Source organism: Durio zibethinus, chromosome 3 (assembly GCF_047325235.1).
Source record: "Durio zibethinus cultivar Kanyao isolate XHJ-2024 chromosome 3, ASM4732523v1, whole genome shotgun sequence".
Classification (NCBI taxonomy): domain Eukaryota; kingdom Viridiplantae; phylum Streptophyta; class Magnoliopsida; order Malvales; family Malvaceae; genus Durio; species Durio zibethinus.
The window spans coordinates 32,979,710-33,123,888 of record NC_143164.1 but is presented as its reverse complement, the minus strand read 5'-3'; the positions used below and the strand labels follow the sequence as shown (position 1 = coordinate 33,123,888).

Sequence of the window (144,179 nt, the reverse complement as noted above, 5' to 3'; positions counted from 1 at the left end):
ACCTTGGTGCTTTATGGCAGATTTGTATCTCATCTTTATAAATAATTTAAGTATTTGTAATCTAACCATATAAAAGTGGTTATTGGCTTCGATACCAATGATGTGGGTACCACCATTGAGAATATGAATTTCTACTTTAAAATGAAAAATTCTTTCATAGATGGAATAGGTCGAGTGAGCAAAAAGGAAAAGAATTCAAAAGTATCAAACTGAGAAGTAAATGTTAGGAAAATGTTTAAGCAAGTAGAGAATCTTTCTATACTATAATCTTTCAAACCTTTTACATTATCAACTTTTGACATTTTGCTCAAAATTTTTCTATTTCATTATTTTTTTTATTACTAGACTCATCAAAGTTATCTAAAAGTAGGCGTTCAACCATATACATTTTCAAATTATCATACAATGGAATCTTAAAAAATTAAGAAAATAGCATGGTGACCTATAAGGCTCAATGTCTTGTTATTAGGACCAATGCTAAAATCTTTTTACAACTCAAAGTAGGGAATTAAGCCATCTTTTCCAAAACTCATATCATTCATTTTATTTTTCATGGATGGTTTATCTTGAGGAAGCTCTAAGGAAAGTTCAGTGTATTAGCAACCTATGTGGTAAAAAATGGACACATTAGAAATTTAACGATAAATTTATAATTTTGTTAAATTTTAAATTGACATTTTATAATTCAAAAATATATGAACTAAATTTATTTAAATGATTAGACATTAATTAAATTGATGACTAAATACATCAGTCCCATAATTTGACATCTTTTCTTTAATTAGTATATATTTTTAAAAAAATCTCTTCAACCAACACTATCTCATAATTTAGTTTTTAAGAAATTAAGTTTCTTCCATGAAGCAAATTTGTACTTATAAGCTTTCGTACTTATTATAAAAAGAATCTCAAATTTTTTATCTATTTAACACTTATTTTTGGATTTTTTTATTGTATTGGTGCTGAGCTATTTGTAAGGGTAAAAACCTGAAAACACAAGGAATGGAGGTCAATGACAAAGGTCAAAGGTTTCTTTGGCGTTTGTACTTCGACACTCAAATCAAGGCTTGATTAGATAGTAGGAAGAAAGAAAAGACAAAAGGTAAGTATGGAAGTTAAAATTCTAGTTGGTATAGGAGTACCTACAAAGTGATGCTTATACTTGTGTTTTGGGGACAGTAGGCCTAAGTGGCCAGAGCTTTAAGTAATAGGGCTAGCATTGATGTCACAGGATCGAGCTGAGTTGGCACTCAATAATTAAATCAAGGACGACAAGTCAATGTTTTTATGTACTAGTAAGTAGCCAACTAAGGTGGTTGAGTTGGCATGGAGCCCAAGAATTCAAGTCAACCTAACACGTTAGGTTAGCCAAGTTGACTAAATTGCTTTCGCTTGTCAAGTGACTTATAATCTGTATTGAAAGCTCAATTTTGTCTTTTGGACCCTAAAATGTCTCTAACATTTTATCTTCTAAAGAGTAGTCTAAGGTATCAGACTAGTAGGAATAGTGTTGGTTGATCTGTTGTTGTTAAAATTAAGCTATGATTTGAGAGTGAGTTTTTTTTAGAGCACTCATGGTGTCGTGCTAATAAGGTGTCTTCATGATTGTCCCAAACCCAATTTGCTAAGCTAATCTTAGGACTGTGCCAATGTAGATGAGATGGTGTCAATGTTCAAGTCTGTGATGATGCTATTAACATGGTCTTTGCATGGTATGATTAACATAATGCTCATTATGTATGTATAGCGTGGTCGATGCAGTATTATGCATGTCGTTGACTGACACTAGTAGAGTGTATATAGAAAAACATGGCATGTCCAATGACTGTAGAATTTATAGCTTTTTTAAATCATTTTAGCCTTAAAAATTTGAAAATTTTCATGAATTTATAGCCTTAATGTGTTAAAATCTTGATTTTCAGATTTGTATGAAGAATTTGATCACATTGGATGTAAACAACACAATCTATACAAACCATGCAAAGGTGGCAAGAAGATGGCCATGCATAAACCATGCATTTTTGCAATATTGGTAGATAACATTTGGCCAAAGCATAAAGATCTTTACTCAAGCTCATTCGACCATGCATGCAAGAAGCTTCAATCTATGGAAAGGTGGTAGCTTAAAGTGTAGTTGAACCAAAAGCCCATTGGATGCTTATCACATGTTTGGCCAAAGAAAAAGTTATTATGCATAAAGACTCTTTTAAATCCAAAAGAATCCTAAGCTAAGTGAAAGAATCCTAAGCTAAGTGAAAGAATCAAGAAGATTAATTTGGTCTTTAAATTTAAACAAGTTGAATATCCAATTTGAAATTCAAAATCTTGTTGACTTGGCAAGACACCTAAGCATAAAGGCATAAATAGACCAATGCAAAAGTCTTATTCGGCTAACACAAGCTTCACATTATCCAAGAATTTCCCACACTCAACCAATCTCTTTTCAAATTCAAGATCACTATTTAAATTCAAATGTGTTTTAACTAAAGTAAGACTGTCCAAGTTCATCCCATCTAGGCCAACCCTTATACTATAAATAGGCCTTTCTATTCACTTATAATTCATCCCTTGTTTCATTATTTTACTTCATTTCTCTTCTTTTCTATCTAATTTTGGTTTCTAAGAATTTCTTTGCATTTGACTATAGTGATAGACTAGCTTAAAGTCTTGTTTTCTTAAAGTTCAAGTTTTATTACAAAAGTGTTTCCATTTTCATTCAAATCTTTCTTTCTTTATTTTGCACACACACTCTTTATTTCTCAAGCACTTTCATTTACTTTAAATGCTCATTAAGTTTTTATTTCTATTGTTTATTATAATTCCTTTTACATTTAGCCAACACCTATTTTCTTTTTGAAGCATTCAGTTCAATTACTTTTCAACTCAGTTTACATTTTAAAACATGCTTTTATTTTTTCTTGTCTATTTGGTTAGCCCTCATTGCTATCAAGTGATTAGTTGGCTAGCTTGGTAATCGACCTTCACATTTAAAGCTTTCTTATTTTCATTACAATCAACCTTTTCGATTGTCTAAATATAGACTTAGGAATAATTATTTTGGTACTTGGTCACACATCAAAAACATAATCTTCAAGATAACAATAACTTTACTTCATCATTTTATTACTTGGATATGACCTATGCACTTATAGGTTAAAAAGTAGCAATCAAGTTTTTGGTGTCATTGCAAGGGACTATATCAATGCTAGAAGACTAATATCGATAACACTTCTTGTTATTTTGTAATTTAGTTTTCTTGTTTACTTTTATTTGCTTTATTTTGTTTTGACCTTTTCTTTGTTTGCATCTACAGATCAAGAAATGTTGATTTAGCTCTATTTGACAAAGAGATTGAAATAACTTTTAGGCAACTTAAAAGAGAAAAGCAACTAATCTAATCCTAATGCCAAATACAGTAGCTGAAGGTCAAAGAACAACTAAAGACCATGCCATCCCCAATCTTGAAGGTTTTTAACCATTCATTCGAAGGTTGACAATCCAAGCCAATAACTTTGAATCAAGCCTTCCATCATACAAATGATCCAAACTTCTATGTAGTTTGGTATCCTATCACATTACGATCACAATCTCTATCTTTCTAATTTTTTAAAATTATGCGATATTTTTAAATATAATATAGTCTTTAATAATGCTATAAGACTAAGGTTATTTCTTTTCTCTCTCAAGGATAAGGCAAAAAATTGATTGTCTTCACTTTATTCTGGTTTATTCACAACATGAGATAACCTACTACAAAACTTCTTTATAAAGTTCTTCCCACTAATTAAGAAAGCAAAGATGAGAAATAAGATCACTACCTCTTAACAATATGATAAAAAAACACTATATGATGCATGAGAGAGATACAAAAAGATGCTTTAAAAATGCCCATACCATGGCCAACCATAGTGGCTTCAAATTCAGATTTTCTATAATAGGTTGACACTAACAATGAGAACTACCATTGACTCAGTCGCTAGATGAGCCATTATGAGCAAATCAATTAAAAAGGTGTATGACCTGATTAAAAAGATGGTTTGCCAACAACTATCAAAGAAGTTCCAAGAGAAAGGTCCATAAAAAAGTTTCTAAGTATATGAACTTGATACACTTACCTTTATTACCTCTCAACTTGCAAACTTATCCAAAAAAATAAAAGCTTTAGGAACCTAATCACCTATTACCAATATTCAAGCCATTCAAAGCTTGTTCTTAACCTATGGTATTTATGAAGGCCCATATTCCTAAGGTAGTTGTCAATTTGAGGTTGAAACTTTACAATATGCTTATCAAACCTAGCCATCCTAGGACTTTTACATCAACATCTATAATCTATGTTAGAAAAATTATCCTAACTTTTCTTGAAACCTAACCAAAATGACCACAAAAAAAATAATGAAACATCTAACTTTCGCCAAAACCAACCAAACCATAATCTGTCACAAGAAAAAAAGCCTTACTTTAAAGATATCTTCTCACAAATTCTGCAAGCCCAAAACACCACCATCCAAAGTCAAGTTGCCTCCATTAAGAATTTAGAAATCCAAATGGGTCAATTAGCAAATGCCTTAGCAAACTGCCTATCAGGATTTTTTCCAAGCAATATCGAGTTAAACCCTAAGAAGAAAGGGCATGAGGTATGCAATACCATATTCTTTTATAGGAAAGAAGAGCTTTACTTCTTCGATGATAATGATGACTTGATGGATAAGCAGATGATGATGAAAATGCCAAGCTTTGTGAGAATGCCTAAAATAAGTACACGGATGAGGAAGTTGAAGAAGAAAATTTGAAGAAAGAAAATTTTGAGGAAAAAAAAAGAATATGAGATTAAAGAAAATGCCCAAAAAGATGAAGTTCAAGAGAAAGACCTTTAAAAGGAAGAAATAAAAATAGTGTAGGAAATTATGCATCATTATATAGAGTTAAAGCAACAAAATTTTTAAAAATTTTAATTCCTTAAAGCTAAGATTAATCAACAAGATTATACAAACAATATATTTAGATAAGCATGCATAGTTTTGGTTAAGGGTGTTACCTTGAATACTAAAAATCCCTTGATTTAATTTGGTGACCTTTCAAATAGATTCCAAGTCAAGAAGCTACCTAAGTATATAACCTCTAATGGTCATCCACACGAACTCTTATAAAAAAACCATCTCTAAGGTTTGGTACAACTCAAAGCTATATTCTAGCTAGTAAGTGTTTATAAGATTTCTTGTATTTTCTTAGTGAAACTTCTTTCTATCCTTTTTTTTTTTTGTTATTACTTGATACTTTCTTACAAGAGGGGTGGCTTGATGTTCCTTTTACCAGGGAAACATTCAGCCATACTAGGTTTAATACTTAAAATGTAAATTTTTAGAATTAACCCTATGCTAGCTGAATGTACCAAATAAGGGAAACTCTTTCTCTTGTTTTTATTTTCTCTATTTTTGGTCATACCAAAATCAAATCAAGTGTAAATTAATTTGTCTTAATTTTAAACTTTCACAATTATCCTATTGTATATGACCCATTAGGTTTTTTAACATATTGGCAATAAACATAAACATTATAAGCCTTAGTATTCAATTATGGATGGAACAAACTTGTTGTTTTCATCACCAATTCTCTAATTAGCTAATCTTATGTTTATAGATCATGATCAATGCTAGCTTCATTGCCATGACCCTTAATTGCTAAAGAAAAGTTAATATGGCTTGACAACCTATCCGTAAATGGTCTTAGTGTATAATTAATATCTTTTCATTACATAGTATCTTAGTTTGAACATTGAGTATGGTTTAATGTCTACTTAATCTTGTTCAATCATGTTTAGTCTTATCTTTAACATTAACTCATAAATAAACTTTAGAACAATTCACAACTCTTATTTCACTTTAACCAAATATTTTTCAAGTTAATTCAATCAAAATTAGTTAAGATACTTTCTTGATCACATAAGGAGATGAATCCCATTTTGATTAATTTATGCATTTTGATATGTTTTATATTATACCCAATAATACTTGATTAGATAATTCTTGGTTAGAACCATGATAATATCAAAGTATAACATTCATCATATAAAATCATAAGCAATCTTAAATTAAAGGATCACTTATACAACTATCACATGAAAATGTAGCTATAAACACTATATGAAGTATCATATAGCATTCTCATATCGAGTCATGTTTAGTGAACTTGTTCTTATAACAAGTACCCATATGTTAGCTTAAGTTTATCCAAATTTTAACTTATAAGATCGGTTGCTTGTTTTATAAGCAAGAGTATAATCATATGCTAGTCTCAACAGCTTTTGTCAATGTCTTTTTATTAATAAACATCAACTAGGAACACCTTTGGAACATATAGCTTTTATGCAAATGATGATCTCATAATTACAATTTCATTGTAATTCCTTTGTAATGCTTTATGTATATTATGATAACTTTATCATATAAGCATCAACATTGAAATATATGTATACAAGCTCAATGATAAAGATATAAGATCTTTATAAGATATCAAATATTAAAGTACTACAAATATGACAATATCTTAGCTAAAATATGATTCGATTTGAATGACAAATATCAACAGAAAAAGAAAGCTAAAATAGAAGATGAAGATCTATTACAAGTTAGAAGAGCAACTTTAAAAATCTTGGATCCAATTATAAAAATACGAGAGGAGGATCAATAAGCAAAAAGAATGAAACTAACTCCAAGGATGTTAACTTACAAAAGAACTTTTGAAATAGGACGGCCAATCAACACCTAAAGCAAAATAAAGAAAGCTACTTAAAGAGTTAAAGAAAGTTACACTTTTTTATTAATATAGCCTAACACTTCAATAAATTCTTCTAACCAAATTAGATGATTCAAGGAGTTTTTGCATTCCCTATTCCATTGATCATTTATTTTTCAATGAAGCTTTATGTGATTTAAGATTTAGTATAAATCTAATACTAATGAATATTTTTGTATAGCTAGGAGCTAACAAATTGAGATCTCAAATTTTTGACATTAGATTTGCTAACCGATTCGTGAAAAAGCCACAAGAAATATTGGAGAATGTTTTAGTCCAAATGAGTAAAAATGTTTTCCTTGTTGATTTCTTTATTTTAGACATGATAGATGATGAAGCCCCTATTCTATTAGATAGGCCTTTCTAAATGACTTTAAAAGTTTTAATATATGTTTACAACTTAAAAGTACCTTTAAGATTTAAAGATCAAAGAATAACTTTTAAAACTAGGGGTTAAGGTATTCTTAGGGATGAAAAAGATGTACAATGAGCGTCTAGCCTAAAAAAAAAAAAAAAAAACTAACTCATAAGGATCCCCACCTAAACCAAAAAGGAAAAAACTAGCCTATAAGCCTAACCCTAACAACTCTAAAAAGCCTAACCCCAAAAACTCATCCAGTTTATGTAATACCTGTTAGGAGAGCAAACCCAACTCCTAAGACTAATTCAATCTATTTAATTCTAGCAAGAAGGAAACAATAAAGAAAAATCCCTCCAAATGTGAAACGGTAGTTTTAGATTTTTAGGTAAGGTCCAGCTTGATCAAAACTAGTGTTGCTTGGGAAGTAACCCAAGTTTTGCATTCCCCTATTATTAGTTTTTCATTATTTTTTTAAGTTTTACATTTCTTTGTTATCTATTTAATTTTATTAGGATAGGTATATTTTGACCGTGTTTATTTTTATGTTTATTTTCTTAGTAACTAGGATGAATCATGAAGCCTAAGGAAGCCTAAAACAATTTGACCTTAAAAAGACAAAGATGGGGGAGTATTCCTTTTCCCTAATTACTTAACTATTTCATGTGAAATTATGTGCAATTCAAGTATGGGAGAGGAAATCTTTTTATGCAAAACATTTTCAAAACTATTTCAAAGTTACCACTAAAATCTTTGTTTTCAAACCAAGTTAACATGCCTATAATCATGATAATGCTAGCTTAGTTAATTTTTAACAAGTTAGTCATGAATGACTTCAATAAGATATTAAGACAAGTGTGAATGTAGTGAAGCATGAAATTGTGTCTTAAGCATGCTATCTTTGGATTGTTAATTTTCATGTCATGTGCATTTTAGTCTTGATCCTTGACATGCATCAATTTTTGTGAAAAGTCATGTAAATATAAAGTTGCATAAAGATTTAAGGCATGATTATAACTTTAAAATTTGTTTACTCAACCTTCAAGGCAAAATCCTAGATTGTACTTGACTTAAGAAATAATTTATGCCATCTTTGGACTATTTGAGCTTTTTCAACACCACCTATGAATAGATCATCCTTATTACGTTACTTTAAGCCATAAAATCCTTTTCATTGTTTATTTAACCACATTAGTAAGCCTAAGGCTTTTCTATGTATTATCTATCTTTTTCTCACCCAACTCACATTGCTTACACATGTAAAGACAAAATAAAAAAAAAAGTTATAGATATCTAATTTTGTCTAAGAAAAGTCCAATCATTTGTGAAGGCCTTAAAATCCGATCTAGTTCAAATTTAACATTTCTTTAATTTTGATAAATTTTAAAATTAAAATTAGGACTAATTTAACCTAATTGCCTAAGGTCAAATTTGGTCAAACAAAGTAAAACTTGATCAAAATTGTTTAAAACTAGTCAAAGCAGATAGAACTTAGATCAATTTTTAAAATTTACAATCAATTGGAATCAATATAGCTTAGAATTGAAATTTGTGATTTTTAAAGTATTAAAAAGTCTGATTGCACTTTGAAAAGTGTAAAATTACCAAAATGCGCTTAGGGATATTTTCATAATTTGATCTTCTCAAAATCAAACTTTCGTGAAAACTTTCATATCGTAATTAAATATTTTTTCAATGATTTTTGGTGTATTAAAAATCTTGATCACACCTTATAATATGTGAAATTACTAAAGTACCCTTAGGTATATTTTTGTAAATTAACTTTCTTTAGGTCAAAATTTTACGAATAGCTCCAAATCATGATTTAATATTATTTTATGATTTTTAGAATATTAAAAACTTGATCGTAACTTGGAATGTGTGAAATTACTAAAATATTTTTTGTGAGTATTTTTATAATTTGACATTCTCAATGTTGATTTTTTGTGAAATGTTTCAAATCATATTTTTAAATTATTTAATAATTTTTTATGCATTAATAACCTTGGTATCACTTCAAAAGGTGTGAAATTACTAAAATATCTCTAAAAAGTAATTTTGTAATTTGATATTTTCGAGATCGAACTTTAACAAAACTTTCAGATTTTAATCTCATATTATTTAAAGATTTTTAGTGTTTTAAAATCACAAAAATGAGGAATGGAGCATTGTTTTCAAAGAAAATGACCTTGAAATTGAAAACTTTCTAATGAGGAATAAAATGGCATTTTTTACTTGATTCCAACAGAATTAAAAATTCAATCTATGGCAGTAAGCATTCTCAACTATAGAATGATCTTGAGAGGCTGGATGCAAGGGTGAAAGATGGCTCATTGCAAAGAAAACAAAGGAAAATTTTTAACCACTAGATGAACTTTTAATCCAAAAGCTTGCATATATTTGAGAAAAGATTTTTTTTTCATCGTAAGAGAGCTGGGGGAAATGGTTTGGCAAGAGGAGGAAGGATTGGAAATGGGAAAAAACTAGAGGAAAAAAGAAAGAAAAAATCTTTGAAGTTTGCTAGCTTGAAGGTATAATTTTGCTAATTTTTATCTTATATTTCTTACATTTTCATATTGGTTCTTCTCATTTTTCCTATTTTTCTTGAAAAAAAACTCATTGTTGCTTGTGTTCCTAGCCTAAAATTTTTTCCAAAATCTCAAACAACTAAGTCGTAGCTTGATTTAGGACAAGAAATAAAAGAAAGCAAAGAAAACTCCACCATTAACATCATTTGGAGGTTCGGCCAACCTCCATTTCACCATGGCGAATGTCTTTTTGGTTCTCTTTGTTGATAAACTTGCTTCTATATAATGTTTAGTTACTTAGTGATATATGGTTGGTGTTTGGTTCATGTTATTGTTTTTATGGCTTCTTTACTATTCTAGTTTGCTACATTTTTTATGAAATTCCTCTTATGGTAGAAATGCTTTTATATGATGAATATCTTGACGTCTAATGCATGTTTAAGCTTAAATGAATGAATGAATGATTGTGGGAGGCCATGGAAGCACTCGACCAAGCCTCCCATGCTTAAGCCGAATCTTCCTTTTGATTTTCATAGCTAGATGTTGTTTGGTTCATCTTTAATTATTTGTGTTTTTGCTTTGTTCATCAAGTTTTCAATGTGTTTGATTTAATTTCTATTAATAAAAAGTTGTTTTGGTAGCTTGTTTGGTAATTATGTTTGTATGCATGAATTTTCAAAAGACAAAAAAAAAAAATGTTGGAACATGTTTTTGAAAATTTAAAAACTTTAATGTTTGATCCATTTACATCATGTTTTTACATGCATATTTAGTTTGTCATATAGTTTTTAAAGTGTCTAGATTTGTAATTAATTTGTTCCTTAGTCATGCATTTCTCATGCATTAATTTTTACATTTTTACCAATGACATTGTTGTTATTTGTCACATTCATCAATGTTTCCATTTTTTTACCAATGGTAATTTTGTTATTTATCACATTCATCAACATTTACATTTTTACTACTAGAATCCTTGTAATTGTTTTTGTCACATGCATTTTTTGTGAAACCCCAAATTTCAAACTCTAAATTCCAAACCCCAAACCTTAAACCACCCATGAAACCCTAAATCACTTTTTAAACCTTAAATCACTTATGAAACCATAAACTATAAACCCTAACATAAACTCAAAACCAACTCTAAATCCTAAACTAAACCTTAAACCATAATTGAGACCCCAAACTAACCCAAGCTATAAATCAAACCCTAAACCTTAACCTAAACCAAACCAAACCCTAAAACCAACCTTTGATCCTCTTCATGCATTTGTACTCCATTTTATTTTGTTACATTCATTCATAAATTGTCATGCATTTATGGTTTGCCATTCACATTCCATCATCATGTATTCATATTATTACTATGTTCATGCAAACAAGCATTGGTTTTATAAATAAAGTTTTTCAAAGAAAAATATTTTAAAATAAGATGAAATTTCAAGTAAAAATAGCTTTCAAGATCTGACCTAAATTTAGGAAACTCTCAATGGCTATCATTTATGTAAGGTATTATCTTAGTTTATGGGGCAACTTGAAAAATCGTAAGTTAGAAATGCTTTTGAAGCTCTACCTAAATATAGGAGAGAGGAAAAATGCCTTTATACTTAAGGTATTTTCACTTTGATCCAAAAATAAAATTTTGTTTTTCAAATTTTGTTTTGTTTTCAACAAGAAAAAATCCAAGTTCTTTTCATGAAATAATGAAAAATGGAACTAATTTCTAAACAATAAATGGGACCATTTTAAGCAAAGTCTAAGAATAATTGATTGCCTTAAAATTTTAGTATTTTCATGCTTATTTTTAGTGCAATCTTGTTTATATTTTGGCTTGTTCCTTGGAATTTTTGACAAAATACTCCTAAATACACATTTGTCTCATGTGCAGGTAAAAATGAAAAAAATGAGAAATTTTGGTCAATTTGGACATACTTTTAGAGGATTTATGGTGAAAAAGATTAGTAAAGGCCGAACTAATGTCATTAGGATACATTGTATTTTGAGGGAGTTTTCTTTATCATTATTTTTATGATTTTTTTAAGCATTGTTTTTTAAAATTTTCTAGTGATTTTTATGTTAAATTAATTCATGTAATGACTTGCATTTTGTAGCAAAAATGAAAACATAAATGTTTGCAAGAGGCATAACAAGGAAAAGAAGAAAATGAGTATTTACGGCATGGAATGAACTTACATGTGCATGTACATTTGGCATCACTTCTTAAAGAATTGAAGGAGGAAATAAGGAGCTATTGACTTGACATTTTGGAGAACTTTCATTGGCTATAAAGTGGACCTTTTTTGGGAGGCAAAACTTAAATAGCCTGATGCACCACACAACTTGAACCAGCTTTGAAACCATGCAGTAAGAAAAAAAAAGATCTAAAAAACCCTTCATTCTTTGATATTTTGAAGAGATTTTTTGGAGTTTAAAACACCAATCACCTTCATATAAATAGGATGAGAGCTGACCATTTTGGGAGACTTTAACTTAGACTTTAGATCATGATTTAATTTTTTGTTCATTTAGTTTTCTGCATTTTCTTTTCAACACTTTTGTTTTCCTTCTTGACATACAGTTTTAGATTTCAATTTTCCTTATTGAATTTAATTGTAAATTTACATTTTCTAAAGTGTTTTTAATTGTTCTTTAAGATTTTCATGATGAATTTTGCAATTTCTCTTGATTTCATGTTCAAATCTTGTTAATTTCATGCTGATCTTAGTTTTATTTCCAAATTTATGCACCTGACCTCTTTCCATTTTTTAATCAAAACTACTTGATTTCTTACTCCTTTTTGTTTCAATCTTTTTTCATAATTTTGTAACTCATTAGGCTTTAATTTAATAAAAAATTAGCTGTAAATTCAATCCCAGTTGTTCCAATTTAATCTTTGAAATTGTTGTTGAAATCTTAGAGGTAGTGGAGATCAGGCATGCAATTCAAGTTAGAGCATGGTTTTTCTATCTTATAGGCCATTTGTTCGCTTCCTTTTCACTCTAAATTCTTAGTTTTGCTTGTTAAATGTTGCTTGATCTTGTTATTTCTTTAAGTTTAATTGTTGTTTGGATTGAATTTCTTGAACATGTTTAGTTTTTTACGTTGTTGTGTGTTGTTTAGTTTGTTAGTTTGTTGAGTTTTTTTTTTTTCTTATTTTGCTATGAATTTTTTATTGAATCTTGTAGAACATATTTGTTGATCTTACTTTAGCTCAATTTAAGTTCAATCTCTTAAGAAATTTCCAGATCTAAATTTTCTTAAGTTGATTTGGTAGTTTCGTCTACTCAAATCAGTTTAGTTTTCACTTTTCTTTCTTAATTTTTGACTTTTCTTTCTAGTTTATGTTATGCAATTTGATGTTTCTCATAGTTCCTTCAATGCATTTTCAAATTTCAGTTCATATTTGTTTTATTTTACATGATCTAGATCCAGATTTTAGATTGAAAATTTGGTTTCTAGAATTTTTAGATTTGCATATAGCTTTGGTTTTCACTCTTTTTTATTTGATCTAGCAATTTTCCCTCCAAATTTGCTTCATCATTGTGTTTTCCCTTTAGATCACTCATTGCTCTTGCAATTTTCAGCTTAATACCAATTCAATTAATGCCAAATTAATTCAGTTTTTGTTGAATCTATGGCTTCTAGTTTGGAAGCATATTTTTGGTTTTTACATATTCACTTATAGTTTGCAACTTTGACCTTTAATTCTCATTTTAAATATGTTTTCACTTATGTGAGGCTATGTATTTTACTTGCTTTTTTTAATTCTTTTATTTCAATTTTTACTTGCTATTTCCAATTTTTAGTTTAGAAATACATTTTAATTCATGTCATATTTGATACTTTATTTGTTTATTGTCATAGTTAGATTTTATGTTCATTTGGTGATTTGAGCCAACTATAGAAGGATAGGGTGATAATAGATATTTAGCCTAGGAATTTTTTTACCTAATCTTTGTGAGATAATATCTTGACCAAAATGTTACTATTATTACTTGTACGGCCTGTACACTTACAATTTGCCTCAATCAAGTTTTTGGTGCCATTATCGAAGATTAGGAGTCAAGAGTCTTAGGCTAATATCATTTTTTACCATGCTCTTCTATTGATTGGTCACCCGCTAGTTTACATAGCTTAGGATAGATGCTTAGTTTACATAGCCTTAGTGTAAATAGTTTAGACTTAGCCATTGTATTTGTGTTTAGAATTTATTTTCCTTTTCATGTGGGAGTATAATTCTTATGAGGTAACTGAGCACCATGTGGACCATGCTAATTTTATTATTTTAATGACTACCTAGGACCATGGCCTAGTAAGAAAAACTAAGCCAAATGAGAGTCAACCCTCAAACCTTTATTTGAAACTTTAAGCTCTTTAAAAAATCAAGTAGAGGCCATTAAAGCTAGCTAAGATCCTAAGCCTACTTTTGTCCATAACTTTTCAAGTGTACATGATAATGGTCAAATGTATGGTGGAGTTTACCATAGTGATAGGTGTGCCTTTAACTAACAATTTCAATCTTACTTAAACACCTACACTAGTCAAATTTGGAAGGGTCATCTTAAGCACATGTGTGATACTAGTTTGGGACATTCTTTTAGTTCATCACCTCAGTACACCTTAATTATCCTACCAAGCATTCACTTTCACAATACCCCCCATCACCTCAATATTCTCCACCATCACTACAAGTCCTTTCAGTCGTATATATTCCATTACAACAACATTTTTCTTCATTATAATACCATTCCTCTTCACATCACTTTCTATCCACACCATATTCACCATCATTTCTCACATAAGAAAAAACATCATTCTATGCTCACTAAAAGGTTTCAACTTTAAGAAAAACTCCTTCAAGACCAAAAGGCATTCATGAAGACTCTTGGGCAATGTGGTCTAAATGTACATACCTTAAATACTTACCTTCTAGATCTTATACCTAGGACTATAGCATCAAAACCTTGTTTGGAGGAGGAATAAAAGCATACATAAAGGGATCATTTGAAGATAGGAAGTCTGAAGTGGATGGATGATGATAAAGAGCCCATTGTGGTGAAAATGCCACATTTTGTTAACATTGTGAAAGAAGAGATAGTATAGGTAGTGGATACACCTATGGCTAGGAAAGTTGATGATAGTGGATCATTTAAGGGAGTTGAGATACATGATAGTATTCAAGAAGAAGTTGAGCTTAATATTCCACTAATACTAATTTTTTATTTCCTTAAGGATCACTTACCCGATTGTATGAAGATGCATAAGGTAGATATATAAATTGATAAGGTAAGTGTAGACACCTAATTTTATCTGGGTTAATTCTAATGTGTTCGATTTTATGCTTGATTCGAATGCTTTGATTTGGATCAATGAAAATATTTTAATTAAATGAAACTCAATTGGGCTTTCTTTTAGGTTAATCATTTTTTTACATAGGCCTAAATCTAATTCAATTTTATTTGGCCAACTTTGACTTAAGATATGAAAGCCTAATGAAAGTCGAAGATTTGATTACTTTAGAATTAATTTCATTACTTTAATTAATTAAAAACCATCAATAAATGTAGAAAAAATTGAAAATAAAAAATTAAAATGACATGGTGGTCAACTGATTTTCACCCTCTTTAGTTTTTTAGCTTTCTGATTTTCATCATCCTTTTACCTACTGTTCTCTACTCTATTTTAGCCAGAATTAAGCAAACTCTTTACCCCAAATGCAACAACTACTGCAACATCAATCCAAAATGCCTCAATCACCTTTTTAGAAAAAAGATCCACTTCCAAGTAGCATTAAGCAAAAACTAAAAAAAAATCCAAAGGGCCTAAAAAAAGACCACCAAAGAAAATAATAAAAACACCTTTATCAAGAACAAAAGATAGGACCTTGGTGAGACTTATGGCCCTGAACCTAGTTCCTTTCCACAGCCCTATAAGAGGCATCATTCGCCCAAACACAAAAGAAACCTTGTTGAACAAAAAAACCAATCACCTAATATTCAGCCCATCACTAACCTGAAACCATCATTCACTTCCAGCAGAAATCCTTTGTGCCCAAATCACCCATAAACCAAAAATCACCAGCGAACACCATAAGGTCATTCATCCCTCATTTACCAACACCCTTTACCGTGATTGGCCACTAGCCTATTCTTTACCAAAATTATCCTAACCCAAACCACCCTTTAACAAATCTAGCCATAATTAACCACCCATCATCCTTGATAAAAAAAAAAAAAAAAAAACCAAAAAAAGAACCATAATCCTCACTAGATTGGTGAGGAACCCAGTAGCATAATAAACACACAAAAAAATAATAAAATGGTTTCATTTTAGTTTCTTTTAGGATTTAATGATAGTCTAAATGGGGATGATTTAGGACATGTGAGGAAGGAATTTTTGGCATTACAACAAAAGAGACAACTATGGTGAATAGCAACCTAAACGGTAGTAGCAATAATGGAAGCTGATAATGGTAGTGGACTTTAAGGCAATTAAGAGTGATGGAGATGAAGAAGAGAAAGACAGAAAGAACATACAAAAACATTAGCCAAATCAGACAATGGGATATGGTGAAAATATGGTGAAATGCCACAAACTTTGGTTGTAGATCTAGGATAATCCATTTAGATTTATGCAAAATGGAGCTCGGATCTATAAAGAGGATAAAGAGAGAAAGCCATAACTCAAATTTTGGGAGAAAAAGGCCATCAACTGGTAGCAGCAACAATGACGACGGTGGTGATGGATAGGTAGCAAAAATTAGTTTTATATGGGTTGTTGGTTCTTTTGGTTCTGAGATGAGATAAAGTTTTTTTTTTTTTTTTAAAAAAGTTAGATAAAATGTTAAAAAAAAAAGTTTGCCTTCTATAAATTGTAAAAAAATAAAGTTATAAAGCAAGTCAAACCAACCCAACCTCTAGACCTGACCTGCTAACTCCATTAGATCCATTCCATGCTATCAACCCAATCCACAGCCTAATTGTAGTAGAATCCAATAACTTACGTCTTTTGTTGGCCATTAAATTACTTTACTTGTATCTCAACTCAAAATCTAGCATGGTATGCTTTCTTCACTTAGTTTTATTTTCATATTTCTTACATTTATTTAAATATTTGTTTTCTTTCAATTCAAGTCAAAAATACCAAAATATTTTATAAAAAAATAAAATAATTTTTTTAAGTAAAAATAACTTCACCAGATACTAAAAATTAATTTAAACAAATGTAATTACATGCTTATTTTAATTTATACTCATGTTGTCATACATGCATCTTATGCATTAGTAATAAATGCGGAATAGCAAAATCCTAACTTCATAAAAATAAGAAAATAATTTCTTTTTTTTTAAAAAAAAAGTGATTTTGAAAACTCTACCTAGATGTTGGAGGGAATTCAAATTAGGTTTTAAAGGTAATTTTCTCAAATTTTGCCTAGATGTTGGGGAATTCAAGAATCAAAATTAAAAATTAATTAAGTTAAATTAAATTAAAATTTAAAGTATTAAATAAAAATTTTCACATGTAAATTACATAACAAATAAAATTTATTTCCCTTTTAATTTTTAGAAAAAAAAATGATATTAAGTAAATAGAAATAAAATATATATACAAAATTGATTAAATTGGTTGTTCTAATTTTTAACTTTCATTTGCATAATTTATTTGCCTCATATTGCATCAATATAAAATTATCAAGGAAAAAAAAGAATTATATAAATCGAACATGTTTTGAAAATCTGCCTAGATGTTGGAAATAATTAAAAAAGTTTGGGTTACCGACAATTTCTATTTTTCCATAGATAAAAAAAATGAAACTTTAAAACATTAAAATCTCGAAACCCTAAAACCCCAAAACCCTAAAATCTTAAAACATTAAAACTTCGTAACCTCAAAACTTTAAAACCTCGAAACCCTAAGACCCAAAAACCTCGAAACTCTAAAATCTCAAAACCCTAAAACCTAAAAACCTAAAACCTTGAAACCCTAAACCATAAAATTCAAAATCCTAAAACCTTAAAACCGTAAAACTACGAAGCCTAAAACCTCTAAACCCTAAAGCCTGAAACCTAAAACCTTAATACCCTAAAATCCAAAATTGAAAAACCCTAAAACCTTAAAACCCTAAAACGAGACCTTAAAAATCATGACCTATGCATATACCCCAAAACCATCACAAAATTCTAAAGATTCATATGAAATCTCATATAAAGTAATTTGTTCCTAAATGCTACCTAGATGATGGGGTATTTAGGAAACTTTATTTCATTAAGTTTTTTTTTGTAAGATTCCTTAACCTGAAATAACATTAAAACTAAATGAAATAATAAAAATAAAAAAAATAGGATCTCAAATATAAATAGTTGCACATAAACTTGACTAGAGGTTGGAGAGTCATAATGGTCTCATTATGTTTAAGGACCCGATTATAAAATTACATTTCATCATTATGCACAGCATCCATCGACATATATATATGTATACATCCATTTATTATTGTTGACATTCATTTCGCCTCTTTATGCATTTTAATTATTATTTGCTAGCTAATTAAAGCATCATTGACTTTTTTTTTGTATAAAAATGTTCTTTTTAAATGTGTTATTTAAAATATGATACCATAAAATAAAACACAAATAACATTCCGAGAGAAATAATTCTTGATATTTTACCTAGACGTTAGAAAGTCACCAACAATCATTATTTACAAAGAATTTTATTTTCATTTTTAAAAAATGTTATGATAAATCTTACGCGAAAAAAAGTTATATTTAAATTATACCTAGATGTTGGAGAATTTTAAGGTAATTCTTTAACTTAGAGACTTTTGTAATATTCCTAAATAAAGGTTTAATAAAATTGATTTCTTTTTCAAAAAAATGAAGGAAATTATTGCTAAATTTCAAATCGAAACTATTTTATCCAACCCCGATGATAAGGCATGATTAATTGATACCAATTTTCATGAGCGTTGTGGGGTATTAATCTTTTCCCATACGTAACCGACTCTCAAACCTAATTTTGTTTTCATAGACCAAAATTGTCTTTTGATAAATTTTAACCTTGTTTTATTGTTTTATTAAAAAGAAGAACTTTCAGTGGCCAATCACACTTAACAAAAAAGATTGATAGTGACTCCTTTCATTTTTTTCGATTTTAAAATTAAATGTCTACTGGTTCTAAAATTGTTATGATAGCTTGGCAACTCTACTGGGGACAATTTTTAGAGTCAAGCCACAAATTAATCATGCATTATCCAAATTGTTGGATTTTACGGTTTTCGTTGATATTTAATTTTAAATCCCTTCATTTTAATTCTTTCAAAAAATGTTGCATGTTAACATCCTACCTTAATTCAATCATTCGTTTGTCTTTTATATTGGTTGACCAATATATATTTTTGCACACACTCTGTATATTCAATCACATGTATAAGCTCTAGACTTAGACTTTAGTCCTTTTAAGAGAAAGTAAAATAACTACCCTCTCATGAGGGGATAACCTTTGCATATGCTAGCAAAACACTTCCACTCAGATTAAACTTTTTTTTTGTAGCCTGTTATGGGTAAGGATCAGGGTGCCTTACTAATCTATAATAGACAATGCTGTGAAAAACAATCTGAAAACCTTTAAATACATAAATTCTTAACCCAGCATATAGTGAATCTTAAGGTACAAGTCTTAGGTAAAGCTACGCCAACCTTTTTTGTAGACTTAATCAAATTCGGACACGTGACGAATACTCTGATACAACCTGTACTTTCGGGGTCATAATAATGCAAAGGAAACTAAATTTTGAAAAAGAAGAAAAGATGTTTCTAATAAAATTTTCTTGACATATTATTTGATTTATCTAATATTTGTCCAAGAATTGCATCCACAAAAAATGTTTTTCTTCATTTTTTTAACAAAAATAAAAGGAAAAACCACAAAAAGGTAAAAGTTTTCCAAAAAACAAATAGAAGGAATTTTTCTTCATTTCTTTGTTAGCCAAATAAGAAATAAAAGCGTAAAAAAAAAAGTATAAAAAATTTTTTTCCTCTTTCATTTCAACCCAAATTTTCTTTTAAATAAGTTTAGAATTGAGTTGTTTCATATTTTTAATGTACCCACATTTTAAAGAAAAGGAAAGTTTTGGAACTGGTCAAGTAGACTAGTGGGTCTTGTAAAAAATTATCTAAAAAAAATACATAAAATAACAGAAAATTTTTCAAAAAAATAGAAAATGTTTTTTAAACTCTTTGTTCACCAATAAAAAGTGAAAAAAAAAAAACTTTGAATCCTAGTCACTCTGTTGGAATAAAAAGAATATGTGTGTGCTTTTTAATTTTGTCCATTCTAAAAAATAAAAAAGAAAGTCAATGTTGTTTTGTTCCTTGTATTTCATTTAATCATGTTTGCCTATATTTTCATGTTGTTTACTGTTGGAAAAAATAAAATAGTGCTTGCACTTTATTTCATGCATATACTAATAGATAGTAATATATGCATTTCATTTCATGTACATTTTAATTAGGAAGTACATGCATTATATCTCATGCACATCTCAATAGATAGTACATGCACTTCATCTTACGCACGTCTTAATAATAATGTCAATTTCGTTAGGTTTGTATAATACATGCATTACATTTTGTGTAAACATATCTTGTCATACTATGATATACCAATGCATTATATATAAGTACATTTCATCAGTTATTTACATATATTTCATTACTCATATGGTGTGTCATTGTATTTTATGCTTACACATTCATAAGTGATATGATTCTAAACTTGCATTATACGCGATTGTATTTCATGCAAACACATAATGAAATAAGATATTACATTTCATGCACACACACTCACCTATTTTGTGTTGTACATGTACTACATTTTGTATAAATGTGTTTCATCATTCATTTTATGTGCATATATTCAGAAATGGTATAATTACCATCATATTGTATAGTAGATACACTTCATTTCATGTGAATATGTCCGGTTATTTGATGTACATACATGGATAAATAATGTGATTCTCATTAAACTCAGATAATATATGCATGCCATTTCAAGGAAATATGCATCATCTTTATTGCACACACATTCACAAATTCATCATGGAAAGTTCATGTCATCCACACATTTATTTAAATGTTTTCTATGATATCCTGTTATTTGATGAATAAAGAGTGCTCTCATAGGTACAAAAAAAAATCCTAAAGTCCTTGCGAAGAAAGATCATGATCATGGAAATTTGATAAAGCCTAAGTCGTCTTTCACCTAGCTTTTTCAACTAGTTTATTTCCTTTTGTCTGAGTTTGGTAAGAAATTTGAAAAGTTGAATATTGGAAAGGATTGAACACGTTGAACTAAATGGGTCCAAGATGAGAAACAACATTGTGGAATTGAAAGCATAATTATTGATCGCAAACTATCTTCAGTCTCTCCAATGTTGTACATCATTTTATTTTCAAAATTCTTGAAAATGGACTGTTGTTTCTTCAAAAAATGATGAATTTAATTTTTGGACTTTGTAAACAATAACACATTGACTAGTTAGATTAGATTTGTAAATGGTGTTTTTCATATACTTCCTAACTCTTGTTTGAAAAAAATTCAAAAATATTCATTTTTGTAATTGTTTGAGAATAAAGCCTCCTATAAGCAATTTTCAAGATTATGAAGGAAAACTAGGATAAAAAAAGAAGTAAAAATTTTGAAAAAAAAGACCCTTTTTCATATAAAAAAAAAAAGAGAGAAAAAATCCATAAAAGTGACAAAAATCTTAAAAGAAAATTATTAAAAATCCAATACCTTCACACATCTCTCCAAAGACTCTCATGTTCCAAACCACTTGCATGATTTCGCTTATCAACCATAATCCTTTAAAAGACATGAACTTGAATTTGTGAACTTTATCTTCACTTAATCATGTTCCTAGATGATGAACAATGAGACAATTGATTTGAAGAAAAGAATAAATACTTTTTGGGATTTTTAGAAAACCAAGCAAATATAATATTTTTTTAACAATTCAGATATGGGTAATTTGATGTCTCAAGACTGTACTATAGTCTCAAATGTGCCAAACCCAAATACCCAAATTTCATTAAATGAACCAAAATAGCAAATTCTCACCCTACCTTATTCCATGTTTTAAGGTAAGGTAAGTCAACCAGAAAAGCAAAATCACCCTTTGCCCTTAAGATAACTTGATTTATACCACAAACTTCTTTTTTATTGAATGACACAAACCATTAGAGGCCTATGAGCTCATCAACATAATGAGATTTTTTTCATGAATTATGTGTTTGGCAAAGTCAATTGATATGTGAGTTATGGAGGCATATAAAATAAACAAAAGAATGATTATGACTTCATGCACTTAAGAAGTTTGATAAATCCAAACAAAGACTTGAAAAATCAAAATTTTGCAAAGGAAACCAAGAGAAGCCAAAATAAAAACAAAAACCAAAAAATCCCTAAAAAAATTAAAAAGAAAAAAACTTTCTTTAAATTCATTTTCCTAAAAGGAATTGCTTTTCAACTTAAGTGATCATGCTTAAGATGACAAATGATCATCCTTCATTATCTTTTCATAAACAAGAAAATTATTCTTTTATTACCCTTTTGAACCTAATGGATTCTTTTTCAATGAACCCAAACCTGATCAATGATCACCCTCTATATTGAGGGGCAAAGAAGGGACATATTCAAGAATCACATATAGTGAGGTCATATTCCAAGTATAAGGAAATAACCTTACATGGTCAGGGCAAACGTCCAATAAAATAAATTCCTAAAAATTTTTAAACTCACAAAATCAAAGATGGATGTATACAAAGAAAAGTGTAAAAAAGTAGAAAGAAAAGGCAAAAATAAATTTAAAAAAGTAAAAAAAAATAATGGTGGAATGGCAAGTGTGAAAAATGAAAAGAGAAATCTTAAAAGGAATCTTGTATATAAGGTGAAATGATCCTTAGTTTATTATCCTTAAATACATTTTAGGCCTATTTATCTTTTCTTTTTAAACCCTGAACCTGTCTATATTACATCCTTAAAAAAATTGATATTTGGATCAAGCATAAATGTTTAAATTAAAAAGTTTTTTTTAAGAACCACCATAAAACTTGTGAATCATTTGCTCCTTTTCATTGCCAAAACACCCATTTAATCTGTCAATTCATTTTAGATGAAATTAAAATTCTAAAGTGCACGGTAGAGTGATCAACAAAAAAAAAAAAGAGAAAAAATGGGGCCCTATGGTGAAAACCCCAAAATAGGCAGTTTATAGTGAGTTTAAAAGCCATGAAACCAATCTCATGCATAGGAAGTAAAGGAAGCCATATAAAACCACCCAGATTTTTGAAAAATCCAATAATATCAATGCTCTAGAAGTTTGAAATCCATCGAGGGATTAATTTGAAAATTTTAGCCCTTTTCTCTTGTTCTTAAATAATCTTTCAAAATTTTAAGCCTACCCCAGCTAACTTTAACATTAATCAAAATATCATATTTGAAAACTAAAGAAAGTGTCGAAATGTTTGGTTTTTAAAGGATTCTTACTTTTTAAAAAAATTTATATCTTATTTGTGAACCCAGATGAAAAGTATACATCTCTTCTGCTTTTTTGAGTGGTGAACCTTTCATGAACAAACTGAAACCTTGACATGCCAAACTATTCAATCCATTGTCACCTCTTTCATTTCTAATAGGGAATACCAAATTTTTAAGAGACTCTAAAGTCATATTTGTTTAGACATTTCATTGTCTGTGACCATAAAAATTTAATTATGTAGGATAATTTTGTTTATCATGTTAGAAAATTTTTGAATGATTAATCATGTATTTTTGTAAAAAATAAGAAAATCATGTTTGGGTTTAAAAAAATTATTAAATTGTAAGAACCTTTAGACCAGTTTAGATTCAAGAAAGAAAAATATTGTCATTAAAAATTAAGAAAAAAAATTAGAAGGAACATGGTTATTTGTCTTCTTAGTTTTGTGATCAAGTCCAAAATACATGTTGCATATTGTATTAAAATGAAAATAAAAAGGAAAATGTGTTGAAAAATGAAAGAAAAATCAATAGACCATGTTTGAAAAGCAAAGAAAGCAAAATCAATGAGGAAGCAAGATGAAAGAATAAGAAAATGGTCAATTGAGATCTTTTTAGAAAGAAGTTGAAAACTTAATTTGATAGGTAATAGGGAATAAACAAAATTAAAAAAATTTTGAAAATATAGTAGTTTTACATCTACATCTTTTGACATACAAATGTGTCACCACTTTAAATATTGGTGTTTGTATCCATACTGGACCATATTCATCACGAAATTTTTGCATGGGCATTGGTATTTCTTAAACTGAATTTTGTAATTACAAAAAACATTTGCATCATTTAAAAAAATAATTAAATTTACAAATTTACATTTATATCCTTGAGTCATCTATACCATATATGAAAATTGACATTTGCATTTGTAAGGGGCATTTGCATCATGTAAAGGAAATTTGTTAGTAAAAATTTTGTAATTACATATTTGTCAAATACATTTGCATCATGAAAAATGAAATTTATATTTGCATCATTGTAGGGTCATCTACATGGAAAGAATATTGACATCTGCATCATGGGGACAAGTTTTCATCTACATATTTGTCATGTACATTTGCATCATGAAAAGTCATTTGCATTACCATCACTAAAAAAGAATTTATCATAAGTGATCATTTGCATTGGTTAGAAATATTTACATTTTTACCAGTTATTTTGAGATTATATATTTGCATCATATGTAATTGTCAATTTTGCAAATACTGAATAAATAAGAAACATTCTATTGGGTTTTGGAAAAAATAAAAATAAAAACGAGAGAAAATGATATTATAAAAAAAAAGTTTATGAAAAGAAACAAAATCTATAAAAAAAAAAGCAAAAAAAGAAAGAAATTTACCAAGAAAAAGATGAAAGACAAGTAAGAAAAAGAAAAAATAATTTGATAAGAGGTCAAATGTTGAATGAGTTTAAAGAGTCAGAAGGAAAAAGATCTGCAAAAGCGGAGAGGTTGTTAAAGAATTGAATAGAAAGAAAATGAGTATGATAACAAGTTGAATGTTAAAAGGATTAAATGTCAAAAAAAATTTGAAAGAGATGAGATTTAAGCATAGTCTAGTTAGCACTAAGCATAGTTTAAGTGGCAATAACTGGCACTCAAGTTTAGATAAGCTGGCACCTAAGCCCAGATTAGTTAACACCTAAACCCAAATTAACTGGCACCCAAGCCCAAATTAGCTGGGACTTTAAACCTAGATTAGCTGACACTCAAGCTTAGATTAGCTGGTACTTTAAGCCAAGTTTAAGTGGCACTTTAAGCCTAAATTAGCTAGCATTGACAAGATTTAAGCTTAGTTTAATTAGCACCCAAGTTTTAAGTCCAATAAGATTGGCACTAGTTAATAAAAATATTATGATCAAGTTTTCTTGAAAGATTTCTCGAGGTTGATATCCAAGATCTCTTTGATGGTGATATCTAAATTTCTTTCAGTGATGATACTTGAAATTGAAAAAGCGTTAGAAATTGAATGTTTCATTTTTTTTTTTAGGAAGTAAATTTTTAGAAAATGATTGTAAGTCCTTCAAGTAGAATGTTTAAATTTTAAAGTTTTGAGGCTTCTTTTTAGAGAAATATTTGTAGGTGTTAAGACTTATAAGACCTCCAAGTATAGTTTCTAAGTTCTCTAGGTGAGATTCATAAGTTTTTTGAATTGAATTTATTTTTAATGTCAAGATTTATAAATTCTTCGAGCAGAATGTTCTAAATTTCAAAGTTAAGATTTTTAAAATTTTCAAAACCCCTAATGGCCCAACAAAAGAAAAAAAAGGCACAAAAAAGATAAGACAAAAAAAAAGAGACTTTCAAATTGAAGATTTGAAAATAGTGGTTTGAACCAAAAAAAGGAATCGTTTAAGTTAAAAACTTCAAAAAATGACTTAAATTAAGGTGGAGCTAAGATGAAGCCCTTCAAGAAAATTGAGAATATGGCACATGGCTGGACAAATTTTCATCAGAGTTAAGGGAAATGACTTTCGGGGCAAGTTTCCATTAATTGCAAGTGTAAAGTAAGGATTAGTTACATGAGATCAATTATAGCAAACTGAGAATATTACAAGTTTTTGAAAAAAATTTGGTCCGAGTTGGTCAAATTTTATAGAGAATAAAAACCTTGACTATTGATTTATAGAGTCTCGATCATTTTTAGATTAGTTATATGAGATCAAATATGGTAAGATTGTGAATGTTACGAGTTTTTGAAAAAAATCTAGTTCAATTTGGTTAAATTTTATAGAGAATCAAAACCTTGACTATCGATTTACAAAGTCTTACATTTTCATTTTCTAACTTGCAACTCAATCCCAGACATTTTTATTCTTCAACTTATAGTCCAGTCTCGGTCATCTTTATCCTTTGACTCGAAGTTTAGCCCCAGTTATTTTCATTTCCTGACTTATGGCTCAATCTCGCTTATATTACTTTTTAACTTATGGTTTAATCCCAGTCTTTTTTATTTTTTGATTCGCAATTCAGTCCCAATCATATTTATTTTTGGCCTACGACTTAGTTTTCGTCATCCTATTCTTTTAGCTTGTGATTCAGCCTTCATCATTTTTATTTCTTGACTTACGATTCAATCTTGGTCATTTTTATTTTTTGACTAGCTATTCAGTCTCGATCATCTTTATTATTAACTTCCAACTTAATCTCGATAATCCTATTATTTTAGCTCGTGATTTAATCTCAATCATTTTTATTTATTGATTTACGATTCAATTTCATTCATCTTAATCTTTGACTTGCGATTCAATCCTGATCGTTTTTATTTTTTAAACTCGTGGTTTAGTCCCAATCATCTTATTTTTTACTTACAAATTAGTCTCGATCATCCTATTCCTTTGGCTCATGGTTCAGTCCCAGTCATTTTTATTTTTTGACTTGTGGCTCAGTCTTGGTCACCTTACTTTTTGATTTACGATTCAATCCTTGTCATTTTTACTTTTTAACTTGTGGTTTAGTACCGATCATCTTTATTTTTTATTTGTGACTCAATTTCAATCATCCTATTCCTTCGACTCGTAGTTCAGTTCTGACCATTTTCATTTCTTGATTTGTGACTCAGTCTCGATCATCTTACTATTTGACTTGCAATTCAATCCTATTCATTTTTATTTTCTGACTCACGATTCAGTTTCATCCATCTTTATTTTTTACTTACGACTTAGTTTTAGTCATTCTATTCTTTCAACTCAAGGTTCAGTTTCAATCATTTTCATTTCCTAATTTGCTGCTCAATTTCAATCATTTTGCTCTTTGACTTATGGTTCAATCTCGATCATTTTTATTTTTTGACTAGTGGTTCAATCCCAATCATTTTTATTTTCTAATTTGTAGCCCAGTCTTGGTCATCTTGCACTTCAACTTGTGGTTCAATCTTAGTCATTTTTATTTCCTAACTCGTGACTCATTTTTGGTCATTTTTATTTTAGACTTACGGCTTAATCTTGATCATCTTATTCCTTTTTCTTATGATTTAGTCCCAATCATTTTCATTTCTTGATTTACAGTTTAGTCCCAATCATCTTACTTTTCAACTTGCGGTTCAATCTCAGTCATTTTATTTTCTGACTCACAGTTCAACCTTGGTCATTTTTATTTTTAACTTGTAACTTAGTCCTAGTCATCCTATTCTTTCAACTCGCAATTCAGTTCAGATCATTCTCATTTCTTAATTTGTGGCTTAATCTCGATCATCTTTCTTTTCAACTTACGGTTCAATCTTGGTCAGTTTTACTTTTTAACTCACGGTTTAGTCCTACTCATCTTTATTTTTAACCTGTAACTTAATCCCGATCATCATATTCCTTCGACTTGTGATTCAGTATCAATCATTTTCATTTTTTGATTTGCAACTCAGTCTTAATCATTTTGCTCTTCGACTTATAGTTAAATCCTAATCGTTTTTATTTCTGATTCACGATTCAGTCTCGATCATCTTTATTTTTTACTTGCGACTCAATTCTAGCCATCATATTCCTTTGACTCATGGTTTGGTTTTGATTATTTTCATTTTCTGATTAATGGCTCAGTCCCGATCATTTTGCTCTTCAACTTGTAGTTCAATCTCAATCGTTTTTATTTCTTAACTCGCAGTTTAGTCCTAATCATCTTTATTTTTGACTTACGATTTAATTCTAATCATTCTTATTTTTTAATTTACAATTCAGTCCTGATTATTCTTATTTCTCGACTTATGGCTCAATCACGATAATCTTTATTTCTTAACTTACTATTAAGTCTCGGATATTTTTATTTCTCGACTTAAGGCTCAGTCTCAGTCATTTTTATTTTTCGACTTGCGATTCAGTCCCAGTCATTCTTATTTCTCGACTTACAACTCAATCCTGATCATTTTTATTCTTCAACTTATGGTTCAGTCTCAGTCATTTTTATTTTTTGAGTTATGATTTAGTCCCAATCGTTTTTATTTCTTGACTTGCAACTCAGTCTCAATCATCTTTATTTCTTGACTTGTGATTCAATCCTAATCATTTTTTCTTCCCTATTTGTGATTTAGTTTCGACCATTATTTCTTTTCGACTTACAGTTTAACCCTAGTCATTCTATTTTTTAATTTATTGTTCAATCTAGATCACTTCTAGCTTTGAAAACCTCTCTAAAAAATTTTTAAAAAAATGAAAAAAAAAAAACAACATAAAAAACAACAAAACTAAAACTAATAAATAATAATAAATAAATAATCTTAGATTGTTAACTTTAAACAAAATTATTGTCTATGTCTTTACCCTATTCCTAATTCTCTGTAATGAGTAAAGAGAAACAGCTATAAATGTCTAATTTTATTCGAGTTAATTCAAGTGTATTTGATTTTATGCTTGATTCGAATGTTTCGATTTGGATCGATTAAAATGTTTTAATTAAATGAAACTTAATTGAGCTTTATTTCATATTAATCATGTTTTTGCATAGACTTAAACTAATTCAATTTTATTTGGTCAACTTTGAATTAAGATATGAAAGCCTAATGAAAGTCCAATTTTTGATTAATTTGATTGATTTAACTAATTAAAAACCATCAATAAATATAGAAAAAAATTAAAATCAAAAATTAAAATGACAGTGGTCAACTTATTTTCACCCTCTTTACCCTTTTTTCTTTTCTAGTTTTCTAATTTTCACCATCCTTTTACCTATTGTTCTCTACTGTTTCTACCAATATTAAGCAAATTCTTCACCCCAAATGCAGCAGACTGCTGCAACATCAATCCAAAAAACACTAATTGCCTTTTTAGAAAAATAATCCACTTCCCAAGTAGCATTGAGCAAGAATTGGAAAGAGAATCCAGAGGGCCTCAAAAGACACCACCAAAGAAAATAATAAAAACACCCTTATCAAGAACAAAAGAGAGGACCTTGGTAGAACCGACAGCCCCAAACCCCAAACCTAGTCTTTTTCCACAACTGGCCATCGCAGCTTTAGAGGGGGCACCATTCAGCCAAGCACAAAAGAAACCATGTTGAACAAAAAACCCCATCACCTATAATTCAACCAATCACTAACTTAAAAACCACCCCCATTTCTAGCCAAAATCCAACCCGCCAGCTCCATTAGATCCATTCCATGCTATCAACCCAATCCACGGGCCAACAGTAGTAGAATCCAATAGCCTACTTCTTTTGTTGGGCCATTGAATTACGTTACTTGGATCTCAACCCAAAATCTAATATGGTATGATTTCTTCACTTAGTTTTATTTATATATTTGTTACATTTATTTAAATTTTTGTTTTCTTTCAGTTCAAGTCAAAAAGACCAAAATATTTTATAAAAAAATAAAATAATTTTTTAAGTAAAAATAACTTTGAAAATCTTGCCTAAATACTAAAAATTTATTTGAAAAAATTTAATTACATGCATCATTTAATTTGTGCTCATGTTGTCATGCATGCATCTCATGAATTAGTAATAAATGTGGAATAGAAAAATCCTAACTTCATAAAAATAAGATAATATTTCTAAAAAAAAAAAAAAATGACTTTGAAAACCCTGTTTAGATGTTGGAGGTAATTCAAATTAAGTTTCAAAAGTAATTTTTTTAAAATCCGCCTAAATGTTGGAGAATTAAAGAATCAAAATTAAAAATTAATTAAGTTAAATTAAATTAAAATTTAAAGTATAAAATAAAAATTTTCACATGTAAATTACATAATAAATAAAATTTATTTCCATTTTAATTTTTAGAAAAAAAAATGATATTAAGTAAATAGAAATAAAATATTATACAAAATTAATTAAATTGGTTGTTTTAAATTTTAGCTTTCATTTGCATAATTTATTTGCTTCATATTGCATCAATATAAAAATGTCAAGGAAAAAGGAGAATTATGAAAACCGAACTTATTTAGAAAGTTTACTTAGATATTGGGGATAACTAAGGAAGTTCAAATTATCAACAATTTTCATTTTTTCATAGATAAAAAAAAAACTAAAACCTTAAAACCTCAAAACCTTAAAACTTCAAAACCCTAAAACCCCAAAACCCAAAAATTTCGAAACTTAAAAATCTCAAAACCTCAAAACCTAAAAACTCAAACCTTGAAACCTTAAACCTTAAAATTCAAAATCCTAAAACCTTAAATCCTGAAACCTTAAAACCCTAAACCCTAAAACTTCGAAACACTAAAACCTAAAATCTTAAAACTCTAAACCCCGAACCTTTGAAAGTAAAAACCTCAAAACCTTAAAAGCCTGAAACCTTAAACCGCAAAACCTTAAAACTTTGAAACCCTAAAACCCTAAAACAAGACCTTAAAAACCATGACTTATGCCTATACCCCAAAACTATCACAAAATTCTAAGGATTTGTATGAAAATCTCATTTGAAATAATCTGTTCTTGAAAGTTGCTTAGAAGATGGGGTATTTAAAAAATTTTATTTCGTTAAGTTTTTCATATGATTCCTTAACCCGAAATAACAATGAGACTAAATGAAAGAATAGAAATAAAAAGAACAAGATCTTAAATATAAATAGTCATACCTAAACTCTGCCCAGATGTTAGAAAGTCTTTGTGATCTTATTATGTTTAAAGACCTAATTATAAATTTGCATTTCATCATTATGTGTCGGCATATATATGCATCCATTTATTATTGTTTGCATTCATTTCGCCTATTATGCATTTTAATTATTATTTGCTAGCTAATTGAAGCATTATTGATTTTTTTTTTGCATAAAAAAATCTTTTTTAAATGTGTTATTTAAAATGTGATACCATAAAATAAAACAAAAATAACATTCCGAGAAAAATAATTCTTAATACTCTTTCTAGACGTTGAAAAGTCACCAACAATCATCATATACAAAAAATATTACTTTCATTTTTAAAAAATGTTAAGATAAATCTTATACGAAAAAAAGTTATTTTTAAATTCTGCCTGGATGTTAAACAATTTTAAGGTAATTTTTTAACTTGGAGATTTTTGTAATATTCTCAAATAAAGGTTTAATAAAATTGATTTCTTTTTCAAAAAAATGAAGGGAATTATTACTAAATTTCAAACCAAAACTATTTTATCCAACCCCGAAAATAAGGCATGATTAATTAGTACCAATTTTCATAGTTACTATGAGGGTGCTAATCTTTCCCCACACGTAATTGACTCCCGAACCCAATTTTGTTTTTGTAGACCAAAATTATCTTTTGATAAACTTTAAACTCGTTATACTATTTTATTAAAAAAAAGAACTTTCGATGGCTAATCACACTTAACTAAAAAGATTGGTAATAACTTCTCATATTTTTCTTGATTTTAAAATTAAACATCTAGTGGTCCCATAACTGTTATGACAGTAAACTTAATAGATAGATCACTTAAGCATTTAGAGACATTCATACTTGAATCTAGTATCAAGCTTAAGAATAAGGAAGAATTCATTAGCAAAAAATTTGTTTAGTAGCTTTTCTATTCCATGATCTTATGCTCGAAGCTATTTCTATTACCATATTATATTTTGTCATGGCATTGCTTATCTAACACAATTGATGAGTCATCTTCATCCAAGCTTAAAACTTCATAACAAATATTTGGTGGCAACAACATTCACTTTTCAAGCCTTGTTCCTTTATATTTTGACCCTTGACCAAATACATGATGTGCATTTGGTAAATTTTATCCTTATCCAAAGTTTGTTTAGAATATGAAATTTTGTGGAGACTTATATTCAATTTATGAGATATTGTCTACTTTGATTCAAAAGTTTTACGATTTTGTCACATAAAATACATCTCATAAGTATAGTTTGAAATCTTTACTTATATATCATAGCAGATCTTCAGAATATCTTAATGTGAGATTAAGGTATCACGATCTCTATCTGTTAAAACTTAATGTCTACGTCAAGGCCTACATAAAGTATACACAGAACCAGATAAATGTAATAATAGTTTAGATCAGATCGAATCATATTTATTTTGATTTTTTCGAATAATATACAATATTATGAATTTTTAAAATTCAATCCAAATTCGAACTAATTATCTTTTGAAATTGATCCAATTCAAACCGAATTTTATCAGTTCAATTTAAATTGGTTAATCGATTTTTAAATTTTTTTACATTTTTAATAGAATTTTTAATATATATTTAAATAGAATTATATATAAAATAATTATTTTTATTTTATAAAAATTTAAAAAATATATAAACTAATAAAAATATATAATTCGATTTCATTTGATTTTTGTAGTTTTTCACATCTCAATTTGAAATCCGATCCAAACTTAATATATACATTTAATATCCAAACTTGATTTAGAACACATAAGTAAAAAACCAATTCAAACCGAACTGAATACTATAATTTTGAATCGATTTACGATTTTTTTGGTTTTTTTCTCACCCTAAGAACTAGAATCACACCAGACGATAGGATTCTAGAGGTGAATTCTATCATGTAGCATTTAGATTTCTTGAAATTTTAGAGGTAGTTCTCATGGTATAGCACATAACTCTCGTACGATTAATGATTGCTTTAGTACCACTTTTTGATACCCATACCTAACTTGTTAGGTATTGTCTATTTTTATTTGAAAGTTTTATAATTTTATCTTATTAAAATGTCTTACAAGTATGTATTTAAATTTTTATTTAAATATTATAATAGATTCTTAAAACATCCCGACGTGGGATTAAAATGTCACAAATTACAATTCCATTCTCCCTATTTTTCTTGAGACCCTAATATTATATTTTTTGGTTTTTTTTTTTAGTGAAGTATAACTATTCTATGGAATATCAATTCTTTAAAAATAAATAATAGTAGTTCTTTACTCTCGCATAAGAATTGTAATTCATTGTTCATTTAAAATTGAGAATAATATTTATAGATAATTTTATCCTTATATATTTAATTAATTCCAATTTTAACTTTAAATGTTTAATTATAATATTTAATTAGATAATTAATAAAATAATTTTAAAATATTATATAAATTAATTAAATATTATTAAAATTAAATTTTATGATCGTAACATTAATATATTACTAAAATAATATTAAATATTAAAATATTATTAAAATATTTAATATTATTTAATTAATAATTAATATTTATAATATTAAATTAATATTTAATAATATTTAATTTTATAAAATTAAGATTAATGAAAATATTAGTATTTAATATTAATTAATAATATTTAATTATTATAATAAATTATTATTAATATTTTATTCATTTTATTAATTAATAATTTTGCTAACAAATTACAATGATAAAATGGTCTTTTAAATTAATTCCATCCATATTTTTGAAACAACCAAACATATTAATAGAAATTCCTCTTCTATTGTATACTAATTAATTAAATTTCATAATACATATTTTATTCTATTCATCTTACTTTATATTCCCACATAATATCAATTTTATTATCCAACTAAAAGTATCATTATTATTAAATCACGATTGTTGCTATTTTTATAATAATTTACATAAATTTTTTTGGACAAATTCAATATGCTTAATAATTATACAAATTTAAGCTTGAAAGTTTAATTCAAACGATTTACTTTTTTTTTTTTTCAGAAGGTGGATTCTTGAAGTTTAATTCTTAGTATTTGTAATTTTTTTCCAATTCTCCAAGCCGTATTTTGAATAAACAATTACACAAATTTCATACTCATAATACATAAATAATTCATATATATATGAAATATTTGTATATACCATATAGTAATATTGCTTTCTCATTTCAGCTTCTCTAATTCTTATTTTGTTGTTCAGTTTTTCATCTTTCATAATTAATTATGGTGAATCCCTAGGTGTTCAGTTTTTCAGATTTTGTTGTCAAATAAAAGGATTGATAGAGAAAGATTTCAGTTCAACTGATATGTTGCTGCCTCTTAAGAAACGCTTCTTGGAGAGATTCCAGGACCTGGAGTTGTTTATGTAATTTATGGTGCAAAATCTAAGATTAAAACCTGGTTGTTGCCTCCAGTGGAGGATGACCTTATGAGTTAGGGTATTTATGGACATCCCTTAAAATTAAAAAATAAGAAAAATAATAATTTTTGTTATGTGGTAAATAAAATGGCTGTCCTTAGATTCTTGTTTATATAGAATGAAAATGGCGGGTTTTGAATTGTGCAATGTGCAAAATCCAAACTTGCAAAGTTGTTGCTTTTATGTAGGGTTAATGTGTAATTTGGCACTTGGTATTTATAAAAAGAAAATTATTTAGGGTTAATATGCAATTTGGCATTTGGTATTTATAAAAGGAAAATCACGATTTAATATTAGCTAAAGGGTATAAAAAAAACTCCTGAATTATAATTCAAAAAATTATTCAAGTTTTTATATTTTTATTGTAATCAATCAATTTCTTCAATATTTATTTGCATTCAATTAAATTCTTATTTAGATGAAAAACTTAACACCATTAATTTTTTATTAATTAAGATAAAATTACATATAATATTAATAAAATAGATGAAAGTTTGCCAATTAGTATATATATATATATATGAAAATTAAATAAAATAATTTTTTTCTTTTTTTTCTATTTCTCTTTTCCTCTTTCTCTAAAATTTCTTTAAAAGTTCAATTGACTATAATTCAAGAACTTATTGATTCAAGTTTGTCACGTGATTAGATTTCGTCTAATTAAAAATTTAATTGAATCAAAATAAAAAAAATTAAAGGTTTAATTGATTGCAATAAAATATTAAAAACTTAAATGATTATTAAATTTTTATTAAAGAGATTTTTTTATCCCTTTTTTGCCAATGATATTCTAACTTTCATTTTATTATATTATTTGCTTCGTACGTCAATTTCATTAATAATATGTTATCATATATATGATGTATTTTTATTGATCAATACCTGTCAAATAATCATTTTAACTAATATCATTAACCAATAATACAATAAAAGTAAAATTAAAATATCAAATTATGAAATTTTTTTTATAAATAGCAAATCATAAAAGATGATATAATGGTTTAAGAGTCAAACTGCATATTAACCTTTTTCTTGTGTATTTGGTGGAGTTGGTGGCTTCATCAGCCTTGAGGAATGTTGAAGGTATGACTTCAAAAGGTAACCATTTACAACAGCTTAGTTGCGCTTCATTGAACATTTATTAAAAACCAATCGATATATCTATATAGTAAACTTACTTGACATTTTGAATAAGTTATTGCTGGTAATACAGTGTGCTTACAGTATTGTTAAAGAAATTTGCCATCTTACCATCAAAATTTCTTTGTGAAAGACTCCACTATCAAATGAACAATGATAAGATTCATTGCTGGCATGTCACTCAGCCAAAGTTATACAGAACTTCCTCTATAAATAACTTAACAAGAAAGTTGTAACTTTCGAAAGGTACCTTGCCTTTTGAATAAATCTATCTCATGGGAATGTCAATGGACGGATGGGATACTTTTATCCATTTCTTTAAAATATTTTTATTTTTTATACATATTTGTTTTAGGTAAAAATTAATATCTATCTTTATTTCTATGAAAATTTAAGGGGTATGACAAAAATTTTATTTGTTTTTATTTTACAAAATTAAAAATAAACTTTAAAATATTTAATATTTGTTAAAATAAACAAAAACTTACAAATAATTCACATATTAACCAAATAAAAATTGACAACCTAATAAAAATCTCATTAATATACATATATATAATTTTTAAATATATAGAAAAATATATATGGTACGGGATGAATTATATATTATCTATTCTCATATCCGAGAATTTCAAAATTATATTATTTTGTCTTAAATTTTAATTTTAATTTTAATTTTTATTCAAATAAAAAATCTAAAATTTCAATTTAGATAAAATTGACATACATACTGTGGTATATTTCAAGTAATACTACCTACTCGAAACAAAAAAAAAAAAAAATTAGAGAACCCTTTGTTTTCCTTCGTTGTTTCCAGCATATTGGATCATCAGTAAAGCAAAAAGTGCAGGTCAAGATAAAGGCGGGCCACGGAACGGATCAGAGGGATACGGACTCGATTAGTCCCCCAGGGGTCCCATGCTAGCTCTGACATAGCGAGCTAGCATTCTCTAGCTCCCCATGAATAGGACTAAAAGCGACCACTGAGGAACCAGAAAGGGTATGGACTCGGTTAGTTCCCGAGGGATAACACTATCGGACCTCAAGTATAGAAAAGTAATATATTACAATAAATTTATAATAATAATTAATAATTATCAATACAAAAAATATATATATTAAAATTTATATGTAAAATTCTCTAGTATAAAAAAAAAATCATAGATCATCAAAAAAATTTTATTATCAAATAATAAATTTATAAAACTCTTCTTTAATTAAAATTAGAAATAATTAACGACTAAAAAAGTAATTGAAAAAATTTCATCAAATAAATAACTTAATAAATATACCCTAAATTTATTTTTACAGAGCTTCAAATTCAATCTCTACTTTTCAGAATATAGAATACTAAATCATAAATTTGTTGATAAAATTTTAACTCAATTGAATTACAGATCTACTTTCGTTCAACCAATTCTTCTTTTTTTCTTTTCTCTCTATCTTTTCTGGCTTTTCTTTTTAGTTTCACACCACCACACTTTATTTTTCACCTAAATAGCCCTTCACTTTTATTTATTAGTTGGGCTTTGTATAAAAAAAGGCCAAGGTTTATGGCTTTTAATTGGCTAAAAAGAATAGGGCTAAACCACATATTCCTAACAATCTTCCCCTCTAGTCCCATTAGGAAGAAATTTATCATCATAGCAATTTTATTTGAAACTTACCTTAGCCAAGGAACCCATTCTAACTAAGTTACTATAAAACTCAAGCTTTCCCTAAGAGATTTCTTAGTTAACATATTTGCTATATTCTCATCAGTATAGACTGTCTTTAACAGCATATATTGTTCTTTAATTATCGAATGTAGCCAGTGATATCTAATATCAATGTACTTTGTTCTACCTTGGTACATTGTATTCTTATTCAAATCTAAAGTATTCTTACTATCACAAAATACCACATATTCTTTCTTATTCAATCTCAATTCAAGAAAAAAAACATTTCATCCAAGATTTTACATGTTTCAATTGCTGTAATATATTCAGCTTTTGTAGTTGACAAAGCAACAACTTCTGTAACTTAGATTGCCAAAACAAAGCTCTTTCTGTAAAAGTGAACAAATACCTTGAAGTAATTTTTTACCAACATGATCACTTCCCATGTCAGTATCAGTAAACCCTTCAGAACTAGTTGTGAAACTTCATAACTCAAACATATTTTTTAGGTACCTCTCAAATATCTAAAAATTTATTTTACTGCTTCTTAGTGAATCTTTTCTAGATTAGAAAAAAATTTGCTCACTACACCAACTACATAAGCAATGTCAGGTCATATGCAAATCATAAGATACATTAAAAAATTGACTGCAGAAGAATAATAAATACTAGATATAGCTAGTTATTTTTACATAGTCACCAGATAAGATTTCTTACTAAGATGAAAATGGTTGGTAAGTGGACTACTGACCGATTTAGTATGTTATATGTTGAATCTACTAAGCATTAGTTCAACATACTTTTCTTGTGATAACCACAGCTTTCTAGCTCTTCTATCCTGGATAATATTCATACTAAGAATTTACTTTGCTAGACCTAAATCCTTCATACAAAAGACTAAAATAATTATTTTTTCAACTTGCGAACCATACTAGTATCTTATCTTATAATCAACATATCATCAACATATAATAAGAGAATAATGAAGTTACTATCAGAAAAGTTTTTGACATATACACAAGGATCCACTACTATTCTTTTATAGCTGTAGCTCATAATAAAAGAATCAAACTTTTTGTACCATTATCGTAGAGCTTCAAGCCATACAATTTTTTTTTTTTAATTTGCAAACTAAGTGCTTTTTCTCTTTCACTTTAAAACTCTTAGATTGATCCATATAAATGTCCTCCTATAAATCATCATGCAAAGATGTAGTCTTAACATTAAGTTATTCAAGCTCAAGATTCAAATTAGCTGTTAATCCCAGTACCATTTGAATGAAACTCATCTTCATAACTAGAGAAAAGATCTCATCAAAATCGATGTTGATTTTTTTAGAAAAATCTTTCACTGCCAATCAAACCATATACCTTACTAGTTTGTCATCATCTTTTTTTAACTTCAACATCCATTTATTTTTTAATGACCTCTTCTCTTTTGAAAGTTTAACAAGATCATATGTACCATTTTTTTGCATAGACTCTATTTTTTCTTTCATTACTTTTAACTAGTGCTTTCTATCTGAAGTAGTCTGCATATCTTATATATTTTTTGGCTTTCCTTCATTGGTAACTAAAATAAAATTTAAACTTAGATATCTAGTAGATAACATGTGCTCTCTAGTAGATCTTCTAAACTGAGACTTTACATTACCTATTACTGAAAGTAGCTCCCCTTACTCAATACTCTCTGGTAGAGAGAACTGCTTACCTTGCTTAACACTCTTAAGTAGAAATGATTGCTCTTTCTACTCAAAATTGATTGCATCTGACTTATCACTAACTATAACTGGCTCATTCCTATCTTCAAGTTTTATCTTTTACTCATTTTTATCATCTGTGACTCTTTTCGATGAAACCTTTATCGGTGTTAAAACATCACATTTAATAGTAACTTGTGAAATCTTCTCTTTTTTCTTAAGGTCTACTATTATTTTTTTTTTTTTTTGAAAAATCACATCTCTGCTTTTGATTGTCTTTTTCTTTACTAAATCTCATACCTTGTAGCTAAATTTTTCATCACCATATTTTACAAACACATACTATATGGCTTTACTATCAAAATTTGACCTTTGCTCTTTTGGAACATGCATGAATGCTTTACACTTAAAAATTTTCAAGTAAGAGTATGAAGCAAATTTCTCTATCCATACTCTTTCTAGAATGTCAAAGCCTAAAAGAACTGATAATGATATGTTAAGTAAATAACAAGATGTGTTAACTACTTTACCCTAGAATGCCTTTGGTAATTTTATCATCTTTAACATACATTTGATTTTTCTTACAATTGTACGCTTTATCCTTTCAATTATATCATTATGTTACGATGTTCCAGGTTCTATCATCTTATACCTAATTTTATGCTTTGAACAATATTCTTTAAAGTCTTTGGATGTGTATTCTTCACCATTATTAATTCGTATATACTTCAAGGATAGTCTTGTCATCCTTTCCACTATAGCATGAAATTGAAGAAATAATAATACCTAGCTTTTATTTTTTAACATATACACCCAAGTCTTATGTGAAGCATCATTAATAAAAATAACAAAATACCTGTTATCACCTAACGACTCAACTTCAATGGGACTACATATATCATAATGAATCAATTTCAATATATTTTTTCTCTGAAAACATTTTAAAAAAAAATTCTATGATGCTTACCAAACAAACAATAATCACATGAATCGACAAGCATACCTTTGGTCAAGATAATGAGAAACTGTTTTACCAAAACCTATAATCCCTTCTCGCTCATATGTGTTAGCCTCTTAAGCCACATATTTGCTAAATCCTTAATGGCATTCATCTAGTTGCCATTCAATTGTATCTATGCTTTATACATTGTGCAACATAGTTTTTTCTTTGTAACTATCATAGATCTTTTGAGAAGTTTCCATTTCCCATTCGTTTACTAACTCTCACATCCTTTCTTATCAAGGATATTAATAGCAAGCAAGTTTATTTTCATATCTAGAATATATCTAACATCCCTCAAAGTCAACATGTGACACACTGATTCCAATAATCTATGACATACTCTTATTTCTCATCTTGGTGCAACCAAAGTCTCTTACTTTGTAAGTTATAAACAACTCCCTTTTAGGAACACAATGATATATCATTTCTGTGTCAACTATCCACTCAATGTCGGGATTACCAACATAATTGTAATCACCATGTGTATAAATCAAAGCAATTAAATCACTATCTGAATTCATTATTGTAACGTTGCCATCATTTGAACTGTTACTTTTTTCATCTTTTCACTTTTATTTTAAGATTTTACAATATCGCTTTATATGGCTGGATTTACCATAATGGAAGCATTTAATTTTATCTCTAAGCTTGGATCTATGTTTATACTTACCATGACCTTTTGAGTTTTGATTTCTGTCGATATTTTTACCCCTATTCTCTATGACAAGAGTTTGATTTCCAAGGTCTAAATCTTTTTTACCTTGCTTTTTCATTGAGCATATTGTTCATCTCCAATGTCACCTTATAATCATAAACTAAATTAAGAATAGTCATAACTAGAGTATTTCAACTATCTTGCAATGAACTCAAAAGAAATAACACTTTCATTCCATCATATATCTTAAGCTCTATAGTAGTCATCCGATTAAATATATCTTAAAAATCACTCAAGTGCTTTATAATCAGTTATCCATCCCTGTACTGTAAAGTTACAAGCTTTTTAATAGGCATAACTTTATTCATACTTGTTTTCTCTCAGATAATGCTACAATTTTTTTTCAAATAGTGTTACATAATGAAACATGCTAATATCAACCGATTTTTTTATTATAGTCAATGTCTTTCTGTCTAGTTTCTTTTAGTTTTCATATTTCGTATCTACTGATTTAGCTGAATCACACAATACCGACTCATACAAATTTTTACAGTATAAATAATCATCTATCATCGACTTTCAAATTGAATAATTTGATACTATCAATTTTATCATAAAACTTGTATCACTCTTTGTGATCTCAAATAAAATTTACTTTTGTCTTGGGTTACTTCTGTATTGATATCTTAAAATAACTCTTACTTGATACCATTTGTTGGGCTTAAAGTAACAGACACAACAATACAAAAGTAATATATCCCAACAAACTCACTATAATAGATAACAATCAACAACACAGAAAAAATAAAAACACATAAAAATTTGCATGCAAAACCCTTCAATGTAAAGGGAGAAAATCATGAACCACTAGAAAAATCTTCACTATCAAATAATGGATATACAAAATTTTTCTCTAGCTAAAACTAGACTTAATCAATAACTAAAGAGACAATTGAAGAAATCTCACCAAATAGGTGACTTAACAAATACACCTTAGATTTATTCATCATTGAAACCCGATCTTCATCATTCAGAATGTAAAACACTAAATCATGACTCTGTTGACAAAATTTTAGTCCAATCGAATCACAGATCAACTTTCGTTCAACCAACTATCATTTCTTTTTTTTTTCTCTATCTTTTTTGGTTCTCAGTTTCAATGTTGTCGTAACGTATAGATCCATGGACCTACCGTTAAACAAAAATTAAAGGAGTCACCATCAATATTTTTTATTTAGATGTGATTGGCCACCTGATTGGATCTGATTCACAAAACTAAATTTAGGTTTGGGAGTACGGTTACGTGTAAGGAAGGTTATAGCCTCATAATGCCCATCCAAAGATGGTACCGGTTTGATTTTAAATTATCCAAGCTTTAAAAAATGTTTATGCTTTTACCAAAATATTAAATATTAAAAATTAGTCTTAAAATTATCTTAATAGTTTGGTAGTAATTTAAGATAATTCTCTCACTTCAAGAGTATTCATGGAGACTAGTGTTTCACCTTAAAGTGGTTCCATCGTCGGATTCATTAATATTTATTTTTTTATTAAAAAAATCAATAAAGTCTCTCAATAGTTTGATAGGATTTACTTTAAAGTAGATTTCTCAATAGTTTAGTGAGATTTTATTCTAAAAAAATTTATAAAAATTTTGAGTCTTTCATTAAGTCTCTCAATAGTTTGGTAAAATTTAATTTAAAAAGTAATCCTCCAAGCTTTTGGAAGATAAAATATTTTTTTATTCTTTTTTTTAAATTTATTTATAGAATTTCTCAATAGTTTGATAGATTCCATAAACTTATTTCAAAAGATTTTTTTCTTTTTTTGAAACAATTTTTTTTGTTTTTATTTTTTTTTGAAAACTTATTTGAAAATATTTTTTGTTTTTATTTTATTCTTATTTTTTAAAATAAAAGTAGAATTTTATGAAATATTCAGTAAAAATAAATAAATAATAGAAATCAATAAAATAAAAGAAGTTGAAAATAAAAATAAAATAAATTAAAAATATAAAATCAAAAAAATCAAAAAAAAATGGAAAAGAAAAACCTATGATTCAGATCAGGTAAGCACGCGGGTCAACAGGTTACGTGCGAATCCTTGGCTGTCTAAAATAACATCATTTTGGCACCCTAAAAAGGCCAAATTTTGCATTTTGGCCTTAAAAGTCCTCTACTCCCATTCTCTTTCAAACCAATTCTCACTCCTTTTTCTTTAAAACCCAACTAAAAACATCGCTAGAGATTCAACTGGAAACTAAAAAAGCCCACTATTTTTGAAAAAGTCACCAAAATATTCAACTAAAAATTAAAAAACCGCTGGTTTCTAGAAAAGTTGTTGGAATCTCACCGAAAAATTTAAACTTCATCGAAAAATTCATCTCAAACCCAGATTTTTTTAGAAAAAACCAAGAATTTTTAGATTTTTTCGGATTTGTGTATATTTCTTCATAAACCCTCCAAAATCCTAATCCAAACCCCAAAAACCTAAATTGACCCATAAACTTCAAATCAAACCTATAATTCCAAAATCAAAATCCAAAAAATTCCCTATTGCCTAGAAAATTTTTAGAACACCTAGTTCACCGTCTTTAAAAAAAAAAAAATCAATTGTTCTTGTATCTTGTGATTCTTGGTTCGATTTATAGACATTCTTAGGATAAATTTTAAAAAATGGACAGAACCAATCACAGGTTTAAATCTTGGAATTAGATTTTGTCAAAACCTCAAATTAGGTCTAAGTTTTTTGTTGACTTTTTAGAGTGAATTTGTAACCCCTAATTATGCAATAAAATCCTTTGATTTTGTGGATTGAGTTCATATTTTAGTTTTCTAAATCTGTGATTGCAAATTGAAAGAAAGGGAGGAAAGAAAAAATAATAATAATCATAGTATATTATACTATAAAGTAATAATAATAATAGTAGCCAAATAAAAATAGAAATAACAATATACTATAATAATATACCCTACTATATCATCATAATAATATAATATAAATGTAACATGCTACACTATATTATACTATACTATACTATACTATACTATAATAATATCCTATATTATAATAATATAATATTAGTAACAATAATAATTACAATAATACTAAAAACAAAAATGAAATTAGCCTAATTGACTTCGAACATAAATAGGTGTTTACAAGCATCACCACATTTTCTTTTTCACCTAAACAACCATCCACTTTTATTAGTTAGCTAAGGCTTCATAAAAAAGAAAAACTAAGGCTTATAGCCTTTAATTGGCCAAAAGGAATGGGACTAGACCCCACATTCCTAACAAATACCTTTGTTTTTCCCTTTTCCAAATGAACGAGCCAACCAACTATCTTGATACCTCCACCTTGGCCAATGGTTATCGAACCTCTTCTCTTCCCACCCCCAAGACGCAAAGTCACTTTAATGCCTATGCTCGAGTTATACGCCCACTTTATAGCACTTAGAGGAAGGAGAAAATATATAAGGTCTTAGTGTAGCTTATTCTTATTTGATATGGGATATAAGGCGTGTGAATGTTTAATTAGTTGTTTGTAATGTTACGCCTGAAGCAATAATCACAACAATACAGAAGCAATAGACAACAATCAATAATCAAATACGCAGGAAAAATAAAGCACACCAAGATTTACGTGAAAAACCCTCTAGTGTAGATGGAAAAAATCACGGGCCACCAGAAAAATCTTCACTATCAAATAATAGTTATACAAATTTCTTCTCTAGCTAAAACTAGAGCTAATCAACAACTAGAGAAACAATTGGAGAAATCTCACCAAATAAGTGACTCAACAAATACACTCTGGATTTGTTCCTAGAGAGCTTCAAACCCGATCTTCACCGTTCAGAATGTAGAACTCTGAATCATAAACCTCCTGACAAGGTTCTAACTCAATCGGACCACGGATCGACTTTCGTTCAACTAACTCTCCCTTCTTCTTTTTCTGTCTCTACTTTTTTTGGTTTTTCTTCTTTCTCTGCTTGATTTTTGATACACACCTAAAACAACCCCACCTCTTTTTTATTAAGTAGCTAGGGCTCTGTGTAAAATAAAAGATCAAGGCCCATGGCCTTTACTTGGTCCAAAACCATTTACATGGGACTGGACCCCATTTTTCTAACAATCTCCCCCTCCAGTCTCATTAGGAGGAGATTCATCACCATAACAGTTTTATTTGGAACTTACCTTGGCCAGGAAACTCATTCCGACCAAGTTACTGCAAAGCTCAAGCTTTTTCCTGGGAAGTATCTTAGTTAACATATCTGCTACATTCTTATCAGTATGAACTTTCTTCAATAACATCTGCAATTCTTTAATCACTGAACGTAACCAATGATATCTAACATCAATGTGCTTTGTTCTAGCATGGTACATTGTATTCTTACTCAAATCTAAAGCACTCTGGCTATCACAAAATACCACATACTCTTTCTGATTCAACCCCAATTCAAGAAAAAAATGTTTCATCCAAAGTATTTCTTTACATGTTTCGGTTGCTGCAATATACTTAGCCTCTGTAGTTGACAAAGCAACACACTTCTGTAACTTAGATTGCCAAGATATAGCTCCTCATGTAAAAGTGAACAAATACCCTAAAGTAGATTTTTTATTATCAAGATCATCTGTCATGTCAGCATCAGTAAACCCTTCTAGAACTGGTTGTGAAACTCCATAAATCAAGCACATTTTTGAGGTACCCTTCAAATATCTAAAAATCTATTTCACTGCTTCCCAGTGAACTTTCCTTGGATTAGAAAGAAATCTGCTCACTACACCAACTGCATGAGTAATGTCAGGCTTTGTACAAACCATAAGATACATTAAAAAATTGATTGCAGAAGAATAAAGAATACTAGACATAGCTAGTTACTCTTCCTTAGACACTGGACAAGATTTCTTACTTAGATGAAAATTGTTGGTAAGTGAACTGCTAACTGATTTAGTATGTTGCATGTTGAATCTACCAAGCACTCGTTCAACATACTTTTCCTGTGACAACCATAGCTTTCTAGCTCTCTTATCCCGGATAATGTCCATACCAAGAATCTACTTTGCTGGACTTAAATCCTTCATATCTAAGGACTTAGACAATTATTCTTTCAACCTGCAAACCATACTAGCATCTTGTCCTACAATCAATATATCATCAACATATAATAATAGGATAATGAAGCTACCATTAGGAAATTATTTAACATACACACAAGAATCCGCTGCTATTTTTTTTATAGCTATGACTCACCATAAAAGAATCAAACTTCTTGTACCACTGTCGCAGAGCTTGTTTCAAGCCATACAAGCTTTTTTTCAATTTGCAAACTAAGTGCTCTTTTCCTTTTACTTCAAAACCCTCAGGCTGATTCATATAAATGTTCTCCTGTAAATCACCATGCAAAAATGCAATTTTAACATCAAGTTGCTCAAGTTCAAGATTCAAACTAGCTGCCAATCCCAGTACCACTCGAATAGAACTCATTTTTACAACTGGAGCAAAAATCTCATCAAAATCGATGCCTGGTTTCTGAGAAAAACCTTTTACTACCAATCGAGCTCTGTATTTCACTAGTTTGTTACCATCTTTTTTTAACTTGAACACCCATTTATTCTTTAATGGCCTCTTCCCTGTTGGAAGTTTAACAAAATCATAAGTATCATTTTTTCGTAATGACTTCATCTCTTCTTTCATTGCTTTTAACCAGTGCTCTCTATTCGAAGTAGCCTGCACATCTTGAAAGCTTTCTGGCTCTCCTTCACTGGTAACTAAAATAAAATATGAACTTGGATACCTGGTAGATGGCCTGCGCTCTCTAGTAAATCTCTTGAGCTGAGACTCTACATCACTTGAGGCCGAAGGTAGCTCCCCCTGCTCAACACTTTCAGGTAGAGAGGATTATTTCTCCTGCTCAAAACTAATAGCATCTGGCTTATCACCAACTGTAGCTGGCTCATTCATATCCCCAAGTTTTGTTTCTTGCTCATTTTCACCTTCTGTAGCTCTTTCCTGTGAAATCTCTGTCGGTGTTGAAACATCACACTTAACAGTAACCTGTGTAGTCTTCTCATTTTTCTTAAAGTCTGCTATGGTTTCTTTTTCATGAAAGACCACATCCCTGCTTCTGACTGTCTTTCTCCTTACTGGATCCCATACCCTGTAGCCAAATTCCTCATCACCATATCCTACAAACACACACTGTGTAGTTTTACTGTCAAGCTTTGATCTTTGCTTTTTCGGCACATGCATGAATGCTTTACACCTAAAAACTTTCAAGTGAGAGTATGAAGTATCTTTCCCTGTCCACACTCTTTCTGGAATGTCAAAGCCCAAAGGAATTGATGGTGACCTGTTAAGTAAATAACAAGCTGTGTTGACTGCTTCACCCCAGAATGACTTTGGTAATTTTGCCATCCTCAACATACATCTGATTTTTTCCACAATGGTGCGATTCATTCTTTCAGCTATACCATTATGCTGCGGTGTTCCAAGTTCTGTCCTCTCATACCTGATCCCATGCTTTGAGCAATACTCTTCAAAGCCTTTAGATGTGTATTCCCCACCATTATCAGTTCGAATACACTTCAAGGGTAACCTTGTCATCCTTTCAACCATGGCATGAAATTTTTGAAAATACTACAGTACCTGACTTTTGTATTTCAATATATACACCCAAGTCTTACGTGAAGCATCATCAATAAAAGTAACAAAATATCTGTTACCACCTAATGACTCAACCTCAATGGGACCACATACATCAGAATAAATTAATTCCAATCTATTTTCTTTTCTCTAAGAACTTTTACGAAAAAAAAACTTTATGATGCTTACCAAACAAACAATAATCACATGAATCGAGAGACATACCTTTGGTCAAGGGAATAAGAGAGTGCCTTGCCAAAACCTGTAACCCTTTTTCACTCATGTGTGTCAGCCTCCTGTGCCACAAGTTTGCTAAAGCATCATTTTCAACGGTATTTACCTGGTTACCGTTCAATTGCATCCATGTCTTATACATTGTGCAGCATAGTTTTCCCCTTGCAACTACTATAGATCCTTTGAGAAGCTTTCATTGTCCATTCTTTTGTCGGTTTTCATATCCCTCCTTATCAAGGACATTAATAGCAAGTAAGTTCATTCTCATATCTGGAATGTGTCGGACATCCCTCAAAGTCAACATGCAGCTTGTACTAGTTTGTACAACAATATCACTAATCCCAACAATCTGTGACACACTCTTGTTTCCTATCTTGGTACAACCAAAGTCTCCTGCTTTGTAAGTTGTAAACAACTCTCTCTTAGGACCACAATGATATGTCGTTCCTGTGTCAACTATCCACTCAATGCCGAGATCACTAACATGATTGCAATCACCATGTGTACAAATCAAAGTAACTGAATCACTATCTGAATTCACTGCTGCAACATTGCTATCATCTGAACTTTTGCCTTTCTCATCTTTTCGCTCTTGCTTCAAGATTTTACAATTTCGTTTTATATGACCCGCCTTACCACAATGGAAACACTTCACTTTACATCTAGACTTGGATCTATGTTTAGACTTACCACGACCTTTTGAGTCCTGACTTCTGTCGATGTTTCTACCCTATTCTCTGTGACTAGAGCTTGATTCCCAAGGTCTACATCTTTTTGCCTCGCTTCTTCATTAAGCATACTGTCCTTTACCATCTCCAATGTCACCTTATAATCAGGAGCTGAATTAAGAACAGTCACAACTAGAGTATTTCAGTTGTCTAGCAATGAACCCAAAAGAAATAACGCCTTCATTTCATCATCCATCTTAAGCTCCATAATAGTCATCCGATTAAATATATCTTGAAAATCACTCAAGTGCTCTGTAACAGATCGTCCATCCCTGTACTGTAAAGTTACAATCTTTTTAACAAGCATAACTTTATTCATACATGTTTTTCTCTCATACAATGCTGCCAATTTTTCTCAAACAATGTGAGCATCTGACTTCTGCGCTACATGATGGAACACGCTGATATCAACCCATTTTTTGATTGTAGCCAGCGTCTTTCTACCTAGCTTCTTTCAGCTTTTATCTTTCATATCTGTTGGTTTAGCCGAATCACCCAATACTGGCTCATACAAATCTTTGCAATATAGATGATCCTCCATCATAGGCTTCCAAATTAAATAATTCGATGCTGTCAATTTCATCATAGAACCTGTATCACCCTCCATGATCTCAAACAGAATTTACTTCTATCCTAGGATGCTTCTATATCGATGTCTCTAAATAACCCTCGCTCTGATACCACTTGTTGCGCCTGAAGCAATAATCACAACAATACAGAAGCAATAGACAACAATCAATAATCAAATACGCAGGAAAAATAAAGCACGCCAAGCTTTACGTGGAAAACCCTCCAGTATAGAGGGAAAAAATCACGGGTCACCAGAAAAATCTTCACTATCAAATAATAGTTATACAAAGTTCTTCTCTAGCTAAAACTAGAGCTAATCAACAACTAGAGAAACAATTGGAGAAATCTCACCAAATAAGTGATTCAACAAATACACCATGGATTTGTTCCTAGAGAGCTTCAAACCCAATCTTCACCGTTCAGAATGTAGAACTCTGAATCATAAACCTCCTGACAAGGTTCTAACTCAATCGGACCACGGATTGACTTCTGTTCAACCAACTCTCCATTCTCCTTTTTCTCTCTCTACTTTTCCTGGCTTTTCTTCTTTCTCTGCTTGGTTTTCGACACACACCTAAAACAACCTCACATCTTTTTTATTAAGTAGCTAGGGCTCTGTGTAAAATAAAAGATCAAGGCCCATGGCCTTTACTTGGTCCAAAACCACTTACATGGGACTGGACCCCATTTTCCTAACATGTAGGGGGTGATAATGGTTCGGTTTGGATTGATTTTTTTTTATATTGCATAATATTATGAAAATTTAAAATTTGATTTGATTCGAATCTGAATCAAACCTTTATTCGATTCAAACTGAATCGAATCAAATTTTATCGGTTTGATTTGGTTTAGTTTACTGGTTTTAAATTTTTAATTTTTATATATTATTTTTATATATTTAAATAGATTTTGATATAAAATTATTATTTTTATTTTATAAAAATTTAAAATATATATAAAAACTAAGAAAGATAAATAATTAGGTTTGGTTTAATTTTTTTCGATTTTTTATCTCTTGATTTAAAATCTAATCCAAACTTAATATATATTTAATATCCGAACTTGATTCAAATCAAATAAAAAAAATCGATCTAAACTAAATTAAATACTATGATTTCGAATTTTTCAATTTTTTTTCTCATCCCTAGTAGTTTGTTATGGCGTTCAAGTTCCAGTATTTGAATTGTTGAATTCCTAATTGCTCTTGCTTCCCAGTGTCTAATCCTGCTAATGCCATGAACACATCCCACTTTGATCTGTTTCATTGTAATTATACTGCTCAATTATAAAGATCTCTCAACCCTATCTCAATGCCCACATATTTGGGTCACAAATGCTTCGTGAATCGAGATCAGTCTGAAGGGTCTTCAATGTGAATGTTTTGTCAATTTCAGATATGCAAAAAAAAAAAAAAAATTATATCATTCTTTTGTGATAGATGAAACTGTAAAATTTTGTACCATTGTTAATATTAGACAGTGTAATAACCAAATAAAATCCCCTAATTCTTGCACTATATTCAGTTTCCATGTTTCACATTTCAACCATTCTGTAAAATAATAATAATAATAATAATCTTTTTATTTTCGGTACAACTTTGAACTTGTCTTTGTACAGTTGTAACATGGTTGTACTTTGTTAGCATTGGTTTGTCCGATGGGATAACACAATTAAAAATGTTCCTTGAGCTCATCATGCGCTGTTTTAAGACCGTTTTGGGACATTTGGACATCAACTTCGGCATAATTCCACATTTTTACGATAATTGTTCTCTAAACGACACCGATAAGGTCGGTATCTTCGGTGTCTTTTTTTTTTTTTTTTAATTCTAAACTGAAATAATATTATTTTAAAAAAATAAAATAAAATTGAATTCTTTTGCCATGTTATTATATATTAACAATCTTTGCCTCAAAGGACGGCAGTGAAGAAGAATATTATTATTCTTAAAAATATTCTGTTATCATAATGGTAGTAGAATTAATCGGTAAATTATTTAAATCAAATAATAAAAGGGCATGAATCCAAGCATATCCATTATCCTCTCATTTATTTTCCAGAAATCCAATAGGCCAAGAAGCTTTGGAATATTGGGGATATGATTTGGGGTCACTGTCGATTTAATTCAGTTAATGTTTTTTAAATTTCTTCCCTTATTTCAGAATTTTCAAAACATATTACATAGTTTCATTCAACTTTCAAGCAAAAGTTAGACTTTATGAAATTACATTTTGCCTCAAAAAAAGTAAGAATTTGCTAAGGATTTTGGTAATGTTTCTATTTTTTCAGGCTCAAGAATTTTCTTTTTTCTTTGAGTATTTATACTGCAAAAATACACCCAAAATACATATTGCCAAATTATGAGTTCTTCATCAATGAAACTATTTTTTTTTTAATTTTAACACATAAATAAAATGATTTAAGCATGCTGAAAATTTGCATATAAATTAAGGCTTCACGTGAAAGTTAACAAAGATGCAGTTTTGTATATTTCAGGAAAGTAATAACACATTTTGTTAATATAAAGTAAAATCTTGAACCCTTATAATTCCTCAAAAGCACAGCTTATTTTTTGGTGAATTAAATTTGTTCAAATGCTACTCTTTTCCTTTTACAGGATTTTGGATCTTATAATGCTACCATTTTTAGAGTATGCTTTCATGTTTATCCTTTTTTTTTAAATGATTATTGGGTTTAGCAAAGACAGAGATCTATTTACAGTTTTTTTTTTAATTTTCATGTTTTCAACTGTATTTTATTTTATTAATAAATTATCAAAACAATTCATATTTAATCTAATAATTGTTACTTTTTAAAAGAGAATTAAGGTCTAAGTTTACAATTTATTCATATTTGATATTTTATTATTAACATAATATTTGTACTCGTTATCTTATTATCAATATATTTGTTGTTTTGAATATTTGGATTTTGGTTTTACTAATAATTATCTTTGCATCACAAACCAATAATGTACTACTAGTTTTCTACTTATAAATAAAAAAAAAAAAAAAAAAAAAACACAAGAGTCTTAATTAGTAGGAATGTTAACGGGTAAGATATGCGATGAGTAAAATATTTCTTATCTCTATCCTTAATTTTTTATTTTATATCAATTTTTATACCTATATTTAATAGATATTTCATATTTATTTTTATTCTCATTTTTGTTGGTATTTAATAAATACAGGTAATCTCTATACCCTAACTTTTAAAAAAATTTAAAAAAAATCAAAATTTATTTTTTAGCTTTTACATGAACATTTATGTAATTTTAAATATTTTTTAAATAAAATATATTAATTTTAATTAATCTAAAATAAAATTTATTTATTAATTATATACTTAAATATACATAAGGATACATGACGAGTATTATATTACTCATTTTTATACTTAAATTTTATAAAAAAATTTTAAATTATATTCATCTCTAAAATTTAATATATATTTTTTACCCCCATTTGAATAAAACATCAAAATTTTCGTCAAATTTAATTAGTAGCATGCATCATATTAAAATGTCATAACTTGGTTTTTTATTTCCATTTGAAAAGTACAAAAACCATGTCCAATTGGTTGAAATTCGAATGGACATCAACTCTTAAAAAGTAGTCACGCCCATTAGTGAAAATGCCACCTTCACCTATTCCATCAAATTATTATTGATCAAAGTTGGTGGACGCTAGGCAGCTTGAGAATAATCATTGGATAAGCTTGAAAAAGTGAATCATTCTATTCATATCTAATGTAAAAAGAGAAAATCGCAAGTTCCTTTCTTTGTGACTTTATTAAATGGAATTTAGTCGTTTTGTAAATCTAAGCAACTATTTCGAGTTTTACGTTCAAATTAAAGTAATAATAAATAAATAAAATTAACGATGATGCCTTAAAAGTAGGGCAAATTAAGAGAGAAAAAAAAAAACATAAAATCAAATAATTATTGTTCCTAACTTTGAAGTTGACGGATGAGGTAATAAAACAGAAAGTAAAATAAAATAAAATTGAATGTTAAAGGTTCAAATTTAAGGTTTGTCTATCAAAGCAAAAAAAAAAAATCTATAATTGTCACATTATAATTTAAAACTAAGTAAAATCTATTAAAATTTTATATAAAACTTAACATTTTAAATAATAAATTTTATATAATTTTTAATTATAATTAAACAATTATAAAATTATAATAAAAAAATATTGATAGTGCGAAGCAAAATGGTTAATTTATTTGTACTTGGTTCAACCAAAGAGTTGACTTTTGAACAGCTTCTCTTTACCAAACAGTAGGGAAACTTCCATTTTGTCAAAATTTATTAAAATAAATAAAATGAAATACTATGTAATAAAAAGGAAATTATCCAGAAATTATGAATTTTCCAAGACATATAGAAAAAAAAAAATTAGTAAGGTTTTTGACATGCTGCATTTTGCCACCTGACATACATGCGGCCGAAGGTGCTATGTTTAGCAAGAAAGTTATTGTGATGACAAAGAAAAGTTTACCAACGATGAAAATGAAAGGCTTAGTGAAAATGAAAAAATCTTTTAATTATAACGGTCGATTTTATTTTTAAACAAGTGATTGTGCTATTTAATTATATCATCATTATTATGTTTGTATTTAAATATATTTTTTTATAATTAATTTAAATTTTATTATTATAATATCTAATTTAATATAATCTTATTTTAATTGTTGTTTTTAATATTATTGAAGTTAATTTTATCATTTATCTAAGTAATTTTTAATAATCAAAATTTAATTTTTGATCATTACAAATAAAAAAATCATGTAATAAATTTAAAATTCAATCATAATATTACATTTGATGAAATAAAAGTGCATTAAAACAACATTTTATTTTTGTATCTTATTATTTGAAAAAAAAATAAATTAATTGTCATCTGTTTCTCTTTGATATTTGAATTAACTTGTTTCGTAATGGATAAATTTGATCATGTGGTAGAAAAAAAAACAGCTATGAATCATTGTAAACTTTTGCTTCCTCCTAAAACAACCAATTTGTGACACAGTTTCATATGGAAAAATTGGTCCTTAGAAGCATTTTGCTTGATTTTTCTCATCATTCCTAGAAAATTTTTGCGATTAGAGTAATTTGCTCACGTTAAATTGATGTTTGCATCAATCATCATTAAAAGTATAATCGAGTTGAATCGATATAATGAAAAGTTTAAATTCAAGTTCAACTCTTAACTCACGACTCGATATTCGATTCAAACTCGATCGAATTTTATTTTTTTAGTTCGAGTTCGATTCATAATCAAAATTGAATTACTCAAACTCGTTCGATTAAATTCGATTAATATACAAAAATAAACTTAATTCTTATATTCAATAAGAGTTCGATTATTTGTGCTCGAATTCAAATTTAAATTCGAGATATTTTATTAATCAAAATAATAAAAATATATTTAAATATAAAAATTTAATTAAACTTATAAATTACTCAAATCAAATATAAAAATATTTAAATTTGATTCAATCGATGAGTCAAATTATTTAAACTCAAACTCAACTCAATTCGATAATAATCAAATCAAATTTAAATTTTATTTAAATTAAATCTAAATAATTTATAAATACTAATATATTATTTATATCCCTAATCACGTATGTTTATTCTTCTAAAAAAGCTTTAGTTAAAACGAAATTTCATAAAAAACCGTTTTCTTTCTTTACTCTACAAATGATTAAAATATTTCCCTTCCAAGACAGTGAAGGAGAAGAAAATTAAAATAAAAAAAGACGGCGATAAATAAAAAATAAAAAGGCGGCTGCTCTTTACAACAAAATCAGGGAGTCCCTCTGTTTCTCTTACTCTTTCTCTTTGTGCTAATCATCGATTACAGCTAAAGAGATCTCACCCAAAAAAAAAAAACCACTAAAAAATTTTCGAGAGATACTTGTGTTTAAATCGCTTTTTTATTTTTTTGGTTTGGAAATTGAACCGTTTTAAAATTTTGGTTAGGTGTTTGGATTCGTGATCTAGTTTCGGTTTTTGATCCCCTTGGTGGGTGTTGGGAAGTTGTTAAAATTTGTCGGAAAAAAATTATGGGTTTCGAATAGTAGAAAATTACATTTGAGAACTTGATAATTGGGGTGAAGGTTACTTTTTTAAAATTTTCTTTTCTTTTTGTTGAATGATTTAGTTAGCGAGTAATGATGCGAGGAAGGGGCTAGGGTTAGGGTTTGGTGGTAGAGAAATGGAGGAGACCGAGCTTGAAGAAGGAGAGGCTTGCTCTTATAATAACAATAGCGATGATTATGATGCCACCACCGGCACCAAAAATGATCTATCTTCTCTCTCTTACATTGTAAGAAAATTTGGCACTTCTTATTTTCTCTTAAATGCAAAAAGCTTTCTTTTTTTTCTTTAATTAATGTTTAATTATATTGTGTTGACTTGTTTTTATTTTTTATTGTGTTTTAGATCCAAAGTTAAGATTTCTATGCTGATTAATTGCAATGTTGGATATTGTAGCTTCAATTGAAATGTGTTTACTGTTTAATTGAGTTGCTTTTAGAAATATAAGATATGATTGATATTTTAGTTTTTTATTATAATATTGCAAGTTATGTTTGGTTTATGATGTAGCATCTGGAGAATTTAGTTTTTAAAAGGTTTAATTAAGTGTAGAGAATTTGTTTCCGCAGCATGTCTAGCGTGGTCATAGATGAAGCTTTTTCTTGTAGAGGTATATTAATGGTTTTAGGGTTTTTAGAGTTGTCGGATGTGAGTTGGACAACTGTTTTCTAGGGTCATTGCTCATAACTTTTGTTTCCATGTAGGGTCGGTGATGTTTAATCATGGTAATCTTGAATGTAACGTTCATAATTCGAAGATAGGAGAGTAAGATTCAAGTGGCATTGTTCTAATTTTTATTTCCATGTAAGGTTACTGATGTTTAATTTGGGTAATCTTGAATGTAATATTGGAGATTTCCTGATTGGAAGTTAGAAGAGTAAGATTCAAGCACGTTAGTTAGCTGATAGTCTCACTGTATTTTTACTGCTTCTGGAGGATTAGCTGCTAACTGTATGATGTAGTAGTATATGTATGTGGGCATTTCCTAACGTCTTTTCACTTGTCTCATGCTTCTTGTTAGTCTCTCTCCATGTGTTTTATGATCTTTTTGTGATATGTGGCTCCTTTAATATTTTTTAAGGATGAGAAAATTCAACATGTTCTTGGACATTTTCAAAAAGATTTTGAAGGTGGAGTATCTGCAGAGAATCTGGGTAAGTCACAACAAAAAGAGAATCATGGTTCTTGTAAGGTCAAGACTCACCATAAGTTGGAGTTCATTATTTGAAATTGATGAATTTGGGATTCTTGACATTCCTGCAGGGGCTAAATTTGATGGTTATGGATCATTCTTGCCTACTTATCCACGTTCTCCTGGTTGGTCACATCTGAAGAGTCCGCTAAAAGTTCAGAGCTGCAATGCACTTAGATCCCCAAACAATATTCAATTGGAGGTATTGTTTTTCTCTATTTATCTCTTTTCCTCCCATGGAAATATAGTTAATTTTTTATAAGGGAGGAATCTTTCAAAGGATCTTGGTTGATTTGAGAAGTCCCAAGTTAAAGTGAGTACTTAGTTTGTTTTTTATATAGGATGGCCGTCATAACTCAGCATGTTGGGCAAGTGGTTCTCAGTCACTGAGATGTGGACCACATCCTACAAATTTTGGAACCCTCCCTACTTTAAAGGCACCATCTATGAATGATTCAATTAAACAAGAGGTCAGCATAACATCCACTCATGCTGTGCTTGCTTCTAGGTGCGAATTTGCAAACAAGAAAGCTGCTAATCTGCCAGACCCGAAAACATTGAAGGTGCGAATCAAAGTGGGTTCAGATCACTTGTCCACACAAAAAAATGCTGCAATCTATAATGGTCTTGGCCTTGATGTCTCACCATCTTCCTCCTTAGATGAGAGCCCTTCTGAAAGTAAAGGGATGTATCGGGAGACTCAAGAGCCATTATTTGAATCTCCGACCAGTATTCTTCAGGTAAATCCTCCATTTACTATTTTGTTAATCTGCTCATAAAAAGAACGTTTCTCTTTTACTTTAACTGTGTACCTTCTTACATCTGATGTACCTGAAGTGATCAGAATATTTTTCTTTTCTTGATGTTTTTGAGCAGTTTATGACTTCCTTCCCAGTGCCTGGGGAGGCACTACTATCACCTCTCCCTGATCATCTACTTAACTTGACTGTAAAGGAAAAGATTCCAAAAGAGAATAGATCAGATTCTGGAAAGGGTGATGGAATATTAGTGGGAGACAAGAAAGCAAAGTCAGTGGAAAAAAAGGATTTTCCAATGGAAAGGAAGGGTGGCAATAACAGGGAAATAAGGAATGACAATGGTAGCGTGTCAAAGAAGGAAGTAGATATTGACACATTGGCTTGTGAGGAGCTTGTTTCGAAAACATTGAAGCTTCCTCTTTTATCTAATTCATATTCTGCTGTTGACAAGGTAAAAAATAAGGGCATAGCAAGAAATAAAGGTGTCCATGATGTAGCTATGGAGGAGTCAGTGGAGCCAATATGCATCCAAAAGATCGGCTGGGAGAATCCAAGGGCTGGTTCTGCTCAAAAGGTTTTGGAGGAACGAAAGACGAGTGGTCTGGAGGATAATTCAGGCTATGTGAGAAAAGATGGGTACAATAAAGCAGAAAAAACTTATGATTCTGTCAAAGCCGAGTCTAATACTCTAAAAGGTAGCGAAGCTCTTAATGGTGAACCAGTAGATCCTACCGGGCAGAAGATCAGCCAGAGAGGTATATTGCCTGAGCAAGACAATATGAAGTTGACCACTGCAAAGGAGCATACCACTTCTGGTGGAAAAAGAAAATCGAAAGGCAGTCAGGGCCATGGCAGTCTAGCTGCAGAGGTACCAAAAGAAAGCTTGAGGGTTGGTTCTTCCTCAATGCTGAAAAATAAGCAGACCGCACATGTGGCAAATTATACAAACAAAAGGGACTCGGGAGACCAAAAATTAGAAAGGCCTTTTCGAAAAGATGAAGATAGGTATAGAGATTTTTTTGGAGATATGGGAGAATCAAAACAGGAAGAGAACCAAACATGTTCATTAGAAATTCATTCTGAAGATTGGCTGAAGGAAGCAGATAAGATTGAAAAAGATATATCAGCCATTAAAAGTGCACATAATGATAGACTAACTGATAAGAGAACTGAGGATTTATCGTCAACTGAATCACACCCTAGAGCAACTGTGGATGGTGCTTCTAACTCTGCCAATGCGAATGTTGATGGAACTTCCCTTGCAACTGCAGCTACTGTATTGGTAACAGACAATTGGGTTCATTGTGATAAGTGCAAGAAGTGGCGTCTTCTTCCAGTAAGCATAAATCCTGCTGACTTACCCAAGAAGTGGTCATGCAGCATGCTTAACTGGCTGTAAGTTCTTTATCAGCGCCTCTTCTAAATTTTTATGAATGCAATTTAATGGTTCAGACAACTAAGTTTTTCATACATATTTATTGTTAAAATGGTGTTGGAGTGAATATGAAATCATTGGTGTTGATAGTTAACTTTGTGATGGATTGTGGAAAGAGTTCTCTTCTCTTCTCCCTCTTTCTAATCTCTAATATGTTTGGCTTGTAAATGTTTAGGCCTGCTATGAATCGCTGCAGTGTTGATGAGGACGAAACTACAAGAGCTGTTTTTGCATTGTATCAAGTTCCTGCTGTAGAGAGTCAAACTAATCTGCAAGGTAATCCTGGCTGTATTATATCCAGATTATCCTCAGCTGATGCCCTGCAACCTAACCAAAACGAACAAATTTTCGGTTCACATGCCATTCCCCCTTCTGGAAGGAAGAAACATGGTTTAAAAGAAATATCAAATGCAATGGATAAAGATGGGCCAACTACTATTAAGAAGAACATGCAGTCATCAGTTCAATCAGGAAGCCTAACTGATGTGACTCGCTCTCCTGTGGTAAGTGAACCTGCTTTACAGCACCCAAGCAAATGTGATTTGCCTGTTGAGAAACACAAAAATAAGCAGAAAGAGAAGCATAAAGTGTTGGAACACGGTTCTGATGGAGGTATTCTTTTTAAACTGATATTTACTGTGCTTGTAAAAAATATTTTTCTAAATTATATAATGTGTTGCTTTTATAAAACATGCAAATAGATGATGTCAAAATTTCAAAAATGAAAGGCAAAAGGATCGCTGATCAAGATTCTTTAAGCGCCTCCAAGAAAATTAAGGCTGAAAGTTTGCATCTTGCTGATGAAGATTGGATGTTTGAGCATGCTGGTAAGGGGGGTCCTAGCACAAGTAATGGTTTGCGTTTCACATCAGTAGGAAAGGATCAGCCTAAACACAGTGAATGCTCTTCTTATATGGATTCAAAGTTGGATAATGACAGACAACAGGTCTCTGCTAAAAGACCAGAGGACAAAGTTCAGGTTTTAACTGATGGATCATTGGATCTGGCGAATTTTAATGGTGGGGAAGTTTCAAGAAAGAGGAAAGTTGATGAATGTATTGATAGTCAATTATATACAGGTTCCCTCCAAGGTATGGGCAATCACCTCCAGGATAGCAGAGTGTTTGTGAAGGAAGAGTTCAGCGAAAATGACTACATGAGAGAAAAGAAGGCCAGGGAATCTAAGTCTGGGGGGAAGGAATCCTCTGCAAGTAAAAGCAGTAGCAAACTGGAGAAAAAAAGTAGACATTCAAAGAATCATCGAATTGGGCAAGATCAAGGTTGCACCCTGTCTCAACATAGCTTGGATGGTACGGATTCATTTAAAAGGGATTTTGGATCTGCCCAACCTTCTTTGGCAGCTACCTCAAGCTCATCTAAGCTTTCTGGTTCACATGAATCAAAACCTGGCTTCCATGAAACAAAAGGCTCACCGGTAGAATCAGTTTCTTCATCTCCAATGAGAATTGCTAATCCAGATAAACTTTCATCGGCAAGGGGGAATATTGCAGGAAAAGATGAGTCTTGTGATGCTGGGCTTTTTGTTGCAGGTAATCCAAGGAGATGCTCAGATGGTGAAGATAATGGTGGGAGTGACAGGTCAGGAAAAGTACGGAAGGAAAAAACTTCTGTTGCAGCTCAAGATGGGTCAATACTTGATGTTCAGGATAAGGATGGTGGTCAATTAGGTGGCAGTAGAGCTAGGCCACCAATTGAGTCTTCTCCTGATATCAGGAAAGGCCAATTTATGAATGGCAGTGTTGATTATTTGGGCCAAGAGGCTCAATATGCTGGTAAATCAACAACAATGGATGAAAACCTTGATGAAGAAAATCAGAATGACAAACATGGCAATACCAATGTCACTCAGCCAAGAAAGTTAGGCAAGGGATCCTCATGGTCTAAGGATTGGAGTCGTAATTTGAAATCTGATTCTGTTGATGAATGGCAAGACTGTGTGCCGTCATACGAGGTAAAACCTAGGGATGGTAGAAATAAATTTCAGGAGAGGCTCAGAGTCAACTCTGATGAAGGTGAGAATAGACTTGTTGATAATAAAGAATCAGTGGGAAAATTGTCTGGTGAGAGCAGTAAAAGAGAAAGTCAATCAAATATTGGTTGTCCAGATGCTAAGCCAGATGCCACTGGAGGTCAAGATGTAATGTCTACTGTGAAGCAGAATATTGTGCAGGATGGCTATGGTGAAAAATATACAAAGAGATTCCACTCTGACAAATCTGATCATGCAGAAGTTGCCTCTGGGAGAGGGAACTCTCTATCATTACCACACTCTGGAGAAACTCAAAAAGAGTTGCTGACTTGTTGCCCCTGCCCAGTTTCTGGGTTTCAAAAGGGAAATGGAGCTGATGGATCTCAAGGTGATGATGCATTGAAGGTACAAAAACAAATAAAAAAGGCTGATCATCAAAATGGGACTCAGCACAGTAGTTCAAGACATACTGCATCAGGTGGACAAAGAATCAGGGATGTTAATGCCCGGAGTCCAATGAGAAAGGATTCCTCAAGTCAGGCAGCTACCAATGCTTTGAAGGAGGCTAAACATTTAAAGCATCTGGCTGATCGTGTCAAGGTTTTACCTTTATGTTTTCTTGTAACTTGTTGCATTTTCTTTTGACCTAGCCTCTATCAAGCTTGATTTTTTCTATTTTAATTTTAAAAAATTCCCTCAGAACTCTGGATCAAATGTGGAGAGCACTGCACTTTACTTCCAGGCAGCATTGAAGTTTCTTCATAGTGCTTCTCTACTAGAATCTTGCAACAATGAGGGTACCAAGCATGGAGAGATGATTCAGTCTGTGCAAATGTATAGTAGCACTGCAAAACTCTGCGAGTAAGTTAAATATTAGGTGCACTAGCCGATGCTCTCTTTCTTTTGTAGCACTTTGTTGAAGCTTGATCTTGTTTTAGTTGAAAAAATTCCTGCAATGTGGAATCTTCTGTTAATTGCATTTTGTTTCAGGGTGATTTCATTTTCTGGTACTTGCTTTTATTTTTGTTTGTTTACCAATTAATATTTCAGATTTTGTGCCCATGAATATGAGAGATTAAAGGACATGGCTGCTGCTTCTTTGGCCTACAAGTGTACGGAGGTGGCATATATGAGAGTCATCTATACCTCTCATGCCAATGCAAGTAGAGATCGACATATACTGCAGACTGCTTTACAAATGGTTCCTCCCGGTAATTCAATGAACCCAGTGATTGTATTGGCTGAAACCTTCCTGCTAGTCTGTGTAGCCCACAAACTTGTAAATTGTTGTTTACTGGCTCTAATGCGGTCAGTGATCAGGGAGCACTAGCCTCTGATATTTACTCTGGAATTTCGTTCCTTAATTTGTGAAAAGACCTCTGCATCAGAGGGTTGCATCTTAGAAGCAGAGCTGAAATTGATTGCTTTGCATAAACGACCAGTTTACTTGCTTACAGCATGTCTCTTTTTGCTTTCATACCTTGAATGTGTTCTTGGTTTTTTTTTTATTTTTTATTTGTTCTCAGAGAGACACACAGACATACATATTTGTTATTCTGTATTAGGTGGACATGAATTTATAAATCATCAGTGCTCTAGTTGCTATTTGATATGTAAGATGTTTTTACAAATTTGCTATTGGATCTAAGTTTAGGATAGGCCTGGTTGGCATGCATGCAAATGAAAAGATGTTTTCAGCATCAGTCTCTCAGTCTCCACAGCCCCTTTTATAGCCATTTTTTGTATTTTATTTTATGTTCCTTCATGGACATTAAATCTTTATAAATAATGTTAATATTGCACTGAATGAGACAAACTGATAGATAAGTTTAACTTCTGTTCTTGATATTTGGTGGTTGTTTCCTAATCAGGTGAGTCTCCTCCTTCTTCTGCCTCGGATGTTGATAATTTAAACCACCCAACAACAGCAGACAAGGTTGCTCTTTCAAAAGGTGTTAGCTCTTCCCAGGTTGCTGGAAATCATGTTATTTCCACTCGAAACCGTCCTAACTTTGTGCGGTTGCTCAATTTTGTAAGTGTAATTTTGCTTATATATAATTTTGAAAGTGCAATTCATGTGTTTTTAATGGTATGAACGTCAAAGCATTATTGAACACCTCCCCCCCCCCCCCCCCTCCCAACAGCACACACAAACCTTTCCACCCAAAAAAGATTTTCTTTTTGGTCTAATGCCCAAAAACCTTTTTTGCATTCTCACACTCCTCTTCCCCCCCCTATACCTTGACCCAAAGGCTACTGGTTTCTGTATGTTGAAATCCACGTGGTTTTGCAGCTGTACTTTCAAGCACAAAAAGGTTCTGTAGTCTTGTCCATGACTTTTATCTGTTGTCTCCCTCTTACTATCATACATCATGTCATTTTATGCTCTATTGGCTTGCATATCTTATTTAAGTTCAATAACCTATAATAACCAAAACCAAATGTGATGTTATGCAGGCACAGGATGTGAATTACGCAATGGAAGCTTCAAGGAAATCACGAAGTGCTTTCGCAAATGCTAATTTAAGTTTGGGAGGGGCTGAAGGTGGGGAGGTTATATATTGTGTGAAAAAGGCTCTTGATTTTAATTTCCAAGATGTAGAGGGACTGCTACGTTTGGTACGTGAGGCAATGGAAGCCATTAGCCATTAAGAAAAAAAATCTGGTTGGTGAGGATGATTTTATACTACAAGGAAATTTTCTTTTGATGTTTTATCCTTGGGTATGAAGTCATAGAGGAGAAAAAGAAAAGGGGATGGCCGGGTTTCCCTGCTGCAATCCATAACACTTACATTGAAAAACTTGCAAGTGCCCACTTTCGAGCATTCATTGTACATGTGTGCAATACAAGATAAATCTGGGATTTTCATTATATTCTTTCACAAGCTTCAACTGCATTCTGACATGGAACAAGCTCTGTTAATTTCCTTCTCAAGATGGTATTGAGGACATGTGATTCATAGGGTTTATATTTGAAATTGTTTAAGTTGTACAAATAGGTGATTATGCTCCAAAAGAATCGTGGTTGAAGAAATAATTTTGCATAAAAGATAAAGAAGCCAACTATAGATTGAGGGACAGATTGGTAAAATTCAAATAGTAGAGTTTGCCATTGTTTTGGCATTACCGTTCCTCGTAGGGAGTTTTAGTTCACCTAACTAATTAATTTGTTAATACTATTTTACTTAGAGACCTCTTTAGGAAAATACCGGGATATGCAGCAGCATGTGCTTGCTCTTGTGCCACGGGACCTGCTGTTTTCTCAGTTCAAGCACTATGAAACAGAGCAGTGCAGTTGACAGTCTCAGGTTTGCTACTCTTGGACTCTGTCTGCTTTAAAAAAATAAAAGTTGCAACGTTGAGTCAATTTTCTTTTCCCTTCCTTGTCCTTATCCATTCTTGTTGTTGACAGATTATGTATCAAATTAGGATCAATTTCCTGATTTGTGGGATTTATATTTCTGGTCTTTTGTTTCTTTCTATGTTTGGATGATTATGTCTTGATTAGGTCTTGATTTTGTGGGTTTCTTTGTACATATCGATTTCTCTATATATTTGGGGATTTCTTTTTAATAAAAGAATACTCAAAGAACATTGTTTTTATCTCTGTTTTCACGGTATCAGAGAAAGGTTTGTTCTTGTTTTTTCTTTTCTAATGGCCAAAACAGCCATAATTGGTGCCTCTCGCGAGAGTGGATCAGAGGTGACTATTGAACCAATTCGTACACTTACTCCAAAGTGCACAATTGCACAACAAAGTAACTATCTCTCTGCTTTGGGTGCAAAATCAGATTCTAAGAAATTTTGGATTATAGATTTTGGGGTGTCCAACCATATGATTGGATGCCATTAATTGTTTTCAACATATAATCCATGTCCTGGAAACCTTAAAATTCATGTTGTTGATGGATCACTATCCTTTGTTGCTAAAAAACAAGCATTAAAGTTTCTAATATGACACTTTTTAGTCTTGCATGTTCTTAATTTAGCATGTAATTTAGTGTCTATTAGTAAATTGACTAAGGATTTGAATTGTGTGTCTAAGCTCTATCCTTGTGAGTTTCAGGATTTACTTTCAGGGAGGATAATTGGTAATGCTAAGGAGCATAAAGGCTTGTACTATCTTGAGGATCCTCAACAAGTAAATAAATAAGTTTTGGCTTTAAGTGGTCAATCTGTTTCTGTTTCTGTTTATAGTGAAATTATGTTATGACACAATAGATTAGAACATCCTAGTTTTCCATATTTAAAAACTCGTTTTCCTACCCTTTTTAAGAATAAAGATGTTCATTCCTTTCATTGTGAAACTTGTCAACTTGTCAAACACACTCATGCTCCTTACCTTAGTTATCCATATAGATTTGCTAAACCTTTTTCTTTCGTTCATAGTGATATTTGGGGACCTTCATGGGAAAATAACATAACTGGAACTAGGTGGTTCATAACTTTTATAGATGATCACACACGAGCTTGTTGGATTTACTTATTAAACTTAAGTCTGATGCTAAGTACCTTTTCAGCAATTTCATAAAATGATTCAAACGCAATTTCAAGCTCAAATCCAAATTTTTCACACAAACAATGGGGGGGAATACTTCAATTCTTGGTGATCATTTAAAAGAAATTGGGAATTTTCACTAAAATTCTTGTGTTAACACCTCCCAACAAAACAATATGGGGTTGCAGAATATAAAATTTGTCATTCATTAGTAGTTGCTCGTGCTATCATGTTTACCAATAATGCTTCTAAGTTTTTTCGGGGAGATGCTATTTTAACAACTTCATACTTGATCAATAGATTTTCTAGTAGAGTTCTCAATTTCAAAACACCATTAAACATGTTACTTAAATAATATCCACAAACTAGGTTGTTTACTTTTTTACCTCCGGTTGCACATTTTTTGTTCACAATAAAAGTCTATCTCGTGGGAAACAAGAATCTAGAGCTGTAAAATGTATCTTTACTGGGTACTTTTACTCAAAAAGGGTATAAGTGTTATTGTCCATCCACGAAACAAATATTTATCTCATTAAATGTCACATTCTTTGAAAGTCAACCTTTTTACCCAAAACCAATTCTTCAGAGGAAGATACCAGGTGAAGATAGGCTTTGGGATTTTTCCATTCCACTTCTTATAACATCTACTATTCCTATTATGTCACCATCAGAAGCTAAGGTAGAAACAAGGGCAGATTCATCTATGTTTAGTCCTCAATAAAAAATAGAACTCCGTGTTTATTCACGATGTAAACCACAGCTTTAAGAAGTACAAACTTTTGTGCCCCAATCGCATTGTCAAGAATTTGATCCATAAGTAAATTCTAAATCAGAAAATGCTAAGCCTACAACACCATCACTAGTGAATACTGATCCGGAAGTAAATTTTGAATAAAAAAATGTTGTGCTTGCGGCACCATCACCAGTGAATGCTCCGCCTAATGATCTAGGCATGCCTATAGCACTCAAGAAAGGTGTAACATCATGCACTTAACACCCTTTGTCCAATTATCTTACAACCATTTGTTTACTATATTTTGTGATATGATAGAAAAGATTGAGGTATTAAAATCCCACAAAATATTCATGAAGCTTTAAAAATCTCAAAATGGGAAGTTACTGTACTTAAAGAGATGAGAGCCTTGAAAAGGATGTTGTGGAATTATCTAGAGGAAAAACACTAGTTGAATGTAAGTGCATGTTTACTATTAAGTATAATTCAAATGGTGGAATAAAAAGACACAAGGCCCGCTTAGTTGCAAAGGGATTTACTCAAACTTTTGGAGTGGACTACACTGTTGCTCCAATTGCTAAATTGAATACTACGAGGGTATTGCTTTCACTAGTTGCTAATCTTTACGAGCCATTACACCAAATGGATGTCAAGAATGCCTTTTTGAATGGAGAGTTGGATGAAGAAGTTTATATGGAATTGACTCCTAGCTTTAAAGGGTAAATAATGACAGGAAAGTATGTAAACTGAAAAAGTTTCTCTGTGGTTTGATCGTTGTGCAAAGTCAGTATGTAGACATGGATTTAGCCAAGGACAAACTGATCATACTCTTTTTTTCAAACACTCACCCATGGAAAAAAGACTATTTTGATCGTTTATGTGGATGATATTATATTGACAGGTGATGACACCGAAGAAATAGAAAGGTTAAAAAAGACTCTTGGAAAAGAATTTGAACTTAAGTATCTTGGACAACTAAAATTCTTTTAAGGATGGAAGTTGCAAGGAGCAAGAACGGCATTATTGTTCCCTAAAAAAATATACGGTTGATCTCTTGAAGGAAACTGGTCTGTGTGGCTGTAAACCAGTTGATACACCTATAGAGCCTAATGTGAAACTTGAAAAGAAAGGAGGAATTCCCATAGATAGGTGGAGATATCAACGACTAGTTGGAAAGCTGATCTACTTGTCTCATACAAGATCTGATATTGCCTTCACAGTTAGTGTAGTAAGTCAATACATGCACTCTCCAATTGAGGAGCATCTTGAAGCTGTATATCAAATCTTAAAGTATTTGAAGGCCACACCTGGTATGAACAAAGAAATGTGGAAGCATTTACAGATGCAAGTTGGGCAAGATAAATTGAAGACAAAAAATCCTCCTCTGGGTATTTTAAAAAGGTTTGGGTTAATCTTGCCACATAGAGGAGCAAGAAACAGTTTGTTGTTGCTCAAAGTAGTGCAGAAGCAAAATTTAGAGCTCTTGCACAAGGAACTTCCAAACTTATCTGGCTGAAGAGACTTTTGGGAGAATTGAAAATAACAGCTGAATACCCTATGAAACTATATTGTGATAACAAGGTTGCTATAAGTTTTGCTCATAATCCAGTGCATCATGAACGTACAAAGCATGTGGAAGATGATAGGCATTTTATCAAAGAGAAGATTGATATGGGAGTGATCTGTATAACCTATGTTCCTACAAAGCAACAAGTAGTAGATATCCTAATAAAAAGACCACGTAAACCAAGCTTTGAGACTCTTGTTGACAAGCTGAGAATGAGAAATATGTATTCTCAGCTTGAGGGGGAGTGTTAACAGATTATGTATCAAATTAGGATAAATTTCCTAAATTTCCTAATTTGTTGGATTTATATTTCTGGTCTTTTATTTCTTTCTATATTTAGATGATTATGTCTTGATTTTGTGGGTTTCTTTGTACATATCGATTCCTCTATGTATTTGAGGATTCCTTTTTAATAAAAAAATATTCAGAGACCATTGTTTTTATCTCTGTTTTCACTTGTTTTTTGTATTCTTTGAGTTTCACCTTTGTTATTTATATTGGTGCAGGTCAGCTGCTGTAGTAGCTGTCATTGTATATACTTAGGATTAATCAAGATGAGCTAAAAGAATATAGTAAAGTAATATTTGGTGCAAAATTACAGTGGTAGAGATCGAAACAAGGTTGCTTTTTACCCTCTAAAGGTTGGTGTCCTCTTTGTTGTTTATTTGATTGCTTCATTTTCTGCTCTGGCATACTGTTGCTTCTAACCATTGTTATTTTTGTGGCAGTAAACATTTATGTACCATAAACTTATCTTTGTATGGTTCCAATTTGGAATGTGGCAAGTGCTTTTGTTTGTGGGAGAGATCATTCTATTATCTTCAAGTTGGCCAACTTGATGCTGATAGGTAAAAACTCTTTCAGTGACCATTATTCTCCTTTTATTGAATGGCAATTCTGTTCTAAATGTCTTGCAATAAAAAAACGCAGTTGGACGAAGGAGGGGCAAACAGTTTTAGTAATCCACATTAGTGGACTAAGAAGCCTTTGCAAGTAATTGCTATTGGAGTCTATAAAATATGCAGACAATTGGCCTTTCTTTTAGGAGGCCTGACACTGGCTGCAGGTGCTACCTCAACCGAGTTTGAGCTGTAGCTGACCTACAAGCACCATGAGTATACGGATGACAAACCAATAATCCAAATTTAAGAGGCATGTCATGTTCCCAATGGGCTTGTCAATATATTACTGGGAAGCTGAGCCTTTTTCTACGGGGCACTGTATGATGGTTGACTCAATTATATACATTAAGTAAATTTTGAAAACACGAGATCTTTCAATGATTGAACATGTGACTCGCCTGTGAACAATCAACTTTGGCCTTAGTGAGGGTTGACGCATCAGTTTGTTGAATTTAGCAGTTCATGCTTGTAATTTTACGGCTTTGGATCTATGTTTCTAATTACGCAATATCCTTTGATTTCAGGCTGAATAATTTGGGCGGTTGCATGAATAGCGAAGCTGGCTGTGGATTGACTGTGATAATGAAATTGGTCCTTGTCCTCTTGCTATGTCACCCCTAAATATCTCGATTGTTAATCTTTAGGTGACATTTTGTATGACAAAATTTTGACTGACCCTTTTTTTATGTAATAGTCAATAACGTATTAATCTGAAAATTTAATCGATAGATATAATTTTAAGAATAGTCATTAAATTTTTAATTTATGATTGATTACTTGATGAATTTATCATTTTAAGATTATTTTAAACGTGATTAAAACTTAAAAAAAAAATAGATTTTTGGTCTACGTTTTAAAATTAAGTGCAAAAATTATATTACATGTGAAGAAGATTATAATATCTTTATAATATCTATTTAAGTTGGTATTAATTAATTTTAAATTATCTTAAAATTTTGGTTAATTGATCTTTTTATTTAAACATTTACATAATAAAAAGATTTTTAAGTTTTCCTCACCATTTTGTAGAATTTTTAAAAAAAATTTTCATCTTAAGAGTGTACAAAAAATCTATTTGTTTTTTTGAAGAGATTTTATTGATGGATTTTGTTTTTTAATTTATTATTAATCATCTTTTATTTATTTTATTTAAATTATTTAAATTTTCCACCATTGTAAAAATATTTAAAAATATTTTTTCACTTAGAAATTTATATGAAAATCAATCATTCTTGATTTTTCTAAATTATCATTGGATTTACTTTATTTTTTATTTCAAAATTTTATTTTTATTATTTCTAAAATTTAACATTTCTATCCCTATTATTTACTATGCTTAAAAAAATATTATTATTAAAATTTTATCTAATTTTACCATCATTCAGACAAAAATTGAAAATAAATTTCTCATTTAAAAATTTTTAAAAAATCAATCATTTTTAATCTTTTAGAGTTTCATTGGGTTCACTTTATTTTATCAAAAACTTATTATTCCAATTTAATTATGCTTGAAAATAACTGTTAATTATTGTTATTAAAATTTATTTCACCTTGTCACTATTTTGGCAAAATAAAAGTTCTCATTTGGAAATTTTTAAAAAATCAATCATTCTTAATTTTTAAAATTTCATCATTTGGCTAGTTTTTATTTATTTTTAAGAATTACATTCTTGTTATTTTTGTTCTTGATTTTATATATTATTTTTATATTTCAAATTTTTATCTAAATTTTTTACTTTTTAAAAAATATTTATGATAAAACTTCTCAATTAAAAATTAAAAAAAATTATTCAATTGTGATTTTTTAAAATTTTATCATTGGATTTATGGAAGATTTTAATTCCAAACTTTATTCTATCATTTGAAAAAAATTTCTCAATATGATATTTTATTTTTATTATTCTTGTTATCAAAATTTTTACTTAAAATTTCTACCATTTCAGAAATTTTAAGGAAAAACTTCTTGCTTAGAAATTTCTAAAAAACATCAATCATTCTTGATTTTTTTAATTTCGTTAGATAATTTTTATCTATATTCAAAATTTTAAATATTATTTTTTACTGTGTCAACCAATTATTAGTCTTATATTATAAATTATAAATAATTAAAACATGTTGTAATGAAGAAATTTAAAAGGATAACAAAATAATAATAAAGCAACATAGACATCAACTCACTAGTCGAATCTAAATGTCAACTTTAATAAAATTTATTTAATATAAATTTTTTTATAAAATTTTTTAAATTATAATAATTTTTTATAATCATAATTATAATAATTTTTATTAATATTTTTAATCTCGTCGCACAAGATTTATTCAAATGAATCCTAAGTGAATACCAGTATATAGGAGGATCAGGTTCATTAAACCCCAAAACGTCGTTGTTTTATTAAAACTATAAAAGTCAAGTTTTTCTTTTCTTCCTTCAGCCTTCTTTCGTTTTTCTCTCTATTGGAATTCAATTTCTATGCTTCTCTGCTTCTCTCCATCCACACGATTCCCGGCCACCGCTCTAGTCTTTATGCCGACATCGGTCGCTGCACATCGCCACGGTCGGAGTCAATTTGAGCCCAAAACTTCCCCAACGTTTCCTCTCGGCCTCCTCGTCTCGAAAATGAGCTTAGATTTTTTGAAAATGCTCCTCAAATGCCACAGATCTGAAAGTTTATTTTATGACTCCACCCTTCATCGTTGTTCTGATGGTAGCCAGCTTAAGGTATGCTTTTTCTCTTCTTCGGATCTTTCTCCTCACTGAACTTGGAGACACAAATCTCTTTGAAACGTTTTGGACCAAAAATCGAAGAGAGAGAAGGTCCCATCTATATCTTTTGTCTCCTTTTTGTTTTATGTTTCTGATTTTTTTGTCTCTAATTATGATTTTTTCCTTGGACTAACGTTGGTGTGCTTAACTGAGAATGGGCGATTGTTCAACGAGAAATCGAAAGTGGTGGTAGGACCTGGTCTCGGCAATGGATGGTTGTTGTGGTGGGGAATGGTTTCCTGAATTTTCTTTGTTTTGAGGTCTAATTGTGGTTTGTGATAGAGGCTGGATCTCTTATTGTGCTTGTCCCTGTTTTTTGGATTGTTGTCTGATTTTGGATGCCTGTGTTGATGAAATTGCTGGGTTGGTGGGTGTGGATCTTACAATTCTGGATTCCTATAGTGTGTAGTTTTGCTAGTAATTATGTATTGGGCTGACAAATAGTGGCTTTTCCTGATGGTGGAGAATGAACTCTCGGAAGTTCTTCGTTATAGGCTACAATAATTGGTGGATGGCAGTTGTGGAATTGTAGTTGTTAATGGCTAGGGGCAACTTTGGTGAGCTTCGGGCTATGGTAATTTTGTTATGTGTTGATGATTGGAGTTTTCTTTTCTGGAAGTTGGTTTTCTAGGATTGAGAACTGGGATGATGGGTTTTCTCGTCATGAATTGTCCCTTTTTCTTTGCTGGTTGGCTCAGTTTATACAGAGATTTGTTTCGATTGTTATAGGGTTTAAAATCATAACAACTTCCCAGTTAAAAAGGATTTGCTTCCATCATCTTTTTTAATCTTTATCATTGAAATTTCATCTTCAACACAAGTCTAATCAAATCCAAAATTTTTAAAAATCAGATTACTTATCATGTTCATTTACCCGATTTATTTAAAAAAATTAATGAAATAAAATAAACAACTACAAATAACGAAAACTATAAATTGTGAAAGAAAAAGCAGGCCAAACACTTGGTTCGGGTTTTAAATCCAAATCAAGCCTAAAACTTTAAAATTTCGAAAGTGAATGGATTAACCGAACACCCAAACGGTAAATTCAAAAACTTAAATGGGTCAAATTAAGATCACTTTAATTAGAGAATAAAAATCCGAAACTAAGTATCCAAATTTGAAATTATTTCAGATGATCCTAGATAAAATGGGATTTCTACACTAACTCTTGCTCTTCTTCTCTGTATGTACATAGGCATAGCAATGACATTTTAGTTAAATCTTCAATAAAATTGGAGCCACTTTTGGTATGTATCTCGGTAACTTTGCCCTTCCACATTTGGTCGATTGTTGTTGTGCAACTCCTTACTGAACTGTGTTCCTTTCTTTTATTAGCAACCTATAATAGAACCTTCATCATTTTGAAGTCATATTTAGGAAAGAGGAAGTTATAGTATTCAACTCATCGTTTCTAAACTAACAATCAGAAATCAAAGAAAATGAAGAGAAAATACGTTGAAAAAGAAATAGAAGAGAATGGCTATTGTTTATTTATAGCCTTAACACATTTGCAAAGTAGGCTGGCATAAGTTTTTAGTGTTAAGTTTTGAGTTATGTTCAGCTATTTTGTGTAGTATGAACTCATTGTCAAAAAGCTGCCATAGATGTCGAAAGATTGACACACGCAACCATAATTAGAGGCATTAGACCATTACTAAGATAAGGTAAAGCAATGAAACTATGGTCACATGAATAAGGCAAATCATATAATTAATTACTTTAAGACACTTCAAATTTCTTAATATGCTATATATATATATATATATATATATATATGTTATGAAAAGAGAGAAGAGAATAGATAAAATACCAAATAAATATGCTATATATATATATATATATGTTATGATGATGTGAATAATTAAACAATTATATGTAAACTAAGATGACATAACATCTAAAATGTTGCTGACATAAGCATTAAGATGAAACATATAGAAGTAACTTGTCTTGACATTCTTCATCAGCCATGGTTTCATCAACTCACAGAGATACTTCACGTCAAAGTTGAATTGTGAAACTGAAGTTATTATTTAGCCCGCTCCAATGAAGTAGACAAAATTTCCCACCTAAATAATCAGAGTTCAAAATTAGTTCCATAGAAGTTAATAAAAAAAAAAAAAACTCCAAGAATATCCATCCATTAGCAAGAAAACTCAAAGATAGTATAAGATGAATATAATAATTCAAAGGAAGACGCAAATGAAGTTCAAAATGCATAGAACAGAACATAAGGGCAATTTGCCCCATTTGCTCTATAGGATGAAAGAGGCCTATAATTCAAAACACAAGTATAAAAACAAATCCTACTCAAATTGCACAAAAAAATATAATAATAAGACAATAAAAAGAGGGGTAAAAAAATAGAAAGATCACCTGAAAGCTTATGCTTCGCTTTTTTTTTTTTTTCCTTGAATTGATGTCGAAGGTCTTACCATTATTGCATTTTTGTATGTTTTATTGCCATGCTTTTGCAGTCTTAATTATCCATACCTAAATCAGCCATATGGATAAAAATTAATCATAAAGGTCTCCTGCCATACTAGCATTGAATTTTATATTATTAATAATTTTCATCCGTGACCTTAAAATTTTATATTTACCATTCACATTTTTTTTAAAAAAAAAATTTCAATCAACATTCAAATCATCAATAACAATATGTCCATTTAAGTGTCATCAACCCATGAGATTTAATGACCTATCAATATATGAAATAAGCATGGGCAAGAGAAATCCTACCTGATAAACGTAACACGTGTTGAATGACTTCTTGAATAAGATTTATACTTAATCTAATGAGCAGAGGAAGAGAGCAGAGAAGGCGTAAAGTAAAAAATATGATATATGTTTGATCTGATTTTTTATATTTTATAAATGACGATATGATTAATTGAACAATCATGTGAAAATACCATGTCATATTAACTAAATATGATGATTATACCTTTATATTTGGCTTTTTTTTTATAAGAATTAAGATAAAATGACATTGAAAATATATGAATCAGATTAAATTTTAAAAAAAAAAAATTTAAGAAATTATTTTACGTTTCGAAAAAAAAAAAAAAAGTTCATACAAACATCCACGTCAATAAATTGTATCTAAAACCTACGTATATTATAATATAATATATATATGATTATCAAAAGAATTATTTTAATATATGTTACAATAAAATATCTCCTATACACTTCTTATTAAATATTCATAAAAATATTTTCATAATTATGATAAAAATATTATTATAATAATTTTAATCAATTATGAGAAAAAAAATATTTTTATAATTACGATATAAAAATATTATAATTATTTTATCAATAATAAAAAAATATTTTTATAATTCAATAATAAGAAAAGAATATTTCTGTAATTATAAAATGAAGATATTATAATAAATAACTATTATATATGAGTATTTTTGTAATTATGATATAAAAGTATAACAATTAATTTAAAAATCAAATATTTCCGTAAATATGAAATGAGGATATTATAAAAAATAATTATAACATAAAAATATTTTCATAATTATGATATAAAAACATAATAATAATTGATCATGTGTCAATTTTTTATCAAATAATAAGACAATAATTTGATAATTTCATTGAGAATTTTTTTCAAAATATGTATAGATGTGAGACACTGAATAAACGTAATTTAAAAAGTTAACTACTCATGTAATATTCATACTGATAAAATTTAAAGTGAAACACTATTTAAATTTCAATAGACAATTAAAACTTTGTTGAACTTTACACAAGGTACCCAGAAAAAAAAATGTGGATTTCAGTGAGGGAGCATTGTAAATCCATCTGACTACCACTTCCCACGTTCCATTGGGAAGGACCTATTTAGGCCAAGTACCTAAACAAGTTTGGATTATCCTTGTCTCTCTCCAGATAGTCTCGTGTGATGAGATCCTCCATCCGCTTCTTGATGGCTTTAATATCAGGCTGCAAATCCCAACCACATCCTACGTAATTAGTACCAACTACTAAGAAGTTATGCAATTAAACAACCTATCACCTATTACTTACTTTCCAGTTTCCGTGCATGTGTTTGATCACAGAAACACAACAGGTTAATCACCTATAAAAAAGTCGATGTTTTTATCCAATTTGATAACCCCACTCCTTCCATTTCATCACTTTTCATTTAAAATAAAAATCTATCACCTCTCATCTTTTATTTACATGCATCATTCACAAAAGTAAACTTCCTTTGGATAAGAGAACCATTCGTTTTTCCACCTTTCTACCCAAATCTCATAGATCTTTTTGTCCTCTAGCTTTTCATTCTTTAAAAGATTATTTTCATACAGTGTATGTTTGGCTTGCATGTGCCTGTGTGTGGTTTTCTGTCAGTTAAGGCAACCTGATATCCCCATCTATACATCTAATGTTTCTCTCACAAACTGTCAGATAAAGGGTTAGCGTATATTAATACCTTGAACATGCGACTCAACTGCTCAACACACTCTGAAACTAATTGTTGGTGGCCCAAAACTTTCCTACTCTTCATTATGCGCACAATTGCAGCGTCAATAGCATAACGCCGATCTTTATCAACATCTTCAACAACTTTCTTCCTTTCATCCACAGGAGGGAGAGGAATCTACATAGGATAGTTTACAAGGTTATTTCCAAAGGTAGAACTTCTCATTCAAATAAATACCAAAAGCAATAATAACATAAAAGAGAGTTGCAAAACTATCCCAGACCTTAATCCTCCTCAACTTGTCAGTAAACTTAGAGTTGAACTCAAAGTAATCACTCTGGGAGATGGTTTTTGTGTTTGGCTCTTTACTTAGAATCTTATACTTGGCACATGCCAGCGAATGTAGTAACCTGACCAAGTCATCATGGGTCAAGTTCAACTGAGCCATGATCTCTGAATAGCTCAGCCGATCAGAAGCATTAAACAGAAGGAGGACAGCAGCCTGTTTACAAACGCAACTGGAAATTAGATTCCACAATCAAAGTTCAACACCGCAACCCAGCAAGACAAAGACATAAATCCAACCCAAATCACAATTTTTTAATTTAAAAAGCGCACACAGTTTACAGAGTCGGTTTACCTGATAAGTTGAAACAATCAACTCAATAGTTTTCTGCTCAAACTTGCCATTAATGTGGCAAGTTCCCAGAGAGTATATCCATGTAAGCTTTCTATGTTTTGTTTTTGTTTCATAAAATCCTTTGAAAACTTCCACACACTTGACCTGAAACAAATAAAATTTCTGAAGACATGCTGGAGTAAGAGCTCTAATTCTGTCATCATACAATAACATGTTAGAAGTCATTACCATCTCAGCAGGGAGATTGAGATCAAATGATTTATAACTCGGCCAGAATCCTGTGGTAAGAACAGTAACTGTTAAATCGATCCCAGGATGTGCAGCTGGGTTATTTCTAAGATAGTCCTCAAAGCTGGCCTGGTTTTCCCTTGCCAATGTCAGATCTGTCACCTGTCATGAAGGTAGAAGACAAGTTTCATCACAATTTAAACCATAATTAATGCAGAAAAATAAACTAAGCAAAACTCAGGCCAACTCACCATGCCCTCCATCTTCGAGGTGAACTGTCCACCGCATTGCTGCTTTAGCTTAGTCAGAATACTCCTTTCATGATCATCATTAGCACTGCGGTCAAAAAGCAGTCGCCGAGCAAGTTTCTTCCTGTCAATGATTGCACACCATAAAGTTAGGATCAAAATGTACCATGCAAACTCATGCCTTTAAAGGGTTTTTTTTTTTTCTTTTTTTAAAAAAAGCAGATATGAAACTAATTGACAAAAAAAAACCTCACCTGTAGAATTCAGCGAAGAGGTCTTTATCACTAATATAGGCAAGCAGCTTAACTACCTGCAGAAACCAAACAGATAGTTCAGAATCAATTTCAGATCACCATAAAATCAGTATAAAAATGGTGGATAAAGCTACCTTCTCAAGTGTTTCTTCAATGGCTTCATCACTTAATTTCTCACTTCCACCCTTCTTCAGGATATTATCACAGAAAGTTGCCAAAAGCTCAGCACTTGAGCTGCCAGAAACAGTTTTGTTGCAAAATACCTCAAAAGCCTCTTTCAATGCCTATTGAACATTTCAACGAACCATATTTTAGATAACATGACGGAACCAGATCCATATTACAAATTTAGGTGTTCCAACACAAACCTTGTGGAACAGAGTATGGTTTTGAAAGCACTCAGTCACATACACCATGTACTTATCGTGCAGCTCGATAATTTTCCTGATAAGGACCTAACAATGACAGAAGTAACAATTTTCAACATTTTTACAGATTTCAAAAGCATCCATAGCTGTAAAAGTTGGGATATTTACCTGTTCCTGCACACCGGGAGCATTTGAGGCCTGTGGAAATGAGTGAATATCAGCTCTTACAACCAGACAGGTGATTATTCAAAACCAAAATGAATATGATCATCTATTTTTCCATCAATTGTGGGAAAATTTTAGTCTGTAGTAGTTGGAATTAACTCTCTTTTTCCTAAAGAGAAATAAAATGGGAATATTGGCATGTCAAAGGCAAATCAAACTTAACAGTTACAAGAACTGCACAACCACAATAACAAATGAACATAAAAATCAACATGCCACACTGATATGTTTAAATACTACTCTTGTACCCATTTTATTAGTCTAAAAGAAAAGGATTTCATCCCCTCACAAGCACACAATTACAATCCAGAAAAAATCTTCATGATTTATCTTCTAGTACAGAAGGAAATCAATAAATGTATCCAGCAATTAACCTGGTTACTTGCAGCATCTTCCGCCTGTTGAACCAAGGCTGTACCCTCAGCTGTAATATGCTGCAAAAAGTAATTACTCACAAAGAGTCAGTAAAATCATAAAGTAACATGAGAAAGATGGGCATTTAGCTTGCAGAATAAACAGGATATTCAGACCTGCTTGAATATATTAGCAACAGGATCCAAGCCTCGAGGTATTTTACAATAAAGCCTGTACATCCTAGAGAGATCCTCCCGCTACAGAGTGTAAACAAAGCCAAATAACTATCTGATTTATATATTTTCCAAAGCAAACAGCCAGAAGAGTAAGCATTGCTAGCAAAGAAACAAGGTTGGATGATACCTTGTCATCTCTAAGCAAGGCCCTACATCCTGAATGCTCCTTTTCAAGTAGCCGATTTGCGTACATGACCAACAACTCATGTTGCACTTTCTAGATAAAGAACAAACAGCTATAAGTAGAGTGCTCTAGGAATTATAAAGCTGTCTTAATAGGAAGTCTCTGTTTATTCTTATCACATGCCTATATTATTCCATGTCATTGGATAAGTCAAAAACATGCAATCTCCATTTCTAGGTAGCTAGAAGAAAATAGATAAAAGCAACCAGATCTTTCCACTTGAAAATAATTCACACAACTTCTATTGTAATATCTTAGTGACAACGTTTCACACATCAAACACTATTCATTTAAGTCACCTCTTATAGAAGAAAATTAAACAGATTTTCTCTCCGAAGAAAAAAAAGTGCACCCTCAAGCCAAGCTAAAGCTCACAGAAAAAGCTCTTCATTAAACTATAACTTTCCAACCATTCAACTGACCTCTGACAATTTTGTCTCACTGCTTGAATGCAGGTAATGAGACACTCTGTCCCTTTCCTTCTTCAAGCATTCTTCAGACTGCAATTATCATTAAAATAAAAACAATTAGAACCATCCGGGTTAATCAAGGTGAAAAACTTATAACCTATAAAAATATAAATGCAGGAACAGCAAAGTACTTGCCTTCAACATGTAATCTGGACACGAATCATCCTCAATCCAGCTTGATGCCTTCCGTGAGTAGTAGGCACCAGTATCCTCAAGCATATCTGCTTCAAAATCATCTTCATAACGAACCATTTGGCCCATGCCAATCTCAACAAAAATATCTAACACATTCTTCAATAATGCTCGGTCTATCTGCTCTCCCTCACGTTCTTTATCAATCTGATATGAAGTAACTGTTACTCTTTAGTTTTTATTCAAAATGCAACCTAAAAATACAATTAACCATGACATAATGATGGAAACTTACAAGGACAATTACAGCATCTCTGACTTTGTCATGCACTTCTTGATACACCTGAGATTAGTAAAATAGGTAGTATACAATTAGTTAAGAGCATATTTGAAATAATGGGCAGCACAATTCTCAAAATCCAACTCATTACACCGTAATTAGTATTGGATAAATGTGTCATTAGAAGAACTAATAACAAACCAGATCACGGAAGCAGGTCAGGCCAACTTCATTAAGTGCAGGAAGTGATCTGCGGGCAATGAAATAGCGACCTAGGTAATTGAAGAAGCGTGATAACCACCTGACCATCACTTTATGGTTTGTCCATCTTTTAACAAGCTCCCTCAGCATGAACTCATCATGCTTCTCTCTTAAAGATGGTAATACCTATTTTAAAAAGGAGGAAATATGAGCAAAAAGCATATTTACCACACAAAGTAGATGGATGGATAAAAAACTTTCAAGGGTTCCTACTGAGAAGAAAGCTAGTAAAAGAAGAATTTGCAAAAGTATCAAACAATAAAACCATGGAGCTTAAAAAATCAACAAAGCAAATGAGTTATTACAATCTTTAAAAAACAATATAATATAGAAAACATCAAACAAATGCAACCAAAGCTCTTGGAATATAGAAGCTAAAACAAAGTAAATGAAATATAGCATTGCTTTCACTCCATGGAATATGCATTCTAAAAGATGTTGGTCAAATCCCTTTGTCATGCAAAGAAGGAAAAAAAAAAGGGAGGATTTCAGCAATAATTCCCCAAGAGAGGACTAATTACATTAACATCCTTGAAATCATAGCAGTAAAACAATGCCTCCATAATAAACTGAGTTTTATATAAATCACTATCTATCTACACAGACTAGTCAGTACTCAGCAACCTAGTGATGGCAGACAAGACTCTAAATTCCTTACCATCGATGTAATATATTCCTCAAATGCCTCTCGGTACTTGTCATAAAGCTGCTGAGAATAATCATGAGGTGGCTTTTGAGTACACATGTTGTAGATAGTCCTGTAGTGGTTCCAATTAAGGAAAGATGATGAGGATAAAAAATACCAGATGATTATAAATAATAAGTCTGTGGCTCGAAAAGAATCAACAAAACTGAAAACAAGTAATTAGTGATACGTGTAAAGCATCATATATTCTTCTGAGCTAAATGGAGGCTCTGGCAATCCTTCCAAAATCCTCTTCAGTTTTGTGATCCCCTTCCAAATATAATCCCATCCCTGATCCAATTCAATAGTCTTGCGCTCCATTGTGTAAATAGGAGCTATGGTTTCTTAAAATTAAAATCTGCAAAAGCATATAACAAAAAAATTCATAACGTCGAATACCAAACAATCAAACCACAAAGATTAACAAAACCTTAGCATGAAATGGGCAAACAAAAATTCAGACACAAATAAAATCTATATGGATAAATTAAAAAATAATATAACATGAACATCCAAACATTGACGAAAACGCTAACAACAAAATCAGAGGGAGCAAAAAAAAAAATTGCGAAAAGCAAAATTTCTAAACAATGTCACATCAGACGCCGTGGCTCACAAGGTTAAATGAAAAAGGAAAAACCTATAGTTGATTACGATTTCAAAAGAAAGAAGAACCGCGAAACTGAGATTACAGATTACAAATAAACACGCAAAGATCAATGGGAGTTGTGAAATATAACTAAGAATCAAGATAATCTTTTTAAAAAACAAAAGGACAAAAGATAGAGAAGCAAAACCCTAGCTCAAAAAATAGGAAAGTACGCACCAGAAATACGATCGAAATTGAGAGCACTTCTGAAAAATAAACCCTAAGCCTAGCGCTAAAGAAAGTATAATCGGAGAAGGGAATGGGGGAAGTAATTATATACGAGACCGATGGTTGAAAAGGCGGCGAAATACGGGAAAAAGAAAGGATTTTTTGGTTTGCCAGATGTGCAGTGCCTTTAAAAAAGAGGGAAAATAAATTTTGGGGATATTAGGATTTGGTGTTTTTTTCTTTTTCTTTCTTTTTTTTGGCCAAATTGCGTTCGAACTCTTAATTTATGTCTTTTTAAATCTTCTTAATTATTAAGGTTAATAACAGATATTAAATTCCGATTCAAATTTTATTTTGATTCCTCATATTTTAAATATTTTAATTAAAATTTTAATTTATTAAAATTATCTTATTTTGATTTTTTCATAAATGAAACTATTTAATTGATAATAAATTTCAACTGATAATACAAAATAACATCAGTTGACATCATGCAACAAAAAATGATCAAAATATATATTTTTTTAAACTTTAAGCACCAATGATAAAATTATTTTAAAATTTTATATATTTTATATATTTTTTATTCATATTTTACAAAAATATTAAATTTAAAATTCTATTTTCATATTTTTGTTCTAATATAATTTATTAGGTAAATTTTAGTTTTAAATTGAAAATAGATATTCAAAACTTAAAATTTAATTCAAAAATTTAGATTCTTTTTTAAAATTCAATACATTTTAAAAACAAAAAATTATATTTTATTAAAAATATTATTTTATTCATAAATCATAATAAAAATATTTTTTTATCTAAAAAAACTTTTTTTCTAAAATATTAAATTATAATTTTAAATTTAATATTTTATAAAAATATATAAAATATATAAAATTTTAAAATAATTTCATCTTTAATTTTTAAATTTTGAAAGAATTCTATTTTGGTTCTTTTTTTGTCAAGTAAAATGCAAATTAACATCATCACATGGCACCATCTAACATTTAATATCAATTTAAATGATTTCATAGACGAAAAGATCAAAATAAGACAACTTTAACCAATTGAGAATCCGATTAAAATTTTTTAAAAATAAAATAAAAATTAAGTTAAAATTTAGATATTACAAATGTTATTAACCCTAATTTTTAGTTAAAAAGTTGAAAACTCCTTTTACTCAAGTTATTATTGTCTTTTTTTTTATTTTATTTTTTAATAAGGTTTTTTTTAGCACGCTAAAATATTTATTTATTGATAGGGTTAAATATAAAAAAAATACTTATGCATTATATATTTTCAATAAATTTATATCTAATGAACTAAAATTCATAATTAAGAATTTGAACTTTTATTTTATTATACACCTTGATGTTTTACTTAACATCGTTAATCAAATTACTGACATGACATCAATACTTGATAAAATCATAACACATATAAAAACGTTCAATTATCGTTATATCATCATTACATTATCAATATTAGTAAAAACATTTATAAAATATAAAAAATTCAAGAAAAAATTGAACAATTAAAAAAAATCAAAACAATTTTATGAAAAATTAAAAAATTCAAAAAATGTGAAAATTTTTAAAAACGTCCTAAAAATATACAAAAATTAGAGAAATTAAAAAATTTCCTAAAATTTTCAAAAAAATAAATTTTTTATAAAAAAATTCCAATGAAGTTTAAAAAAGGGAAAATATGAAAAATTAAAAAATTAAAAATAAATTCCTAAACTAACAAATCAAAAAATTGATAAATTGAAAATCCAAAATAGAAAAAAATATTTTAAATCCAAAAAATTCAAAATAAATGAAAATTTTTTGAAAAATTCCAAAAAAAATGAAAAATCGAATATTGGAAACTTTAAAAAATAAAAAATAAAAAAATTTATTTTAAAATCCAAAAAAATAAAAAAAAATCTATAACGTTAAAAAATCCAAAATAAATTAAAAAAAAAAACTGAAAATGTTTTATAAAAATTCTATAAAAAAAAAAAAGAAAAATTTTAAAAAGTTGAATATTTTTAAAAAATTCAAAATTGAAAAACTTCAAAAAATATTACCATATAAAAATAAGAAATATAGCCCAACGATTTTTTTTTGTTTTTTAGATTTTTTTTAATTTTTACTTTTTAAGTTTTGACATTTTAATTTTTTCAATTTTGTTGATTTTTTTTTAAATTCTATTTCTTATAAAGTTTTTCATATTTTTTAAATTCTTTGGATTTTTTTTTCATTTTTTCAGATTTTTAGTAGATTTTTTAAAATACATTTTTTATTTTTTTTCAAAATTTTTAATATTTCAGATTTTTTTTTCATTTTTTACAATTTTTTCTAAAATTTCTCACTTTTTTAAAAATTTTTGGATTTTTTAAAATTTTACAAAAAACTTTTTATTTTTTGGAATTTTTAAAGTATTTTTCCATTTTATTTACTTTTTAAAATTTTTTATATTTTTTAAAATTTTGGAATTTTTTTTAAGTTTTAACTATTTTAAAATTTTTTAATTACTTTTAGTTTTTCAAATTTGTTTTTGATTTTTTTTATTTAAATGTTTTTGAATCTTTTTTGAAAAAATTTGGATTTGTTTAATTTTTTAGGATTTTTTTTTGAAAATTTTAAGATTTTTTAATTTTCAGTTTTTTTAATTATTTTAAATTTTCAAAAAAATAATTTTTTTTAAAAATTTTAAAAATTTATTTTTTTTATTTTTTGTAGATTTCTTCTAATATAACGCCGTGATAACTAAGGGTATAAATAATACATTAATTTACAAACTACTTAGACTTGACTCAAATAAAATTTAAATTCAGTTTGATCATTGTCTAACCGAGCTTGAGTAGTTCGACTTATTGGGTGAGCCGAGTACAAGCATCCTAATACTTGATTCAAGTAGTTTGGGCCTAATCAAGTTTTTATAGTTTAATATATTTTAATTATTTTAATTGAAAACTACTATTTTACCTTTATGTAAATTAATTTGAGCTAGAGCTTGATGTTGAGCATAGGAATTATTTTTTTTTATATGATAAACGAGCTTAATCAAACAAGTTCAAGTAGTTCAATTTTTATCTCAAGTTGAATTTAAATTTAAAAATTAAAATTCAAGCAAGTTCGAGTTGAGTTTTAAATAGTGAATTTCAAATCGAATATGAGCTCAAATTTCTTATTATATCAATTGAACTCAACTTAATATACCTCTAATGATAATTGTACATTTTTTACAAGTGTTATGATTTTATTGAGTATTTATACTATGTTAGTAATTTGACTAACAACGTTAGTCTAAAGTATCAAAGTGTACGACGAAACAAAAGTTTTACTACATAATTGTGAATTTTGTTTCTCTAAATACTAAATTGATAGAAAGTGTATTGCATAAGGGCTATTTTTTTATTTAACACTTATTGATATTATTTTATTTTATAGTTCTTGGTGTTGAGCTCAACTTGAAAGGTTAAAGATTTGAAAATCAAATGAGAATGGAGATCCATAAAAAATAAAGATCAGAGTTATATCTGATATTTGTATTTCAACACTAAACTCAGTGTTCAGAATAGATAAATAGTGGAACCTATAAAGAGAATGGATAAGTGATTATCCATACTTAGGAGGAGAAAAAGTATTATACTCGAGAGAAAAGGTATTCAAATCATAGCGATCCAAGCTTTTGGAATTGAATTTAGTGCTGATGAGGTCAACTCAACTTGACATGGCAAAAAAAACCCAACAAAAAAGTAACAAATCATCATATTCACACGTTGTCAAGTAGAATGATATTGATCGAGTTGATATGAACTCTAAAGAATAAGGTCAACTTGCCATATCAACTCAGATCAAATGATAAAAATAATCCTAAGTTGTTGGTGAGTCATTCTTTTTTGATAAAAGACCATTATATCATTTTTACCATAAAATGCCGTAACAATAGTAATAAAAAAAGGTTAATACCATGTATAGCTAATAAATTATAATGAAATATTTAATATAATACTTAAATTTTAAAAATTTCTAATGCGATACTTGAATTGTGATTCTGTAACTAATATAATATTTATCTTTAATGTAACTAATTTTAAATGATGACACATAATAGACAAATAACTTTTTAAATATTATATTAATTAGTATATTTATAATTAAGGTATTATATTATAAAATTTTAAAATTTAAACATTGCATTAAATGTTTTATTATAGTTCAAAAATTATTTGTAACATTAACCCTATAAAAAATAATAAAGCTACAATGATATTGGAAGCACAGATTGGCCTGCTATTCTTAGATAAAGGTCATTGGAAGAACTTCCTTATTCTAACGTGTATAGAAAGATAGAATTAAAGAATATAATTAGTCACTAAAATATTTTCTTAATTGGGCATATAATATCTCAAGATAAGATACAATGAACCGAATTTAAGTTAATTTTTTATTTATTTTATAATAAGAGCTATCATCTGATAATAGAAAAAAATTACAAATATTAGAATTTGAATCACAAATCTACTAAATATTATTTTTTAAAAATAATTATATAAAATATTGAATTAAGCATTATTTAATTAATTTTTCATTTGCTATTACTTGAATGAATTAAAAAAAATTTACTAACTATTTGACAACAGCTTGGTGTAAATATGATAATATCTAATTAACGCATCATGTGGAGTGGCTGATTATATAAAAAAAAACATCTTTTCATCGAAAAGAATCCCTTTACCAAAACTATTTATTCAATTCATCAATATGTACAAATATGGTATAACTGCAAACTGTCAGAAGATCGAGTGTTAAACTGAAAAAAATCTCCTGGTTCAAGACTTCAAATCACATCAAAACCAAACTTAAAACAATCAACAAATTAGATGAAAAAAAAAAAAAACCAATTTTACTTGGGGCAGATGACCTTTGAAAACAAAACGTTGAAGGGAAAAAGAGATAGCTTTGGAGGCTCTAGAAAGTGCAACAGGGTCAGTTTCAAGGAGCCAAACATGGAGACCATGCATGGCACCAAGCTGAGCTATGCCAGAACCCATTTGCCTACTGCGCACCACTGCTAAACTTTTTGTCTCAGTCATTTTTTCTTCCCTGCAAACAAACCTCAGAATGTCACTTCCAAGACTAAAAAAAAAAGTAGATGGTAGTGTCCTTTAGGTGCATCTAAGGAGCGTAAGAGGAGTAAGCAGTTGTGAGAGACAAATTAAAAACAAGATAATTTAGCTTGAGAAATTGAAAACATTTTAAAATTACTCAGGAGCATGACATAAAGTGGAAGACCATTTAAAATGAAAAAACTTATTTTTAAATGGAAAGTTCATCTGATTGGTTTGTTGAATGTTACGAGAGATGAGATAATACATGAGATAAGAAAATTTTATTTGAATTTAAACTGATTTTTATTTAAAATTTAAAATTTTTAGATAATTTAATAATTTTTAAAATATATTTTTAATTAATAATTTAAAATTAATAAATATCTTATGTATACTTAAAGAAAGAAATTTAAGAAACTTTTTTACGCGTCAAAAAAAAAAAATCATACAAATATCCATGTCAATAAATTTTATCTAAAAATTATGTATATTGTAATATATATATATATATATATATGATTATCAAAAGAATTATTTTAATTTATGTTACAATAAAATATCACATGTCTAATTCTTATTAAATATTCATAAAAATATTTTCAAAATTATGATAAAAACATTATTATAATAATTTTAATCAATTATGAGAAAAAATATTTTTATAATTATGATATAAAAATATTATAATAATTTTTATCAATAATAGAAAATTATTTTTACAATTCAATAATAAGAAAAGAAATATTTCTGTAATTATAAAATGAAGATATTATAATAAATAACTATTGCCTATGAGTATTTTTATAATTATGATATAAAACTATAACAATTAATTTAAAAATCAAATATTTCCGTAAATATGAAATAAGGATATTATAGAAAATAATTATAACATAAAAATATTTTCATAATTATGATATAAAAACATAATAATAATTGATCATGTGTCAATTTTTTATCAAATAATAAGACAATAATTTGATAATTTCATTGAGAATTTTTTTCAAAATATGTATAGATGTGAGACACTAAATAAACGTAATTTAAAAGTTAACTACTCATGTAATATTCATACTGATGAAATTTAAAGTGAAACACTAATTAAATTTCAATAGACAATTAAAACTTCGTTGAACTTTACACAAGGTACCCAGAAAAAAATATGTGGATTTCAGTGGGGGAGCATTGTAAATCCATCTGACTGTACCACTTCCCACGTTCCATTGGGAAGGACCTACTTAGGCCAAGTACCTAAACAAGTTTGGATTATCTTTGTCTCTCTCCAGATAGTCTCGTGTGATGAGATCCTCCATCCGCTTCTTGATGGCTTTAATATCAGGCTGCAAATCCCAACCACATCCTATGTAATTAGTACCAACTACTAAGAAGTTATGTAATTAAACAACCTATCACCTATTACTTACTTTCCAGTTTCCGTGCATGTGTTTGATCACAGAAACACAACACGTTAATCACCTATAAAAAAGTCGATGTTTTTATCCAATTTGATAACCCCACTCCTTCCATTTCATCACTTTTCATTTAAAATAAAAATCTATCACCTCTCATCTTTTATTTACATGCATCATTCTCAAAAGTAAACTTCCTTTGGATAAGAGAACCAGTCGTTTTTCCACCTTTCTACCCAAATCTCATAGATCTTTTTGTCCTCTAGCTTTTCATTCTTTAAAAGATTATTTTCATACAGTGTATGTTTGGCTTGCATGTGCCTGTGTGTGGTTTTCTGTCAGTTAAGGCAACCTGATATCCCCATCTATACATCTAATGTTTCTCTCACAAACTGTCAGATAAAGGGTTAGCGTATATTAATACCTTGAACATGCGACTCAACTGCTCAACACACTCTGAAACTAATTGTTGGTGGCCCAAAACTTTCCTACTCTTCATTATGCGCACAATTGCAGCGTCAATAGCATAACGCCGATCTTTATCAACATCTTCAACAACTTTCTTCCTTTCATCCACTGGAGGGAGAGGAATCTACATAGGATAGTTTACAAGGTTATTTCCAAAGGTAGAACTTCTCATTCAAATAAATACCAAAAGCAATAATAACATAAAAGAGAGTTGCAAAACTATCCCAGACCTTAATCCTCCTCAACTTGTCAGTAAACTTAGAGTTGAACTCAAAGTAATCACTCTGGGAGATGGTTTTTGTGTTTGGCTCTTTACTTAGAATCTTATACTTGGCACATGCCAGCGAATGTAGTAACCTGACCAAGTCATCATGGGTCAAGTTCAACTGAGCCATGATCTCTGAATAGCTCAGCCGATCAGAAGCATTAAACAGAAGGAGGACAGCAGCCTGTTTACATAGGCAACTGGAAATTAGATTCCACAATCAAAGTTCAACACCGCAACCCAGCAAGACAAAGACATAAATCCAACCCAAACCACAATTTTTCAATTTAAAAAGCGCACACAGTTTACAGAGTCGGTTTACCTGATAAGTTGAAACAATCAACTCAATAGTTTTCTCCTCAAACTTGCCATTAATGTGGCAAGTTCCCAGAGAGTATATCCATGTAAGCTTTCTATGTTTTGTTTCTGTTTCATAAAATCCTTTGAAAACTTCCACACACTTGACCTGAAACAAATAAAATTTCTGAAGACATGCTGGAGTAAGAGCTCTAATTCTGTCATCATACAATAACATGTTAGAAGTCATTACCATCTCAGCAGGGAGATTGAGATCAAATGATTTATAACTTGGCCAGAATCCTGTGGTAAGAACAGTAACTGTTAAATCGATCCCAGGATGTGCAGCTGGGTTATTTCTAAGATAGTCCTCAAAGCTGGCCTGGTTTTCCCTTGCCAATGTCAGATCTGTCACCTGTCATGAAGGTAGAAGACAAGTTTCATCACAATTTAAACCGTAATTAATGCAGAAAAATAAACTAAGCAAAACTCAGGCCAACTCACCATGCCCTCCATCTTCGAGGTGAACTGTCCACCGCATTGCTCCTTTAGCTTAGTCAGAATACTCCTTTCATGATCATCATTAGCACTGCGGTCAAAAAGCAGTCGCCGAGCGAGTTTCTTCCTGTCAATGATTGCACACCATAAAGTTAGGATCAAAATGTACCATGCAAACTCATGCCTTTAAAGGGTTTTTTTTTTTTTTTTCTTTTTTTAAAAACAAGCAGATGTGAAACTAATTGACAAAAAAAAAAACCTCACCTGTAGAATTCGGCAAAGAGGTCTTTGTCACTAATATAGGCAAACAGCTTAACTACCTGCAGAAACCAAACAGATAGTTCAGAATCAATTTCAGATCACCATAAATTCAGTATAAAAATGGTGGATAAAGCTACCTTCTCAAGTGTTTCTTCAATGGCTTCATCACTTAATTTCTCACTTCCACCCTTCTTCAGGATATTATCACAGAAAGTTGCCAAAAGCTCAGCACTTGAGCTGCCAGAAACAGTTTTGTTGCAAAATACCTCAAAAGCCTCTTTCAATGCCTATTGAACATTTCAACGAAGCATGTTTTAGATAACATGACTGAACCAGATCCATATTACAAATTTAGGTGTTCCAACACAAACCTTGTGGAACAGAGTATGGTTTTGAAAGCAGCGAGTCACATACTCCATGTACTTATCGTGCAGCTCGATAATTTTCCTGATAAGGACCTAACAATGACAGAAGTAACAATTTTCAACATTTTTACAGATTTCAAAAGCATCCATAGCTGTAAAAGTTGGGATATTTACCTGTTCCTGCACACCGGGAGCATTTGAGGCCTGTGGAAATGAGTGAATATCAGCACTTAGAACCAGACAGGTGATTATTCAAAACAAAAATGAATATGATCATCTATTTTTCCATCAATTGTGGGAAAATTTTAGTCTGTAGTAGTTGGAATTAACTCTCTTTTTCCTAAAGAGAAATAAAATGCATGTCAAAGGCAAATCAAACTTAACAGTTACAAGAACTGCACAACCACAATAACAAATGAAGATAAAAATCAACATGCCACACTGATATGTTTAAATACTACTCTTGTACCCATTTTATTAGTCTAAAAGAAAAGGATTTCATCCCCTCACAAGCACACAATTACAATCCAGAAAAAATCTTTATGATTTATCTTCTAGTACAGAAGGAAATCAATAAATGTATCCAGCAATTAACCTGGTTACTTGCAGCATCTTCCGCCTGTTCAACCAAGGCTGTACCCTCAGCTGTAATATGCTGCAAAAAGTAATTACTCACAAAGAGTCAGTAAAATCATAAAGTAACATGAGAAAGATGGGCATTTAGCTTGCAGAATAAACAGGATATTCAGACCTGCTTGAATATATTAGCAACAGGATCCAAGCCTTGAGGTATTTTACAATAAAGCCAGTACTTACTAGAGAGATCCTCCAGCTACAGAGTGTAAACAAAGCCAAATAACTATCTGATTTATATGTTTTCCAAAGCAAACAGCCAGAAGAGTAAGCATTGCTAGCAAAGAAACAAGGTTGGATGATACCTTGTCATCTCTAAGCAAGGCCCTACATCCTGAATGCTCCTTTTCAAGTAGCCGATTTGCGTACATGACCAACAACTCATGTGGCACTTTCTAGATAAAGAACAAACAGCTATAAGTAGAGTGCTCTAGGAATTATAAAGCAGTCTTAATAGGAAGTCTCTGTTTATTCTTATTACAAATTTTAGATAACACGACTGAACCAGATCCATATTACAAATTTAGGTGTTCCAACACAAACCTTGTGGAACAGAGTATGGTTTTGAAAGCAGCGAGTCACATACACGATGTACTTATTGTGCAGCTTGATAATTTTGCTGATAAGGTCCTAACAATGACAGAAGTAACAATTTTCAACATTTTTACAGATTTCAAAAGAATCCATAGCTGTAAAAGTTGGGATATTTACCTGTTCCTGCACACCAGGAGCATTTGAGGCCTGTGGAAATGAGTGAATATCAGCACTTAGAACCAGACAGGTGATTATTCAAAACAAAAATGAATATGATCATCTATTTTTCCATCAATTGTGGGAAAATTTTAGTCTGTATTAGTTGGAATTAACTCTCTTTTTCCTAAAGAGAAATAAAATGGGAATATTGGCATGTCAAAGGCAAATCAAACTTAACAGTTACAAGAACTGCACAACCACAATAACAAATGAACATAAAAATCAACATGCCACACTGATATGTTTAAATACTACTCTTGTACCCATTTTATTAGTCTAAAAGAAAAGGATTTCATCCCCTCACAAGCACACAATTACAATCCAGAAAAAATCTTCATGATTTATCTTCTAGTACAGAAGGAAATCAATAAATGTATCCAGCAATTAACCTGGTTACTTGCAGCATCTTCCGCCTGTTCAACCAAGGCTGTACCCTCAGCTGTAATATGCTGCAAAAAGTAATTACTCACAAAGAGTCAGTAAAATCATAAAGTAACATGAGAAAGATGGGCATTTAGCTTGCAGAATAAACAGGTTATTCAGACCTGCTTGAATATATTAGCAACAGGATCCAAGCCTCGAGGTATTTTACAATAAAGCCTGTACATCCTAGAGAGATCCTCCAGCTACAGAGTGTAAACAAAGCCAAATAACTATCTGATTATATATTTTCCAAAGCAAACAGCCAGAAGAGTAAGCATTGCTAGCAAAGAAACAAGGTTGGATGATACCTTGTCATCTCTAAGCAAGGCCCTACATCCTGAATGCTCCTTTTCAAGTAGCCGATTTGCGTACATGACCAACAACTCATGTTGCACTTTCTAGATAAAGAACAAACAGCTATAAGTAGAGTGCTCTAGGAATTATAAAGCCGTCTTAATAGGATGTCTCTGTTTATTCTTATCACATGCCTATATTATTCCATGTCATTGGATAAGTCAAAAACATGCAATCTCCATTTCTAGGTAGCTAGAAGAAAATAGATAAAAGCAACCAGATCTTTCCACTTGAAAAGAATTCACACAACTTCTATTGTAATATCTTAGTGACAATGTTTCACACATCAAACACTATTCATTTAAGTCACCTCTTATAGAAGAAAATTAAACAGATTTTCTCTCCGAAGAAAAAAAAGTGCACCCTCAAGCCAAGCTAAAGCTCACAGAAAAAGCTCTTCATTAAACTATAACTTTCCAACCATTCAACTGACCTCTAACAATTTTGTCTCACTGCTTGAATGCAGGTAATGAGACACTCTGTCCCTTTCCTTCTTCAAGCATTCTTCAGACTGCAATTATCATTAAAATAAAAACAATTAGAACCATCTGGGTTAACCAAGGTGAAAAACTTATAACCTATAAAAATATAAATGCAGGAACAGCAAAGTACTTGCCTTCAACATGTAATCTGGACAAGAATCATCCTCAATCCAGCTTGATGCCTTCCGTGAGTAGTAGGCACCAGTATCCTCAAGCATATCTGCTTCAAAATCATCTTCATAACGAACCATTTGGCCCATGCCAATTTCAACAAAAATATCTAACACATTCTTCAATAATGCTCGGTCTATCTGCTCTCCCTCACGTTCTTTATCAATCTGATATGAAGTAACTGTTACTCTTTAGTTTTTATTCAAAATGCAACCTAAAAATACAATTAACCATGACATAATGATGGAAACTTACAAGGACAATTACAGCATCTCTGACTTTGTCATGCACTTCTCGATATACCTGAGATTAGTAAAATAGATAGTATACAATTAGTTAAGAGCATATTTGAAATAATGGGCAGCACAATTCTCAAAATCCAACTCATTATGCCATAATTAGTATTGGATAAATGTGTCATTAGAAGAACTAATAACAAACCAGATCACGGAAGCAGGTCAGGCCAACTTCATTAAGTGCAGGAAGTGATCTGCGGGCAATGAAATAGCGATCTAGGTAATGGAAGAAGCGTGATAGCCACCTGACCATCACTTTATGGTTTGCCCATCTTTTAACAAGCTCCCTCAGCATGAACTCATCATGCTTCTCTCTTAAAGATGGTAATACCTATTTTAAAAAGGAGGAAATATGAGCAAAAAGCATATTTACCACACAAAGTAGATGGATGGATAAAAAACTTTCAAGGGTTCCTGCTGAGAAGAAAGCTAGTAAAAGAAGAATTTGCAAAAGTATCAACCAATAAAACCATGGAGCTTAAAAAATCAACAAAGCAAATGAGTTATTACAATCTTTAAAAAACAATATAATATAGAAAACATCAAACAAATGCAACCAAAGCTCTTGGAATATAGAAGCTAAAACAAAGTAAATGAAATATAGCATTGCTTTCAGTCCATGGAATATGCATTCTAAAAGATGTTGGTCAAATCCCTTTGTCATGCAAAGAAGGAAAAAAAAAAAAGGGGAGGATTTCAGCAATAATTCCCCAAGAGAGGACTAATTACATTAACATCCTTGAAATCATAGCAGTAAAACAATGCCTCCATAATAAACTGAGTTTTATATAAATCACTATCTATCTACACAGACTAGTCAGCACTCAGCAACCAAGTGATGGCAGACAAGACTCTAAATTCCTTACTGTAGATGTAATATATTCCTCAAACGCCTCTCGGTACTTGTCATAAAGCTGCTGAGAATAATCATGAGGTGGCTTTTGAGTACACATGTTGTAGATAGTCCTGTAGTGGTTCCAATTAATGAAAGATGATGAGGATAAAAAATACCAGATGATTATAAATAATAAGTCCGTGGCTCGAAAAGAATCAACAAAACTGAAAATAAGTAATTAGTGATACGTGTAAAGCATCATATATTCTTCTGAGCTAAATGGAGGTTCTGGCAATCCTTCCAAAATCCTCTTCAGCTTTGTGATCCCCTTCTGCATATAATCCCATCCCTGATCCAATTCAATAGTCTTGCGCTCCATTGTGTAAATAGGAGCTAAGGTTTCTTAAAATTAAAATCTGTAAAAGCATATAACAAAAAAATTCATAACGTCGAATACCAAACAATCAAACCACAAAAATTAACAAAACCTTAGCATGAAATGGGCAAACAAAAATTCAGACACAAATAAAATCTATATGGATAAATTAAAAAATAATATAACATGAACATCCAAACATTGACGAAAACGCTAACAACAAAATCAGAGGGAGCAAAAAAAAAAAATTGCGAAAAGCAAAATTTCTAAACAATGTCACATCAGACGCCGTGGCTCACAAGGTTAAATGAAAAAGGAAAAGCCTATAGTTGATTACGATTTCAAAAGAAAGAACCGATTACAGATTACAAATAAACAAGCAAAGATCATGGGAGTTGTGAAATATAACTAAGAATCAAGATTATCTTTTTAAAAAACAAAAGGACAAAAGATAGAGAAGCAAAACCCTAGCTCAAAAAATAGGAAAGTACGTACCAGAAATACGATCGAAATTGAGAGCACTTCTGAAAAATAAACCCTAAGCCTAGCGCTAAAGGAAGTATAATCGGAGAAGGGAATGGGGGAAGTAATTATAAACGAGACCGATGGTTGAAAAGGCGGTGAAATACGGGAAAAAGAAAGGATTTTTTGGTTTGCCAGATGTGCAGTGCCTTTAAAAAAGAGGGAAAATAAATTTTGGGGATATTAGGAATTTGGTGTTTTTTTCTTTTTCTTTCTTTTTTTTGGCCAAATTTGCGTTCGAACTCTTAATTTATGTCTTTTTAAATCTTCTTAATTATTAAGGTTAATAACAGATATTAAATTCTGATTCAAATTTTATTTTGATTCCTCATATTTTAAATATTTTAATTAAAATTTTAATTTATTAAAGTTATCTTATTTTAATTTTTTCATAAATGAAACTATTTAATTGATAATAAATTTCAACTGATAACACAAAATAACATCAGTTGACATCATGTAATAAAAAATGATCAAAAATTTTATTTTTTTAAACTTTAAGTACCAATGACAAAATTATTTAAAAATTTTATATATTTTATATATTTTTTATACATATTTTATAAAAATATTAAATTTAAAATTTTATTTTCATATTTTTGTTCTAATATAATTTATTAGGTAAATTTTAGTTTTAAATTGAAAATAGATATTCAAAACTTAAAATTTAATTCAAAAATTTAGATTCTTTTTTTTAAATTCAATACATTTTAAAAACAAAAAATTATATTTTATTAAAAATATTATTTTATTCAAAGATCATAATAAAAAATATTATTTTTTATCTAAAAAAACTTTTTTTCTAAAATATTAAATTATAATTTTAAATTTAATATTTTATAAAAAATATATAAAATTTTAAAATAATTTCATCTTTAATTTTTAAATTTTGAGAGAATTCTATTTAGATCATTTCTCTGCCGAAGTAAAATGTAAATTAGTGTTATTATATGACACCATATAATGTTTATTATCAATTTAAATGGTTTTATAGACGAAAGGATCAAAATAAGACAACTTTAATCAATTGAGAATCCGATTAAAATTTTTTAAAATTTAAAAATAAAAATAAAATTTAAGTTAAAATTTAGATATTACAAATATTATTAACCCTAATTTTTAGGTTAAAAAGTTGAAAACTCCTTTTACTCAAGTTACTATTGTCTTTTATTTTTATTTTTATTTTTTAATAAGGTTTTTTTTAGCACGTTAAAATATTTATTTATTGATAGGGTTAAATATAAAAAAATACTTATGTATTATATATTTTCAATAAATTTATATCTAATGAACTAAAATTCATAATTAAGAATTTGAACTTTTATTTTATTTTGCACTTTGATGTTTTACTTAACATCGTTAATCAAATTACTGATATGGCATCAATACTTGATAAAATCGTAACACATATAAAAAACGTTTAATTATCGTTATATCATCATTACATTATTAGTATTAGTAAAAAATTTTATAAAATATAAAAAAATTAAAAATTCAAGAAAAAATTGAACAATAAAAAAAATGAAAACAATTTTATGAAAAATTAAAAAATTCAAAAAATGTGAAAATTTTAGAAAACATCCTAAAAATATACAAAAATTAGAGAAATTAAAAAATTTCCTAAAATTTTCAAAAAAATAAATTTTTTATAAAAAAATTCCAATAAAGTTTAAAAAAGGGAAAATATGAAAAATTAAAAAAATTAAAAAATCGATAAATTGAAAATACAAAATAGAAAAAAATATTTTAAATCCCAAAAATTCAAAATAAATGAAAATTTTTTGAAAAATTCCAAAAAACAATGAAAAATTGAATATTGGAAACTTTAAAAATTAAAAAAATTATTTTAAAATCCAAAAAAATAAAAAAAAAACTGAAAATGTTTTATAAAAATTCTATAAAAAAAAAAAGAAAAATTTTAAAAAGTTGAATATTTTTAAAAAATTCAAAATTGAAAAACTTCAAAAAATATTACCATATAAAAATAAGAAATATAGCCCAACGATTTTTTTTTGTTTTTTAGATTTTTTTTTAATTTTTACTTTTTAGGTTTTGACATTTTTATTTTTTTCAATTTTGTTGGTTTTTTTTAAAATTCTATTTCTTATAAATTTTTTCATATATTTTTAAATTCTTTGGATTTTTTTTTCTTTTTTTCAGATTTTTAGTAGATTTTTTAGAATACATTTTTTATTTTTTTTTCAAATTTTTTAATATTTCAGATTTTTTTTTTCATTTTTTGCAATTTTTTCTAAAATTTCTCACTTTTTTGAAAATTTTGGGATTTTTTAAAATTTTAAAAAATGTTTAGGGATTTTTTTTTTTTAAATTTTACAAAAACACTTTTTATTTTTTGAAATTTTTAAAGTATTTTTTCGTTTTATTTACTTTTTAAATTTTTTATATTTTTTAAAATTTTGGAATTTTTTTGTAGTTTTAACTATTTAAAAATTTTTTAATTACTTTTAGTTTTTCAAATTTGTTTTTGATTTTTTTAGATTTAAATGTTTTTGAATTTTTTTTGAAAAATTTTGGATTTGTTTAATTTTTTAGTATTATTTTTTGTTTTTTTGAAAATTTTAAGATTTTTTAATTTTCAGTTTTTTTAATTATTTTAATTTTTCAAAAAATCAAATTTTTTTTTTAAATTTTTAAAATTTAAAATTTTTTTTTATTTTTTGAAGATTTCTTCTAATATAACGTCATGATAACTAAGGGTATAAATAATAAAATAATTTACAAACTACTTAGACTTGACTGAAATAAAATTTAAATTCAGTTTGATCATTGTCTAACGGAGTTTGAATAGTTCGACTTATTGAGTGAGCTAAGTACAAGCATCCTAATACCTTATTCAAGTAGTTTGGGCCTAATCAAATTTTTATAGTTTAATATATTTTAATTATTTTAATTAAAAATTATTATTTTACCCTTATGTAAATTAATTTGAGCTAAAGCTTGATGTCGAGCATAAGAATTAATTTTTGTTATATAATAAACGAACTTAATCAAACAAGTTCAAGTAGCTCAATTTTTATCCCAAGTCGAATTTAAATTTAAAAATTAAAATTCAATCGAGTTTGAGTTGAGTTTTAAATAGTGAATTTCGAATAGAATATGAGCTCAAATTTCTTATTAGATCAATTAAACTCGGCTTAATATACCTCTAATGATAACTGTACATTTTTTACAAGTGTTATAATTTTATTGAGTATTTATACTATGTTAGTAATTTGACTAACGATGTTAGTCTAAAGTATCAAAGTGTACGACGAAACAAATGTTTTACTACATAATTGTGATTTTTGTTTCTTTAAATACTAAATTGATAGAAAGTGTATTACATAAGGGCTATTTTTTTTATTTAACCCTTATTGATATTATTTTATTTTTATAGTTGTTGGTGTTGAGCTTAACTTGAAAGGTTAAAGATTTGAAAATCAAGGGAGAATGGAGATCCCTAAAAAATAAAGGTTAAAGATTTGAAAATTAAGGGAGAATGAAGATCCATAAAAAATAAAGATCAGAGTTATCCCTGGCATTTGTGTTCTAACGCTAAACTCAATGTTCAAAATAGAGAAATAGTGGAACCTATAAAGAGGATGGATAATTGATTATCCATACCTAGGAGGAGAAAAAGTATTATACTTAGAGAGAAAAAGGTGTTCAAATCTTAGTGATCCAAGCTATTGGAATTGAATTTAGTGCTGATGAGGTCAAGTCAACTTGACATGGCAAAAAAAACCCAACAAAAGAGTAACAAATCATCATATTCACACGTTGTCAAGTAGAACGATATTGATCGAGTTGATATGAACTCTAAGGAATAAGGTCAACTTGCCATGTCAGCTCAGATCAAAAGATAAAAATAATCCTAAGTTGTTGGTGAGTCATTATTTTGTGATAAAAGGCCATTATATCATTTTTACCATAAAATGCCCTAACAATAGTAATAAAAAAAGGTTAATCCCATGTATAGTTAATAAATTATAGTGAAATATTTAATATAATACTTGAATTTTAAAATTTTCTAATGCGATACTTGAATTATGATTATGTAACTAATATAATATTTGCCTTTAATGTGACTAGTTTAAATTATGACACATGATAGACAAATAACTTTTTAAATATTATATTAATTAGTATATTTATAATTCAGGTATTATATTATAAAATTTTAAAATTTAAGCATTACATTAAATATTTTATTATAGTTCAAAAATTATTTGTAACATTAACCCTATAAAAAATAATAAAGCTACAATGATATTGGAAACACACGATTGACCTACTATTCTTAGATAAAGGTCATTGGAAGAACTTCCTTATTCTAACGTGTATAGAAAGATAGAATTAAAGAATATAATTAGTCACAAAAACATTTCCTTAATTGGGCATATAATATCTCAGGATAAGATACGATGAACCAAATTTAAGTTAAATTTTTATTTATTTTATAATAAGGGCTATCATCCGATAATAGAAAAAAAATTACAAATATTAGAATTTGAATCACAAACCTACTAAATATTATTTTTTAAAAATAATTATATAAAACATTGAATTAAGCATTATTTAATTAATTTTGCATTTGCTATTACTTGAATGAATTAAAAAAAAAATTACTAACTATTTGACAACAGCCTGGTGTAAGTATGATAATATCTAATTAATGCATCATGTGGAGTGGCTGATTATATAAAATTTCTTTTGTACTCTTTTTTTTTACAGCTTTGTAAATTTTGAGTCAATAATAGCTGTTAAAAAATATTATAGTACTTTTTTAATTTTATTTAATCAGGATGATAAAAGGAGGAAAAGAAAAAAATAAAAAAAAAGGTTTGGTATAGAATATACGCGTGCCTAAGGGAATTAGAAATGAGTGGTTGATGCCTAGAAGTGGTTAAGTTTGGGCTTTACTATACTACATCATCTGTGCCCCTCTTCGTTGCTCCCTCACTTCGAAGTTCTTTCTCTAATTGCCAAACCCTAACCTTAATTATTCGTTTTTAATCCAATAAACAACAAGTTTTGCCCCTTTTTCAAATTATTATTGGTCTCTGATGTACTGAACTAGAATGCGAAGTAGGCATCGATTTGATGCTTGGAGCTTAGAGTTATCAATCTGGAGCGTCGGCACGTTTTGAAGAAGAATTTAACGGAGACAGAAGTTGGAGCACCGTGTAGTCGCTTCAAAAGTTCATAGACTTTCAAAGGGGCTTTTCCACAGCTAGATTGATTAGCTTCAAAATGTCATCGTCACACAATGCAAACTCACCAGCGTCAATCCTCTCACCCAAAAAACGGTTTGTCATCCATAAATTCAATTTTCCTTTTCTCTTTGGTCAAGGTTGACAAAAAAAACTAAGAATTAAAAATTTTCGTTATTTACTGTTTTTCAGACAGCTAGTTTTTTGTCAATAAAAATCGGTGAGTATCTACTAAAGTTGCTTTTTGGGGTCACTTAACATACCTTTAGGAGCTGCATTACTGTTTCTTAGTGAAAGTGTGGCTATAATTATGTAATTTATTTTGAGATTGTTAGCTCTTACTAGTTTTTTTTTTTTTTTTTTTGCTTCTTGATGTGCCAACTATTTCCTAATGTAGAGTGAGACATATTTTATGAATTAGTATAGTGGTTTATTGCATTACTATCTAACTTAGTTATCAAATTTTTTTCCAAGAAAATGACCTAGAGATTTCCTAAACCCTAAAGCTGTAAAGTATATGCAAGCTATTTTTTCCATTAAAGATGCAATCAGTAAGAAAGAATCCCATGAGATTAGCGCTCTCTTTGGTGTTGCAATCACACAGGTATTTATTTAAACGTTTATATAATTTTTTACATTAAGTTATGTCTATTCCCTTGGGTCAATTATGAACAAGATATTAAGAGATAAATCGATCATCTCTTAGAATTATTGTAAACCCAATGATCTACTTTAACTTCTTATTGTATATCAACATGATATTGTTTCCAATCATACCTTCTCCATAAGAATGCATTTAGATTCATTCATGTTAATTTGCAGGCGCGTGATTTTTTGTTAGCCAATGCACTAGGGTGAGAAAGTAAGTTTATCTTTTGAGGGATAAAGCCCTAAGATCTAATGCATGTAAAAAAATGAAAGAAATGGTGGTTTCAACTGGTTTTGATGCCATGATACTTGTTGAGCCAGTTCCTTTAAACTCAGTGTGCCTTGTTAATACTGAATAAGCACCATTATGCTCAACACAGGATGGGACTCTTACTAGCATAGACGAATTGGATAAACATTTTGTTGAAAACATATTCAGTAAGATGTGGAAAGATGAAACATTTTTTTGGGTGAGTGAAACTGATGGAGTGGATCTTGCAGATACAAAATCATTCAATGCCATATTGGTAATATGGAGGAAACTTAATACGCTCACTAATAAGCATACTACTTCTTGTTTATTTGATTCAGTAATGTCTTTTTATCTTGTAGGTTTTTAAATAAAAGTGGTGTGATGATTTTAGCAACATGTTTGAGTCAAGCAACTGTTGAAGAACAAATTACTATTTTCTTTATCATCCTTAAGGTATAAGTAGATTCTGTGATGATTTATAGTCCTATACTTATAACTTTACCCAGATTACAGTTATTGTTTGGAATGTAGGTTCTTTGTCATTTACCTATACAAAAAGCTCTCCCTAAATAGATGTTAGCCATACTGCAAAGTGTTAACAAGCTGTGTTTGTACAGGTTTTCAGGTATGCATTTGTTGGTTGGCATTTAATTCTTCTTCGTTTTCTTATCTCCATATTTCATTATTGTGCTCAATATGGTTGGATAATTATCTCAGATTTAATCAATCTGTCAGATGTGATAATGATTTATGGCCCATTGGAAGTATTCTCATTTATGTATGATCGTGTTGATTTTGTCGGAGTAAAATGCTGTGAAGCACTTTAAATGATTCCTGGAGTTTCTTATGCTTCTAGATTTATTTTAAGGGTAGCTTTTGGTTTCTGACTATCAGAGAAAAAAGGGAAATCAATGATGGGAAATTGAAGTGGATATAGTCTTTTTTATTAGTCATTAATATATATGTAATGGGTATGGAAGTGCTCCAATATGTGATAAAAATCCTCTCATAAATAATTGTCATTTATGATGAAAATAATTTTTGTGCTTAGCTGTATTTATTTGTATGCTTTGTGGTACTTTGAATCTCATTTATCTGATTTGAAGATTAGACATATCAAACAAGGCAAGGCTTTTACTATAACGGTGGAGCAAAATGTTTACAAGAAGCCATCCTGCAAAGAAACCTAATCCTCTACTAAAGCACAGAATGAGATGTTACCGAAGCAAAGGCAAGTTTACATCTTTTCTTTATTTATTGTTTGATTTCTTTCAATTGATTTCTTATTATTGCTTTCTGGCTATGCAATATCAGTAAAATTATGGTGATGAATCATGGCAGTCAAATGTTGACAATTTGTAAGTATACTACACACAGAAATCAAATAAAAATATGTTAAAATGTCTATTTGTTTGTTTAGTGTTTTTTAATTAATGTTAATGATCTTTCAAGAAGGGACTCTAGCTACCTTTAATGTCAGGTGTGGATATTTATATTATTTAATCTGATATTTATATGGCTTGGTTGTCATTCTTAATATCTTGTAATGGTGAAGATAACAAGGGTAGATAAATTGTTCCAGAAATTGGAGCCTCCACAAGTTCTGAAATTGCTGCCAGCATCCATAGATGACTTCACAAAGAAGAACACCCTTAGTGTATCTAGTTCCCGTATCCTTGTCACTGTTTGTTTGTGTTTTTTTATCCTCTCTGTTTCCTCTTTCTTCCCTCTTCATTATTTATTTTTATTTGTCATTTATTTATTTTTTGTATTTTCTTTTACCTTACAAACCATCCAAAGAACAAAACAAGGAAAGTCATTTGTTTAGGAACAAGGTCTTTTATCAGTTTTAACTCTTAAAGTATACTTCGTAGTGCTTTTTGGTTCATTTTTTCTTACCTCTATCAAGTATTTTATCATATTAAGTCATGGACATCTAACATGTGTAAACTAGGAAATGTTAACTGCTATTCATATAAGTTTTAAGAGGTAGGCTTGGCATCTTTTTTTTTTTCCCCAATTAGAGTTTGGGGTTCATGTTTTCTGGGAGATTGATTGTATCTCATCCTTACTTAGAGTTTGGATTATTTTATCTTTATCATTATTATTATTATTATTCTTTAGGAGGAGAGGGAAGTGAGGATGTGTAAAGGAATTATAATTTTACTGATATCTTTGCTGCTAGTTATAATCCATTTTCTTGAACTTTTTGGCTATATATTTTTCTATTTTACCACTCTCTTAATCACATTAAAATATACAGATGATGTATGTGATATTCTGTAGTTCTTTTCAAGAGTAGCACAATGCCTTAGCTAATCCAGATAGCAAGGAACATAGGAAGGTTTAGTTAGTGGAGTAGCCAGGGCAAAAAATGGCTGGCAAAAGCTCACAAACAACAAGACCCATTCCGATTGGTAAAAATTGTCCTATGTCTGCGGATGATATTTCAAATGCAAAAACACGTGCTCTATGTATGCAGAGTAAATTTGGGAAAATCGATTCCTTTAATGGAATGAATGAAGCAAAGAGTGAAAGTCTGAACAATACTTCAACTTCTCAGGCCAGCTTTTTTCTACTAGTTTCCAAGGTTCCATTTCAGCTAGCTGAAGAACCAAAGAAACCTGTAATACTTCCCCTTTAATACTTCCCCCCTAAAGTTCTAAAAGGCTGAAAACTTCTCTTAATCCAAAAGAGAATATTGATTCAAAGGAGTCCCTATGGGAGAAATGCCTGAAGGTCAAAATTTCATGGCACAAGTCTCTAGGTAAATTTGCTATTAGTGTTTTTTCATTAGTTCCTTTTGGTTTGTGTTAACACCCTGAATTTTATATGGTTGAGAGTCCCCATTAAGTAATTTCCACAATTATCATGGAGGAAGATTCAATTGCATCTTTGCAACCATGGATGACTACCTCTTTTCATCCCCAATCCTATAACCCACAATTGTTTTTCTTTTCTACTTTTTTTCCCAATAAAAGTAATTTACAACCTGAAAATTTTATTTTTATATGAAACTTGTGAATTGTTTTAGTTGTATATGCACTCACCCCTCTTTTCCTAAAAATATTAAAAGTAAAAAATAAATTGTTACAAATATCTCTCCTGATATGTGATGATATTTATGATAATTGTACCACTAATGTGGAAACATCAGTTGAAATGGTTAGGATTCTCATTGATAGAATATATTATTTTTGGCCTATTGCAAAAGTTAATTCTAACTTGATTACTTTTATTTGATGTGTGCACCAACATATGGAAGTTGCTTGCAATAGCTTAGTAAAGAGCCTTGTGGCCCATAAACCATTAAGGTGCCAGTGAATTGTACATCCAAAAAATTTAGCAGTGAAAATCATTAGTTTAAAATTTTGGTGATAGCTAGTGATGCTAAAAATAGTGATTAGTTCGTATATCATAACCTCTCTCAGGTTTTCATTATCAAATTATGGACGATGGTTCACCCAATAAAAAAAAATAGAAGATAGTATTTTGCTTCAACAGGATCACGCTGGCTGTTTTAAATTAGTGTACCTTGATCCAAGGTAAATGTTACCGAAAGAATGAAAGTGCAATCATTTTATGTTTATTTTTAACAGTGTATTTTGATCGAAGGGAGCGAAAGAAAAAGAAAGTAAAGGAGATCGAGGGGAGCGAAAGGAAAAGAAAGTAAAGGAAACAAAATTTTTTTCTTTGGATAAATTTTTAATTTAAAGAAAAGAAAAAAGTGAAAATTAAATAAATTTTGATTTTTTTTGTAAACTCAATTTTTTTAATATTTTAATTTGAAAAAAAAAACTAGAAAAAAAGTTTAAAAATTTTTTTATATAAAAATAGTATTATACCTTTTTTTATTAATGTTAAAAATTTAATACAAAAATTTAAGCAGATCATAATCATTTTGTAATTTTTTTAAAGTCATTTTATGTTTCAAGTAAGTTTTACATATCTTTTATAATATAAAATTTTTTTTATAATTTTTGGGTGATTTAATTTTGATGAATGATTGATTATGAATAGACATAATTTTTTGAATTTATGAGATATTAGACTAGCTCAAAAAGTTTTTATTATAATAATTATTGTTAATATTTCACTGTATAGATAGATAAACAAAAAAAAAAATGAGACCATTACCATAGCAACAATTGTAAAATCAAACAAAATAATAAACATATCATGATCCATAAATATTTTATAATCACAAACAATGAAAAGATATAATTAAAAAATATTATTATAATAAATCATTTTTTTTTACTATTTATTTAAATAATAATTGTTAAAATTCATTTTTTTTATTTTTTATTAATTTTAATTATCCAAACAAGAGTTACATCATTTTCTTTTCCTTTCCTTTCTTTTCTTTTATTAATATTTATCTCGACATAACATAAAAGAATTGCTTAATTGAGTTTGATTGAAGCCTTATGAAGCTTCAACGTTGAATCACCAATGATTCCAAGGTATAATTATCAGACTGATGACAATAAGGGGTTTTCTTTATGCTTTCACTTAAGATTTGGATGCTAAGAAATTGAAATTGAGATTTCTCTGGATAAAAGTTGCCATACTTGTTATATGAATTATGAGCACATTTGTTTTAAAATATGGTCAAAGTAAATTTTGTCATGATTTTGGAACCAAATTTTGGAGTATTCTGAGGAATTATTAATATTAGCAAAATTGACTTGATGATATCACAGATTTATGGAGACATAAAATAAAAATAGAAGATTTTTCTTATGAATTATGATGAGCTTAAAGCCACTCCAACTTGCATAGACATGCTTTGCTTGTTGTTAGTAAATTCTTATTGAAAAAAAATGAAAGAAACAAAACACAGGTTTCTTCAATCTGTCTCAAATGTTCTGTATTTTAAAGCTAGTTTCAGTAACAGAACCAATTCAATTATTATTGAACTATGACCAATTCTCAGCTTTAAAGGAATTACTAAAAAAGTTGAGGGTTGCCGGCATTTTAGGTTACTGATTTTTGCTGGATGAGTACGCATTTCTTCTTCATCTCCCCATCATTTTTTTAAAATTTTTTCTCCCCATAATTACCATCCCAATCAGGATAATTCAACAACTTTATTCAATGCTAGGCAATCTGTTCGACAAGTAATCAGATTGTACAGCTAAAATTTTCAACTGCTTGATTTTGATTTTACTTCTCTCTCTTCGACTAAGCTTTTTCCTAAATATTCTGCTCATCTCACTAATGTTAATTGACCTGCAGGTTTCAAACTGTTTAAGTTCTTTTTTGCAGAAGTAAAACTTGACGACCTTTGAAGAGTTGGTGCTGGTGAGAGTAGCAATGAGGTTTATGTGTAGAAAAACAAAAACCATAGAGAGAGGTAAACTTTCTATTATATAATCCAGGAAATACCATCTAACCCCAAGGAACCATGAGAGTGACAAATGGACCATGATGACATATTGACCCCAAAACTCCCAACTAAGCAGCCACCTAATACTGATTATACAGAAACACAGGTTACCCATGGTGAACTGTAGCTACTTTGGCTATTTTTTCCTCCTAGATTGTTGGTGATGTTGTTGCTAAACCAGATCTCGAATTGTTAGCTATATTGTTGAAAAACCCTGCTTTGATTTTTACCTTGACTTTTGGCCAAGCTGTTAATCTTATGAGTGAAGAAATAGTGAAACTGCTAGACATGATTAAGGCTGGTGGGGCTAGTAATTCAAATGATGTTGGTAAAAAAGTGAAGAGAAGGTTGAAGTGTGTCTTCCATCCCTAACTCTATCTAGCATTCCTGGAACAGTGCGTGATATAGGCTTCTGCCAAGAATTTTCTTTTCAGTCTCTTAAGGATGTTCCATGCTATTAACACCTGATTATGTCACGTGCTTCGGTCTTAAACTTTATCACTGTATGACTTTAGGTGAGAAATTATTATTTAAATATACTTAAGTCAGTTCGTGACACTTACCAAAGATTAATAGAGTATTGAAGATAATCAAATACTATAACACATTAAAAAAACACTTAATGAAAGAATACAATTTATCATTGTATGACTTTAGGTGAAAAATTATTATTTAAATACACTTAAGTCAGTTTGTGACATTTACCAAAAACTAATAGAGTATTCAAGATAATCAAATACTATAACACATTAAAAAAACACTTAATGAAAAAATACAAGATTCATTCTATTAAAAATAAATATGACTTATGTACAATTGTGCTTTGAATAACTTTGTTAATTCGTAAATTCACTAGCTCTGGTATGTTGTCCTTTGTGGGAAGGAGATAACCCTATTTATATTTGAGCACCATGGCCTCTGTGGTTACTAAGGAACCAAGTGTGTGGCTCTTAAACATATTCCAGAAGGTTCTAGGCCTCGTGGCAGAGTACTCACGCCCAAGGCCTTCTAAAAGCTTCCTTATCTGAAAGCTATAATATTTTTGGTCATTTGCATATCTGGCTGTTTTAAAAAGTTCTATGCTCGCAGCCTTGGCTTAAGTTCAGTCTTATCTAGAGCCTTTACATGTTTAGTGCCCGTACCACCATTTTGGGACATTTTAGGGCTTTCTAGAAGTTTCTCTCAAATGATCCTCAGATTCAACATCAGGTAACTCTCGCAAGGATTTATTCTCTCGGTCTGGTGCTTGAGCAAGGGACTGACCTCTTTGCATTGATGCTGAGGCCTTGATCTTGATAATGCTCACATGGGGTGTGACAATTGCACTCCCTTGATGCACTTTACATACAAAATTAAAAAAACTACATGTAGGAATCCTTATTCACTAAAAAAGAATTAAAATAAACCTTGTTGAGAATAAGGTAAAAAAAAAAAAAGATATGTGCAATAAAAAATGGCAGCCAAATTAATGTTAAAATAGGGGCATGCCCACATGGGACTGGGAGATAGCGAATGGTTAACGTCAACTATTAATAGGATATCTTTATTGGTTATCCAGAAAAGGGAAACGTGGCAAATATGTCAGGCCATGTGGGTTCAGTTCTATGGATATCTATGGTCTGGGAAATTATAGGGCCCTTTCATTGTTTGCATAAAGCTGTTACAGTGGCCTTAGCAGCGATATGTCTAGACCCTCTTCATCATTATTCATTACTACAATTCTAAAATAATAAAATATAATAATGCTGTATTATTTTTGAAAGCGATACTCTAAAAAATGTTGAAATGATGATATTTTAAAATTATTTAATGTAATATTTAAATTATAAATTTGATAATTAATATGATATTTAAAAAATTATATGTTAATTATATGTTATTATTGGGTTGTTTTAATATACATCACTAAATTTTCTTTATATATCTCCAATTTTTTTTTTAAATACTTTCATATCAAATATTAATTTTAACCTTTAATAAATGATAAAAATATATAGTTTATACACCAAAAAATCACTTTGTATTTCTTGAAAATAAATTTTTGAGAAGTATATTGTATTATAAAAAATTCATTTGGAGAAAGTAATATAATTCTTGGACATAGATCTCAAAAAGTTCATTTCCAAAATTTATATTGCTTTCTCGAAAATGATTTTCAAAAGTCATTTTATATTTTCAAAAATTTGTTTTTGAGATATATAAATTTTTTTTAAATATATATTTAATTATAAACTCTTGATAACAAAAAAAATCAAGATTTCTAATATTTGGGCCATTAAAAATATCTTCAATAAATTGACAATTTTGACATTAAGGATTGGTGGCCAAAAGATTAGATATTGTCAAATTTGTCAATCTGCTGATAACATTGCCAGCGATAATATTTTATAGGGTGTTTAAACTCGGACTAATATGCATACACACACGAGTCATTGATGTGCCTATTCTTACTTGATCATATATCCGAATAAAAAAGGTTGAGTTCTCAAGCATGCATGGGATAAAAATGATTAAAGTATTCTTGATTTTTCAGAAACTTAAGAGGAAGAATAAGTTTATCCCATGCATATTGAGAATGTCGATTTTAGTTTCATTTATACATATAATTAAGTAAATAGGCTCATAAGCGTATGATTAAAATTTTTAATTAAAAGTGAAATTAAGCTTCTCGGATGTAAATATTCAAGAAGTCTTATATCTTCTCGAATATCTATTTTTGAGAAGACTTAAGGCCTTTTGAAAATAGATATTTGAGAAAATTTGAGTTTTTTTTGAAAATAAATATTCGAAAAACTTTGAGATTTTTCAAAAACGAATGTCCAAGAATTTTTACTTTTTGGATATCAATTTTCAAAAGCCTTCAAAGCTTTTGTGGATATTTATTTATAAGAAACTCAATTTCAGAAAGTGAATAGAAAAAAAAGAGAGAAAAGGTAGGAATGAAAAATAGAAAGTGAGTGTTATGGTGTATTTAATATAAATAGAAAATTTAATTTTAAATTTAAAGTGTATATAGAAGTGAGGTGTATATAGTATTAAATGGAGTGTAAATAGAATTCTTCGTTATCATTTAAAATTAGTTATATTAGAGTTGAGTATCATATTAACTAATAGGTAAGGATAGAGCCAGAATTTATGATTATTGAGGGGTAAATATTTTAAGTTAATTTAAAATTTTTTTATTAAAATATAAATTAATTTTAAAAATTACAAATAAAATTTTCACATATAACATTCTTTTGTATACAAAAAACAATTTTTTTTTTTTGCAATAGAAACAATATTTGCATAGCTAAAATTTATTATATAAAATTTGACTAATATAACCTAAATACGCTTTAGATAAATCATCTTTTATAATAGACACACATTTATATTAATTTAATAAAATTTTACTTTCAAAATTTTTAAAGAGGGATATGATATATAAAACAATGAAATAAAAGTTAACATAGCTAATTTTAGTATTTACTCTTAACATGTTTGGTTTCATCATTTTTTTTAATAAACAAATATATTTTATTTTTTATTCACTATAATTTGGAGAATAAAAAATGTTTCTTTTCTTACATACATTGAAACGCAGAATGAAGACAAAAATCTTTATTAATTAAAGATAATTAGTTATTTTTATTTTTATTACTTCATATTATATATATTTTAAAATTAGTTAAAACCATTTAAGTACTACAAGTTTCACTATCTTTACAAGACCACCTTATATCAATCTAAATAAATTATTAAAAAAAAAATTTAATCATTTCAACTCTCTAAAAATAATTTATTTCATTTTTTGCAAACTGAAAAATATATATAAGTATATATATATATATATATATATTACAATGAAATTGCTTTACGCTCCAAGTGTAAATGTTCAATTATTAGATAAATAATAAAAATTTTCTTGTATGAGTTTTAATTTAGTGAGGAGAAATATGATTAAAAATTTTTTCAATCGGGGTAAAGCTTTGAATTTCCAAAACTTTTGAGATTTTTTATAATAAACTTAAAAGAAATTTAAGAACTCACTGGGGCAACTGCCACAGATTCGCTCTTGCAGTAATAGGTTTATAGTTTATATACTACAGATTTTTAAAGTTAAAATATTTTATTTAATATTTTACTTTAATTTAGAAGTGATTGATGACATCATACTTTTTAAAAAATAATAGTTGCACTTATGTGAAGAATCTCTGATTTATGACGTCATTATTTTATATGATCATGATATTAGTGAATTACTTATCTTTATTATTTCATCAAATCTTATGGAAGTGTTTTTGTTTAACGTGCAGAGTGGATAGAGACCGGAGGCAGTCAGGAACCCTTTTTCACAGCAAAGTCAAACGGGAAACGGAGTTGCCCAAGCTTCTCTTGGAGTTAGCACCGCCACTCCTGTTGTGGAAAGGCTTCCTGCTACTAGATTGTCGGCGCCACAGCAAGAAGCAAATGGCCCATCATTAGCTCAACAGCCTGCAGCAGCCATGGCACAGTTGTTGCCTCAATTGAATGCCGTAACTTCTGAGAAGCGACATTCTCCTAATGTTGCTTTTTCACACCATGGTCTCGCTTTTAATTCTCCAGCTATAAAACTACCAGCTTCCGACATAGCCATAACCATGAAAAATCTACCTCTGCTAACAATTTGACAAACTTATCAGCTGCAGCTGGTTATTCATTGCGGGTTGGAACCATGAGTAATGTGAAATATGCACCAATCTCCATGACACCAAATGGACCAGAAAAAATGCATTCTTCATTTTCTATGTCTCCCTTGATGCCAACAATGTCATGGCCACAAGTAACATCCACAGCTACGGTCACAACTACCCCATGTATCTGATCCTCCTCTTCAAACGCATCCATATTCATTTAGACCCCCAGTGGGAAACATAGATCCACTGTCTGATCCTGGGAGAGCCAAGCAAGGTTTAGCTTCTAATCCTTGTTCTCAGGGTTATCAAAACAATTATAATCCACCAGTTGGAGGATCTGTGCAGCCTCAGTTGCGATCAGGTCCTCCAAGTGAAGGAATTGAGTATGTTAGGAATGAAGGTTTTGAGTCATGGAGTCCAAAGAATAGTCCAAATAGGTCATCAAAGTATGTGCAAAGAAGGAACTACCTGGATATTTACGGTTCGAGTTATGGGCCTGACAGGTCATGGCAACGGAGTTCTCCTGGTTACCATGACCAGAACAGACAGGGAAATAGAAAATGGCGTGATAGAAGACGATGAGATTTGCCGCCAATTTTGGTTTTGGAGTGGGGAGTGCCGGCCTGTCTAAACACAGTGAGTGTTCTATAGTAGTAATAAAATTCTTTACTGGATGGAGGTGGAAATGGGAGGCAATGGGACAAGTGGAACGTTATGTATAGTGGACGTTACAAATGCGATTGCTGCTTTCTGGTTGTTCAGGACTTGCTTTTGTTATTCAATTTCACAAGCACGTAGAAGAAAGAAAACTTGCCAGGAGTTTCTTTCTCTATCCTTATACCTCACGGCCGCGGACTAACAGTATAACCCTGGTATGGACTGGGCCATTTTTGAGTCATAATACGGTTTATCTAGAGCAAAAAGTTTGCTTCATCGTAATACTACATGGACCTTTTGATTGTAAGTGGACTTTTTGTTACTTACCCAGAGGGACCTTAGCCAAGGAATTTGTTGTAATGGATCTCACAAGTCGCAAGTGGCAACAAACTTTTGGGCCTTGCTGGATGACTAAAGAACGATCATCATGTGGGGCGTAGATAGAATACTTAAAAAATAAAAAAAATCGATTACACCCGATCTAAAAAACTGAAATTTGGTTATGAAATTATGAATGTGAACCTCGAGTAAAGAATTTCATTGTGGGCCATGTCGCCATTTCTACTCCATAAATAGCACGTGCCGTGCATCGAAACATTAGCCAAGGCCAAATTTAGATGGTTTTTTTAAGTCCTTGAAGCGGCAGATTCCTTCTCTCCTCTCATAAGTATTTGAAGCAAATGATTTTCTGGAAGTTACAGTCCTTTGACCCTGACACCGCTCTTTCTGTTTGAGTACCTTCCCAAACTCAAACACCAGGCAGACTGGCGAATTCCTTTTTTTTTTTTTTAACAATTCTGAGCAAGAATGCTGAAACAAGAATGGGATTCAGATTTTGAAATGTAAATCGCAACCACAGGTCCTGCCTTTGAACAATCTCCTCAGACATAAATCCCCACACCAACCCCATCACAGTCCAGTCCTACAATCCCCATTTCTTCTGAGATCTGTCCAAAAAAAAAAAAATCCCCATTTCCGAATTTACCCTCCCCCTGTCTTCACTGACAACCCTATTTACAACATTTCCAGAAGGTGGCATTTGGGTCATTCTCATGATCTCCACCATAATGTAACCAAGGAAGGAGAAAAAGTTATTCCGGTTGGGTTGGCAAGACTTCTTTTCGGTGTTCTTTTTTTGTCCTGTGTACTTTTGAGCAATGCCTTACTGAGTCGGTTATCAACTTGGTTTGCAATGCAAAATCGAAATCCTTTCTTTTGGTTTGAGGATTGCTAACCTATATAGGTGTCTTTATCCTCTGGCTTGTTATGGGTTAAGATGTCTAATTGTCCCTCTTCTAAATGAATTCTCCACGTTCATGAGTATATTTTTTTCCGATTAAAAAATTTGGATTAATGTGATGGCCTTTAAATTAGCAAAAAATTCGAAAATTAATCCATTTATTATCAATAAGTGTATATAAAATCTTTCCTCAACTTAAGATTTTTAGCCAACTCATCAATGTAATAAAAAAAAATAGAAGATAATTTAAGGAAGAAAGGGCAAAGCTAAAAGCTGGCTTTTGAGCCATATGTTTTTTTATTTGTCACTCTTGTAGACGTCGTGCCTATCATTAATGTCAGATCTGCTTCATCGTTCTTTGTGGCTTCACCTGTGGTTCCACCCGAGATGATTCAGTAGTTGATTCCCTTCATACATGCTATGTAAGGAAATAATTGAAGGAGAAAAAGAGAGAAAGGCTCTGGATGGAGCAATCCTTGTATCGCTATTCGCTACCTCCTCCTTCCTTAAGTTTTTTTTTTTTATTTATTTTCTTATTTTGAGATTTTTCCTGTTTTTCGATTTTACTTTCAATTTTTTAATTTTTGCTAGAGTGTTCATTTTTTGCAAAGCTGGGCTTTATGAGGGGAAAAAGGAAGCTGCAAAGAGAAAAGTTTTTTGTCGTATTCGAGAGATACTTGCATGTGTTTTTTGTGAAAATTTCAAATTTTTTTAGGTTTGAGATACATGCATAAAAAAATGATTTTTTTTTTTTTTTGGTTTGTTGTATGGGTTATAAGTTTTTGTAGTGGAAAGAAGAGTACAAGGTTCTTTCCAAATATACTTTTGCTGCTTCGATTAACCATTTCCATGAGAAGAATAACAAATCATTTTTGAAAAAAGGTAATTTGGGTTCAATTTGGGCTCAGTATATGAACATGGCTGGCATTTGCTAATCTTTCATTACTTTTACAAGGCAAAAGAGGGTTGTTGAGCAGGTGCATTTTTTAATGTTGACTAATTCTTTTGATGATTTATTTTATGGGTTTCTTTTTCATGAATTTTGAATTATGTTGGTGGGTTATGGAGGAGTTGAAATTTGAAACATTAATGAACTCATGAGTCCACCATAGTTCTAATACTATATTTCATCACTAAAATTCAAATGGAAATTGTTATTCCTTCCGATTAAGATGCCAAATCCCTTCACTTTACTTCACAGGTATTACAGAATGTGAAATGGCTAGAATAGTTCCCTTCAAGGATGAGGATTTCAAATGCTTTGATGAGTAAATAATACAAACTGAAATTTTCTATTTAAATTGAAATTTATGTTAAATTTACGCTTCCTTGAGATTATTCACCTAATTTTGTTTATGCTTTGCTTCTTTCATGCGTTAATTTTCTAGCTGCTGTTACTTACTCACCATTTTCATGATGATTATTCAGATTTGCAATTACTGGTTGGAGATTGGAAAAGTAAAATTTGAAGCATATATTACCGATTTTAGATGAATGAGGGTTGTTGATATAAGACATGTTTGGCAAACCCTTTGTTCATACTTCAAAGAACATGATTCTACTGAATCTGTAATTTCTCATAGACTAAAGGCTTTATATTTCAATCAAGCAGTCTGTACTTTCTGCCTACCTATATCTCACGTAATTTCCTCTACACTGTGCTAGAATAAAATAGAAAATGAAGTTCATTATACCATCAAACAAACAGGAAATCTCACAGCACCCCATAACTCATCCTTGCATATATCATCCTATATTATATTGATTACAAGATTTAATGCTTCAACGAGTTGTTCAATCAAGAAGATATTATTTAGTGCCTTTAATTTGGGTTTGTTCTTGAAATTTGATAGTACCTTGGATTATATTCTTTGAGATTAATTTATTGTAAAGACATGAATACGTAATTGATATTGGATTTGTATAGGACTTTGTTTTTGGGATTCAAAATGGTTTATATATATTGTTTATTGGGGAATGTTAGCATATTAAGGGAAAATTTTCATTTTTTTCTTTTTCATATTGCCTTAAATTAGTGTCTTTTTAAAAACCTTTTCTGGCTATTTGGTTTTCCTTTTTTTTTTTTTTCCTTAAATTGAACATTTTAGTTTGTTTAATATTTTATGTCAATCCAAATGATCATTGCTGTTAATGTATCTTTTTTTTTTCTTCATAAGCATCATCGAATTATAAGAGTACTAACATGAAATGCTTTCTGTTGTTCTAATCATATATTTTTACTTTATTGTTATACAAGCTCCTAATTTGTTACATGTTAGAAATTCTTTATGTTTGAGTAATGAAGGTTGGTATCATTATCATAAACTTTCATTGTTGCCATTGATCTTGATTTTCAGTTAAATGCACAGAAGTTTTTTACAATTGCTTGGTTTCCAGTTGCCTCCAGTTCTTATCCAAAATATCTTTGTTTTAAAGCTTTTCTCAACTTTGTTTTTCTCAAGTATAAAGTGTTTGTGACTTAGTTTTTTTGGTGCTGCTGCTTAGTATTTATTTTTGGACCTAATTATTCATAGATGGAACCTAAATCAATTATGTATGCTACTTTTTGAGAAATGCTATTAATCATTCTTTTTATTTATCATGTCATATATGCAGCTATTGCAACAGTCATCATAATCGGAGAAATTATGAAAAACAATGGTTTGGTTGTTGAGTAGAGTAAGATGTTTTCTACTTTTTTTTTATTTTTTAATTTATTTAAAAAATGTGTTTATATAGCCATTGAGTTTTGATAATCATTACAGTTAATCTGCAGCTTTGTAGAGATTACAACCTTAACAATTGACATGAAGGAGGACTCTAGACGGTGGCCTGTCCAAAAAGCAAAAGTAAATCGGCTTAATAGCTCATCATGCTTCCTTTTGGATGTTTCATGGTTTATTTGTAAGCTGAGATACATTAGTTCTCTATAGATAAAGTTAAAGTTTAAAAGTGATATAGGAAAATTTCATATTAAATTTTTGTTTATTTAACACACCCTGTTATTAGTGCTGATTTAACCATAAGGTTATAGTCATTATAATATTGAGTTTTATCCTTCCTCTTAGCTTGGGTATTGATAGATATGTTTTTATATTATTTTCTCATATTGAGATATTACTGGGAAAGATAAAAAAATTTTGATGAATTAATAGCAGCTTTTGCTGAAGAAAGAGATGCTAGGGATGGAGAAGAGTAGAGCTAAAGAAGTTTATGAATTTCAAGTGGTCTATACTAAATTTTATAGTATGATTAAGGCAGTTAGGTTTCTTACACGTTGTAGATGTATGAATTATCTTAGTCTTGCTATAAGATGGTAATTAAAAAGATATGTTTTCTTTTTAATATTCAATTTTGTTAACTGATTTTTTTGGTTTTTATTTTCCCAAATAATTTTCTGCCAGTGAGTTGAAGGAGAATCAATGGGTGGTGACAATAATGATGCGATTGCTACATTACACTTTCATGGGGCTCCAATAGAATATCTCTGTTTGGATTTTACACCTAGGTTATCCTAACCACTTATTGAAGCTGGGGGATCAAATTTTACATCTTCAACTTCTCATTCTTTTCCCTCACCTCTTTTTTTGTCAATAGAGTATTCTAGCATTTTGTTAAATACATCAGGTTGATATCAATAACTTAGAAGAATACATATCCTTGGTGGTTGATGTAACTGTCGAGGCTGGAATTATGTTGCAAATAGAGGCATTTAGGGCTGGATTCAATCAGGCCAAGTTGCTTTCTTTATTATGATTTTTCTTGACTAATCACAAGTTGATGTTCATTGTGGATTTCTTTTTACCTACTTGAATTAATGAGCTATTTTTAGGATTCATTGCAATGTTAATATATTTGTTATATGGCAAATAGGTTTTTGATATCGCATCATTACAAATATTTACCCCCCGAGAGTTGGACTATTTGATGTGTGGTTGCAAATAGTTGTGGGAGGTGGATTGTGTGATAATATTGCTAACTTCTTTGATTAGAACTGGTTATCCACTTTGATTTTAACAATATAACTTCTAATAATGCAAGCTGAGACACTAACCGATCACATAAAGTTAGATCATGGATATACTGCAAAGACCTCTGAAATCTTAAATGTATGTTTCTTTCATAAGACTCTCATTTGGGTACTTTGAAATCTATATTTGATCCATAATTATGTTGGTTTTATGATTTTATAGTTACTTGAAATTATGGGGGAATTTACACCAGAGTAGCAGCGAGCCTTCTGCCAATTTGTTATCGGTGTTCCCAAACTTCCACCTGGCAGTCTGACAGTATTAAATCCAAAGCTGATAATTGTTAGAAAGGTAACTTGAATTGCATTGAAACAGTTTCTATCAATGTTTTATGTTCATTTAGTAATTAATTCATTTTTATAAATATAAAATAGTATAATTCTTTTTATTTGTTGTATTGACAATCTACTGTCTATGTTTGGAAATGAATCAACTTTTTTCAGCGGTAGTCTGCGGTCAGTTGACCCTCCTATATTTATATACAGTGAACAAACTAATCTGATGTACCAAAAATTGAACAAGTCAAAGGGCTCTTAAATTTTATCTCAATTATGTCATTAGACTGTCAGGGGTCCACACCAGTTATTATGCTGTAATTCGGACATTATCTATTATCCTTTATTTTTTTGAAATTGTTTTAAACATTATCTATTATTTTTTTTTAGAATTATTTTAGAACTTTGACTTTAAATTATTATATTTTTTACTTTTTTTTATGACAAACAATTTTTTTCATTATTAAAACAAATCTGTAGCATAGTAAAATTAGTTGTTGAATTATGTAAATAATTTTAGTATTCACATTAAATTTAGAATTTAATCATTTTAATATAATTCATAAAATTTTATTCTTATACAAATTAAATTTTATAATATCACTCTAATTATTAATGCGACTCATTACTTTTCATTAATTTTATTGACGTGATTGTTATTTTTTTAAAAAAATCTAAAATTAAAAAACATATTCAAAATTTTTAAAAAAATGTAAAAAATTCTAGAAACTCTAAAAACTAAGAAAATTAATTATTAGTCTTTTTTTATTTTTAAAAAACATTTAATTTTTTTTGAATATTTTAATTTTTTTTAAAATATTAATTTCCTAAAATTTTTTGACAACCGAATTTCAAATTTAAAATAATCAATTTTGAATTATTTATATTTTTTATTTTAAAAAATTAATTTTATTTTTTAATATTTTACTTTTTTAAAAAATAATATTTCTTAAATTTTTATGAAAAAACATATTTCATTTTAAAAAAATAATTTTCAAGTTTTAGAAAATTTTAAATATTTGTGAATATTTATTTTTTTAAAATTAATAATTTTGAATTTCTTTAATAAAATTATAATTTTTTTAAAAAAATTTAAAATTTTGTAATTTTTAGAAAAATTTATATATTTTTAAATATTAAATTTAATATTTGAAAATTTAATATTGTAAAAAAATTAATAAGTTCTAAAAATTAAAAATATTTTTAAAACTTGAAATTTGAAATTTAAAAAAAATAAAAGAAATATTATTTGAATTTAATATTATTTAAATTTAATATTTTTAAAAATGAAAAAAAATTCTAAATAATCCATAAATTTGAACTTTTTTAAAATTAAAACGTTATTTTTCAAAAAAATTCAAGAAATATTATTTTTAAAAATAAAAAATTAGAAAATATTTAATTTAATTTTTTCAAAAAAATTGAAAAGACCTAAAATTTATATATATTTTTACTATTTTATCATTTTTAATTTTTTATATTTTTTTAAAATTTTTTAAAGACTTTTTAATTTAGATTTTTTCTAAAATAAAAATTGTTACGGCAATAAAATTAACAAGAGGGACTAAAATTTAGATTTTGATCATATTAATAATTCAATTAATGTTATCAAATTTAATTTGTATGAAGATAAAATTTTTATGAAGTTTATGAAAAAGATTAAATTTTAAATTTCGTGTGAACATATGAATTATTTAAACAACTTAATAATTGATTTCATTTATCTATGTTATCATATCAATAAAATAAAATTTTAATTAAATTAATGATCGACTAAAATTATTAAATAAAAATAATACAAAAATTATATTTTTATTAATTATAATAAAGAAATTAATTTTCAAAATTCGTTAGAATACTTGAACCATTATCATAATTTGACTCATCTATTTAACTTCAAACAAAGAGTGACACTTAACAAATAAATAATCATTAAAATATCATATTAATTAATAAATTTATAATTTAAATAAAATTTTTAAAATTTAAATATGTCGATAAATATTTCATTATATAAAAATTATTCGTTATGCCAAAATTTTTAGTTATGTAAAAAGTTTTTTAATTTCTTGATTATGCCATTGTATCCGTAAAAGCAAAATTACTGAAATTTCCATAACATCGTTTACACCCTTTTTCTGCGAAAATCTCTCTTGTTTGGTTGGTTGTTGTACTTTGTGCAAATGAGATGAAAATTTCTCAGTGTTTGATTGTTTATGAAGTCTGAATTATAAACCTTCTCTGCCTTCTAAAAGCAAAAAATTGTGAGAAAATTCAGTAAAAAAAAATCCAAGAAAGAATTACTAAAATGTTAAAGAAAAGAGAAAAGCAAATAGACAGGCAAATAAAGAGACACGAGGAATAGAGAGCCAAATGATCAGATAATTTTAGTATGATTTTTTTAATCCACATTATATTTTTCAGAGAATAAGATATCATCATTTCAATGACTCTGAATCCGACTTCACCAAATTAACCTATCAATAATTTAAACAAAAATTCAAAAAATTGAGACTGAACAAAATAATATAAGAAGGCTCAGAAGTATCCATTGCTGATTCTCTAATCACAAAAGCCGTAAAAACCCTTCGTAAAATAGGTAGTTTTCAACATCACCGCCTTCACTCGTTTATCATTCAAAAAACAAAAAAAACCAAAATCAAAGCTTTAAAAACTTATCAATGCCAAAATTGGTATGCCTCTGAGAGGAAGAGGAGAGATTGAGATGCATTAAAGGATCTACAAAAAAGAAGCGAATTCATAGCATTGGCTTCAGCTGCAGTGTTGGCCTTCGCTGTCGCGTATAAACAGAAAAATCTAAAGTAGGGCTAGGGTTAGGATTTTTCACCCGCTACTGAGAGGAGAGAAGGGGCGCGCCCGACCTTATTACGAGTGTACTCGTGTTTACTAGACTCGGTTGATATCTAACTGGTTTGGGCTTTCTTGCCATACCTTTATTTGGGCTTTAAAGGATTCCGTTTTGAAATTATGGGCTTGGCCTCAGGCTTCACTTCATTTTGACGAGAAACCATGCATTGATAGTTTTATTCACTCTTTTTTTTTTTGGGGGTACTTTTGGTACATTTTATCCATGTTGTGTAATTGAATTATTAAATATAAATTTATTTTTTAAAATTTAATTATATTTATTTTTTTCATAAGAATATGAAATTCAATATTTTTACAGGATTGTTAACGCTAATTTTATGGTAGAAGCTTAAGTAAAGAAAATGAGTATTTTACTGGGAAGAGAAAGAGGTTAAGAATTCTAGTTCAACGACAATAAGGTAGTTGTTTGACCGTATGGGAGTGAGCTATCATAAGATTCCTAGTTAGATGTAACCTATTTTGAATGAAATTAATTTCATAAAAAATTGACTTGAAAAATGGAAAAGAAAAAAAATAGCAATCTAATGCCAGCCTGTGGAACAAAAGTAAGGAAATGATTGATCTTTACTTGGGGGGGTAAAAGCAGAAATTAGATAGGATGAAATATTTCGTATTCCTTTTGACTAGACAAAGATAAAAATAAGAACTAAGGACGATGGGGCATTATGGAAAACACTTTCCCTTCTAAACATGTTCTGCATTTTAGGATTACATAACTTACTCAAGTCAGTCAAGTGAGTTTTTATCAGCCTTTCTTTTTCTCAATCCAAATTGGCGGTGGCTTCTTGGTTACAAAACAAAAGGAGTTTCATATTTGTCTGATACTTCGAAGAAAAACGTCCTGAAGAAGTGGAGACCACGTTATTTCGTGAATCGTGACCACACACGGCTCTCCCATTGGGCACTGTGTCATTTATGAATTTAAAAATTCAATGCCCATTGTTTGATGATAGATAGATGGGTCTGTAAGTGTGGACCCTGTGAAACCCATTTTCTATCCAATGCCGAAGTGGCCATCTCAGTATTGTCACCATTCAAGAGCAAGAAAATCTTCCAGGGACAGCTGACAGCAAAAAGTAACAAAAAAACCTGTTGCTCTCAGACATCCCCAGATGGCCTTTCCAAGAGCTGAATCCCCCTGTGAGCGCTGTTGCTGGAAAGGGTTTATCATTGGCAATCTTTTTTGGCTTATTGCTTCCATTTCCAATCTTTGCCGTTGGTGCTACTGTTCACGCAAATTGGCTGACCTTGATCCTCCAATCCCCATAAAATCAAGGGTCGTCATGTTACTTCCTCCACTGCTTGATCCAAATATTGATGGTTCCTTTCTATCGCCTGAGTTCTTCCCTTTAACAAATTAGAGTTACCATTATCTTCATGTTCCATGGCTTTCATTAAGCAGTGGTTTTGGTCAGCTCCGTTAATCAACATGTTAGTGAAAATTGCCATATCATTCATTGCTGAGCTCCCTGTGGCAGAACTAAAAAGTCGGGCCATTTCATTGGGGCTTTTTGGCATGAGCGGGTTGGAGAATCCTCCCCCGCTGATCCCAACCATGCTTGACTGATCATAATGTGATGAAAAGCATGACCGTAAGATGTGTTCCGCTGCTGAATTCCTCCAAAAGATGGTGGTCTAATGGACTGTTCAGGACCTGCCAAGACAAATAGAATTGCTTAGTTATCATCGATGACGGATAGATATAATTTATGAAGCAAACATCAAACAACAATGTGAAGACAGAAATGTAACACTGGCATGATTTCTTGATTATTTTATGGCAAAATCGAATATAAAAGACGACCCTAAGCACCTTTCAGATGATGGACTGTCACAAATGCTGAATAATTTAGAAGGAACCAGGTTGGTAATTGACATAAGCTAAGTAACCCCATGGATAAAAGCAACAGAAAAGACGGCCATGGCCTGGTATTCTTTCCCATGAGTGTTCCTTTTGAAGTATTTTCTCTCATGAAAATGATGTTTGATCGACCTAAAAAAAAGAAAAACTAAAGAATTTTCTATTGGTTGTTGAAACGGACGTGTTTTTTTTTTAAAAAAAAACATTTTAGTGGTGCATCAAGTGTGAATCTTGTCTATTATATGTCTGGTAATGGTCAATGTTCAATACTATTGTAAATTGGATGGATTTGAAAGAATTTGTTTCATTTTGCCTGGTTAAAGGGATAAAAACGTAGTTTTCATAATGGCCCCAGACTGAAATTTATAAATAATAATAAAAAAAAAGATTGGTCACTTTTTACTCAAATTTTTTTCCTTAAGCACATAATTTCTTTGAAAAAAATTTGGAAGTCACAAAGGAATCACTTTATTATAAGTTCTAGATACAATTTTAATTAGGCAAATGCTGAAGTTTATAACATAAATATTATTTCACATTTAATTGCTTACTTTTTTGATATAAAGAAAACAGCAGTATGGAGATTGAAAAAAAAATTATTATATAAATTAATTAGATTAAACTTTAAATTCCTTACTTTTCTTTTTTCCTTCATGCTAATTAACAAACGTATTTTTTTCTTCAAATTCTTACCCATTGGGGATTTTTTAAAAAACTTGAATCATAGGATCAACTCTGCCAATCACTGGAGCACTGATGGAGATTAAATGGAAGGAGGAAGAAAATCTTTTGGAATCCAATACCTTTTTGACTAGTTAAAGATAATCCAAAAAGTGAGAAGATGAAAAGATTTGTTTAGAATTATTTTTGTAACATTAGTTATTAACATCATCATCATCACCACCGGGCTTATGAAGTGGGGTCCCTTGGTCCATCTATGACAAAAAATTTTCAACAAATGAAATTTCACCAGTTGTATAATTCAAGTAGTGGTTTCCCTCCTGGAAAACATGGCTTCTTTTCACCCGTTTGGAATTAATGTGTATGCATCAATGATCTGCAACCATTTGATAACTCGATATTGGGTAGACGTAAATTTTGTGTTCTTGGATTTTCTCTAATTACTCACTTTAATTCACACTTTCTTATTTAAAACTTAACAAATTAATTTCAATAATTTTTAGGTATCATGCATGTTGCAACCTAGCTATAGAATGCACGTGCTTTTCCCAGGGGAAAATTTGTAATAGATTTAGGAGGAAAGTTCCCGAGAAAGATTGCTTTTACATGGTTTTATTTTCCTTTTGTTCCCTCTTTCTTTGGTGGGTAACATGCAAGTGAAGAAAATTTTGGCACTGTGAGTATGATTGATTGAACGTTTGCTTTCCCTGTGTTTTTACTGGCTTCAAGTGCTTATTTTTTGGCTGTGAATAAGTTGCCTCCAGAACAAAACTCACAGATGATATCCTGCAATGGCAATGCCATCCTCTTGTTCCGAATAAGACAACTAAAAGAAAGAAATGGGACAACTTTAAGTGCTATTGATCTTGAGTCTCATACTCTTTTAAATTGAAAAAAAAAAAAAAAAAGGTCACAATAGGACAACTTTGTTAAATTGAAAATCTTACGGAGGTATAAAATTTTTTTTGCTTTATCCATTTTTTGAGGACAACACGTTTATACACAGATAAATTAACTGGAAAAAAAAGATCATCTTCATCAAGATCAAAGGTTGGCATTAGCAATATTCAGCAGTCAAGCCCTATAAGGAATACCGTTTGGAAGTCAATTATCTAGAAAAAGACAGTAAGAGCCACCCGCTGTCAATTGCTCCTACGCTGAAAAAGGTTAATCCAGTTGAAGGAATTGTTTCCCCGCCTCGCCTTTCTGAAATTAATAACCAGTCGTTGCACCATCGATTTTGTCTGACTTATGTAAGATGAACATGTGTGATACATATTTTTCACCTTACATTGAATAAAAAAACTGCAGCTAGTTGGGTGAATGGGTGTTGCGTTTTCCTAGAATGATTAAGGAGACATTAGGTCTCCAATTATTGACTAGAAAAATCAAAAGCACCCAAAACACAATGCTTTGGAGGACATGGTGGGATACATGGTTTTTCCAGGAATAGCTAAGAAATTAGCTCGCTCATTTCTCCATGTATCAGATTCAGATTAGAGACTGGACTTGGTATTTCTTCACACTGCAGAAACCATCCTAATTCTCCTCCATGTTGGGGTTACTTGCACCATTTCTAAAAATGGAACTAACAACAGGTCTCCCACGAACTCTCTGTGAGTTATTCTGCAAAGCCTCTGCAGCCTTTCTCTTCCTCTTGGGACTGAAGAACCCACATTCAAGAGCTTCTAATGCTTTAGTGGTTAATGGTCGGTTCCTAGTACTTTGCCTCCGATTGTGCATTATAGGATGCTGATTGACCTCTGCACCTTTATTGGGAAGCTTCAATGGCTCAGGCCGCGGCGGAATTTCGGACTGAAAGAATGATATATGTGCACATGAATTCTCACTGTTTTTCACTGTCTCTGTGACGAAGGGTCCATTGGTTTCAAAATCCATTGAAACTTGAGGAACATTCAAGTCTATCAATGTATGCAACCGAGTCATTATCGGAGATTCTTGTCTATGCAGGCAGTTTTGAGTGACATTGCCTTCCTTTCCCTCATCACGATGGACTTTAGACAAAGAACTGGCAGGAGACAAGTCTTGGGATCCCGTTTGAAAAACCATATCTTCACAAGCATCAGATGAGTTAGACCTACAGTGCGAAGTGTCTTCATTTAACATCCTGGCAGCAGAAATGTTTTCAACACTACAACTTGATTCTCCATTGGTGCAATCAGTTAAACCCTGCTCTTTACTAACAGGAGCCAAATATTTTGAGTCACTAGAGTGAACATTTTGGACGAAATTATACTTCACAACCTTTTGCCCCTCATCATCAAGCAGACTTGCGTGGTGGCTTTCATGGTTTTCCACTGATATAATGCTGGTATCAGAGGTGTGGGGAATTACAGTATTTGAATTACTATTTACACAATCTGATAAGTCCACACATTCTCCCTCGTCAGCCATGGCTTCTGCAGCATGTGAAGCACTATTTTCTTCAGCTTCATCTTCTGAGTCATCAGATGTGTCCTCCTCAGAATCACTGGAAATGCTAGAGGGGGTGGATAAGCTAGTAGCTTCAAGAGGTAAGCTTCTCAGCTCTCGAACCTTGGACCGTTCAGCCCCTTGGACCAAACTAGTGTCTACAATTGTAAACTTCATTAGATCTCGATTGCAACCAGAATTTCGTGGCTTGAGGTAACGAATACGTTTATTTGACATAAAATCAGGATCTTGTTTTATTGTTGGGTCCCACTTATTTTCTTTGTTTTCTCTACTGCCTTTAGACACTTCAATTTCAAGCTCTAGAAGCCCTGGCTCTGATGCAACTTTATTAAGAACATCACTAACAGAATCAAAATAGTGGTTACCTTTCACTAGTCTCCTCTTTGAAAACTTCTTAACACCAGGTATAAGAAACACCAGAGAATTCTTCGAACCAGAAAGAACCTGATCCTTTGGCTGTTCAGAGTGCCAACCTCTGGCTAAAAGGCGAGGCCAAACAGCTTCCCAAAAAAGATCGCTGGATCTAGCTTTGCTCAACCTAAAATCTCCTGTTAGAAACTTGATAATATCTGCTGATGTAAGAGCAGAACATGCTTTGCCAACTGGTATTTCAGGACGAAAAGAAACTACATGATTGACTTTTACTGGCTCCATGGCATTGCCAGTGTGATCTTGCTTTCCTTTGCCAATACCTATAGCTTCTATGAGGAGACCAATTCCAACTGTATTCTTTATAGTGAAAACGTATTCCTCAAAGGAAACTTTTCCCTCACCAAATGTCTTAGAAACCTGCAACAATCAGAATTCATAAAACATCAACACGAAATATTTTTCTCTTAAAAATATAGAACAAATATAGCTGCAGTAAACTGAGAATTTCAACAATAAGTAGACTTCATAACAAAAACCAGGAGTTTGAACGAAAATCAATAAATGTTCTTGAAATGTAGCTAAGAATAACTGCTCTTAGAGATAAACTGCAAAACGCCTAAGATTTTAGACAGAGGTTGAAAAAGGAAACCTTATATGTGTGGTTGAAATGGAGCCCCATTTTAAATCCATTTAATGTGTAGTTGAAAATAGACCAAATAAAAGGGGTTGAAAAGGCCTAAGCGGAAAAAGCATATCAGGCATTCTCCTTTCTCTTGTCCATTCAAAAAATCACATGAAGCCCTATAGATACACTGCAAAAATTCTCTGGATAATAATGTGAATTTCAGGGGAGATGCAATTCCTAAGAACAACAGAAGTTTCTAGGCATAATTGTAATCCCTTACAAACATGCACTCTTCTATGTTTCTGAAACTGAGTAAAGAGTTCCAGGCAATTTACAGCAAAGAGTATAACCCCCAGTAAAGGAGATTAAACTCCATATATCCAGATAGATAGCCAAACACTCGAACTACTGTGCTTCAAAAATGTCAGAATCAGTCCAAGGAGGAGCCAAAGGGCACAATTCTTGTCAGAGACAAGAAAATGAAACACCAACAGCCACAATACATCCAACCTTATCAACCTAGTTCACATGAATAAATTTCTATGAGCAGACCTAAATGAACGGAGAAGATGAAGAGACTAAGATAGCAACAAAAGTAAAGCGCAAGCATAAATTACCTGCTCCTTATTCTGAAGGAAACTTTAGGAGAATAATGGCCACATGGCAATTGGCACTACACAGCTCTTAGTAAAAAATAGAATTTTGCTTTCCAAAAGGAAAAATAGAAGTGTTAAAGGGAAAAAAAGCCTTAATAAATTAATTATATTTACTTTACATTACACTAATCTATCAACATTTCTGAAGGTGTTAGCAACAACCAAAGCCATGCTCTTCCATTATCAAAAAAAATCTTGCTCTTCCATGTTACCTCTACAGCTGGGCCTTTAGTTAGTTGTCCCTTTCAAAAGACAGGTTATCAAAGAGAAACACTGCTTTCAATCAATGAACAGAATACTCAAGCATGGCCCCAGTAAAACGTACATTTTTTGCTACTCTGCTTCAAGTTCCCCATCTCAAACCCTAGATAGCATCTATGTTATTTTTCTGGTTCACGATATTACACCACAAAAGCATCACTAATTGCCATGCGCAAGTATGTAGCTTTCCAAAGTGGTCTGACTTCAACCACCTTGAAAAGTTACATAGTTGACACTATGTATCCATGCAGTTTGCATGATGCAAATTTACATAAATAACACTTGAAAATAAAAATCGCAAATCAAGTAAAAATTTCAGAAGCTGATAAACCATGCTAATTAGCAAAAAAATAAGGTACCAATGGACATAATAGTTTAGTATTCCTACACCAGGTTTAAAGGTAGTAGAGGAGAAATATAGTGATTAGGAAATGAGTAAGTGTACACTTTACAGCAGTAAATGATCCATAAGGACTAATTAACAAAATAAATATAAGTCTAATTATTTAGAAAGATCATATGAGTGGATGTTGTGCATAAAAAAGTCAGAAAAATACCTCAAGCAACATATCTTGGTCTTCTTTTGAAATATGAGAAAATAGTTGTGACAATAATTGCTGTTGCCTCCACCCTGTGAACAGCTTTTGTCCAAGTATGCACCGTCTGCCTCTTGATTTTCGACATTCTGACCATCTACAATATCCATCCGACCTGTAAAACTTTCCATAATAGAAAGACAATATTTCTCCCATCCCTTTACTTTCAACAAAATTTTTCACAAGGATAAGATTTTTTCCAAAGATGTATAGCCCAAGAAGAAAAATGTCAAGTTCGATAGCCTTCCACACTTCACTCAAAGAGCCTGGAAGAGGACAGGGAACTCTATGCACCTGATTCATCTTAGATTTTGGCTCCTTTGGAAAAAGTAAATCAATATCCTTCTTAGTTTTGGTTGTAGGTTGAAGCTTCGAATACCCTCTCATGTTTTTCCCATCACCCAACACAGAATCTAGACTTTCAACTTTATATTCTGCACATCCATGGCTTGATGTAATGCGGCTTTCTTCATTGTTTTCAAATTCCAATGCACCATTTATGCTTTCAACTTCAGTCTTTGTCCAGAAAAGAGGGATAGGCAATCCCATTGGAAAAGGGTTTGGCACATTCATTATAACTTTTGAGTCAGTTGGTTCCTTGACAACTTGTAAACTACGATGTTGTCCAACTAGAGGTGGAATTTCTGCTTGGTATTGATCTCCAACTCGAGGAATCACCTGTGGATCTCCAAAAATTTCATCCATAAAGGAACATGTAGCATGTAATTGTTCAGCAGATTCATCTTCAATGCCCTTAATGTGATTATCCAAAAGAGTAGTGTCCATCTGCCCAAAAAGTGAGCAAAAAGAATTAAATTGGAAAAACTAAAATGGACATAAGACTGCATAAACCCAGCTCCACATCTCTAATTTACTTCGAGAGGGTCATGAATGCAAAACATAGGGACCTCCTTATATGGATGGAATGGGAACTTTTCAATATTTTGAAATAGAAATACATAGAGCATCAATTTTCTACTGCTAGCCATACATGTAACTGATAAAGTCAATTTCTTTGAAGTTAAATGCCAAAACACACTTGTCAGACTAATTTCATCAGAATGAGATCATAATCCTCTCATGTAAATATAACCAAAAGCTATACACGTATTAAACCTAGCTTAGAGAATTAAATTTCCAGCATATTTCTCAAAGCAGAAAAAATGGGAGCCCTTAATCCAAGCATGATGCTCATTACTACAATTAAAACAGATAGCATTTATATTTGTAGTAATCTAAATTACCAACAGCAAGAACCAAAACCAGGTGGATACCAACATTCAAATGCCAAGGCACATGTTAACATGCCAATTGAACAGAAAAAAAAAAAAAAGACGTAAAACCAAAATCTAAACTTCCCAATGACACATAGCAGTCAATACATCAATATATCAAACAATCTCATCGAAACACATGGTACGCAGTAAAATGAAATCACCCAAGAAAATATGTCCACTATACAGTTAAAATTAACATGTAACTCTATTTTTTAGAAAATAAGCCGCAGCCTGAGATAGGGAAAAGGATTGCAGGTACTTGGATTTTAATCTCAGATTTCACAGGCGCCACATATAACCAACTAAACAACTATAGAAAAAAGTAAGAAAAAGTACATTAACTAATAAACAGTTGATAAGAAATACATATAAACATGCAAAAGAACGGTTTTTGTTAAAGAAAGACATATGGCTAACCTCCATAGAAGAACTTGAACGTTAAAACGCACGTGCCGAAATCAACCTGGACAAATGGGTTTTCATTGTTATACATCTATAAACCTCGATTGTCAACTCTTTTTTTTTTTTAATTGACCGAAATAAACTTGTTTTTAATCTCTCTTGACTCCTTTCTCGTTGCCATAAATAAAGCAAAGCAAAAAAAAAAAAACTACAAAAACAAATAAAAATAGAAAAGAACAAACAAGACACGGTAATGGGTAAGAAAAATTTTAGTTACCTTGTCAGAAAGAGCTCAGCTTTTATGAATACGGAAAAGTTGAATTGACTTCGCAGAGAGAGAATACCAATAAGAAAAAGAAAGCAAAGAAATTCTCCTTAGTTTTGCTGTTAAGAGAAGAGAGAGAGGATTAACGCTTCTGTTCGGTTTGATTTATGAGAGTTGAGACCGCAGGCGTTCGTAGGTGGGTTTCGATGCATGGATTAAATGACCAAAAAGGACATGTCTATGTTGCTTTTACGTTGGCTTTCGACACTGCTATTTTAGGAATTTTAGGGCAGTGCTTTTGGGTTTTCGTTCTCAAACAAATTTCTTTTGAACATTTTACTTTCGTGCTGAAATTCTACGTAAATTAATAAGGTTAATTAGATCATTTTGCAATAGTAAAAGAAAAGGGTTATTACGGAAATAAAAAATTTATATATATAATTTCATAATAATATAAATTTAACATAAATAAATCACTCCGATATCTTAAAACAGAAAGTAAAATTCATCGTCTTCACATGTTTAAACTTACCAATTGAGTTTTCTTTTTGTTCGCAGTCATCATAAGGTATCGATTCGAAAACTTGATCATTAAATATAAAAAATTAAGAAATCGTCATTAATTTTTTTTTATTAAAGTGTGATTAGCCACCAATGCTATTTTTTGATCTAAGAATTTGAGGTTGAGTTTAAGAGTAATTATATGTATGGAAAAGATTATAATAACCTTACTGTATTCATTTGAAAATGATACCAAATAATCTTATATGATCATAAATTTATCCCATTCAAATAGTCTTTCACTTATTATCTTATTATTTTTGTTATTTGAGTTTTTATTATTTGAATATTAAAAATTTTTTAAATTATTTCTGACATTTTTGATATAATTTAAAAAATTTTCTCACTGCAAAATGATTTAAAGAAATCACTTATTTCATTGAAGAAATTTTGTTGTCAGATTTATTTTAATATTTTGAAAGTAAAGTAGATTATAATTTACTTACACAAACATTTATGGTATGATTTTAAAAATTTAGAATAAAATCACCACTTGTGATTTCCTCTTAATTTCATCATCGACAAAAATTTTAATCTACTTTGTAATGTTTATTTATTGTTTATTTTATTATTAAAAAAATAAAAATTTATTGATTAAATTCTTAAAATATTTTGATACAGTCACCACTTGTGACTTTTATTCTTGTAAAATTTCATTTACCTTGACAACTTAAGTATTTTATATTTTATTAATTTTTATTGAAAATAAAATTTCAAAATCTTACCAATATTTTTAGCAAAATTTTGAAAAAAAAATAATTTTTTAAGAATCACCACTTGTGATTTTATTACTATTGTTATTACTTTTCTTTTTATATTTAATTTTTTTGTTTGAAAAATTCTAAATATTTAGAAAATTTCTTTATGTAAATTTTCAATAAAATCACCACTTATGATTTTATTTTTTATTAATATTGTTTTTTTATGTTTGAAAAAAATTCTAAAATGCTTTTACAATATTTTAAAAAATTTCATTATGTAAATATTTTTAATAAAATCACTACTTGTGATTTTATTTTTTATTAATAATTTTTCTTATATTTGAAAAAAATTCTAAAATATTTCTAACACTTTTAGAATATTTTAAAAAATTTCTTTGTGTAAATAATTTTAATAAAATCACCATTTGTGATTTTTTATTTTATCATATTTTATTTATTTTGCATTATTTATTTTTATTCATTCATTATTATAAATTTTATATTTATTATTTTGTTTTTTTTTATTATATTTATTTTAACTTATATTAAATTATAAATTAAAAATACTATAAATAACACAAAAATGGAATAAGTAATAAATAATAAAAAAAGAAAGAAAATAAAAAAACTAAATTTTCATTGGTCAATGGAGAGTCAACGTCGGTCAATGGAGAGTCAACATCAATCTGAAGCGATCTAAGGGGATTCTGAACCGGTTCAGCTCAACTGATCAAAGGTTGAAGAAGGCCAAGTCATAGGTTAGGTTGCACAGATCTCGAGTTGGATCAGATCCACAGTCGGATCTAGATCTATGTGTGGATCTTTCTTGCCTAAAACGACGTCGTTTTCACTTTTTTTTACAACACTATAAACGGCTAAATTTTTTTTATTTCATTTATTTCTACTCTTTTCTTTCTTTACTCTCTCATTTGTAAACTTTCTCTCACATTTTTAAAGAAAACCAAGTATTTAATGGTTTTCAATCGTCACCACCGCAAACCACAGTCGAGGGAGTTTGAAAAAATTCTAAAAAATCATAAAGAATTATTTTGCTTCCCTAAACCCAGATATGGCCCTTCTTTTGCAAAAAAAATTTCAATTAGTGTATATCAAACTTTAAAGTTTCGACCAAAAATTATTTTGTTTATTTTTTACGTTGAGATCCTCGCTACCAGGGATTGCGTTTCTTATGTTTGTGTTGTTTGGTTTTGGTTTTGATATTTTTAGGTTTGGACAAAAGTTTTTTTTTATTTGGTAGAGTTTTTTTTTTTCAAATTTTTTTGCAAACTTTTTTTTGTTTTTTTAGATTTTGTTTCTTTTTTTTTTTGTAGGGTTTTCCTTCTTAGATGGCATTTTTTTTTCTCTCTAGGTTTTATTTATAAAGTTTTTTTGGGATTCTAATATCAGATTTTCTGAGATTTTGTGAAAATCTTAAAGATTTGGCCAATGACTTTTAGTCATCAAATTTCATGCTGTTAAATTAGGCAGATGTCAGAACTGTTGGTGGCCAGCAGTCAGTGATTGAGTTTTTGGACTTGAAATGGGCGATGGAACATGTAGATTTAATGCATGAAAAATTTATGCAGAGAAAAAAAGAATCGAACAAAAAAAATAAAAAAATAATATTTAGATTAACTAAGATCAAACAAAATAGGTATCTATAGCTACACCTCTTTGCTTATTTCTAAGAATAAAAAATAAGGCAAAAATAAAAAAAAAATAACCATTTTGTTCAAGCAAACATATACAAAAGACAAAATACTGAACACAAAGTTTTTTTTTCCTTTTAAACTGAAAGACTCTTTTAAGTAGGGTTCGACAAATTTTAAAAAATCTAAAATATTTTGTCGTGAGGACTTACGAATATTGATAATAAATGCTCATTTAAACAGAGGCTCAATAATTAAAAAAAAAACTCATCTAAGTAGAGGCTTAACAATTTAAAAAAAAAATTCTTTTAAGTAGAAGCCCCATAATTTTAAAAATTTTAAAAAACTTCTTTAAGCAGCGGCTCAACAACTTTTGAAACATTTAAAAGGCTCCTCTAAGTAGAAGCTCAACAACTTTTAAAAAATTTAAAATATTCTATCCAGATGACTTATGAATCTTGATAAAAAAAGCTCATCTAAGCAGAAGTTCAACAACTTTAAAATTCTCATATTTTCTTAAAACTGAAATACGTCTTTGAAAAAGCAAATTTTTCTTTTTTGAGAATTAAAGTCTTATCTTTTATCATTATCCTTTTTCGAAGGCTAAAAATCTATTTTTCATTAGAGAATGAAAAATCTTTGTTCTTGCTATGACTTGTAATCTTATTTTTTTCATGGATGTATGCACCAAATACTCTAAATGCAGTGCATGTAATGTAATCAAATTATTTACTTTCAATTGTGGTAAAATGTTTTTAAAATCTTTTACCTTTTTTTGCTTTAGTCACCAAAATTCTCAACGATTGTCATAGGACCAATTTGTCATTATTATGTGATCATCACATTTTTCAATATCCTTTCCTTTTTTTAGAAGTTTGCAATACCAATATCTTGTCATGTTTTTCTTATCATTTTCTACCTACCTTTATCAACTTTTAAAAAGTAATGCTGAGATCTTTCATATTATTGGTTAGTTTTTCATCATTTTAAGTTCAAGACAAATAAAATGCATCACACATTTCTTCCATTCATTTGTAGGGTGGACAAGGATAGCAAATGAGATAAAAGATATATATATATATATTATTTTTATTTTTTAAAAAAGAGGGACACATTTCATCAAATAGATGACAAAAGCATAAAAGTGTTTGGGTGGGAACAAAAACAACCAAAGAATGATTATAAGATAATCATTAAGTTATTCCTAATTTTTTTTAAAACTTAACCAAATGACATCCTTAATCCTTCAGAGCTTGTCAAACCATGTTTGTCGCTATGTTGTGAAGTCATCTCATAATGCTGTTGCTACTTTATATCTAAGCCGCATTTTCAAGTTTTCAACTTAGATATATTCCTATTTTTCTCGTTCTTCTCTTTTTTTTTCTTTTTTTTATAAAGCAAAGTATCTTTTCACAACATTGGAGTTTATTGGATTCGACAAATCATTTTCATCCATTTTTACCAAAATCAATGCCCCATTAGTAAAAGCTTTTTTCACCATGCATGGACTTTTCCAATTTGCTATCCATTTTCCTCTATTGTTATATTGATTTGAAAGGATTCTTTTTAGCACTAAGTTTTCTTTTCGAAAGTGATAAGGATAAATTTTCTTATCATGTGCTCTCATCATCCTCTTCTGATATAATTGACTATGGCAAAGTATTGTAAGTCTTTTTTCTTTAATGAGATTAATGCCGAGTAGTGTAAAGAATCAATATGGGTTAAAAAAAAATTATTCTTAAGACTTGCCTTATTCAAACCCTGATAGTCGACACACATTATCATCTTTTCATCTTTCGTGGGAACTGGTACCATGTTGACTACCCATTCAAAATATTTCACCACCTCTAAAAATTCAGCATCAAATTGCTTATTTACTTTCTCTTTAATTTTTAATAGCATTTATAGTTTCATGCATCTTAACTTCTATTGTACCGATTTGTATTCTAATTTCAAAGGTAATTTATGCTCTACAATATTAGTGCCGAGTCTTGGCATATCTTAGTAAGGCCATGCGAATACATTCACGTATTTTCAGAATAATTCTTTTAACTTTTACCTATTTGTTGATAAAAGGGATGTACTAATCTTAACTTCTCTTCTATTTTCATCATCTCCTAAATTCACTAATTCAGTAATCTCTTGATGAGGCTTAATTGGCTTATCTTCATGCTTTATTAGTTTCAATAAATCAAGAGGTAGAGCGTAATCATCTGAGTCCTTTTCATTATCAAGTTCATCAATATGAATTGCATTTTTGAAATCAAGTCTAAGATTATTGTCATGATTATCTTTATATTCATTATTGGAAAACCTACAAATAGTTAAAATCAAGAGAATATTGGTATAAAACACTAGCATGGCAAGAAAAAATAAAAAACAATGAATGAATGAAAATGAAAATAATAAAAAAAATACATATGCATCTTCTAAGTCTTTTATTAAAATGACAAACTTAAAACACAACATAAAAAATCTCCTAATGCTTATGGAACAAGTAATTAGAGATTTAAAGTTTCACAATACATTACTTTTCAAAAGTTGTAAAGATAATAGGTAACTCTATGACTTTCCAATTTTTTAACTCGAAATTCGAAGGACAAGGGTGCATGAATAGATCTTTATCTTGACTTTTTTTTTCCTTATCCATCATTTAAATGGTCAGCTCAAAAAAAGCTTCTAACAATTTTGCTTTTGGGGTTTTAGGTGAATCTAGGTAAATACATCTTCCTAATAAAAAAGAATCATAGAGATAAGAAACGACTATCGACTTTGACTTTTGCTCATATCTCTTGAGATTAGCCATTCTTTTTTCTTTCTTTTCATTCATCATATTCACTTTGTCTCCTCTTGTTGGCTTATGCCCTAAGCCAAATCTATTTTTTTATTATATGTTGCTAGTAGCTTAATGATTCTGTGCATATTCTTTACAAGTCTAGTTTCATGTTGCTATTTCATTTCAGTAAGCAGTTTAACAACCATCTGAGTAGTAGAAGACATGTGTAATGAATACAATTTAGATCCTTCAACCACATATATAATGTTAGCAATCTTAAAAGATCTATAAGAGCATTTCAAAGTTTCGTTTATAGTTTTCACATAAAAGTTATTCATAAGTTGAGTTATCATTAAATCTTTTTCTCTTACTACACATGTTAGCTTTTCATCAACAATGAATTTAACTTTCTAGTGCAACAAAGATGGAATAGCACCTGTCATACGAATCTATAGCCTACCCAATAAGTAGTTATATGAGGGTGAGATATCTATAGTTTGAAATTTCACATTGAAAGTGCAACGATCAATCTATAATGGCATTTTCATGTCCCCAAACACCTTTTGTTAGGTTTCATCGAAGGCCCGAATAATCATATGATTGATTTTTATGTAAGATATATCCATAAGTAGTCTTGCCAATGTAGTCATAGACATGACATTAATTAAAAAGCCATTATCAATTAGAACCTTAGCTACTATATGACTCTTGTACTTAATAATAATAGAAGAGCCTTAGTACTTTCTCAAACTTTTGAAGGAATATCTTCATCACTAAAAAAATATAGTTCAAGACCATTAGATTACCAATAAACAGTTTCACATACACAATAGATAGATTATGGGACACATACGATTGATTCAATACCGTTAATAAAGTATTACGATGGGATTCTGAACTTAGTAAGAGTGACAATAGTAAAATTCTAATTGACATCTTATTCAACTGTTCTACCATGCTATATTCATTATGCTTTATCAATTTAAAAAATTTACAAACTTCATTTTCAGAGATTGACTTTTGGTGTTCCTTATCAAAGATTACTATAGGATTATTTTGACTTTTCTTTTTCTTTTCGAGTTTGGCTTTTTTTTTCATAGCTTTTTTTAGCATTTTTGGAGTGCAATCTTGCTTATTTCGAGTTACACCTCCTACTCCTACTATCTGTATTATCTAAATTGACTACAACATCATAATTATACTTTTATGGTACTACTTTATTGTTTTGGTATGAAAAAAGGCTAGAGATTTTAATAGTTACTACTGGTTGGGAGACAAGCCTTTCAGGTACTGGGTTTCGCTTTTCATCATAATAAATTATCATAGGTCTATGCATAAACTTTGTTGGTGCATCAATGGTAGACATTTTAGCTTTTGCCAAATTTTTTTCTCTTCATAGAATTCTATTTGACCTATGTCCATTAACTTTTATACATCTTAATCGAATTGATCATAATTCTCAATAGAGTACTCCAAAATGCTTGTATGATAGTTATAATTCTTAACTGATTTAATCATCTTATGACAATTGTAAGGTTCTATTGGTTTCAGTATATCAACATTAACTAAAGCTTTAAAAACTTGAGCCATTGGAATTTTAACTTTGTCTATCCTTTTTTTAACATGGCATTTTTTATCATCAATTAAAACATTTATTACTGGTCTAGTATGATTTGGTAAATGATTTTCATTAACATTTAGGGCTTCTCGCTAGCTGTTATTAAAGTTTAACATGCATTCCTTAATTAACTCTTACATCTTACGCTTTGAAATAATATAGTTCTTTATAAAATGGCCTATACATAACGATAATCACAATGTGCATTAGGATTGTACCATTTGAGATACAGATGTTTCAATGGTTCTTGAAAAATATGTGCCAACAAATGATTTTTTACAAGCTGATGGAACAAGTTAGTATATGTCATAGGAATAGGGTTAAAAAAGGTTTTTTTTTTTTAGGTATTTTTAGAGGCTCTTAAACCATTACCATGGTTGGGTCTCTATTTTGGTTTGATGGGTGCAGTAAGACGGTTGTTCATATATATAGGTGTTTGAAAAGATGGTTAAAAATGGGGTGGATAAGCTGATTATTAAATTGACTTATATGGATAAGGGATGGATATCACATTGTTTCTGTGAGGATAATGAGTTCGATACATTAGTGCAGGGTATATGGTAAATCTTCTAATCTATTGCCCTATATAGTTCAATATTTGCTTTTTATTTTTTTTAAAGTGCCATTTTTTTTTGCTCTACTCGTCTATCTTAAATCAAGCTTATCATTTTTTTATAGCATTCTCAATAATCTTGTCTGAGATCACTATATTTATAAAATTTTTTATTACATTTTTGATCAGTTTTTCATAATATGGTGCTTTCAAAGATTGACAAATGTGATAGTTATTTTTTTTAGTGAAAGAAGGCTGTACTTGTATAGCCACATCTCTTTATCTTTGTAGATATTTTTTAAAGCTCTTGATTGTTTTCTTTTTCATGCTCTATAGAGATAAATGATCTGCAGCTAGGCTATGACATGTCAGTATTGAGTAAAGAATGCCTTTGTAAGCTTTTTTTAAGAATGGATATGAGTCTTGTGTAATTGAATATACCATTTACCTATAAAACCCGTAAGGTTATCCTGAAATATTTGCATCAGTAGTTTTCCATCGTAAGCATGTACAACCATTTTTTTGGCAATACATGGTCACAGAAGTCATCAAATATTTAGTCTTATCATACTTTTCAAACTTAAAGACTTTGAATTTAGGTGGGATGACCATATCTGAAACCAAACAAGTCTTGATCGCATCCATGGAGCCATAAAAAATTATTTTTCTATAACTCTAAGTCTTTTTTCTAGCAATTTCATCTTTTTCTAATAACTTGAGTCTTCCATTGTCTCAGGGGCTTTCATTATCTAGCTTTTCTATCTCCTTAGTATCATCTAAATCTGGTATCTAAACTGGATGTGAAGATTTTTTTTCCTAAAGTAGGAATAACTTACCCCTTAAATTGGATAGGTCGAAATGTTATAGGTATACTAGGATAGACATATGGGTATCCTCTAATAAATGGCGTTGCTTATGGTTTTGCCCCTTTAAAAGTTTGAGCTTGATGTAGAGTAAAACTTGACGAATATAGAGGATCTTCATAATCTTGTTATTGGCGACTTTCTTGAGCAACTTTTTTTCTAACCATTTTCTTTCCTTTGTCCATCTTTCTTATCATTTCCATTATTATATTAAGTTGTTCTTTTACCTCATCTTGTGTTTTTTTAATCTTATCCATTTGACTGAACTGTTCTTGTTCCATGATTCTTGTTTGAGCTTTGGTATTATACGAATGGCAAATAGACTAAACTGAAATTTTTAGTGGGTGAGTTATTCTTGATCTTTTATTACCACAATTATTGTGAATTAGGATATTACATTTTATCATTTTATTCAAATACATGTATGAATGAATGCATGAATAAAATGATGCATTAAGGAAAGTTTGCCATACATCAATTAATAACAAATGATTCTTATTATTAATCAAAAGTTACATCCATAAAAACTCATAATTTACTGCCTATCAAATGAATTTCTTTATCTATTGATATTGATCTTATGCCTCATTAAGAAAGTTTAATAGATTTAGGCCATGTGTCCCAACTGGTTGTATTCCTATCTTTGATTCTTTGATCTTGTCTTTCATTTTTGTAGCCTTGTGTGAAGCCATACTAATTTGTTTAAACAAATGCTTCAAGTGTTCTTGTTTTGCCATGTATGCATTTTTTTCACTGTTCTCCTATATCAAGGTATTCTTGGCATTCTTTTTTTAGAATGAAAACCTGAGCTCTTACCTCATTGATTGCTTTTAAAGCATTGAATTATACTTTTAAATTTTAGAGAATACATCTTTTTTTTCTTAAATTTTTGCTTACAGCTATTTATTCTCTTTTAAGAGTTGAGCTAGTTCAAGAGTGATAGATGAATCTGTCTTGTTTAAATTATCAAACAAATTCTTCCATCCATTTCTATTCTGACTAATTTGTTGAATTTTTCTTTCTTGCCACTGTATGCTTTCCTCTATTTCTTGTTTGAGTCTTTTATTTTCATTTTCCAATTCTTATTTTTCTTCCTGTAACTTTCACTTTGTAATTTCTGCTTCTAGTAACAAATCTTGAGGCTTTCGAAAAACTAAACTGGATGGGTTGCTTGAGCTATCTTCATCTGGAATCATAACATCTTTAGCTCATCTAGTGCATCACATAAAAAATCTTGTCGGTGCGTCTACCTCGATCTATTCTCTTTGTCATTTTCATGCTTAGACAATCTCTCTTGCCATCTTTATGGAATATCGTTCACCGTATGCAAGGCCTAACTAATTAAGTCCATGCGTCATTAAGACAAACTATTCATATCCAAACTGTCTCAGCATCATTAGTGGGGCATAACTAGTCACATCCCAAAGGTCTAAAAGTGAAGCCTAAGGTTTGTCCCTATAGTTGTGAAGTGCTGAATCATATAGCATCCAAGGCACCTTCTAAACCACTTGTTGGCTTTTCAAATTTCATAAATAGGATATCCATTATTTTTCAAAGTTTAATTTTGGCTATTTGATCTTATAAAGTTCCTTTAAAAGAATGCTAGAGGCAAGCTAAGGTTTATGGAGTTTATCTTCTTTAGCTTCAAAGTGAATCTTCATCCACACATATAAGAGTTGTATACACCCTATAAAATGACCATTCCTTCTCGTTGACAAAATTCAAGGATTTGATGGTTTTTGCCAAAATAACTGGTGTCAGATTAACATTGTTTTCAACTTGATATAAGAAATCCACTATCGCTACATCTCTATATCCAATTCCTTTTGGGAACACACCATCTTATACAAAGCTAAACTAAACAAAGTTATGCGTTACTTGTCATCTGTAATTTTAATTAGGTGACTATGTGAGAAATCTCAAGTAATATATGCATTGTCACCTTTTCTTTTAACATCTCTATCAACCTCTTTCACACTAATTTTTATCATTAGGTAACTTTTTACGGTAGCCTATGCTTTTGTTTCGTAGATAAACTTTATCAGGACATGAAGGGTGTAGGTGAAGCACTGTAGAATGCTTCTCAATTTTGGGTACCATATCCACCTCATTAAACATGAAACATCTATATAAAGGATTCAAAAACCACATTATGGCTTTAATAAGCTGTTCATCCACTTTTATGAAGAGAAGTAATGCTAAGTCTCTATATTTCTCTTAAAAAATTTCTCTCATAATACTATTCCATTACTTTCAAATCAAATTTAAATCGAAAAGGTCATTTTGCATCAACTTAATATGAACCTTCTTGTGAAAAGTGGATACATAATCTATCGATAAACAATCTCTTTCTTTACTTTATGTATCATACGATTTAATTTTCAAGGCATCATGTTAGGTCGGTTGGGATCGAAACTGCTTTAAGCTTTCTATGGATATAACCAAGATTCATTTTGTCAAAATTGGTATGTGGCAAACAACTCCTTGTATGAAAATGCAATGATGCATGAGACAAATAATAAGAAGTTTAAACAATTATGGCTTGTTCTTTCATGTGTCACTATGTGCATGTGTAGTGTGTGATTTTATAGATTTTTAAACAACTTTCAAATAAATAAATAAACAAATAAAAGAGAAATGAATGAATAAAATGAATGAATAAAGAAAACTAGACTATTCAACCAAGACCTAGGATTATATTAAATTAATTTTTGATTCTACTCTCTAAATCCCCAATGGAGTTACCAAATTGTCATAAAGTATCGGTTCGAGAACTTGATTGCTAGACATAAAAAATCAAAGAGTCGTTACCAATCTTTTTTATTGAGGTGTGATTGGCCACCAATCCTATTTTTTAGTCTACGAATTCGAGATTGGGTTCAAGAATACGATTACATGTGAAAAAAGTTATAGCACCCCTATAGCACTCATCTGAACACGGTACTAAATAATCTTATATGATCCTAAATTGGTCTTATTCTAATAGTCTTTCACTTGTTACCTTATTATTTTTATTTTTAATTTTTATTATTTGAATTTTTGTTATTTGAATATTGAAAAATTTTTAAATTATTTATGATACTTTAAGTATAGCTTAAGAAAGTTTCTCGCATCAAGAGTATTAATAGAAGTCACTTATTTCATTGAAAAAAATCTATTGTTAGATTTATTTTAATATTTTGAAAACAAAGCAGACTATAATTTTTTCATACAAACACTTATGGTATGATTTTAAAAATTTGAAGAAAAATCACCACTTGTGAGTCCCTCTTAATTTCATCATCGACGAAAATTTTAATCTACTTTGTAATGTTTATTTATTGTTTATTTTATTATAGAAAAAATAAAAGTTTATTGGTTAAATTCTCAAAATATTTTGATAAAGTCACCACTTGTGACTTTTATTCTTATAAAGTTTTATTTACCTTGACAATTTAAGTATTTTACATTTTACTAATTTTTATTGAAAATAAATTTTTAAAAATCTAGCCAACACTTCTGGCAAAATTTTGAAAAAAAAAAACTTTAAGAACCACTACTTTTGATTTTATTACTATTGTTATTATTTTTCTTTATGTATTTATTTAATTGTTGTGTTTGAAAATTTTTAAATATTTCTAATACTTTTAGAATACTTTAAAAAATTTCTTTATATAAATTTTCAATAAAATCACCACTTGTGCCTTTATTTTTTATTAATAATGTTTTTTTTTTATGTTTGAAAAAATTCTAAAATATTTCTAACATTTTAGAATATTTAAAAAATTATTTTGTGTAAATATTTTAAATAAAATCACCACTTGTGATTTTTTTTATTTTTCATTATTTATTTTATTCATTCATTATTATAAATTTTATACTTATTATTTTGTTTTATTATTATTATTATATCTATTTTAACATTTCTTAAATTATAAATTAAAAATACTAGAAATAACACAAAAATGAAATAAATAATAAATAATAGAGAAAGAAAATAAAAAAAAATTTCACCGATTAGTGACAAGTCAACGTTGATCAACAGTGAGTCAACGTCCATTAATGGTGAGTCAATACCGGTCCAAAACGGTCTGAGTGGTTTTTAACCAGTTCAGCTAGACCGATCAAAGGCTGAAGAAGGTTGGCTTGCAAGGTTGCGTAGATCACAAGTCAGATCCGGATCCATGTGTTGATCTTTTTTGCCTAAAATGGCATTATTTTCATCCTTTTTTTTTGCAACACTATAAAAGGTAAAAAAAATTTTTATTTCATTTATTTCTACTCTTTTCTCTTTTTACTCTCTTTCTCACTCTTAAACACTCTGTCAACATTTTAAAGAAAACTTAGTATCTGACAATTTTTTGCTATTACCTTTGTCGATGCCGTCGTTATCGCCAGCCACCGTCGAAGGTGCTAGAAAAAATTTTAAAAAATACCAAAGACTCATCTCACCTTTCTAAACCCAAATATGGCCTTCATTTTGCCCAAAAAAAAAAAAATCTCCATTAGCATTGATCGAGCTTTGAAGTTCCAACCAAAAATAATTTTTTTTTTATTTTTGACATTAAGATCCATTTTACCAGGGGTTGTGTTTTTTGTGTTTGTATTGTTTGGTTTTGGTTTTGGTTTTCTTGGGTTTTGACATATAGGTTTTTTTTTTCTTTTTTTGATTTGGCAAAGCTTTTTTTTTTTTATGAACTTTTTTCTGTTTTTCTGGGTTTTGTTTCTTTTTTAATGGGTTTTTCTTCTTTGATGGTTTTTTTTTCTCTCTCTAGGTTTTATATGGGTTCATTTATAGAGTTTTTTTTTTTTGGATTCTAATTCTAGATTTCTTGGGATTTTATGAAACCTTAAAGATTTGGCCACTGACTTTTAATTACCGAATTTCATGCTACTAAGTTAAGCAGATGTTAGAGTTTTTGGCGATCAATAGTCAGTGTTGAATTTTTGGACCTGAAATGGATAGTGGTACAAGTGCATTTAATGCATAAAGAATTTGGGCATAGAAAAAAAAAGGAACCAAATAAATAATAATAATAATAATAATAATAATAATAATAATAATAATAATAATAATAATAATAATAATAATAATATTTAGATTAACTGAGACTGGACAAAATGGATATCTACAATTATAAAAATATATAATTTATGGTATTTTACTTTAAATGGTTGAAAATTGAAAAAATGTCTCTTTCCTTTTATAATAATTCTTGAAAAGTGTTCATCTTATTATTCAAAATAAAATTTGGAAAACACAAAATTAGATTCTAACATTTCAATATATTATAAAAATTAAATTAGATACTGTTTAATTTATTGATAAAATATTAATTTTTTTATTTCAATGATCAAATTTTAACCTTCAAATACCAAAAATATATTATTGAAAATAGATAGAAGAAATTTGTTTTTCTTTGGCTCTTTTATTTTTATGTATGTTATGGTTGGTAATGAGATTCATTCTTAAGAAATTAAGATATTGTGCCTTTGACTTGTGATTTTTCTTTATTATTTATACTACTTATAAAATATTTAACTAAATTTAATATCATCAGTTAAATGATATCAAATGAATATGATGCATTGGAAAAAATCAATAATAAATAAATATATGAATAATTTTTTTAAACTAATTTGAAAATGACACTAAAAAATTAATTAATATTGACATAACTTTTTTTTCTTTCACTTATTTTTATTTTTGTTTTTCACTCTCATAATGGGTGTGCCATGATATATTTTTTGAAATGAATTATCAAGATTTCACCAAAAAAATTTATGAAAAAAATAATTTAAAGATTTAGATTTCCCTCTTTATTTCCTTTGAATGTGAGCTACAGTGGGTGTTTGATATAATATGTAAAAGAGTTTATCTACTACAAAAGTAAAAATTAAGTGTTTGCTCTTAAAATTTTAAGAATTTTAACTTATGCAAGAAATAGATTTAAGATTTTAGACAAAATTAAAAATCAAAGTTTCTTTAATAAGTGTTAATTTTAATAAATAGTTTTTAATGGAAATTTTTTACATTCCCACTCTACCTTTCAATAATTTACAAAATTATAAGGCTGTTTTATATTATTTCACATTATTTTTTTATTTGTCCATTTTTCTGTTGAATTCATTTGTTTTTATTATAATTAACATAAATATATCTTTATTTTATTTTATTTTTCGCCTAAAAACTTATGACTTAATTTAATAAAATTAACTTTTTTATTTATTTATTAAAATATATGAAAATATTATCAGATAAATTTTTCAACGTTCTACAATATTTTTGTATTAAGTTTGCCAAACACTATCTTAGCTTTTCTTTACAGTACTTTTAAAACAGCTATACTCTAGCAACACTTGCTATAGAAGCCCTAATCGAACCAAATAGACCCATACTCTTCTTCCTCAAGCTGCGTAGGAGAAATAAAAGAATTGAAGCTTGGATGCAACTTATCACTAACTCGATATCCTCCCAATTAATCAACCTTTTTATAATTAGTTGCAAGGATAAAAAGAGAGTATTTCATTTACAATTTTTCTTATTATAATCATATTATTATCAAATTATATTAAAAAATTATATAAGAATTCACTGCAAGCTTTATAAAAATGTTAATGAATTTCATGTAATTCTAAAATGTGATTGGTTAATTGCAGTGCAAAATGATATGCTCATGTAAAAAGATAAGTCTAAAATTATCATTTAGGGTTGATGTGATTAATGATCATTAACTTATAATGAAATATTCAATGGGATAATTAAATTTGAAAATATTTTAATGTAGTACTTAAATTATGAATTTTTAACTAATGCGGTAATTAATTCTAACATGATTAACTTTAAATGATGATAAGTGATGGATAAATAACCATACAAGTATCATGTTAGTTAACAGATTAATAGT

The 144,179-nt window shown here is 29.8% G+C and overlaps 4 protein-coding genes, 2 long non-coding RNA genes, 3 other non-coding genes and 1 pseudogene across 29 annotated transcripts; 3 read left to right on the top strand and 7 right to left on the bottom strand.

The window, feature by feature from the left end:
• Positions 1-3,795: 3,795 nt before the first annotated feature.
• Positions 3,796-3,902, bottom strand: LOC149519765 (small nucleolar RNA R71). The gene has a single exon (XR_016341158.1). It is a non-coding gene; the product is annotated as a small nucleolar RNA R71 (small nucleolar RNA).
• A 50,517-nt stretch (positions 3,903-54,419) lies between these two features.
• Positions 54,420-64,362, top strand: LOC111283908 (cysteine-tryptophan domain-containing zinc finger protein 3-like). Of its 6 annotated transcripts, none has more exons than XR_016341007.1 (12): positions 54,420-54,917; positions 55,770-55,842; positions 55,952-56,082; positions 56,222-56,620; positions 56,757-58,033; positions 58,249-58,685; positions 58,802-60,663; positions 60,764-60,924; positions 61,114-61,274; positions 61,935-62,095; positions 62,521-63,371; positions 64,130-64,362. XR_016341007.1 is itself a non-coding variant. In XM_089758528.1 (11 exons), the coding sequence occupies exons 3-11, from the start codon at positions 56,048-56,050 to the stop codon at positions 62,713-62,715; spliced, it is 4,548 nt and encodes a 1,515-aa protein (XP_089614654.1). In that variant the 5' UTR covers positions 54,420-54,917; positions 55,770-55,842; positions 55,952-56,047; the 3' UTR covers positions 62,716-63,666. The 6 variants fall into 6 exon arrangements, 4 of the variants coding, with proteins under 4 accessions (XP_089614654.1, XP_089614655.1, XP_089614653.1 ...); XR_016341006.1 differs by having other exon boundaries at positions 58,775-60,663; XM_089758528.1 differs by lacking the exon at positions 64,130-64,362 and having other exon boundaries at positions 56,389-56,620; positions 58,775-60,663; positions 62,521-63,666.
• Positions 64,363-70,124: 5,762 nt separating this feature from the next.
• LOC111283520 (uncharacterized) lies at positions 70,125-71,302 on the top strand. Its single transcript, XR_002689404.2, has 2 exons — positions 70,125-70,482; positions 70,681-71,302. It is a non-coding gene; the product is annotated as an uncharacterized LOC111283520 (long non-coding RNA).
• LOC149519764 (uncharacterized) lies at positions 70,603-73,567 on the bottom strand. The gene is made up of 3 exons (XR_016341005.1): positions 72,907-73,567; positions 72,518-72,599; positions 70,603-71,869 (listed from the first exon to the last, which is right to left on the bottom strand). It is a non-coding gene; the product is annotated as an uncharacterized LOC149519764 (long non-coding RNA).
• Positions 73,568-74,187: 620 nt separating this feature from the next.
• Positions 74,188-80,703, bottom strand: LOC111283368 (cullin-1-like). 6 transcript variants are annotated; one of them, XM_022871862.2, is made up of 20 exons: positions 80,369-80,703; positions 79,733-79,900; positions 79,516-79,615; positions 78,798-78,983; positions 78,612-78,659; positions 78,320-78,523; positions 78,137-78,214; positions 77,658-77,747; positions 77,471-77,551; positions 77,315-77,374; positions 76,884-76,913; positions 76,716-76,802; positions 76,482-76,631; positions 76,348-76,403; positions 76,097-76,217; positions 75,846-76,007; positions 75,618-75,761; positions 75,261-75,479; positions 74,987-75,154; positions 74,188-74,493 (listed from the first exon to the last, which is right to left on the bottom strand). In XM_022871862.2, the coding sequence occupies exons 2-20, from the start codon at positions 79,861-79,863 to the stop codon at positions 74,392-74,394; spliced, it is 2,217 nt and encodes a 738-aa protein (XP_022727597.2). In that variant the 5' UTR covers positions 79,864-79,900; positions 80,369-80,703; the 3' UTR covers positions 74,188-74,391. The 6 variants fall into 6 exon arrangements, with proteins under 6 accessions (XP_022727597.2, XP_089614648.1, XP_022727598.2 ...); XM_089758522.1 differs by having other exon boundaries at positions 75,618-75,779; positions 80,369-80,678; XM_089758523.1 differs by lacking the exon at positions 74,188-74,493 and adding an exon at positions 74,555-74,629 and having other exon boundaries at positions 75,618-75,779; positions 80,369-80,678.
• A 5,787-nt stretch (positions 80,704-86,490) lies between these two features.
• LOC111283366 (cullin-1) lies at positions 86,491-94,150 on the bottom strand. Of its 10 annotated transcripts, none has more exons than XM_022871853.2 (25): positions 93,839-94,110; positions 93,216-93,383; positions 92,999-93,098; positions 92,278-92,463; positions 92,092-92,139; positions 91,800-92,003; positions 91,617-91,694; positions 91,138-91,227; positions 90,952-91,032; positions 90,796-90,855; positions 90,365-90,394; positions 90,197-90,283; positions 89,959-90,048; positions 89,772-89,852; positions 89,616-89,675; positions 89,195-89,224; positions 89,027-89,113; positions 88,793-88,942; positions 88,659-88,714; positions 88,401-88,521; positions 88,150-88,311; positions 87,922-88,065; positions 87,565-87,783; positions 87,291-87,458; positions 86,491-86,797 (listed from the first exon to the last, which is right to left on the bottom strand). In XM_022871853.2, the coding sequence occupies exons 2-25, from the start codon at positions 93,344-93,346 to the stop codon at positions 86,696-86,698; spliced, it is 2,565 nt and encodes an 854-aa protein (XP_022727588.1). In that variant the 5' UTR covers positions 93,347-93,383; positions 93,839-94,110; the 3' UTR covers positions 86,491-86,695. The 10 variants fall into 10 exon arrangements, with proteins under 10 accessions (XP_022727588.1, XP_089614641.1, XP_022727589.1 ...); XM_089758515.1 differs by having other exon boundaries at positions 87,922-88,083; positions 93,839-94,080; XM_022871854.2 differs by lacking the exon at positions 89,772-89,852 and having other exon boundaries at positions 93,839-94,150.
• Positions 93,949-113,017, top strand: LOC111283537 (homeobox protein LUMINIDEPENDENS-like; annotated as a pseudogene).
• A 5,587-nt stretch (positions 113,018-118,604) lies between these two features.
• On the bottom strand, positions 118,605-118,680 carry LOC149519763 (small nucleolar RNA R160). Its single transcript, XR_016341227.1, has one exon. It is a non-coding gene; the product is annotated as a small nucleolar RNA R160 (small nucleolar RNA).
• An 83-nt stretch (positions 118,681-118,763) lies between these two features.
• On the bottom strand, positions 118,764-118,857 carry LOC149519762 (small nucleolar RNA R41). The gene has a single exon (XR_016341228.1). It is a non-coding gene; the product is annotated as a small nucleolar RNA R41 (small nucleolar RNA).
• Positions 118,858-122,674: 3,817 nt separating this feature from the next.
• LOC111283901 (uncharacterized) lies at positions 122,675-128,774 on the bottom strand. Of its 2 annotated transcripts, XM_022872572.2 has the most exons (5): positions 128,584-128,750; positions 128,322-128,367; positions 126,589-127,413; positions 124,483-124,906; positions 122,675-124,254 (listed from the first exon to the last, which is right to left on the bottom strand). In XM_022872572.2, the coding sequence occupies exons 2-5, from the start codon at positions 128,325-128,327 to the stop codon at positions 123,203-123,205; spliced, it is 2,307 nt and encodes a 768-aa protein (XP_022728307.1). In that variant the 5' UTR covers positions 128,328-128,367; positions 128,584-128,750; the 3' UTR covers positions 122,675-123,202. The 2 variants fall into 2 exon arrangements, with proteins under 2 accessions (XP_022728307.1, XP_022728306.1); XM_022872571.2 differs by having other exon boundaries at positions 122,675-124,906; positions 128,584-128,774.
• Between the last annotated feature and the right edge of the window lie 15,405 nt (positions 128,775-144,179).

What these genes read in the sequence shown, in the direction of transcription:
- LOC111283908 (XM_089758526.1), top strand. Translation starts at nt 54,807, where the DNA reads ATGGAGGAGACCGAGCTTGAAGAAGGAGAGGCTTGCTCTTATAATAAC. An exon ending in AGTATCTGCAGAGAATCTGG is followed by an intron (nt 55,843 to 55,951) that starts GTAAGTCACAAC and finishes ACATTCCTGCAG; the next exon opens with GGGCTAAATTTGATGGTTAT. An exon ending in TTTACAAATGGTTCCTCCCG is followed by an intron (nt 61,275 to 61,934) that starts GTAATTCAATGA and finishes TTTCCTAATCAG; the next exon opens with GTGAGTCTCCTCCTTCTTCT.
- LOC111283366 (XM_089758515.1), bottom strand. Translation starts at nt 93,346, where the DNA reads ATGGAGCGCAAGACTATTGAATTGGATCAGGGATGGGATTATATGCAG. An exon ending in GTGAGACAAAATTGTTAGAG is followed by an intron (nt 91,228 to 91,616) that starts GTCAGTTGAATG and finishes TTCTTTATCTAG; the next exon opens with AAAGTGCAACATGAGTTGTT. An exon ending in TGATTGTTTCAACTTATCAG is followed by an intron (nt 87,784 to 87,921) that starts GTAAACCGACTC and finishes CTATGTAAACAG; the next exon opens with GCTGCTGTCCTCCTTCTGTT.
- LOC111283368 (XM_089758522.1), bottom strand. Translation starts at nt 79,863, where the DNA reads ATGGAGCGCAAGACTATTGAATTGGATCAGGGATGGGATTATATTTGG. An exon ending in GTCCAGATTACATGTTGAAG is followed by an intron (nt 78,215 to 78,319) that starts GCAAGTACTTTG and finishes TGATAATTGCAG; the next exon opens with TCTGAAGAATGCTTGAAGAA. An exon ending in CCTCGAAGATGGAGGGCATG is followed by an intron (nt 76,008 to 76,096) that starts GTGAGTTGGCCT and finishes CCTTCATGACAG; the next exon opens with GTGACAGATCTGACATTGGC.
- LOC111283901 (XM_022872571.2), bottom strand. An exon ending in ACCAAGATATGTTGCTTGAG is followed by an intron (nt 124,907 to 126,588) that starts GTATTTTTCTGA and finishes TGATTGTTGCAG; the next exon opens with GTTTCTAAGACATTTGGTGA.